This window comes from Crocodylus siamensis, chromosome 15, assembly GCF_052110815.1.
Source record: "Crocodylus siamensis isolate JL-2025a chromosome 15, ASM5211081v1, whole genome shotgun sequence".
NCBI classification, from domain to species: Eukaryota; Metazoa; Chordata; order Crocodylia; family Crocodylidae; genus Crocodylus; species Crocodylus siamensis.
This window is the reverse complement of record NC_143409.1, coordinates 55,343,060-55,462,702: the sequence shown is the minus strand read 5'-3', so window position 1 is coordinate 55,462,702 and position 119,643 is coordinate 55,343,060. Positions and strand designations below refer to the sequence as shown.

The following is a 119,643-nucleotide window of genomic DNA, read 5'->3' as shown; positions in this document are numbered from 1 at the left end:
CCAGGAAAGGGGCCCATGTGGATTCAGATCCCACATCTGAGCCAGGAAAGGGGCCATGTGGATTCACCCCTCTGGAAGTCAGTGGAGAACCCAAAACCAAACACTGTGGTGAGCTGTCCCACCAGGATCAGTGCTACTCAGCTGGAAATGGATGAGGACGTGGGAGTCCTGAGCTGGGAGCCTATTAATGTGTTTGTCCTGTTGCCTGCAGACAGAATAGAAGGGAAAGGATCTGAAAGGTGGGGGAGATGGTTAGGGCCAAATCCTATCCTCTAAGGTGGGCAGGAGCTGTTGATGGCCAAAGTGGTACTCAGTGCTAGGGCTGCTCAGCCGGAGATCCCCACAGAAGACCAGGCTTTACTGCATGTTGGTGTGCTCTGTGGGTGCTCCCTGTTGGTTTGTTCCCTGGCCTTCAGGGAGCCTGTAGATGGAAGTAGGATCCTAGAGTTGCCAATGTCTGTGACCTGACTCAATGTCTCCAGTTGTTGAAATAAAGAAATTGCACTTGGGACCTGCAGACCCATTTTCAGACAAGGCTGGTGCTTGGGGCCAGCTGCTTTAGCTCCAGCTCTACTGAGCAGTGACTGTCAGATATGATAATGCCTGTGTCCTGCTCCAAATAGAGCACCCAGGCCCATCCACACCTCCTTCACTAAGCCCAGGCTGATGTGAGCATGCCCCTCTACAGCATCCCCTCACAAATGTCTCATCTACCCTGGTCCTAGTGCCAGCTACTCCCCATCAACCTCACAACTAGGGGCAGGGACTAACCAGAAGGCCAGGGTTTGGCCTAGGATAGAGCCCACCCTGTATCCAGCCCAGGTCAATGCCTCCCTCTATTGACACACATCACCTTCCTCAACCCCATGCCAGAAGCCATGAGGTCAGCTCAGGGGATGGACACAGAAAAAAGCAGGAAAGGGAGAAGGACAAAGGGACACAAGAGTGGAAGGGCCCACATAGGCCCCTGACTGCAATCCCTTGTGGCCACAGGCAGTCACCGAATTGATGTTTAGCCAAAAGGGTGCACAACAAAATCCAACCAGGCCCCAGCTCTCCTGTAGTGCCACAAAGACCTCTGACCCCAGGGACAGTTTCCCTTAGGGGGAAAAACCCACCACACTGGAAAACATAGTCTGGCCCAGAGCAGGAGTGACAAGGGCCCCAGCAATGCCTTGGGCACCTGCAGGGCCAGGATTTGTTGGTTAAAAGATGTCTGGAACCAACCAGCTCACAGTCCTGGCCATCCTGACCTGGGAGATCATTCCCTCCTTCGGTACCAGCAGGGACACCAGCCCTCCTGGGCCAGGCTCCTTCCACTACAGCATGACCTTCAGTTACCCCCTACTACAAGGGCAGGATTCAGAGGGGACCAGACAGGGGGATGGCTCATTTGGTAGAGACCTTTAGAGCAGGTCCTAGAGGGGATAGGGAAGAGTGGGGCAGTTTGACCATGCACTGGAGCAGGTCAGTCCCAGGAATCAGGGATGTGGTGTGCAGTGAAGGTAAAGCCCATCTCCTTATGTGCAACATTGCAACCCTACCCATGGTAGAAATCTTACTATAAACTGGATAGGGTGAAATGACCCAGCAGGGTCATGAAGCACTACAGGGATTTGGGAGAGGGGCTTAAGGGTCTGGGGATGCAGGTGTTGTTTTCTTCGATCCTCCCAGTCTTGGGCTATGGGCTGAGGAGGAAGAAGAGGATCCAGGTAGTCAACAAAAGACTGTGGCGCTGGTGTCATTGGGAAGGCTTTGGCTTCCATGACCACAGTCCGCTCTTCGGAGAGGCAGTGAAATACTTGGAAGGGACGGCCTCCACCTCTCTCCACCTTTAAACTAAGCCCGTCAGGGGATGTTATGGACTACTGCCTCTGCTGGCCCACTGAGCAACCCTTGCAAAGCCAGCAGGCCAAGGCATTTAAGGGATCCTACCCATCCTCCAGCCCTGGAATGAGCTGTAGGCAAGGCAAGGTGTCTATTCACAAATGCCAGGAGCTTGGGGAATAAACAGGAGGAACTTGTCCTCCTGCTAAATGCAAATAACTATGATATCATAGGGGTAACAGAGACCTGGTGGGACTCCACCCATGACTGAGCCACAGGTATAGATGGCTATACCCTGTGCAGGAGGGATCGAGTGGACAAAAGGGGCAGGGGTGTAGCTCTCTATGTCAAAGAAAGCTATGCGTCCCTGCAAGCCGACACTGGCACACACAGTGGATGACTTGAGACCCTCGGGGTTAAAATCCATGGGGAACATGACACAGAGGACACAACAGTGGGAGTCTACTACAGACCCCCAATCCAGGAGTTTGCCAGGGAACTGGCTGAGGACATGCACTCCCGGTGCATGGTTGTCCTGGGAGACTAACTACCCAGACATCTTGTGGGAGAGCACTCAGACAAATCTGACCAGTCACAAAGCTTTGTCTTGTGTGTGGATGACCTCTATCTGACACAAGAAGTCTATGGGCTGACAAGAGGTAAAGCACTGTTCAACCTGGTACTGGCAACTGGGTACAACCTAATCAGCAACCTAACGATCGAAAGGAAGCTGGGTGACAGTGACCATGAACTGATCACCTTCACCATCTGCTGTAAAGCTGGCAAGTCAGTCAGTTGTACAGAAGTCCTCGACTTCAGGAAAGCTGACTTTGACAAGCTAAGAAGGCACAACCCAAAGGGGAGGGGAGTTCAGGATAAGTGGTTGCTCCTCAAGGGAGCGATCCTGGATGCACAAGGAAAGTCCATCCCATCTCGAAGGAAAGGGAGCAGAAGGGCACAGCAGCCCCATTGGCTCTCCAGGGAACTGACGGACCTCCTGCATCTTAAAAGGAAGACCTACAAAGGATGGAGGACTGGAACCGCCACCAAGGGGGAATACTCTGCTCTGGTCTGGACTTGCAAGAGCAAACTAGGAAAGCCAAGGCTGTGACTGAACTCCAGCCAACTACACATATCAAGGACAATAAAAAGTCCTTTTTTAGATATGTGGGGAGCAGGAGGAAAAGCAAGCACAACATCGGACCCCTGCTGAACCAGATAGGACAACTGACAACTGATGCCCAGGAAAAAGAAAACTTGCTAAATGGGCACTTTGCGTCAGTTTTTCACCAGTCCCATGGGATGGCCCTGCCCACTGTGTGTCAGGGAGGCCCGGGTGAGGGAGATTCCTTGCCCTCCATTGAAGCTGACCTCATGAAGGAACACCTCGACAGGCTGGACACCTTCAAGTCAGCCGGCCCTGATGGGTTACACCCAAGGATACTCAAGGAGCTGGCGAGCATCATAGCCCAGCCCCTGGCACAGATCTTTGAGAGCTCCTGGCACTCTGGTGAAGTGCCAAAAGTTTGGAAGGCCAATGTGGTGCCGATCTTCAAGAAAGGGAGGAAAGTGGATCCGGCAAACTACAGGCCCATCATCCTGACCTCTGTCCTGGGGAATGTCTTGGAAAAGGTTATCAAAGAAGCCTTCCTTAACAGACTAGCTGACAGCAATATCCTGAGGGATACCCAGCACGTGCTTGTCACAGGTAGGCCTTGCTTGACCAATCTCACTTCCGTTTATGACCAGGTGACCTATCACCTGGACAAGGGGGAAGAGATTGATGTCATATATCTTGATTTTAAAAAAGCTTTCGATCTGGTATCCCATGATCACCTCTTGGCAAAACTGGCTAACTGTGGCCTCAACTGCACCACAATCCACTGGCTGGGGAAGTGACTCCGTGGTAGGACCCAGGGGTGGTCAACAGGAGCCACCAGTTATGGTGCACTCTCACCAGTGAGGTCCCTCAGGGCTGTGTCCTAGGGCCTATACTGTTTAACATCTTCATCAATGATGTGGATATTGGTGTCAGAAATGGACTGGCCAAGTTTTCTGATGACACCAAACTGTGGGGTAAAGCATCCACACCTGAGGACAGGCAGGTGATCCAGGCAGATCTTGACAGGCTCAGAAAATGAGCGGACAAGAACCTGATGGTGTTCAACACCAATAAATGCAAGGTTCTCCACCTTGGGATGAAAAATCCGCAGCACCCTTATAGGCTCGACAGCGCTACACTGGCTAGCACTATAGATGAAAGGGACTTGGGGATCATGGTTGACCACAAGATGAACATGAGCCTGCACTGCGATGCTGTGGCTAGTAAAGTGAGCAAAACATTGCCTTGCATCCATAGATGTTTCTCAAGCAAATCCCAGGACATCATTCTCCCCTTGTACTCGGCCTTGGTGAGGCCGCAGCTGGAGTCCTGCGTCCAGTTTTGGACTCCACAATTCCAAAACAATGTGGAGAAGCTAAACAGAGTTCAGAGAAGAGCCACGCACGTGATCAGAGGTCAGGAAAACAGACCTTATGATGAGAGGCTGAGAGCCATGGGACTCTTCAGCCTGGAAAAGTGCAGGCTCAGGGGGGACCTGGTGGCCACCTATAAATTTATCAGGGGTGCTCATCAGAATCTGAGGGAATGTCTGTTCACTACAGTGCCAAAGGATGACAAGATTGAACGGTCACAAACTCTGCTGCGACTGACTCAAGCTGGACATAAGGAAGAACTTCTTCATTGTCCAAGCCCCCATTTAGTAGGTTGGCTTTTTCCTGGGCGTCAGCTGTCAGTCATCCCATCTGGTTCAGCAGGGGTCGAATGTTGCACTTGCTTTTCCTCCGGCTCCCCACATATCTGAAAAAGGACTGTTTGTTGTCCTTGATGCCTGAAGCTAGTTGGAGTTCAGTTGCAGCCTTGGCTTTCCTGGTTTTCTCCCTGCAGGACCAGACCAGTGCAGAATAATCCTCCTTGGAGGTGAATCCCATCCTTCATCTTTTGTAGGCCTTTCATTTTAGCCTCAGGAGGTCTGCTAGGTCTCTGGAGAGCCAGGGGGCCTGCTGTGCCCTCCTGCTGCCTTCCCTCCGACATGGAATTGAATTAGCTTGTGCATTGAGGATCGCTCCCTTGAGGAGCAACCACTCTTCTTGAACTCCCCTCCCCCTGGGGTCATGGTCCCTTAGGGCCTGACTGACCAGCCTCCTGAGCTTGTCAAAGTCAGCCTTCCTGAAGTCAAGGACTTCAGCGTTGCTGACTGACTTGCCAGCTTTATGGTGGATGGTGAAGGTGATCAGCTCATGGCTGCTGTCACCCAGCTTCCCTTCAATTATTAGGTCGTCCCTAGTTGCCTGTACCAGGTCGAGCAGCGCTTTACCTCTCATTGGCCCGTAAACTTCTTGCGTCAGGTAGAGGTCATCCATGCATGAGAGGAAGCTTTGCGACCGCTCGGATTTTGCTGAGTGATCCTCCCACGAGATGTCCGGGTAATTGAAGTCACCCGTGACAACCATGGTCCTGGAGCATGCAGCCTCAGCCAGTTCCCGGGTGAACTCCTGGTCAAGTTCTTGACTTGGGGTGGGAGGTCTGTAGTAGACTCCCACCGTTGTGTCCCCTGTGCCGTGTGTCAGCATGATCCCTGCTGACTTCCTGGCCCTGGGGCAGGGCGGTGGACTCGATCCTCTGGGGTCCCTTCCAGCCAGAATGATCTATGAAATCTCACCTCTGACCCTTCTCTTCCCCAGGGACACTGAAATCTAAGCTGGAAAGTGAGAAGGGTGAGTGTCTGAGGCCAGTTATATGTGCTACCAGGGGGATGATTCCCAGAGATATGACTCTCACTGAGGTGCAGTCTCACCTCTTCTCCTTCTCTCCCCAGCGGCCCTGCGGTCTGAACTGGAGAGTGAAAAATGGCAAGTGCCAGGGACATGTGGGATGTATTAAACAGTTTATGTGACAGTAGGTGTGTGCACACAAGATACTACATCACCATCACTGTAGCAATAAGCTAAAGTGACAGCTTGTTGCTATGGCAAGGTAGCATCAGTGGACACAAACCATGATGCCAACACTATGTCACCATAGCGATGAACTGGGTTGCCATAGCTTGTCACCATGGTGATGTAGCATCTAAAAATAATCATGCATCTCCAGGACTACACAGTCCGGCAGTATCTGATTTAGTACTAAATGACTGGGCAGTATGAAATAGGTTTCTGCGGACGCAGACAAGAGCTCAGACACAAAAGAAATGTGGTTTCCTCAGTCCCCTTGGCTCAGTTATGCCAGCTCAGGTCTATGCAGGGACATTCAGGGGGCAGAGCCAAAAGTGTCTGCTTGACTGTAGCGGGCCAGCTAACAGCCTGGTTTGTTCCCAACTACAGGTCAACTGCATTTCCATTGCAGACACCAGCAGTGTGTTAAAGAGCCACTCCTGCTGACACAGGCCAGCTCTGATGGGAAGAGACCAGTGTCTTTACCAGCACTGTGACTAGTACAGAAGGGGTCCCTGAGCAGTCCTTGCTCTGCCTGGTCCATGCCATTGCAGGAAACTGAGAGACCTGACTAGTACATAGCAGGATCCCTCCTCCCATGGGACCCCCTGGGCTCTGGCCCTTTTATAGCCTGCAGTGAGGTGAAGGGAAGGACTTTACCCTGGAAAATGCAAACAACCATACCTCTGCTTTGTCTGGACCCCAGATACTAGTCCCACAGCCATGATCAATGTAGGAATGGGTCTGCAGTTCTGAATCAATGTATCATGTTAATTAAAACTGCTTTAAGGGTTCCCCCTCCTTAGGGAGTCACAGCAGGGCAGAGGTTAGGATGTTCAGGGGCTGTATCTGCATTTCCAGCCTGTAACGCTCCTTTCCAGTTTCCCCTGAGCTTTCCTGGGTGCATAACTCTGCAACAGGGGCTGATTTACACCACCCTTGCAATGTGGTTCCCCCATAAGTTCCTGGCAACTCCTTTCACCCCATCTGGAAGGGCAGAGGGTTTGGGGAACCAGGTGTCCTGTTGCCAAGAGGAAGTGAGGGACAGACCCTGGGTATAGAGGTAGCAGTGAAAGTCGCTGCTTGGCGCTCTTCATCACTGGGTTCCAATCTCCATCCTTGTCACGGTTCTCCTGATGTTTGTTTCAGAGAGGCACTGTGCAGATAAAGGTAATGTTTCTCTATGGAGGGAAGAGGAAAGTCTCATGTTTTGCAGCTGATGTCCCCCCAGGCCTTCAGGGCTCTCCTTGGAGCAGAATCTGGCTGTGATGTGTGCTGTCTGTGGAGGAGCTCCCCAAGAAACCTCATTCTCCAGCAGCCCCAGCCCTCTGCTCTGTGTCACTCCTCTGCAGTGCTGCATGGGAGCTCCCAGGGGCAGCGCTTGTCTCCGCGTGCCAGGGGGCAAGGGGGCAGCATGCATGTGGGGGACCACAGAGGACAGGCTGAATTAGCTGTGGCAGAAGAGAAGGAGGGCTGATGAGAAACTGGGCTGCCAGGATTTGGAGGAGGCTGGAGCATGAGGTCACGGAGGAGCAGTATTTGGGATCGAGAGGAGCTGGGGTGGGGGGTTCCAAAGCAAAAGGAGAGAGGAGTCTGAGACACCAGGAGACTGTGGGGCTGAGTGTGCTGTGTGAGAGGAGTGCTGAGAGGGGAAAGGAGGAATTTTCTTTGGCCTCCATCTGTCTGAGCTGAGCAGGACACAGCCTAGAGCACAGGCTAGCGAGACAGGTGGTGGTGGGGAGGGGCTGGGGTAGGATGCAGCTGAGGAGGAGCAGGCGGATTTGGGAGCTGTCAGCACCCAGTGCCAGATGAAGATGATGTGACGTGACGATTCATGTGAAGGGAAAAGGTGTCCGTGCAAAGCCTGCACGGGTGAAGAGGATGTCGGGACAGCAGAGCCTGTTTCTGCCCACACAGCGAATGGCCCCTGGGCTGGAGTACAGATCACTGCCAGTGTCTGTCTATGTCCTCAGGCAGGAGAGGCTGCCCCAGCTGGGACTGGGCCAGGGAATTTGTGGGACTCCAGGTTAATTCTCATTCTCTTTCACTTTGCAGCAGAATATGAAGCAATAAAAAATAAGTGCCTTTTACTCTCTCACTGACATCCTGACCTCATTGGCAACACCCTGAAAACCAGCCACACATCCTGCCCCATCTTCAGGGGGGCCTTTTTACAAGGATATGTCTGTATGAAAGGACCCACTCCTCAGGGCCCACTCCCAGACCTGCAGCCCTGCTTCCTTGGGACAGGCCTGGGCCCTGTGGCCCCTGTTCCTTTCCCTTCCCCACGGAGACTGTGTGACTGGCACTGACTGAACCCAGGGGCCTCATAGGCTGGAATCAAAAGTCACTGCAGCACCCCCACCCCAGCCATGCTCACCCAATAACCGTGTTGTCTCCCTGTACGCCCAGCCCCTGCGCCTTCCACCTCTGGAGCCTGTGCAGTGCCCCTTGCTCTGAGGCTTTAGGCCCCAACATGGGTGCAGGTCCTGTGTCCAACAACCCCCCTGAGTGCTGGGACCTCACACTGCAGCTGCCTCTGCCCTGGGTCTAGGACTGACCCCTCGGCCTCTGCTCCCACAAGACTTAAGCATAACCTTTCCCCAAGGCTGCCAAGGTGTGAGCCTTGTATGGATATGTGATGGGTAGAGAAACCTTGCACAGAGAGTCTGAAATCCCCCTGCTCTTCACTTAACAGCACAGGAAATGCATGGATCTGGATAAAAATAGCAAACTGCACATGTTTTCCTCCCCAGCTGCCTTGACTCTAGGGAGCACTCTTGGGGTTGGGATTGGGGCCTCTGGGATCCCTTTTGCCTTTTGAACTATGGAGTCCTTCAGCTGAGCTCCCTGACCTCAGATAGCTTTAGAGCCAATCCTGTCCTCCATGCCTCCCATCGCTCTCTATCCATGAGCTCACCTCTCCTGCCCAGGCCTGCCTCTGTCCTAACCCAAAGCCCTGATGAGGCTCTAGCAATCTGGGCATCACCCCCTACATCCCTTCCCTTCCCAGAGGGAATGGGGGGTTTCAAGATCAGGGGCTGTAGAGCAGCATGAGGTCCCAGTCCTCCAGTCTGTATTTAGGCCACATGTCCACTGAAACCAATGTGGGTTGCAAAGTTCAGACTTCTCAGAAGAGATCATGGCCACTGACCAGCACTGACACCTCAAGAATGTTTTTGCTGACTGTCTATAAACTTTTTAGTGACATGTTTTTAGAAACCGATATTTTACATAATGTAAATATAGCCCTTCTGCCAGACCTTGGAAGGCAGTGACAAGGTTGGCTTCAAATGTAGGGATTAACAGCACCCATAGTGCAAAATTTGGGTTGTCAGTAAAAAGCTTGCAGATTTTAAGTGAGAAAAAAATGTTCTTGTGTTGGCAACCCTGCTTGACTGCAGCTGTGATATTTCCATATGGTGCCACCACCCCAACAGACCCCTACTCACCCCCACATTCTGAGACCTCCAACCACACCCTACATGGTGCTGCATCCACCCCAGCCTACCTCCAAGCCTTACTCACCAGCTCCACTGCCCCATCCTGGAATAGAGAGCCACCCATTCCCTCTCCCCCTCCTGACCCACAGCTTCTTGCCAGCTGCACCACTCCCCTTTCTGTGCCTTTGAGGTGGGCACAAGTTAGACATAGGGTGCGGCCCAAGGGGACCAACGGCAGCATGTGGCTGGGCAGGGAGGAGAGGTCTAGGCTGTTTCCTATGACCCCCAGAGCCCAGACAAGAGCTCCCTACAAGGTGCTGTGCCACCAGTGGACAGTGTTGTGCCCCTCCTGTCTATTAGGCTCATTGTTGCTTAATTATTTATGGTGACTCCAGTATTTTACAGAATTGATGAACAAGTGTTTTTTGCCATATATTCCCCTGACTTTGAAGATAACTTCTTCCTGAGCACATGCTTCTTAATTGAGTTAATCCTAAATGCATGAGCAAGACCCACTACCCCAGCACCCAGGAGGTCTTTTAGTACCAGTGGGAGTGCCAGGTCACCTGGACAAGTCTCTCTGTGCTACAGCACAACTTTCAGTTACCCACTGTCACAGTGGCAGGAGTCAGAGGGGACCAGACAGGGGGATGGCTAATTTGGTGGAGACTTTTAGAGGTCATAGAGGGGATAGGAAAAAGAGTGGCAGTTTGAATCATGCCCTGGAGCAGGTCAGTTCCAGGCAGCAGGGATGTGGTGTGCAGGGAAAATAATGCACACCTATCTGTGTCTGCACATCTCCTTATAGAGATCACTACAACCCTACTCATGGTAACAATCTTACTATAAACTGGACAGGATGAAATCTCACCTTTAACCCGTCTCTCGCCCAGGGACTCTGCAATCCAAGCTGGTAAATGAGAAAGGTAAGTGTCTGAGGCCAGTTATATGTACTACCAGGAGGATGATACTCAGAGACATCTCTGGGTGGATCTCACCTCTCTCCCCCTTCTCTCCCCAGAGGTCCTGCCGTCTGACCTGGAGAGCAAGAAAAGTGAGTGCTTGGGACATGTGGGATGCACTAAAGGGTTTTGGTGATGGTTTCTAGCAAAAGGTGTTTGAAAATTCATTATATCTCTGTGAGATGAGCTGTGACCTGAGCTGAAGGGAAGCGCTGGTGGCTAGGGTGGCCATCATAGATGACAGTCCAGTTGTCCTCTGTTGTCTATTGATACGGGTTTCATAGAAATAGAGGACAGAGTAGTAGAAAACTGGAATGTCCTCTATGATGGCCACCCTATGATGACACCATGTAAGCATCCCTCACAGGACAGGGAACACCTCACTTACCCCTAGGCAATGGCTGCACCTGTCAGTCCCATAGGATGTTCTGCTCAACTCCTGTCCAGACACAGAAGAAAGATGCTTTCCTCAGTCAGGCCAGCTCAGACCTGTCCACAGCCATGCTGGGGACAGAGCCAAGATCATTTGCTTGACTGTAGCTGGTGTCACAGGCCAGCTGGGCACCGTGAGTATATCAATTTATCCACTCGGCTATTTGGTTCAGAACCAAGGAGGCAGAGTTGGGAGTAAAACAATGGCAAATTTATTATAGCTTACATACCCACAACAGTTAACAGAAAGACAAATGCAAGAAGCAGATAATGCAGTCTTAAAGAGCTAATAGTAAATAATAACAGATAATAACAACAGATAAATAGATCAATCTGTTGCAGGCCAGCTAGGCACTGTGAGGGTATCAGCCCCTGAGCTGTTTAAAACAACAAATAGACAGACATGGGTTGGCAACTTATCGATAGTCCCTCAATGCCAGGTGCACACCAGCTGATTCCAGTGAAGTCAGGCGTCCCCGATCCACGCTGTCTGAAGGATTACTGGGGTCTTCACTCACACCGGAAATCCGGAGTCCTGGCTTAGAACAGCAATTTCTGTCCTGTTCCCTCCTTCCTGTTGGTCACCTGACGCACACTTTTTTTATACCTAGTCTTGTGCTAATCTGCTGGCCTAAGGGCCATTCGCAATCTTGTTTTATAGCTATTACCCTATGGGATTAAAAGGTGTTAAAATTATTATAAAAGGTTACTACTCAGACTTGGGTTTATCTAATAAGCAAACTGCAACACAGCATCTTCAGGTTTGAAATTAACATTACCCCACGTAAATCCAGCCCCTTTATATCTCTCTGACTATGCTTCTTTGGGATGTGCTTTCCTGGAATGTGCTGGGTGAGTCAGGTGGTTGAATCCAGTTTTTATCATCATCAAGGCTAATTTCTGAGCAAGAAAGAATCGTTAGGTCAGCCAATTTCACAGCTATAGCTTTGTCTTTGAGACTTAGTAAGTTCTACAAACAGTTACAAGTTACATTTGTGGGTTACAAAAATACAAGCTTTATATTAGACAAAAGCTTTCAATGTTTCTAAGAAGCACATATTTATCGCTTATTAATTTCTTTGGTTCTGGCCATCACAATCCACCCCTTGCTTCTTTGGAGCATTTGGTAAGGCTTACAAATATGATTTCTGCCAGGTGGCGTATACGTGGTTGGCAGAAACAACAACATTTATTTTGGCACGGGTATTAGACTTAATTTTATAACAACAACATTTAAAGATTATATTGAACAATATTAATCTCATAATTAAACTTATTACTGCTACGAACTAAGCAAAAGGAGCATTTTTAGTAAAGGTATATATTTGCACAGTACAAATTACTTTATACTACTTACACAGCAGGGGAATATTAGTAGCACATTTAATAGTTCGCCCTCCCTCTTGAGCTATGAGGGCAAGTTATTTTCTTTTTGGGGCATCTTCGAACAAACTTTTAATGTGAGCTGCCACTTTTCTTCATCTTTTTAGCTGGGGCATGTCTACATCCTTAACCCAGGATTTTGGAAGACTTAGGTTAAGGGTAATGCTTTCTAATTGGAGTTTCGGCTACATTAAAATAGCTTCCCGGCCTTAGACATTTAAAATAGCTGATGCTCTTTGAACATCTTTAGCTTCTGCACAACAGTTGGTTCAGGGGGTTTAAAACATACTGTTGGGATAGTACAAGCGGCTAGAACTTTCTCAGCAAACTCACTGAGCTAGGGTAACATAGGGAGTTGCTGCTAGAGGTGTTACACAAACCATGTCAGGGGGGACTACTAGGCTACTCCCTCTATAAAGTTCTCGACCTTATTAAAATACTATTTTACAGGGTACACTGAATATTGAGCTAAACACTTTGGGCTTTTTGGAGTTACAGTTTCTTAAATGGGACGACATAAGTTTTAGTCTCACATACATCCTTCCCCCAGTCCTGTTGTTAAGAGATGGGCAGTGCTGTTTGCTACCCTATGTACGACAATAAAACATTTTGTTTTGCTACACTCTTCTCATTGTGTGCTCCATGTGTCTTGGTAAACTAACTGTTGGGTTAAAACTGGGGGTAATCCATGGCCTTCTAAGCTAACAGACCAGTTTTTGTGTTTGAGATCTCTCATCACCTGGGAGAAGTGAAGGTTAAGTGAAAGCTGCGCTTGGGCATGCTCTAAGTTTGATTAGCATTGGCTTGAAAGCCTGCATGCATGAAAAGGTAACTTATTTGTGCTGCTTTTTGGCTAATGGTTGCTACTAATTCATCAGTGTATTCTAGGGCTATGTTATCAATCATACCCCCTTTGTGTCATATATCTGTGATTCCTTGGGTGTTTTCTGAGATTTATCTATGTTCTAAACTCTCATGGCTGAATTAAGCCCATTCTACACATGGTCTAGGGCAGTGGTCTCCAAACTTTTTTGACCACACACCCCTATCAGTAAAAAATTTTTGAGCATGCACCCCAACATATGTATGTTTATTTATTTATAAATTATATACATGTGCTACTGTACCAATATATTATATACATTATGTACATTATAAAACATACACCAAAATAGAAATTAATAAAGTAAATTTAAAAAATAATAATCATTGTTTTTACCTCGCAATGTGGCTGAAGAAGAGCTCGTACAAGGAGTAAGAGAGGTGTCAGCTCTGCCATTTTCTTGTTGTTCACTTGTGCTTGCATTATTAGTATTATCTTCAACTGTGGTTTCTTTGCAGGAATCTTTTTAAGCCACTTGTTCATTTTGTGAGGGTTAGTTTAGTTAAATGTAGATAATATAATCTGTAAATCCACTTAACAGGGCACACGTAAACTGCTATACGTTGCAATATGCTGAAAGCGAATGAACGAGTGAGGACGCCACTGTCAACCCCTCTGCGTTGTGGAACTCCCATTCTTCCTTCAGGATACCTCACGTACCGTACATGACACGTGACCATCTGACATACGGACTGAGGGCCCCAGTGTCAATCCGTATATTAAATATTAATAAAGCTTAATTTCTTTCTTATTTTTTTAGATAAAAAATAAATATAAATAGAAGTTCTAAAATTTTCCTCCCGCACCCCAATGGATCATCTTGCGCACACCCGACTTTGGAGATCCCTGGTCTAGAGCACCTCTGTTTTTCCAGGCGATTGGAGACTGGGCTGTGGGTTGAAAAACAGTTTGCCAGGCTCAGCATAGCATATTTTCTACCATCTGAGCGCCAGCAGAGTAGTTAGGAAATGCTGCTCTGACAAACTATTGCTTGGGGTTAAATGTGATACGGGCATTGAACATGGAGGCATTAAGGAGAACTGGAGCTCTGGTCTGGGACTTCCACCATGGGGTGACATTAGACAAGCAAGGTAGAAAATGCACTTGTGATGGCTCTTTTTGAATTAGCAGCATGCATTCCTGCTTAATGCAAAAAAAGGACAGGGGTTCTCTCGTTCGGGTGCTTAACTCTTTCTTTTCTTGTTTCTGGGATTGGTAAACTTCTCAATGGGGTTGGTTTATTTGCTGGAGTGAATTTCTATCTGCGTACTTGAACTCACACTGACTAGGTATGACTATGGCATGGGTATCTTGCAAAAATGACTCTGGCACGGTGCTCCTCATGGGTTCAGCTAGTTCTTCTGGGTCGACCAGGGCTGTGTGCTGCAGACTTTCTCAGACTGTTTGGCGATATGCGGCTATGGTGTATTCAATTCTGTGAGCGTGCCCCCCTTCATCTATATGGTGAAACTACAAAATACTCGGAACATGGGTCTCATTCTGTGGACCACCACCTAACAGCATAAGAGCTGTTTTTAAACTACTATAGTACCTCGCTGTACTTGGAGGACGGGTGTATTTGGTGAGCGGTACACTATTGTGCTAAAGTGTCATCAGGCAGGGGAACCGCTGGAGCTGGGAGGTGGAGTCGGACGGTTTGGTCACTTCTTCGGGCTCCGGGTGGTTGTAGAACTTCAAGCTGCAGGCAGGGTTGCAGCAGTGGTCACGTCAGGACTCAGGGTGGGCAGCGTACCTGCAGGCAGAATATAACAACACTAGGGCTATTGGAAGAAACTACAACAATTTCCACCTGTTCTGCACTCGTTTTTCTCAATTCTGGTATATGGGAGGAAACTGAGTAACCACCCTGAGTCCCATAGTAACACTGAAAGACTCAGCCTTGTCAGTCTACAATCTATCGCCGATGACCGAGAGGCTAGTTTCGCACTTCTTTGATTGCAGCTGGGTGCTCTCAGTATCTCAGTGTGTCTGAGGCCCCACATTAGTCAAACAACACCAAACAACTAGCAGTCCTGTCATGATGGCGTTCCACTCCTTCATTGCTGGATGAGGGTGGCGGCATTGCTCTGGAGCAGAATGACGACTCCAGAGTGCCCCACGGTTGCTATGGCTGTGCCTGTTGATGGACCCAATCTGCAGGAACAAGGAAAAATGGAGTCTGGCTCTTGGATCTGACCTTGACACTCACCCATGCCATTAGCACCCCTTCCCATTTGTTCCCCTGCAGATGCCTAACTACTACTTGGTCTCCCGCCTGGAGTTTCTCTCAACTACTCTTTGGCCGTTCTACTGCCGGCTCACGTGACCCACTTTGACCAAAGGCTTACTGCAGGGGGCTTCCTCCAGCACAGGGCTGATTGTTGGCTCAGTTGACTGAGCGATCTAGGTGCAGGTTTTAGTCCTTGAGGGCCAAACTAGCAGCCATTCACAGGTTGCACTTTAAGATACCATTGGCTTGTTTTACTAGTCTATTGACAAGATGGTTGCAAAAATGTGAACCATTGTCACTTTGCAGCTCTATGGGAGGTGGGTAGATGGTTAGCAATTTTCTAGTGCTTTGGCGGAGGCCCAGGCAAACATCATTCTGGTGACTCCTTCCCCTGCTACAAATACATACTGTTGCTTTCTGGGGGTGGGGGGAAGTGGGCTTATAAAGTTGCATTGCTAAACTTGCTATATTACCTTTCTGTCATGCAGTGACAAAGGGGTAGTCGAGGCAGGGGTTAGTCAGGCTTTGACTTCCTGGCAGGTGATGCAGGAGTTGACTCATTCTTGCACTTCCCTTTTAGTTAGGTGAATGCTCCAGGTGGCTGCTAGGTGAGCAGTGCTATCATGGCTAGGGTGCCCATGCTGCTGATGCAGCCATTCTGTGACTAGCACTCCAGGGGCCAGGGTGGGCGGAGCCAATTTCCCAGCCAGCGGATCATGGTGGAGCCAAGGCCACAACTGGCCAGTTTGGCCAAGAGGTGATCATGGGATACCAGATCAAAAGCTTTTTTAAAGTCAAGATATATGACATCAATCTCTTCTTCCTCATCCAGGTGATAGGTCACCTGGTCATAGAAGGAAATGAGATTGGACAAACAAGACCTACCCCGCAACAACCCCGTGCTGGCTATCCCTTAGGACGTTAGCCTGGGCCAGTCCCTCAAGGATGGCCTCTTTAATAAACTTTTCTAAGACCTTCCACAAGATAGAAGTCAGGCTGATGGGCCTGTAGTTAGCCGGATCCACTCTCCTCCCTTTCTTGAAGATCGGCACCACATTGGCCTTCTGGCCAATACTGGTCTCCGGCTTGCTACTGCCCCTATTGTGGCCAGTTTCTTTGGGGATTGGGCTGGCCAAAGTTCCTACGCTACTTGATTAGGTGGGGTAAAGGCTGACAGCCCTGCATGTGCCTGGGAAAATGCTGACAGTTCTGCCCTCAGGGCAGAGGATCTCTCCGGTGACCCTGCTGGTGGTGCAGAAGGCTCAGCTTTGGGGATTCCCCTCTTCCAACCGTGTTTACCTCACAGCCCTTACAATACATTCGTGGGCAGTCTTTTGATTTGCACTTTATTGAAACAGACAGCTAACAAGTCTTTCTACACCTTTGCTTGCAGAGTCTTCGGCTGGCTTTCTACAGCTTTTCCACAACAATTCGGGAGGGGGGTAGGGGGGTTATTTATTACAGAGGTCACTTCCATGGCTTTGGCAGTTTTCATCAGCTTCGTAAGCCTTGGCTTCTCCAAAATCGCTAAAAGCTCCCTTCCCGCTAACCTGCCACCTCGTCCCATGCCAGCGCAGGGCTACGCCACCCTGAGAGCTCCGGTGTCAGCAAATGCTTCTTGGGGATCATCTTCTTCGAGCGTGTAAGAGCAGTGGCACGAGGCAGGATTCTGGAAGAGAGCGGGGGGGGCGCTGTGTCTCTGCTTCCGGGCGCCGTGGGGGGAATTGCGGGGGGGCGGGGCGGGGCGGGCCAGCCGGGCATTCCTCCGCCTGACCTGGAAGCGGGCCTCCACCAGAGGGGCAAGGAAGAGCTGTGGGCGCCCAGCCCACCAGGGCCATCAGAGGAGGCCGGCCGGACCGCTCCCTTCCCGCTCACCTGCCACCTCGTCCCCTGCCAGCGCGGGGCTACGCCACCCTGTCCCAACTCTCGGGACTAGCACACCCCGTGACGGGCTGGCAGCCACGGCAAGTAGTGGCATGGACGGGCCCCACCCGCTGCTGCGTGCCGGAGGAAGAGGCCTGGCGCGGGCTGCCGGCCCAAAGGCACCGAGGGAGGGCCTGCGCAGCTCCAGACGCTGCCGCTGATCAGCCCGGCGCGGCGCCAGAAAGAAGCCCTGGTCCCGGGGACCGCGCCCACCTGCAGCCCATGGCCGGCAGGCAAGGGGGAGGCGGGGCTGGCACCTGCCCCACCACCTGTGGGCCGTGGACAAGCTGGCAGCCGATTGGGAGAAGCTGCTGAGTGCTGCTCAGCTGCAAGAGCAAGAGCGAGAGCTGGGCAGGGGGGCAGCTTTGCAGGGAAAAGGGGAGGCTGCTGTCAGGAGCGGGACTCGAACCCGCGCCTCCAGAGGAGACTGCGACCTGAACGCAGCGCCTTTGACCGCTCGGCCATCCTGACGGGAAGCCCGGCCGGCGCCCCTGGCCGCCAGCACGCTGCTCCCGCAGCCCGCCTGCCGGACCCGAGCGCTGCCTTCCCTTCGTCTCCCAGGGCGAGGGTGGGCCCCAGCAGCGATGAGCTCTCCTGAGGAAGCCAGGAGGCCCACCGCCCTTTGGGGCTTCCTGGAGGGGAATTCCCTCTCCCAGGGGCGACCCCGCCGCCTCGCCCTCGCCCTCGCCGGGGTTAGAGCACGCGGTGCCCCGGGGCATCTGCTTGGCGCCAGAGCATGGTGGCGGGACGGTTGGCGGAGGGAGAAGGCGCCGAGGGGCGCGGGAGGCCTGCGCCGTCTCTGTGGCGCAATGGGTCAGCGCGTTCGGCTGTTAACCGGGCGGTTGGTGGTTCGAGCCCACCCAGGGACGTGGCCTGGCCTGGCGGTACCCGTGTGTGGCGAGGCGGGCCGCGTGCGCTTTGCTGGTCCCTGCGCCTGGCCAGTCTCGTGCTCCTTTTACCGCCCTCAAGTCGACCCTCCCACGATTCTGACCCTTAACGTCTTGGGGTCCCCAAGCAAGCAGCGCCCCGCCCCGCCCCGCCCCGCGTGATCCCGGCCTGAAGAGCCGCCTCTCCAAACGGCCTGCTCTTGTGCCCCAAGGCTTTTTTCCAGAGCCCACGTTTGGAAGTGGGAGCGCAAGGGTCTCCCCGAGATCTCTTGGCGGCCAGACGCTCAAGACTCATCGGCCGCTGTGCTGCAGGATGTCCCTTGCCCTCTTTGGGAAAGCTGGGCCCTTTCTCCTTTCCTTCCAGATGCCTGGCCTGCGGGCCTTCCACACGCCTTCGCCGAAGCCTTTGTGTCCGGACTGGGCACCCGCCAGGCCTCCAAGGTCTTGGAGATCTGGGGCTCGGGGAAGAGAAGGAAGGCCCCAGGCCTTTCCGGGACCCAGAAGGGACTTCTACGTTGCCACGTGACGTTCATAGCCGAGGGCCCCAGCGGCTTCTGACGTGACACTGAGTCGCAAGCCGGGTGGCTTCTCACAGCAGCCAGCATGTCCCTCCGAAGGTGCCTGCTGGCCGCTCCACGTGCCTTGGAAAGACACGGCCCGGCCTTCTGCTGGGGCCTAGGCGACGGTGCTTGGCTGCCAACGTTTTGGCCTGCTGGCTCTCGCCCCCCACAAACGTCCCTTCTCCCTCGTCTGCCCTGCCTCGCCCGCCACCTCCCACCGCCTCCCGTCACGCGCCGTCTTCTTCCCATGGCTTGGCTGCTTCCCCTCGTCTCTCATCACCTTGAGCCGCTGGACCTGGACCCCGGCCTTTGCAGGCGTGCACTCCTGCAGGGACAGGGCCCAGTGCTCTCGGGCTCCGATGCAAGTGCCTGGTGCCTTAAGAGCAGTTCTCCTTGAAGCACGGCTTGCGCCAGGCACGCCTGCTCCTTACAAGGACCCGTTGCAGGGAGGCAGGATTGTCCAGCGCTCCACAAAGAGCTCCGGTGTCAGCAAGTGCTTCTTGGGGATCGTCTTCTTCGAGCGTGTAAGAGCAGTGGCACGAGGCAGGATTCTGGAAGAGAGCGGGGGGGGCGCTGTGTCTCTGCTTCCGGGCGCCGTGGGGGGAATTGCGGGGGGGCGGGGCGGGGCGGGCCAGCCGGGCATTCCTCCGCCTGACCTGGAAGCGGGCCTCCACCAGAGGGGCAAGGAAGAGCTGTGGGCGCCCAGCCCACCAGGGCCATCAGAGGAGGCCGGCCGGACCGCTCCCTTCCCGCTCACCTGCCACCTCGTCCCCTGCCAGCGCGGGGCTACGCCACCCTGTCCCAACTCTCGGGACTAGCACACCCCGTGACGGGCTGGCAGCCACGGCAAGTAGTGGCATGGACGGGCCCCACCCGCTGCTGCGTGCCGGAGGAAGAGGCCTGGCGCGGGCTGCCGGCCCAAAGGCACCGAGGGAGGGCCTGCGCAGCTCCAGACGCTGCCGCTGATCAGCCCGGCGCGGCGCCAGAAAGAAGCCCTGGTCCCGGGGACCGCGCCCACCTGCAGCCCATGGCCGGCAGGCAAGGGGGAGGCGGGGCTGGCACCTGCCCCACCACCTGTGGGCCGTGGACAAGCTGGCAGCCGATTGGGAGAAGCTGCTGAGTGCTGCTCAGCTGCAAGAGCAAGAGCGAGAGCTGGGCAGGGGGGCAGCTTTGCAGGGAAAAGGGGAGGCTGCTGTCAGGAGCGGGACTCGAACCCGCGCCTCCAGAGGAGACTGCGACCTGAACGCAGCGCCTTTGACCGCTCGGCCATCCTGACGGGAAGCCCGGCCGGCGCCCCTGGCCGCCAGCACGCTGCTCCCGCAGCCCGCCTGCCGGACCCGAGCGCTGCCTTCCCTTCGTCTCCCAGGGCGAGGGTGGGCCCCAGCAGCGATGAGCTCTCCTGAGGAAGCCAGGAGGCCCACCGCCCTTTGGGGCTTCCTGGAGGGGAATTCCCTCTCCCAGGGGCGACCCCGCCGCCTCGCCCTCGCCCTCGCCGGGGTTAGAGCACGCGGTGCCCCGGGGCATCTGCTTGGCGCCAGAGCATGGTGGCGGGACGGTTGGCGGAGGGAGAAGGCGCCGAGGGGCGCGGGAGGCCTGCGCCGTCTCTGTGGCGCAATGGGTCAGCGCGTTCGGCTGTTAACCGGGCGGTTGGTGGTTCGAGCCCACCCAGGGACGTGGCCTGGCCTGGCGGTACCCGTGTGTGGCGAGGCGGGCCGCGTGCGCTTTGCTGGTCCCTGCGCCTGGCCAGTCTCGTGCTCCTTTTACCGCCCTCAAGTCGACCCTCCCACGATTCTGACCCTTAACGTCTTGGGGTCCCCAAGCAAGCAGCGCCCCGCCCCGCCCCGCCCCGCGGTGATCCCGGCCTGAAGAGCCGCCTCTCCAAACGGCCTGCTCTTGTGCCCCAAGGCTTTTTTCCAGAGCCCACGTTTGGAAGTGGGAGCGCAAGGGTCTCCCCGAGATCTCTTGGCGGCCAGACGCTCAAGACTCATCGGCCGCTGTGCTGCAGGATGTCCCTTGCCCTCTTTGGGAAAGCTGGGCCCTTTCTCCTTTCCTTCCAGATGCCTGGCCTGCGGGCCTTCCACACGCCTTCGCCGAAGCCTTTGTGTCCGGACTGGGCACCCGCCAGGCCTCCAAGGTCTTGGAGATCTGGGGCTCGGGGAAGAGAAGGAAGGCCCCAGGCCTTTCCGGGACCCAGAAGGGACTTCTACGTTGCCACGTGACGTTCATAGCCGAGGGCCCCAGCGGCTTCTGACGTGACACTGAGTCGCAAGCCGGGTGGCTTCTCACAGCAGCCAGCATGTCCCTCCGAAGGTGCCTGCTGGCCGCTCCACGTGCCTTGGAAAGACACGGCCCGGCCTTCTGCTGGGGCCTAGGCGACGGTGCTTGGCTGCCAACGTTTTGGCCTGCTGGCTCTCGCCCCCCACAAACGTCCCTTCTCCCTCGTCTGCCCTGCCTCGCCCGCCACCTCCCACCGCCTCCCGTCACGCGCCGTCTTCTTCCCATGGCTTGGCTGCTTCCCCTCGTCTCTCATCACCTTGAGCCGCTGGACCTGGACCCCGGCCTTTGCAGGCGTGCACTCCTGCAGGGACAGGGCCCAGTGCTCTCGGGCTCCGATGCAAGTGCCTGGTGCCTTAAGAGCAGTTCTCCTTGAAGCACGGCTTGCGCCAGGCACGCCTGCTCCTTACAAGGACCCGTTGCAGGGAGGCAGGATTGTCCAGCGCTCCACAAAGAGCTCCGGTGTCAGCAAGTGCTTCTTGGGGATCGTCTTCTTCGAGCGTGTAAGAGCAGTGGCACGAGGCAGGATTCTGGAAGAGAGCGGGGGGGGCGCTGTGTCTCTGCTTCCGGGCGCCGTGGGGGGAATTGCGGGGGGGCGGGGCGGGGCGGGCCAGCCGGGCATTCCTCCGCCTGACCTGGAAGCGGGCCTCCACCAGAGGGGCAAGGAAGAGCTGTGGGCGCCCAGCCCACCAGGGCCATCAGAGGAGGCCGGCCGGACCGCTCCCTTCCCGCTCACCTGCCACCTCGTCCCCTGCCAGCGCGGGGCTACGCCACCCTGTCCCAACTCTCGGGACTAGCACACCCCGTGACGGGCTGGCAGCCACGGCAAGTAGTGGCATGGACGGGCCCCACCCGCTGCTGCGTGCCGGAGGAAGAGGCCTGGCGCGGGCTGCCGGCCCAAAGGCACCGAGGGAGGGCCTGCGCAGCTCCAGACGCTGCCGCTGATCAGCCCGGCGCGGCGCCAGAAAGAAGCCCTGGTCCCGGGGACCGCGCCCACCTGCAGCCCATGGCCGGCAGGCAAGGGGGAGGCGGGGCTGGCACCTGCCCCACCACCTGTGGGCCGTGGACAAGCTGGCAGCCGATTGGGAGAAGCTGCTGAGTGCTGCTCAGCTGCAAGAGCAAGAGCGAGAGCTGGGCAGGGGGGCAGCTTTGCAGGGAAAAGGGGAGGCTGCTGTCAGGAGCGGGACTCGAACCCGCGCCTCCAGAGGAGACTGCGACCTGAACGCAGCGCCTTTGACCGCTCGGCCATCCTGACGGGAAGCCCGGCCGGCGCCCCTGGCCGCCAGCACGCTGCTCCCGCAGCCCGCCTGCCGGACCCGAGCGCTGCCTTCCCTTCGTCTCCCAGGGCGAGGGTGGGCCCCAGCAGCGATGAGCTCTCCTGAGGAAGCCAGGAGGCCCACCGCCCTTTGGGGCTTCCTGGAGGGGAATTCCCTCTCCCAGGGGCGACCCCGCCGCCTCGCCCTCGCCCTCGCCGGGGTTAGAGCACGCGGTGCCCCGGGGCATCTGCTTGGCGCCAGAGCATGGTGGCGGGACGGTTGGCGGAGGGAGAAGGCGCCGAGGGGCGCGGGAGGCCTGCGCCGTCTCTGTGGCGCAATGGGTCAGCGCGTTCGGCTGTTAACCGGGCGGTTGGTGGTTCGAGCCCACCCAGGGACGTGGCCTGGCCTGGCGGTACCCGTGTGTGGCGAGGCGGGCCGCGTGCGCTTTGCTGGTCCCTGCGCCTGGCCAGTCTCGTGCTCCTTTTACCGCCCTCAAGTCGACCCTCCCACGATTCTGACCCTTAACGTCTTGGGGTCCCCAAGCAAGCAGCGCCCCGCCCCGCCCCGCCCCGCGGTGATCCCGGCCTGAAGAGCCGCCTCTCCAAACGGCCTGCTCTTGTGCCCCAAGGCTTTTTTCCAGAGCCCACGTTTGGAAGTGGGAGCGCAAGGGTCTCCCCGAGATCTCTTGGCGGCCAGACGCTCAAGACTCATCGGCCGCTGTGCTGCAGGATGTCCCTTGCCCTCTTTGGGAAAGCTGGGCCCTTTCTCCTTTCCTTCCAGATGCCTGGCCTGCGGGCCTTCCACACGCCTTCGCCGAAGCCTTTGTGTCCGGACTGGGCACCCGCCAGGCCTCCAAGGTCTTGGAGATCTGGGGCTCGGGGAAGAGAAGGAAGGCCCCAGGCCTTTCCGGGACCCAGAAGGGACTTCTACGTTGCCACGTGACGTTCATAGCCGAGGGCCCCAGCGGCTTCTGACGTGACACTGAGTCGCAAGCCGGGTGGCTTCTCACAGCAGCCAGCATGTCCCTCCGAAGGTGCCTGCTGGCCGCTCCACGTGCCTTGGAAAGACACGGCCCGGCCTTCTGCTGGGGCCTAGGCGACGGTGCTTGGCTGCCAACGTTTTGGCCTGCTGGCTCTCGCCCCCCACAAACGTCCCTTCTCCCTCGTCTGCCCTGCCTCGCCCGCCACCTCCCACCGCCTCCCGTCACGCGCCGTCTTCTTCCCATGGCTTGGCTGCTTCCCCTCGTCTCTCATCACCTTGAGCCGCTGGACCTGGACCCCGGCCTTTGCAGGCGTGCACTCCTGCAGGGACAGGGCCCAGTGCTCTCGGGCTCCGATGCAAGTGCCTGGTGCCTTAAGAGCAGTTCTCCTTGAAGCACGGCTTGCGCCAGGCACGCCTGCTCCTTACAAGGACCCGTTGCAGGGAGGCAGGATTGTCCAGCGCTCCACAAAGAGCTCCGGTGTCAGCAAGTGCTTCTTGGGGATCGTCTTCTTCGAGCGTGTAAGAGCAGTGGCACGAGGCAGGATTCTGGAAGAGAGCGGGGGGGGCGCTGTGTCTCTGCTTCCGGGCGCCGTGGGGGGAATTGCGGGGGGGCGGGGCGGGGCGGGCCAGCCGGGCATTCCTCCGCCTGACCTGGAAGCGGGCCTCCACCAGAGGGGCAAGGAAGAGCTGTGGGCGCCCAGCCCACCAGGGCCATCAGAGGAGGCCGGCCGGACCGCTCCCTTCCCGCTCACCTGCCACCTCGTCCCCTGCCAGCGCGGGGCTACGCCACCCTGTCCCAACTCTCGGGACTAGCACACCCCGTGACGGGCTGGCAGCCACGGCAAGTAGTGGCATGGACGGGCCCCACCCGCTGCTGCGTGCCGGAGGAAGAGGCCTGGCGCGGGCTGCCGGCCCAAAGGCACCGAGGGAGGGCCTGCGCGGCTCCAGACGCTGCCGCTGATCAGCCCGGCGCGGCGCCAGAAAGAAGCCCTGGTCCCGGGGACCGCGCCCACCTGCAGCCCATGGCCGGCAGGCAAGGGGGAGGCGGGGCTGGCACCTGCCCCACCACCTGTGGGCCGTGGACAAGCTGGCAGCCGATTGGGAGAAGCTGCTGAGTGCTGCTCAGCTGCAAGAGCAAGAGCGAGAGCTGGGCAGGGGGGCAGCTTTGCAGGGAAAAGGGGAGGCTGCTGTCAGGAGCGGGACTCGAACCCGCGCCTCCAGAGGAGACTGCGACCTGAACGCAGCGCCTTTGACCGCTCGGCCATCCTGACGGGAAGCCCGGCCGGCGCCCCTGGCCGCCAGCACGCTGCTCCCGCAGCCCGCCTGCCGGACCCGAGCGCTGCCTTCCCTTCGTCTCCCAGGGCGAGGGTGGGCCCCAGCAGCGATGAGCTCTCCTGAGGAAGCCAGGAGGCCCACCGCCCTTTGGGGCTTCCTGGAGGGGAATTCCCTCTCCCAGGGGCGACCCCGCCGCCTCGCCCTCGCCCTCGCCCTCGCCGGGGTTAGAGCACGCGGTGCCCCGGGGCATCTGCTTGGCGCCAGAGCATGGTGGCGGGACGGTTGGCGGAGGGAGAAGGCGCCGAGGGGCGCGGGAGGCCTGCGCCGTCTCTGTGGCGCAATGGGTCAGCGCGTTCGGCTGTTAACCGGGCGGTTGGTGGTTCGAGCCCACCCAGGGACGTGGCCTGGCCTGGCGGTACCCGTGTGTGGCGAGGCGGGCCGCGTGCGCTTTGCTGGTCCCTGCGCCTGGCCAGTCTCGTGCTCCTTTTACCGCCCTCAAGTCGACCCTCCCACGATTCTGACCCTTAACGTCTTGGGGTCCCCAAGCAAGCAGCGCCCCGCCCCGCCCCGCCCCGCGGTGATCCCGGCCTGAAGAGCCGCCTCTCCAAACGGCCTGCTCTTGTGCCCCAAGGCTTTTTTCCAGAGCCCACGTTTGGAAGTGGGAGCGCAAGGGTCTCCCCGAGATCTCTTGGCGGCCAGACGCTCAAGACTCATCGGCCGCTGTGCTGCAGGATGTCCCTTGCCCTCTTTGGGAAAGCTGGGCCCTTTCTCCTTTCCTTCCAGATGCCTGGCCTGCGGGCCTTCCACACGCCTTCGCCGAAGCCTTTGTGTCCGGACTGGGCACCCGCCAGGCCTCCAAGGTCTTGGAGATCTGGGGCTCGGGGAAGAGAAGGAAGGCCCCAGGCCTTTCCGGGACCCAGAAGGGACTTCTACGTTGCCACGTGACGTTCATAGCCGAGGGCCCCAGCGGCTTCTGACGTGACACTGAGTCGCAAGCCGGGTGGCTTCTCACAGCAGCCAGCATGTCCCTCCGAAGGTGCCTGCTGGCCGCTCCACGTGCCTTGGAAAGACACGGCCCGGCCTTCTGCTGGGGCCTAGGCGACGGTGCTTGGCTGCCAACGTTTTGGCCTGCTGGCTCTCGCCCCCCACAAACGTCCCTTCTCCCTCGTCTGCCCTGCCTCGCCCGCCACCTCCCACCGCCTCCCGTCACGCGCCGTCTTCTTCCCATGGCTTGGCTGCTTCCCCTCGTCTCTCATCACCTTGAGCCGCTGGACCTGGACCCCGGCCTTTGCAGGCGTGCACTCCTGCAGGGACAGGGCCCAGTGCTCTCGGGCTCCGATGCAAGTGCCTGGTGCCTTAAGAGCAGTTCTCCTTGAAGCACGGCTTGCGCCAGGCACGCCTGCTCCTTACAAGGACCCGTTGCAGGGAGGCAGGATTGTCCAGCGCTCCACAAAGAGCTCCGGTGTCAGCAAGTGCTTCTTGGGGATCGTCTTCTTCGAGCGTGTAAGAGCAGTGGCACGAGGCAGGATTCTGGAAGAGAGCGGGGGGGGCGCTGTGTCTCTGCTTCCGGGCGCCGTGGGGGGAATTGCGGGGGGGCGGGGCGGGGCGGGCCAGCCGGGCATTCCTCCGCCTGACCTGGAAGCGGGCCTCCACCAGAGGGGCAAGGAAGAGCTGTGGGCGCCCAGCCCACCAGGGCCATCAGAGGAGGCCGGCCGGACCGCTCCCTTCCCGCTCACCTGCCACCTCGTCCCCTGCCAGCGCGGGGCTACGCCACCCTGTCCCAACTCTCGGGACTAGCACACCCCGTGACGGGCTGGCAGCCACGGCAAGTAGTGGCATGGACGGGCCCCACCCGCTGCTGCGTGCCGGAGGAAGAGGCCTGGCGCGGGCTGCCGGCCCAAAGGCACCGAGGGAGGGCCTGCGCGGCTCCAGACGCTGCCGCTGATCAGCCCGGCGCGGCGCCAGAAAGAAGCCCTGGTCCCGGGGACCGCGCCCACCTGCAGCCCATGGCCGGCAGGCAAGGGGGAGGCGGGGCTGGCACCTGCCCCACCACCTGTGGGCCGTGGACAAGCTGGCAGCCGATTGGGAGAAGCTGCTGAGTGCTGCTCAGCTGCAAGAGCAAGAGCGAGAGCTGGGCAGGGGGGCAGCTTTGCAGGGAAAAGGGGAGGCTGCTGTCAGGAGCGGGACTCGAACCCGCGCCTCCAGAGGAGACTGCGACCTGAACGCAGCGCCTTTGACCGCTCGGCCATCCTGACGGGAAGCCCGGCCGGCGCCCCTGGCCGCCAGCACGCTGCTCCCGCAGCCCGCCTGCCGGACCCGAGCGCTGCCTTCCCTTCGTCTCCCAGGGCGAGGGTGGGCCCCAGCAGCGATGAGCTCTCCTGAGGAAGCCAGGAGGCCCACCGCCCTTTGGGGCTTCCTGGAGGGGAATTCCCTCTCCCAGGGGCGACCCCGCCGCCTCGCCCTCGCCCTCACCCTCGCCCTCGCCGGGGTTAGAGCACGCGGTGCCCCGGGGCATCTGCTTGGCGCCAGAGCATGGTGGCGGGACGGTTGGCGGAGGGAGAAGGCGCCGAGGGGCGCGGGAGGCCTGCGCCGTCTCTGTGGCGCAATGGGTCAGCGCGTTCGGCTGTTAACCGGGCGGTTGGTGGTTCGAGCCCACCCAGGGACGTGGCCTGGCCTGGCGGTACCCGTGTGTGGCGAGGCGGGCCTCGTGCGCTTTGCTGGTCCCTGCGCCTGGCCAGTCTCGTGCTCCTTTTACCGCCCTCAAGTCGACCCTCCCACGATTCTGACCCTTAACGTCTTGGGGTCCCCAAGCAAGCAGCGCCCCGCCCCGCCCCGCCCCGCGGTGATCCCGGCCTGAAGAGCCGCCTCTCCAAACGGCCTGCTCTTGTGCCCCAAGGCTTTTTTCCAGAGCCCACGTTTGGAAGTGGGAGCGCAAGGGTCTCCCCGAGATCTCTTGGCGGCCAGACGCTCAAGACTCATCGGCCGCTGTGCTGCAGGATGTCCCTTGCCCTCTTTGGGAAAGCTGGGCCCTTTCTCCTTTCCTTCCAGATGCCTGGCCTGCGGGCCTTCCACACGCCTTCGCCGAAGCCTTTGTGTCCGGACTGGGCACCCGCCAGGCCTCCAAGGTCTTGGAGATCTGGGGCTCGGGGAAGAGAAGGAAGGCCCCAGGCCTTTCCGGGACCCAGAAGGGACTTCTACGTTGCCACGTGACGTTCATAGCCGAGGGCCCCAGCGGCTTCTGACGTGACACTGAGTCGCAAGCCGGGTGGCTTCTCACAGCAGCCAGCATGTCCCTCCGAAGGTGCCTGCTGGCCGCTCCACGTGCCTTGGAAAGACACGGCCCGGCCTTCTGCTGGGGCCTAGGCGACGGTGCTTGGCTGCCAACGTTTTGGCCTGCTGGCTCTCGCCCCCCACAAACGTCCCTTCTCCCTCGTCTGCCCTGCCTCGCCCGCCACCTCCCACCGCCTCCCGTCACGCGCCGTCTTCTTCCCATGGCTTGGCTGCTTCCCCTCGTCTCTCATCACCTTGAGCCGCTGGACCTGGACCCCGGCCTTTGCAGGCGTGCACTCCTGCAGGGACAGGGCCCAGTGCTCTCGGGCTCCGATGCAAGTGCCTGGTGCCTTAAGAGCAGTTCTCCTTGAAGCACGGCTTGCGCCAGGCACGCCTGCTCCTTACAAGGACCCGTTGCAGGGAGGCAGGATTGTCCAGCGCTCCACAAAGAGCTCCGGTGTCAGCAAGTGCTTCTTGGGGATCGTCTTCTTCGAGCGTGTAAGAGCAGTGGCACGAGGCAGGATTCTGGAAGAGAGCGGGGGGGGCGCTGTGTCTCTGCTTCCGGGCGCCGTGGGGGGAATTGCGGGGGGGCGGGGCGGGGCGGGCCAGCCGGGCATTCCTCCGCCTGACCTGGAAGCGGGCCTCCACCAGAGGGGCAAGGAAGAGCTGTGGGCGCCCAGCCCACCAGGGCCATCAGAGGAGGCCGGCCGGACCGCTCCCTTCCCGCTCACCTGCCACCTCGTCCCCTGCCAGCGCGGGGCTACGCCACCCTGTCCCAACTCTCGGGACTAGCACACCCCGTGACGGGCTGGCAGCCACGGCAAGTAGTGGCATGGACGGGCCCCACCCGCTGCTGCGTGCCGGAGGAAGAGGCCTGGCGCGGGCTGCCGGCCCAAAGGCACCGAGGGAGGGCCTGCGCGGCTCCAGACGCTGCCGCTGATCAGCCCGGCGCGGCGCCAGAAAGAAGCCCTGGTCCCGGGGACCGCGCCCACCTGCAGCCCATGGCCGGCAGGCAAGGGGGAGGCGGGGCTGGCACCTGCCCCACCACCTGTGGGCCGTGGACAAGCTGGCAGCCGATTGGGAGAAGCTGCTGAGTGCTGCTCAGCTGCAAGAGCAAGAGCGAGAGCTGGGCAGGGGGGCAGCTTTGCAGGGAAAAGGGGAGGCTGCTGTCAGGAGCGGGACTCGAACCCGCGCCTCCAGAGGAGACTGCGACCTGAACGCAGCGCCTTTGACCGCTCGGCCATCCTGACGGGAAGCCCGGCCGGCGCCCCTGGCCGCCAGCACGCTGCTCCCGCAGCCCGCCTGCCGGACCCGAGCGCTGCCTTCCCTTCGTCTCCCAGGGCGAGGGTGGGCCCCAGCAGCGATGAGCTCTCCTGAGGAAGCCAGGAGGCCCACCGCCCTTTGGGGCTTCCTGGAGGGGAATTCCCTCTCCCAGGGGCGACCCCGCCGCCTCGCCCTCGCCCTCGCCGGGGTTAGAGCACGCGGTGCCCCGGGGCATCTGCTTGGCGCCAGAGCATGGTGGCGGGACGGTTGGCGGAGGGAGAAGGCGCCGAGGGGCGCAGGAGGCCTGCGCCGTCTCTGTGGCGCAATGGGTCAGCGCGTTCGGCTGTTAACCGGGCGGTTGGTGGTTCGAGCCCACCCAGGGACGTGGCCTGGCCTGGCGGTACCCGTGTGTGGCGAGGCGGGCCGCGTGCGCTTTGCTGGTCCCTGCGCCTGGCCAGTCTCGTGCTCCTTTTACCGCCCTCAAGTCGACCCTCCCACGATTCTGACCCTTAACGTCTTGGGGTCCCCAAGCAAGCAGCGCCCCGCCCCGCCCCGCGGTGATCCCGGCCTGAAGAGCCGCCTCTCCAAACGGCCTGCTCTTGTGCCCCAAGGCTTTTTTCCAGAGCCCACGTTTGGAAGTGGGAGCGCAAGGGTCTCCCCGAGATCTCTTGGCGGCCAGACGCTCAAGACTCATCGGCCGCTGTGCTGCAGGATGTCCCTTGCCCTCTTTGGGAAAGCTGGGCCCTTTCTCCTTTCCTTCCAGATGCCTGGCCTGCGGGCCTTCCACACGCCTTCGCCGAAGCCTTTGTGTCCGGACTGGGCACCCGCCAGGCCTCCAAGGTCTTGGAGATCTGGGGCTCGGGGAAGAGAAGGAAGGCCCCAGGCCTTTCCGGGACCCAGAAGGGACTTCTACGTTGCCACGTGACGTTCATAGCCGAGGGCCCCAGCGGCTTCTGACGTGACACTGAGTCGCAAGCCGGGTGGCTTCTCACAGCAGCCAGCATGTCCCTCCGAAGGTGCCTGCTGGCCGCTCCACGTGCCTTGGAAAGACACGGCCCGGCCTTCTGCTGGGGCCTAGGCGACGGTGCTTGGCTGCCAACGTTTTGGCCTGCTGGCTCTCGCCCCCCACAAACGTCCCTTCTCCCTCGTCTGCCCTGCCTCGCCCGCCACCTCCCACCGCCTCCCGTCACGCGCCGTCTTCTTCCCATGGCTTGGCTGCTTCCCCTCGTCTCTCATCACCTTGAGCCGCTGGACCTGGACCCCGGCCTTTGCAGGCGTGCACTCCTGCAGGGACAGGGCCCAGTGCTCTCGGGCTCCGATGCAAGTGCCTGGTGCCTTAAGAGCAGTTCTCCTTGAAGCACGGCTTGCGCCAGGCACGCCTGCTCCTTACAAGGACCCGTTGCAGGGAGGCAGGATTGTCCAGCGCTCCACAAAGAGCTCCGGTGTCAGCAAGTGCTTCTTGGGGATCGTCTTCTTCGAGCGTGTAAGAGCAGTGGCACGAGGCAGGATTCTGGAAGAGAGCGGGGGGGGCGCTGTGTCTCTGCTTCCGGGCGCCGTGGGGGGAATTGCGGGGGGGCGGGGCGGGGCGGGCCAGCCGGGCATTCCTCCGCCTGACCTGGAAGCGGGCCTCCACCAGAGGGGCAAGGAAGAGCTGTGGGCGCCCAGCCCACCAGGGCCATCAGAGGAGGCCGGCCGGACCGCTCCCTTCCCGCTCACCTGCCACCTCGTCCCCTGCCAGCGCGGGGCTACGCCACCCTGTCCCAACTCTCGGGACTAGCACACCCCGTGACGGGCTGGCAGCCACGGCAAGTAGTGGCATGGACGGGCCCCACCCGCTGCTGCGTGCCGGAGGAAGAGGCCTGGCGCGGGCTGCCGGCCCAAAGGCACCGAGGGAGGGCCTGCGCGGCTCCAGACGCTGCCGCTGATCAGCCCGGCGCGGCGCCAGAAAGAAGCCCTGGTCCCGGGGACCGCGCCCACCTGCAGCCCATGGCCGGCAGGCAAGGGGGAGGCGGGGCTGGCACCTGCCCCACCACCTGTGGGCCGTGGACAAGCTGGCAGCCGATTGGGAGAAGCTGCTGAGTGCTGCTCAGCTGCAAGAGCAAGAGCGAGAGCTGGGCAGGGGGGCAGCTTTGCAGGGAAAAGGGGAGGCTGCTGTCAGGAGCGGGACTCGAACCCGCGCCTCCAGAGGAGACTGCGACCTGAACGCAGCGCCTTTGACCGCTCGGCCATCCTGACGGGAAGCCCGGCCGGCGCCCCTGGCCGCCAGCACGCTGCTCCCGCAGCCCGCCTGCCGGACCCGAGCGCTGCCTTCCCTTCGTCTCCCAGGGCGAGGGTGGGCCCCAGCAGCGATGAGCTCTCCTGAGGAAGCCAGGAGGCCCACCGCCCTTTGGGGCTTCCTGGAGGGGAATTCCCTCTCCCAGGGGCGACCCCGCCGCCTCGCCCTCGCCCTCGCCGGGGTTAGAGCACGCGGTGCCCCGGGGCATCTGCTTGGCGCCAGAGCATGGTGGCGGGACGGTTGGCGGAGGGAGAAGGCGCCGAGGGGCGCGGGAGGCCTGCGCCGTCTCTGTGGCGCAATGGGTCAGCGCGTTCGGCTGTTAACCGGGCGGTTGGTGGTTCGAGCCCACCCAGGGACGTGGCCTGGCCTGGCGGTACCCGTGTGTGGCGAGGCGGGCCGCGTGCGCTTTGCTGGTCCCTGCGCCTGGCCAGTCTCGTGCTCCTTTTACCGCCCTCAAGTCGACCCTCCCACGATTCTGACCCTTAACGTCTTGGGGTCCCCAAGCAAGCAGCGCCCCGCCCCGCCCCGCGGTGATCCCGGCCTGAAGAGCCGCCTCTCCAAACGGCCTGCTCTTGTGCCCCAAGGCTTTTTTCCAGAGCCCACGTTTGGAAGTGGGAGCGCAAGGGTCTCCCCGAGATCTCTTGGCGGCCAGACGCTCAAGACTCATCGGCCGCTGTGCTGCAGGATGTCCCTTGCCCTCTTTGGGAAAGCTGGGCCCTTTCTCCTTTCCTTCCAGATGCCTGGCCTGCGGGCCTTCCACACGCCTTCGCCGAAGCCTTTGTGTCCGGACTGGGCACCCGCCAGGCCTCCAAGGTCTTGGAGATCTGGGGCTCGGGGAAGAGAAGGAAGGCCCCAGGCCTTTCCGGGACCCAGAAGGGACTTCTACGTTGCCACGTGACGTTCATAGCCGAGGGCCCCAGCGGCTTCTGACGTGACACTGAGTCGCAAGCCGGGTGGCTTCTCACAGCAGCCAGCATGTCCCTCCGAAGGTGCCTGCTGGCCGCTCCACGTGCCTTGGAAAGACACGGCCCGGCCTTCTGCTGGGGCCTAGGCGACGGTGCTTGGCTGCCAACGTTTTGGCCTGCTGGCTCTCGCCCCCCACAAACGTCCCTTCTCCCTCGTCTGCCCTGCCTCGCCCGCCACCTCCCACCGCCTCCCGTCACGCGCCGTCTTCTTCCCATGGCTTGGCTGCTTCCCCTCGTCTCTCATCACCTTGAGCCGCTGGACCTGGACCCCGGCCTTTGCAGGCGTGCACTCCTGCAGGGACAGGGCCCAGTGCTCTCGGGCTCCGATGCAAGTGCCTGGTGCCTTAAGAGCAGTTCTCCTTGAAGCACGGCTTGCGCCAGGCACGCCTGCTCCTTACAAGGACCCGTTGCAGGGAGGCAGGATTGTCCAGCGCTCCACAAAGAGCTCCGGTGTCAGCAAGTGCTTCTTGGGGATCGTCTTCTTCGAGCGTGTAAGAGCAGTGGCACGAGGCAGGATTCTGGAAGAGAGCGGGGGGGGCGCTGTGTCTCTGCTTCCGGGCGCCGTGGGGGGAATTGCGGGGGGGCGGGGCGGGGCGGGCCAGCCGGGCATTCCTCCGCCTGACCTGGAAGCGGGCCTCCACCAGAGGGGCAAGGAAGAGCTGTGGGCGCCCAGCCCACCAGGGCCATCAGAGGAGGCCGGCCGGACCGCTCCCTTCCCGCTCACCTGCCACCTCGTCCCCTGCCAGCGCGGGGCTACGCCACCCTGTCCCAACTCTCGGGACTAGCACACCCCGTGACGGGCTGGCAGCCACGGCAAGTAGTGGCATGGACGGGCCCCACCCGCTGCTGCGTGCCGGAGGAAGAGGCCTGGCGCGGGCTGCCGGCCCAAAGGCACCGAGGGAGGGCCTGCGCGGCTCCAGACGCTGCCGCTGATCAGCCCGGCGCGGCGCCAGAAAGAAGCCCTGGTCCCGGGGACCGCGCCCACCTGCAGCCCATGGCCGGCAGGCAAGGGGGAGGCGGGGCTGGCACCTGCCCCACCACCTGTGGGCCGTGGACAAGCTGGCAGCCGATTGGGAGAAGCTGCTGAGTGCTGCTCAGCTGCAAGAGCAAGAGCGAGAGCTGGGCAGGGGGGCAGCTTTGCAGGGAAAAGGGGAGGCTGCTGTCAGGAGCGGGACTCGAACCCGCGCCTCCAGAGGAGACTGCGACCTGAACGCAGCGCCTTTGACCGCTCGGCCATCCTGACGGGAAGCCCGGCCGGCGCCCCTGGCCGCCAGCACGCTGCTCCCGCAGCCCGCCTGCCGGACCCGAGCGCTGCCTTCCCTTCGTCTCCCAGGGCGAGGGTGGGCCCCAGCAGCGATGAGCTCTCCTGAGGAAGCCAGGAGGCCCACCGCCCTTTGGGGCTTCCTGGAGGGGAATTCCCTCTCCCAGGGGCGACCCCGCCGCCTCGCCCTCGCCCTCGCCGGGGTTAGAGCACGCGGTGCCCCGGGGCATCTGCTTGGCGCCAGAGCATGGTGGCGGGACGGTTGGCGGAGGGAGAAGGCGCCGAGGGGCGCGGGAGGCCTGCGCCGTCTCTGTGGCGCAATGGGTCAGCGCGTTCGGCTGTTAACCGGGCGGTTGGTGGTTCGAGCCCACCCAGGGACGTGGCCTGGCCTGGCGGTACCCGTGTGTGGCGAGGCGGGCCGCGTGCGCTTTGCTGGTCCCTGCGCCTGGCCAGTCTCGTGCTCCTTTTACCGCCCTCAAGTCGACCCTCCCACGATTCTGACCCTTAACGTCTTGGGGTCCCCAAGCAAGCAGCGCCCCGCCCCGCCCCGCGGTGATCCCGGCCTGAAGAGCCGCCTCTCCAAACGGCCTGCTCTTGTGCCCCAAGGCTTTTTTCCAGAGCCCACGTTTGGAAGTGGGAGCGCAAGGGTCTCCCCGAGATCTCTTGGCGGCCAGACGCTCAAGACTCATCGGCCGCTGTGCTGCAGGATGTCCCTTGCCCTCTTTGGGAAAGCTGGGCCCTTTCTCCTTTCCTTCCAGATGCCTGGCCTGCGGGCCTTCCACACGCCTTCGCCGAAGCCTTTGTGTCCGGACTGGGCACCCGCCAGGCCTCCAAGGTCTTGGAGATCTGGGGCTCGGGGAAGAGAAGGAAGGCCCCAGGCCTTTCCGGGACCCAGAAGGGACTTCTACGTTGCCACGTGACGTTCATAGCCGAGGGCCCCAGCGGCTTCTGACGTGACACTGAGTCGCAAGCCGGGTGGCTTCTCACAGCAGCCAGCATGTCCCTCCGAAGGTGCCTGCTGGCCGCTCCACGTGCCTTGGAAAGACACGGCCCGGCCTTCTGCTGGGGCCTAGGCGACGGTGCTTGGCTGCCAACGTTTTGGCCTGCTGGCTCTCGCCCCCCACAAACGTCCCTTCTCCCTCGTCTGCCCTGCCTCGCCCGCCACCTCCCACCGCCTCCCGTCACGCGCCGTCTTCTTCCCATGGCTTGGCTGCTTCCCCTCGTCTCTCATCACCTTGAGCCGCTGGACCTGGACCCCGGCCTTTGCAGGCGTGCACTCCTGCAGGGACAGGGCCCAGTGCTCTCGGGCTCCGATGCAAGTGCCTGGTGCCTTAAGAGCAGTTCTCCTTGAAGCACGGCTTGCGCCAGGCACGCCTGCTCCTTACAAGGACCCGTTGCAGGGAGGCAGGATTGTCCAGCGCTCCACAAAGAGCTCCGGTGTCAGCAAGTGCTTCTTGGGGATCGTCTTCTTCGAGCGTGTAAGAGCAGTGGCACGAGGCAGGATTCTGGAAGAGAGCGGGGGGGGCGCTGTGTCTCTGCTTCCGGGCGCCGTGGGGGGAATTGCGGGGGGGCGGGGCGGGGCGGGCCAGCCGGGCATTCCTCCGCCTGACCTGGAAGCGGGCCTCCACCAGAGGGGCAAGGAAGAGCTGTGGGCGCCCAGCCCACCAGGGCCATCAGAGGAGGCCGGCCGGACCGCTCCCTTCCCGCTCACCTGCCACCTCGTCCCCTGCCAGCGCGGGGCTACGCCACCCTGTCCCAACTCTCGGGACTAGCACACCCCGTGACGGGCTGGCAGCCACGGCAAGTAGTGGCATGGACGGGCCCCACCCGCTGCTGCGTGCCGGAGGAAGAGGCCTGGCGCGGGCTGCCGGCCCAAAGGCACCGAGGGAGGGCCTGCGCGGCTCCAGACGCTGCCGCTGATCAGCCCGGCGCGGCGCCAGAAAGAAGCCCTGGTCCCGGGGACCGCGCCCACCTGCAGCCCATGGCCGGCAGGCAAGGGGGAGGCGGGGCTGGCACCTGCCCCACCACCTGTGGGCCGTGGACAAGCTGGCAGCCGATTGGGAGAAGCTGCTGAGTGCTGCTCAGCTGCAAGAGCAAGAGCGAGAGCTGGGCAGGGGGGCAGCTTTGCAGGGAAAAGGGGAGGCTGCTGTCAGGAGCGGGACTCGAACCCGCGCCTCCAGAGGAGACTGCGACCTGAACGCAGCGCCTTTGACCGCTCGGCCATCCTGACGGGAAGCCCGGCCGGCGCCCCTGGCCGCCAGCACGCTGCTCCCGCAGCCCGCCTGCCGGACCCGAGCGCTGCCTTCCCTTCGTCTCCCAGGGCGAGGGTGGGCCCCAGCAGCGATGAGCTCTCCTGAGGAAGCCAGGAGGCCCACCGCCCTTTGGGGCTTCCTGGAGGGGAATTCCCTCTCCCAGGGGCGACCCCGCCGCCTCGCCCTCGCCCTCGCCCTCGCCCTCGCCGGGGTTAGAGCACGCGGTGCCCCGGGGCATCTGCTTGGCGCCAGAGCATGGTGGCGGGACGGTTGGCGGAGGGAGAAGGCGCCGAGGGGCGCGGGAGGCCTGCGCCGTCTCTGTGGCACAATGGGTCAGCGCGTTCGGCTGTTAACCGGGCGGTTGGTGGTTCGAGCCCACCCAGGGACGTGGCCTGGCCTGGCGGTACCCGTGTGTGGCGAGGCGGGCCGCGTGCGCTTTGCTGGTCCCTGCGCCTGGCCAGTCTCGTGCTCCTTTTACCGCCCTCAAGTCGACCCTCCCACGATTCTGACCCTTAACGTCTTGGGGTCCCCAAGCAAGCAGCGCCCCGCCCCGCCCCGCGGTGATCCCGGCCTGAAGAGCCGCCTCTCCAAACGGCCTGCTCTTGTGCCCCAAGGCTTTTTTCCAGAGCCCACGTTTGGAAGTGGGAGCGCAAGGGTCTCCCCGAGATCTCTTGGCGGCCAGACGCTCAAGACTCATCGGCCGCTGTGCTGCAGGATGTCCCTTGCCCTCTTTGGGAAAGCTGGGCCCTTTCTCCTTTCCTTCCAGATGCCTGGCCTGCGGGCCTTCCACACGCCTTCGCCGAAGCCTTTGTGTCCGGACTGGGCACCCGCCAGGCCTCCAAGGTCTTGGAGATCTGGGGCTCGGGGAAGAGAAGGAAGGCCCCAGGCCTTTCCGGGACCCAGAAGGGACTTCTACGTTGCCACGTGACGTTCATAGCCGAGGGCCCCAGCGGCTTCTGACGTGACACTGAGTCGCAAGCCGGGTGGCTTCTCACAGCAGCCAGCATGTCCCTCCGAAGGTGCCTGCTGGCCGCTCCACGTGCCTTGGAAAGACACGGCCCGGCCTTCTGCTGGGGCCTAGGCGACGGTGCTTGGCTGCCAACGTTTTGGCCTGCTGGCTCTCGCCCCCCACAAACGTCCCTTCTCCCTCGTCTGCCCTGCCTCGCCCGCCACCTCCCACCGCCTCCCGTCACGCGCCGTCTTCTTCCCATGGCTTGGCTGCTTCCCCTCGTCTCTCATCACCTTGAGCCGCTGGACCTGGACCCCGGCCTTTGCAGGCGTGCACTCCTGCAGGGACAGGGCCCAGTGCTCTCGGGCTCCGATGCAAGTGCCTGGTGCCTTAAGAGCAGTTCTCCTTGAAGCACGGCTTGCGCCAGGCACGCCTGCTCCTTACAAGGACCCGTTGCAGGGAGGCAGGATTGTCCAGCGCTCCACAAAGAGCTCCGGTGTCAGCAAGTGCTTCTTGGGGATCGTCTTCTTCGAGCGTGTAAGAGCAGTGGCACGAGGCAGGATTCTGGAAGAGAGCGGGGGGGGCGCTGTGTCTCTGCTTCCGGGCGCCGTGGGGGGAATTGCGGGGGGGCGGGGCGGGGCGGGCCAGCCGGGCATTCCTCCGCCTGACCTGGAAGCGGGCCTCCACCAGAGGGGCAAGGAAGAGCTGTGGGCGCCCAGCCCACCAGGGCCATCAGAGGAGGCCGGCCGGACCGCTCCCTTCCCGCTCACCTGCCACCTCGTCCCCTGCCAGCGCGGGGCTACGCCACCCTGTCCCAACTCTCGGGACTAGCACACCCCGTGACGGGCTGGCAGCCACGGCAAGTAGTGGCATGGACGGGCCCCACCCGCTGCTGCGTGCCGGAGGAAGAGGCCTGGCGCGGGCTGCCGGCCCAAAGGCACCGAGGGAGGGCCTGCGCGGCTCCAGACGCTGCCGCTGATCAGCCCGGCGCGGCGCCAGAAAGAAGCCCTGGTCCCGGGGACCGCGCCCACCTGCAGCCCATGGCCGGCAGGCAAGGGGGAGGCGGGGCTGGCACCTGCCCCACCACCTGTGGGCCGTGGACAAGCTGGCAGCCGATTGGGAGAAGCTGCTGAGTGCTGCTCAGCTGCAAGAGCAAGAGCGAGAGCTGGGCAGGGGGGCAGCTTTGCAGGGAAAAGGGGAGGCTGCTGTCAGGAGCGGGACTCGAACCCGCGCCTCCAGAGGAGACTGCGACCTGAACGCAGCGCCTTTGACCGCTCGGCCATCCTGACGGGAAGCCCGGCCGGCGCCCCTGGCCGCCAGCACGCTGCTCCCGCAGCCCGCCTGCCGGACCCGAGCGCTGCCTTCCCTTCGTCTCCCAGGGCGAGGGTGGGCCCCAGCAGCGATGAGCTCTCCTGAGGAAGCCAGGAGGCCCACCGCCCTTTGGGGCTTCCTGGAGGGGAATTCCCTCTCCCAGGGGCGACCCCGCCGCCTCGCCCTCGCCCTCGCCCTCGCCCTCGCCGGGGTTAGAGCACGCGGTGCCCCGGGGCATCTGCTTGGCGCCAGAGCATGGTGGCGGGACGGTTGGCGGAGGGAGAAGGCGCCGAGGGGCGCGGGCGGCCTGCGCCGTCTCTGTGGCACAATGGGTCAGCGCGTTCGGCTGTTAACCGGGCGGTTGGTGGTTCGAGCCCACCCAGGGACGTGGCCTGGCCTGGCGGTACCCGTGTGTGGCGAGGCGGGCCGCGTGCGCTTTGCTGGTCCCTGCGCCTGGCCAGTCTCGTGCTCCTTTTACCGCCCTCAAGTCGACCCTCCCACGATTCTGACCCTTAACGTCTTGGGGTCCCCAAGCAAGCAGCGCCCCGCCCCGCCCCGCGGTGATCCCGGCCTGAAGAGCCGCCTCTCCAAACGGCCTGCTCTTGTGCCCCAAGGCTTTTTTCCAGAGCCCACGTTTGGAAGTGGGAGCGCAAGGGTCTCCCCGAGATCTCTTGGCGGCCAGACGCTCAAGACTCATCGGCCGCTGTGCTGCAGGATGTCCCTTGCCCTCTTTGGGAAAGCTGGGCCCTTTCTCCTTTCCTTCCAGATGCCTGGCCTGCGGGCCTTCCACACGCCTTCGCCGAAGCCTTTGTGTCCGGACTGGGCACCCGCCAGGCCTCCAAGGTCTTGGAGATCTGGGGCTCGGGGAAGAGAAGGAAGGCCCCAGGCCTTTCCGGGACCCAGAAGGGACTTCTACGTTGCCACGTGACGTTCATAGCCGAGGGCCCCAGCGGCTTCTGACGTGACACTGAGTCGCAAGCCGGGTGGCTTCTCACAGCAGCCAGCATGTCCCTCCGAAGGTGCCTGCTGGCCGCTCCACGTGCCTTGGAAAGACACGGCCCGGCCTTCTGCTGGGGCCTAGGCGACGGTGCTTGGCTGCCAACGTTTTGGCCTGCTGGCTCTCGCCCCCCACAAACGTCCCTTCTCCCTCGTCTGCCCTGCCTCGCCCGCCACCTCCCACCGCCTCCCGTCACGCGCCGTCTTCTTCCCATGGCTTGGCTGCTTCCCCTCGTCTCTCATCACCTTGAGCCGCTGGACCTGGACCCCGGCCTTTGCAGGCGTGCACTCCTGCAGGGACAGGGCCCAGTGCTCTCGGGCTCCGATGCAAGTGCCTGGTGCCTTAAGAGCAGTTCTCCTTGAAGCACGGCTTGCGCCAGGCACGCCTGCTCCTTACAAGGACCCGTTGCAGGGAGGCAGGATTGTCCAGCGCTTCTCTTCTTCTCTTTGTGAAAGCTGGGTCATTTCTGCTTTCATTTCTTTTGAAAACTATGTGGTACACTTAACCAATAAAAAGTCCAGCAATGTAAAAATTCCACTCACATTTTTCTACCACGTGGCTCCACAATTCCAGAAACAGGCCATAAGATTGGTCCTCTGCCCAGTTCCCATCTCCGGCAGTGGGATTTGTTTCCAGGTATCAAAGGAACTTCCCACCTGTTCTTTCCTCTGGCAGCCTGCAACGGAAAACCCACAGCTTCCCACTTTTCTCTTTTAAAGAAAAATCCATTTTTAAAGTTTGCTCACAGCCCTTTCGTATATTCTTGCAACCCACTTTCTCCCATCAGTTGAGAAATGCTCGGTTAGGCAAGATTTGTATGGGATGGTTTTGACTGGGATGACCCTACCTCAGGCAGGGCCTGCACTAGATGACCTCTGGGAATCCCTTCCACCCCATCTTTCCATGAGTCATAGATTTCATAGATGTCATAGAGATCAAGGCTGGAAGGGACCTCGGGAGATCATCGAGTCCAGGCCCCTGCCCAAAGGGCAGGAAGTCAGCTGGAGTCATAGGATCCCAGCAAGATAAGCATCCAATTTGCTCTTGAAGGTGTTCAATGTAGGCACTTGAACCACCTCCGCTGGCAGGCTGTTCCAGACCTTGGGGGCTTGGACAGTAAAGAAATTCTTCCTTGTGTCCAGCCTGAAACGGTCTTGCAGGAGTTTGTGACCGTTCGACCTCGTCATCCCCTGGGGCGCTCCGATGATCAGACGTTCCCCCAGATCCTGGTGCTCACCCTTGATAAACTTATAGGTGGCCACCAGATCACCCCTGAGCCTGCGCTTTTCCAGGCTAAAGAGCCCCATGGCTCTCAGCCTGTCGCCGTAAGGTCTGTTTCCCTGACCTCTGATCATGCGCGTGGCTCTCCTCTGGACTCTCTTGAGCTTCTCCACGTCCTTTTTGAATTGTGGAGCCCAGAACTGGGCGCAGTACTCCAGCTGCGGCCTCACCAAGGCCGAGTACAAGGGGAGAATGACGTCCCGGGATTTGCTTGAGAAGCATCTATGGATGCAAGCCAGCCGTTTGGTCGCTTTAGTAGCTGCAGCATCGCATTGCAGGTTCATGTTCATCTTGTGGTCAACGATGACCCCCAAGTCTCTTTCTTCCATAGTGCTAGGCAGCGTAGCACTGCCGAGCCTATAAGGATGCTGCAGGTTTTTCCTCCCAAGGTGGAGAACCTTCCATTTTTCGGTGTTAAACACCATCAGGTTCTCGTCTGCCTGTTTGCTGAGCTTGTCCAGGTCAGCCTGGATCACCCGCCTGTCTTCTGGCGTGGATGCTTTGCCCGAGAGTTTGGTGTCATCGGCGAACTTGGCCAGTCCACTCCTGACTCCAATGGCCACATCGTTAATGAAGATGTTGAACAGTATGGGTCCCAGGACAGAGCCTTGAGGGACCCCACTGGTCACAGGGCACCACGATGAGTGACTGCCATCAATTAGAAGCCTCTGGGTCTGACCACGGAGCCAATTTCCCAACCAGCGGATTATGGTGGAGCCAAGGCCACAACTGGGCAGTTTGGCCAAGAGGTGATCATGGGATACCAGATCAAAGGCTTTTTCGAAGTCAAGATATATGACATCAATCTCTTCTCCCTTGTCCAGGTGATAGGTCACCCGGTCGTAGAAGGAAATCAGATTGGTCAAACAAACCCGTGCTGGCTATCCCTTAGAAGTCCTTCACTCTTGCCTTCATTTGGCCCAGGCAGGAGGGTTGGGGAAGAAAGGAGGACTCGTTGCACTGGAGAGGGGCAAACAGGAGATGTACTTGTATTTTGCAGCCTCCTGAACTCCCAGGCCCCGAAACAAGAGAAGGGCCCTGGCCATCGGGTCCTCTGGGGTCTCAGGCTGCAGGCTTCAGACACCGACTGACAGACCACACTGATGGGGCAGCCTGCGGGTCAAGCAGGGTGGGAGGGGAGAAGAGAGATTTCTTGTTTCTTGTATCCAGATGTGTGAGGCAGCCAAGAGATGTGGTTGGGATTGTGGCAGGAGCTTTGCTTGTGCACCGGAGTGGGGGCTGGAGCTCCCATTTTTGGGGTGTTGTTCGGGGAAGCCTGTCTGTGGGTAGGTTGGTTATTGTGAGCCACTCTGAGCTTTTCAAGAAGGGTGGGATGGAAGTCTGACAATTAATAAATGGATGACCAGGCAGTCATGGAGGCTGATGAGCAATCAATAAAGATGCATTTAAGGGAGAAGCAGTAGGTTGGGACAGTGAAATAACAGCCTGGTTGTTAAAGCCGCTGTGTTGGGCTCAGACACGTGCGAACAGCTGCTTCTTTGGACAGCACTAATTGGGGGCTGGGACCCGGAGGACTCTCCTGGCTGAGTTTGAGGGCCTGGCAAGCGGGTGCAGGGCCTTCGCTGGCACTTGTCCCAGTGACAACAGCTCTTGTCTTTACACAGCAGGAAGCCCAGACTTGAAGCTCATTCCTCTCCCTGGCCCGGACCTCCAAACCCGTTTTCTCGCGTGCCACCCAGGGAGCGGGCCTGGGCACCGGGGAGGCTGGGCAATCCGCGGCCAGGCTGGGCGGTGACTGGGGCATCAGCTCACGGCCGGCGGCGTGGACGCTCGCGCACGGCGGGGGTCCCAGCTGGGCCTCGGCCAGCGCTTGGGGCCCCATCCCCAAGGCGGGAGGGCCGCAGAGGGGCGGGGGCACAGTCCGAAGCCCGCTGTGGGGCCACGACGAGAGGCGGCCTGCTCTCTGCCCTGCCCAGCCTGGGGAGCGCCGGCGCTGCCCCGGAAGCTGAAGCGCGGGGCCATGGCGACGGCGGCGCGGGGGGGGCGCGCGGCCGTGTGCGCGGCGTGCGGGGGGGGGCCCCCGGCCGGGCGCCGGAGCCGCCTGCGGCGCCTGCGGGAGCGGAGAGAGGGGCTGCGGAGCCTGCGCCGCACCTGGGAGCGGGAGAGTGAAAGGCTCCTGGTGGGTGTAAATCAGGAGCGACAGCGCTTGGGGCGAGTGTCCCACCGGGGTGGGGAGAGCAGCGTCTGGCCCCCCTTGGCGGCGGGGGAGGTCTCCGCGGGGCCGGCCGAGCCCCTCGCACGGGCTGGCTCCTCCACCTCGGGGGAGTCAGGGCAGCGCCTTGCTCTCGGGGCCCTGGGCCGTGGGGTCCTGCTGCCCCTGCAGGGCGGGGCTGAGAGAGAGCGCCCCTTGGCCTGGCAGGGCTGCGTCCCCCAGCGGGGCCCCGGGCTGGACCCTGGCGTGCAGCCTGGAAAAGGCTCGGAGCCTCTCCCGACTGTCCGGCCCACCCGACAGGGGCACCTCTGTTCCCCGCGGCCCGGCCCTGCCCTCCCATTGCCTCTCCCTGCCCACCCCAGAGGCAGACGGAGCTGGAGAGGCAGCTGGTGGTGTCCGAGTGCGAGGAGCTGTGCCAGCTCCTGGCTGAGCAGAAGCACCTCTTGCTCACCCGGCTGGGAGAGCTGACCGCCGAGATTGTGAGGAGGAGGGAGGAAAATGCCACCCGCCTGTGCGAAGAGACTGCCCGCCTCAGCGCCCTGATCACGGAGCTGGAGGAGAAGTGCCGTCAGCTGGGGCCCGAGGTGAGACGGTATCCAGCGGTGCCCTGCATAGAGATGTGACGCTCTCTGAGGCACAGGGAGCTCCTGGGCTGATGCAGAGCAGAGGCCAGAGCCCCGGGGTGCTTCTGCTTCTGCCCTAGTCTCAGGACCCAGTGCTGGGGGCATCCATCTCTGCAGGGCAACACGGGTAAGAGGGGTCTGCTTCCCGTAGCACAAGGAAGGGCTGGGCTGGGCTGTGACGCTGTCTCCATTCTGTTTCTTGTCCCCTCCAGGGTGTCGGAGGTGCTGTGACCGGGTACGTTTGGGCTTCATCTCACCCCTCTTGTCCCACGGGCCAAGGCGAGGTGGCAGCCTCAGCCCCCTGTGCAGCAGTCTCTGCTCTGGATCCGGCCTCCTCCATCCCTGCGGCCTGGATGCTGCTGCTGCCAGCCTGTGACCTGCACTGCCTGGGGCTTGATTTTGATTTGGCCTCTGCAATGTCTGAAGTCTGTCCTGTCTGAGGGGCTCAGGAGCTTGTGGGGAGGGAACCGAGTGTCTCAGCCCAAGGCCCAGGGGAACAGTGTCTGTGGGCAGAGACCTCGCCAGGGACCAGGCCCCTTGGAGGCTGGAAATAACCTTTGCGAGCAGCTGGGCCTGGAGAATAGGCCCCCCAGTTCCAGAAGCAGCCCCCCCGTCCTAGAGGGGCCTGTGATCAGACCACGTGTCAGAGGGACTCAGGCTGCCAGTGCTTGGCTGGCACTTCCTGTGCAGACGGAGCGGAAACATCTCCAAGCCCTGCATCGTGCAACTCTCTGGACAAAAGCCCTGGGACAGTCTTTGTTAAACGAGAACCCAGTTCCTTCCCAGTACGGCTTTTCCCACTGACACTGGCACAAGCCATACAGGGAATACTGCCACTTTGCAGGTGTGAGCTGGGGCTGCGCAAGAAGGGATCGCGGGTTGAGCCCTGCTGGACTAGCTCAACTTGAAACCTTCCGGGTACAAGCATCGCCTGCCGGTGCCCAGAGGGGAGCCAGCAGCCTGCACCCACTGGCCAGCCGGGCAGAACCTCTTCCCCATGGCCCCAGCTCCCATTCATCTCCCCATGTGGCCTTGAGGATGTGGGAAGTTCTGGCTGTGAACTGAGAGGAATAAAACTGCCCACATGTTCCTGCAGGAGCGAGGAGGTGACACCTCTGCATCCAGCCCCCGAGTTTCCTGAGCAGAAGAGGATCCAGTATGTCTGTGGAGAGAAGCAGCTGCAAGAGGCTCAGACGGGATTCCTGGGTAAGGGGCACTTCCAGGGCCTCTCTTCCATGGTATGAGGGTAACGGCAGGGGAAGTGGGAGTGGGTTGTGTAGGGGAAGCTGTGGAAGTGGGTTATCAGAGCCCTCGTGTTCATGTTGGCAGAAGACGAGAGCTCAGCTCGGGGGTCTGTGCCCCAGCCCAGAGTGACCCAGATCCTGGGAAAGCCCTTGGCACCCCCGCTCCCCCAGGCTGCACAGGGTGGACACCATGGGGATGAATGAAGCTGAGCACATCGTTTGTCATTTCAAATCTGGGTAGTTCTGCTGTGTCCTGCTCAGGCCCTGGGCACCTTAGCACAGGCCTGGTGCTCTCGGCAGCCCGTGCGGTGCAGACGTGTGCTGTTTCACTCTCTTGGATTTGCTACTTGAGGCTCAGATCCTGCCGCTGGGAGACGGCACCGTGGAGCCGGAGGCCCCAGTCTGAATGGACGCGCACAGGGAGGGAGCCAGGGGTTCACTTCCCAAGGGCATTTGTGTGGGTGCACAAATCCCAGCCCTGAAGCATTCCCAGTAACAGCTCGCAGCAGGAAACTAGGGACGGCTGAAGTGAACAAAGTCAGCGAGCCATGGCAGGGAGGGTTTCTGTGGATTGTGTTCTGAGGGGAAAGGGCCTTTTGAAGCTGTAGTGTAACAGGTGTTACCACAGATGGAGTCAGGACTGGCTCCTCAGTACCCTGGACCTCCAAGGAGGATGTCTGATTGACCCCCGCTGAGTCCAGACTGGGGTGTGAGATTGAGGGATCCCTCAACACTGCCCCAGTTCTGCCTCTGGCTGGCTGTGGAGGGCAAAGGTGGCGACAGGCACAGGCGTTCCCTGGGGTCCTGGGCCAGACTCTAGGAGCAGTGCACATGCGGGGGATGCCCAAGTGCAGCTGGAGCAGGTCTGCAGCTCCCAGCCTCTGCAGGAGAAATCGCTGTGGGTGGGCGAGTCAGCCTGGAGCCGAGTCTCCATTTTCAGCTTGGTTGTCAGGATGGGAGCAGGGGCCAGTCTCCTCCCAGGGGAAACGTCAGAGCAGGTCAAGAAAAGACAGGAAGATATTTTTCACACTGATGCTCTAAACAGACCCTTCCTGCCCACCCCCCCACCCCCATACACTTGTCCTCTCCTTCCTGCCCTTGTCCAAGTGCTGTCACATTTCCTGGGGGCCTGATATGCTCGTGCCCTGCCCATGTGGTTGCTCCTTTCTCCCAAGCCACAGCCCCTCCAGCCCTGCCTGCGCCCCAACCCACAGTCCCCTACCCCCACAACCCTGCTCATCCTGTCCTTAGTTCTGCTTTTCAATGCTCCCCACTGCCCTTTCCCCTTCCCTGCCTCACCCAGTGAACCCAGCCCGATTCCTGGTCCTGCCCTGGGCTGGGCTCTGTGAGCGAGGAGCTGGCTGTGGGGCTGCCCTGGCTGCAGTTCTGTGCCCACAGGGCTGGGGACATGGAGGGTCCCAGCTGGGGCAGAGCAGCCCAGCCTGGGGCGGGGAGAGGCAGGGCACCAGCCTGCTGTCAGCAGCAAACCAAGTAAACCAGTCCTCAGGGCACAGAGGTCCCCGGACCTTCCCCCTGTTCTCATCCCCGCCCCCCCTTTCTCTCCGGGCAGACTGCTCCCCTGCTGTCTCCCAGCCTATCTAATCGTAGTCATCTTTTGTGGACCCTGATCTGTGACTCTCTCCACAGTGGACGTGACTCTGGACCCAGACACAGCAAATCCCAACCTTGTCCTGTCAGAGGATCGGAAATGTGTGCGACATGGAGACACCCGACAGGATCTGCCCGACAACCCTGAGAGATTTGATCCTTGTGTCTTTGTCCTGGGCTCTCAGGGGTTCACAGGCGGGAGGCACTACTGGGAGGTGGAGGTGGGAGACAAAACAGACTGGGCTCTGGGGGTGTGCAGGGAGTCTGTGCGGAAGAAGGGGCAAGTCACATTTACACCTGGCAATGGGTACTGGACCGTGTGGCTGTGGGACGGCACTTACAAGGCCCTCACCTCCCCAACGGCCCCTCTCCCTGTGCGTGTGCAGCCCAAGCAGGTGGGGGTTTTCCTGGACTATGAGGCAGGTGAGGTCACATTTTACAACGTGACCGACAGGTCCCATCTCTTCACTTTCACTGACGCCTTCTCCGGGACCCTGCGCCCTTTGTTCTGTCCTGGTGTCAATGCTGGAGGCACCAATGCAGCTCCCCTGACCCTGTGTTCAGTCCCAACCCAGCCCTGAGGGAATCCCCGTCGCTGCCATGGCACGTGTGGCAGACTGTCCCCTCCCAGTGCCACCCAGCTGCCAGCGCCTCGGGGGCCCCTGAGGTGGGAGTGGGGCAGGGGCTGGGGTGTCCCAGTCTTCTGGTCCCTGTGCCTCGGGGATCATCTCCCAGTTCTCGCACTCGCAGCACCACTCACTGGCAGGGGCTCTCCAAATTCTAACGTTTCACTTGCACGTCACCAGGGATCTGGGTTTTCCATTCCCCGTGGAAAAAGAGAGTAAAACGTGGATTTCCCCCATTACCAGACTAAAATGTGGATTTCTCATTTCTGCAAAATCCATGGGTTTCCCTGCCGGTTTGCAAAGAGCTAGCTGCAGGCTGGCAGAGCTCCAGCCTGCCAGGGGCTGAGCGGGAGTGGGAGGAGCGTGGATAGGCGGCCACCAGTGCATGTATATGCCCATGGCTCCAGGCAGCCTGAAGAGCAGCTCCCACAGGTACGTGGGGGGGATTGAGGCCCCCATAGGGAGGGAGGGCATTGGACAGGGTTAGGGTTGGGGCTGCCGCCAGGCAGTGTGTGGGGCTTGGGACCCAGAACCACAACGTGCGGCCGCAGGGCCCCAGCGGGGAAGGGGATGGAGCTGCAGGTGGCTTGATCGGAGGGTGTGGGGGTGGGGTTGGCTCCCTGCAGCTGTGTACGCTGCCAGGGGTAAGGGGGTACACGATCCCCAGATCTGTGCATGGGGTGCGGACAGGCACAGGCTGCCTGCTGCGGGTGTGAGTTCAGGCTCCCCCCGTTCTGCCCTCTCGCAGGGCCTCCACAGCCCAGTGGGTGCAACCCAGCACGGTAGCGCACAGGGAGGCGATGCAGGGAGCTGCTCTCTGCTGCCCTGGGGAGGCGCCCCCTGCGCACGGGGCACTCTTCCCCTTGCTGCTGCCCTGCGCACCGAGGACGCAGCAGTGGTCAGCTCTGCTGCGTGGGCTCGCTGTGCCAGGTTGCACCCGCCGGGCTGCAGAGGGCCTGGGGCAGGGCCAGAGCCTAAGCCCTGCCCACGGATGCGGGGGTGCAGATCACCCCCTCGGGCGTGCTCAGCGGGGCAGCCGGGCCCCCGAGCCTCCAGCGGGGGGAGCTGCAGCCGCGGGCTCCCGGCAGCTGAAGGGCCCCTCCAGCGGGGGGGCAGGGGGCACCAGCAAGGCTTGGGGACGAGTGAGAGACGTGAGCAGGTCTGGGGGCTGCAGAGGTCAGTGAGGGACGCCAGCAGGGCTGTGCGGGGCCTTTCATTTGACTTGCAGTTTTTTATCAGAGAATTTGTGATTTTTATGATCGAGGAAAGCCAGGCTCCCTGTAGACCCGTGCAGTCCCCATGGCCTATTGCTGTGTTCCTGCGGGTGCCCCCCCCCGGCACGTCCAGGCAGAGCCGTGCTCGCGCCGACACTTCTGCTTCTTTCTGCTTTGATCTTCAGATGAATGCTGCCATACTAGTAACGCTTCTAGTCTCTCTGCAACTGGAGAGCAAGCTCCCGCATGCAGCGATGATGCGGGGGCGGGCCCCCCGGGAGCCAGGTGCTGGGGGGCGGCCTTGCCCAGGAGCCCGCTGGCCCCGGCGCTGAGCGTAGTCAGCAGGGTGGGTTCAGCACTACGGCATCGTCAGCACCGCTGTGAGTATCTCTATGGGCCTGAGCTTCCGGCCTTGCTCCAGGGCCTGCGTGCCAGCCGCGGGGGCGGCACGGCCTGGGCTCGGGGCCTGAAGTCCGTCCTGGCCTCCGGACTGGGGCTGCTGGGTTATCCCCTGGGCTGCTTTCTCATCCCCTGGGCTGCTTTCTCATGCTTTAGGGGTGTGAATAAATGAGACGCTTCGGCAGCTTTCTGTTAAAGCGATGCCCTGTTTGGGGAGACCGAGGCACCCCAGCCTCCCCCCTCCGAAGAGGGCCACAGGTACGCGCAGGCAGGACTGCTTCTAGGGACAGAGGAGTGCTGTGCACTAGGAGCAAAGAAATGTTACGAGGAGGTGTTGGAAGACGCAAGAAGTGCAGGGACGTGGACAGGGCCATTGCGGGCAGGAGATCATTCAGGAAGGAAGAGTAGCTATTCCCTGGGGAGTGCAGGGAGCCCAGTTGCAGCATTTGTTAGTTTGTAATAAGCTTCTGTGTTAAGCCTAGATTTTTTTTTCTTTATTTTTGTTTAATGGTCCAGTTACAGCGTTTTGTTCCAAGGCCTGTTTTCTGAAGGGGTCTTGTAAATCCCTTGGTGTAAGAGGGTAGTAAGGGCAGAAAAGGAGTGGTGGAAAGTCTGCTTGATCTGGTGCTTGTGTGTCCTTTAGATGTTTTCTGTTGGAGCAGACAGGGCAGTTCGTGGAAGCAGCGATGTGCAGCACCAGGGGTGTCGAGCATCTGGTCCATGGGCTGTAATTCTGCAGTGGGGGAGTAGCCCCCGTGGCTCCCTGAGCCAATCTCACTGGGCCCCTAAATTCCCAGGCTTGGGGTCTCCTTAGCGACTCGTGTCCATAGCACCGGGATGATTGATACTGGTGTGAACCCCCCCACACACACATTTCTGTCTGAGGAGGTGAGTACTGCCTGACATGAAACTTCTTCAAACACCCCTTTGCTATGGTGGAGCTGGCGTTCTGCAGCTTTTCTACCCTCCCTTTGCCTTCCCAAAGATATAGTCCTCTCCTGGCTTAAGTGAGCATTGTTCTTCAGAAAAATTCTCCTTTGTTTCAAGTGAAATATTTACTTTGGCATCATCGCAGGAGCACAGGCCAACAAGCCTGCAGGGCAGATTCTCAGTAGGGTTAACAAGCAGAGAAAACAACCCCCAGCTGCCTGGTTAAGGAAGCACCTGGACAGACTGATTAGCAGCTGCCCTAGGCCAGATAAAAAGAAAGAGGAAATGAAGCATGGCCGGATCAGGAGAGTCCCTTTTGCAGGGAGGAAGCTGCTGGGAAGATGAGCTGGGCGTACAGGGAAAGGCCAGTGAAGATCCCAGCCTTTAAGGAACAGTGCACCTTCCCTGTCCCAAGAAAAAGCAAAGCATCTCCTTTTTTACTTAGAGAATGAGAAGGGCCTGATCTTTATTTACTTTCCAGAGGGCTGGTGGGGGGAGGAAAGAGGACTAAAAAGGGGTGAAGAGGAGGTCCCCGCAGGAGCCCAGGTGACAGAGGCGAGAACTCTGCAGCCGGGTACCGCAGAGCTCGCAGACCACGGCTCGGGCTAGAATAAGGGGACTGTAGAGCAAAAGAGACAGCCAGGCCCCCAGGTACGCCCCTCCTGAGCGGTGAGCAGTCTCCCTTCCCAAATCCTCATCTCATCTGAACCAAAACCATATGGCAGGTGCTGGAGCAGAGGCAGGCTTTCCCCAAGATGAGGTCCAGGGTGGGAAGGCCAAGCAAGGGCCCTACCATCCTGTGACACTCAGGCTCTCAGCACCCAGGGAGCTTATGAATTTCTATTCCCAGGTCCGTCCTTGGAAGGTCTTTTGTAGATTTTTTGGAGGAGACAACCACACAGGCTACACTTGTGCTACCTCTCTGCTACATTGTTTTTGGTCTGTTAGCAACTGCTGATAATCCCTCTTTTCTCCTTTATTAGAGCCCTGCTCCATTCCCCCAAGAAGGCTGCTTTTATTTACATGTATTGTGGAGCTCTGCACAGGGCTCTTCTATCAGCTGCTTAGCTCAAGCTCTGCCTGCTGCTTTCTCAGACAGGAGGAAGGGTACTTTGTTACCAGCATCTGGTCTTATCTCTTTCAACTAGACAGCTGGTCCAATAAAAGCTGGGGGGGGTTCAACTTCTCTGGAAACATCCCTGAACTGGCCTAACTTCTATTTTTGCACCTGCTGTGGTTTAACTGGTGTTTTCCTATTTCTCTTTTCTTTCCAGCCCTGTGGCCTGTCACAGAGCAGGAAGTGACTCCTATGCAGTTCCGGGGGGGGGGGGGGGGCAGGGAGGGGAGAGCCATTCAGATTTTGGGCTGCAGGAAGGTGATGGTGTGGGATTGGGGTTCCCAGCCTGGAGTCGGGCACCAGAATCAGGCCCTTCCGAAACATGGACGAGGGCAGGACCACCAGCCCAGCTGGTGACTTCTGCAGTCCTGTTTGGAAGAATTTGTTAATAGTTAACTGTGTGGGGGAGGCAGGAGTTTGGTCATGGAACAAAAGGACCTGGTTGCATTATTTGCTGCTGTGGGGAAAATAAGGATCTTTTACAATCGTCGGGATTCTGATATAATAAAGGGCTTAACGTGTCTGTCTGTCTGTAATGCTTTTGCTCAAGTGCGCGTGTGCCGCCAAGATAGGGTTACCATACGTCTGGGTTTCCCCGGATGTTTCCCTGCTCTTTTTAAGCCCTCTGATCACAGTCCAGGCGGGTTTCTTTAAATCTGCCTTTATGTTCAGGATTTCCCCTTGGTCTGCTGGTGGGAGCAGGGGGAGGATGATCGGAGGCAGCCAGGAGCGTGAACAGTAGGGCTGTGCGAAGCTTCACCGGCTGTTTTGTTTTGATGCTGTTTCGAATCACTTTACGCTCGAAAGGGCAAAACCCAAACAAAACAAAGGGCTTCGAAACAGCCTTGAAATGAAATGAGGCCAGTTGAAAAGTTTCAAAAGTTTTGAAACATGTTGAATTTCAAAGCAGCCGGCCAGATGGTGGGAGGCAGGGGAGAGCCAGGGCCTCAAGAAGTAAACAGTGGGGTCCCCCAGTGACTTGCGTTGGGACTGGCACTGTTTAACATATTCATAAATGATCTGGCAAAGGGGGTGAGTAGTGGGGTGTCCAGATTTACAGATGATACAATATTATTCAGAGTAGTAAAGATCAAGGTGGATGGTGAGCAACCACAGAAGGACCTGGCATGATTGAGTGAATGAGCAGCTAAATGGCAGATTAAATCCAGTGTAGCTAAGTGTGAAGTGACACACATGGGGTAATATAACCTGAACGCTGCCTGCACAGGTTGCTAAGTACATCAGGTCAGCGCTTAGCAGCTATGGAAAAGACAAATGAACCATTATGGATTATTATTAAAAGGGAACCGAAGGGATCACGATTCCCCTTTTATAAAACTCTGGTGCACCCACACCTTGACCACTGTTCCCACTTCTCGTCTCCACACTTCAAAAAAGGATATAGAAAAACTAGAGAAGGTGCAAGGAAGGCCAGCAAGAATGATCAGTGGTACAGAGGGGCTTCCATAGGAGGAGAGACTCAAGAGGCTGGGTCTATTCAGTTTAGCAGAGAGATGCTTGAGTGGGGACCTGGTAAGTATTTGCAAAATACTCAATGGCATAGAGAAAGTCAACAGGGATTTTATTATTTACTGTCTCTCAAAATACAAGGAATAGAGTTCATAAAATGGAACTAGTAGGTAGGAAGTATAAAAATAACAAAGGCAAGTTCTTGTTATGCAGTGTGCAATTTGAGAGTGAAACTTGCCACCAGGTGGTGTGGATGATAACATTTTAGCCAAGCTCAAAAAGGGATTGGACAGATTCTTAGAGGTCATCAGCAGCTGTTGAGCATGGTAGTGTTGAATTAAAAAATCGTGGTTCGTTTCTCGGGAGAAACCACCTTTCCAACCCCCGCCCCTTCCCTCTCCCATTAAGGAGACAAGGAGGGGTAGCAGCTGTGTTTTTTTTTCTAAATCTGCTATTGATAATGCATTTTTAATAATATTTCTAACAATATCCCCCCTCGAGATGCTTTCTGATCTTTACTTCATTCGGGCATATCAAGATAATTACGAGGAATTTTTCTGAGGACCATGACCTTTGCAGCAGTCTGTGCTTTTAGAGGGACTGCTGCGACCTGCATTCCTTCTACTGTGGTGGTTATCAATCTAGTGAGACAAGGAATAAGGCAAGGGATAAAAATCAAACCAGTTAGAGCACACAAAAGCACAAACCCTACCTTTTTGCACCAGGGTCCTCCAAATAATTGAAACCACCAGTCCTTATTCCATGTGGTTTCCCACGTTTGTATTGGTACATGGGCTATTTTTCTAATCTCTTTGGCAATCTCTAAGACTGCTTTCCCGTTGTCATCTATTTGGAGGCAACAATTAGAAAGGTTGAGCTTTCTGCAGACTCTGCCTTCCTCTGCAAGTAAATAATCTAAGGCCATCCGATTTTGGTATATGGCTGCTCTCATCTGAGAACTTTGTCGGGCCAATAACTCGAGAGCAGTGGCGGTCTGGTTAGTAATTACTTCCAAGACTGCCTGCAACCGGATGATTCTATTCAGCATATATATTGGTGTCCGGTATCCCCAACTCCCATCATTAGCCCATGTAGCTGGTCCATAATACTCAATAATCCTCTGAGGGGGCCACTCATCCTTCTTCCACTTTTGGGAGCTACCCTGTGTCAAACTTACATCAATACTTCTCTTGGCCCTTTTCCAATCATCATACAAAGAGACTCCTAGCTTATTTTCAACCTCAGATGGTAACAAAAAGAAAGCTGGTACAATTACTCCCATATAGCAAGTTCCCGTCCACCCCTGTGGTAGTATTGTATAGGCCCGTCGTCCGCAAATCCAATAGTATCCTCTTAAGGCCCTATTTTCTCTATTGGTGGCATTTGGAGGGGCCCAACCGTAGGGCATCTCGGGAAACCCCAAGCCTCCTTCTGGACCCAAAGGACCAGCAACTGCGTGGCCTCCTTTCATGGAACATTCCCATAGCCCATCCTGGTTCTTGTCTGTACAATCTGTCCGATCATCACTTTGATTTGTGGCACTCCAATACTCATTAAACCACACAATTGTTCCATTGGGATGCTGCCACACTAGCCGATTATACCCTGGGCTATTAGGATAATAAAGCTGTTCTAATCTTGTAAGGTTCATCCACCTTACTTTTAAAGTCCATATGCAAAGGCTGTGTCCCAACCTTTTTCCTGTACCATTATTACTGATGCAATACTCTCCTAACGCCACTTGGGAAAGTTCCCAACTGTGGTTCTCATCCCATTTTTGACTAGTACTTTTAACATCTGCCTTACTACTTACTAGCCATTTCGGGGCCAAAGGAAAAGCCCTCCAAGGCCACTGGCCTCTGGCCTCCCGAAGCCCCCCACAGGCCCAGCAGTTGGTAAGATTAAAAGTACCTGCAATTCTTTCCATCATATCAACATACAAATTTGTCCCTGGGGGAGCAATTTGGGAAAGCGAGGGTGTGAGCCAGCGGTTAAGGCTCCTCAATTCTGCTTCTTTCATTATGCAGATAACAACAAGGCACATTAAGATTCCCACCATATTTTCCCTTTTACTTTCTTGTCTAATTTTCTGAGCTTTGATTAAGCCGTCTCAGGCGCACTTGGAGATCACCAGTAGGTTCACAGCTCCACTTGCTGGCTTCTTGTTCCGAAGACGACTCAGCTTCCGGAGTGAGTTCGTCTTGGGAGATGTTGTCCTCTGACGCTTGTGGATGTCGTTTCACACGGGTATGGTGTATCCAACGATCATGGCCAGTAATCTTTACAGCGGTGTGGGTTGTTAGAAGTACCTGGAAAGGGCCACTCCACCTCTCAGTCAAAGGCTCCTTTTTCCACCGCTGCACCAAGACCCAGTCTCCCGGGGAGAAGTCATGTACCGGTACATCTAAAGGCAGACGCTGAAAGGAGGCTGCATACCTGTGAAGAGAAAACAAGACAGACTGCAAGGCAATAACATATGTATGAAGTTCACTATTACCTAATTCAAAAGTTACATTCTCTCGCATCCCAGGAGGTAAGACTCGAGGGGGCTTGCCAAACATAATTTCATATGGGGTCAATTTGAGGCCCCGTCGGGGAGTGTTTCGAATGCGAGTAAGAGCTAGCGGCAATGCTTGAGGCCACTTAAGGCGTGTTTCAATACAGATTTTGGTGAGCAAAGTCTTTAAAGTTCTATTCATGCGTTTCACTTGTCCTGAACTCTGTGGTCTCCATGGTGTGTGTAGTTTCCAAGTAACCTTGAGAGCTTGTGCGACTTCTTGAACCACTCTTCCCACAAAGTGTTGTCCTTGATCCGACTCGATGGACTCAGGCAGGGAATACCGGGGAATGATCTCCTGTAACAAATACTTCACTACTGCAGCTGCAGTGGCAGTCCTGGTGGGCCAAGCCTCGACCCAACCAGAGAGCTGGTCTACCATGACAAGTAAAAACCCGTGATGTCCGGATCGTGGGAGCTCGGCAAAATCAATCTGCCATGCCTGTCCAGGGTACGCTGCCCAGGGTCTACCTCCCATTGGCACAGGGGGTTTCCTTCGAGGGTTTACTTTCTGGCATGTAATGCACCTGGTAGCAATGCGCTGAGCTTCTACATATAGCCCTGGGGCTACTGCTTGGCGGATCATTAGATCACCCATGGCCAAACCTCCCATATGGGTTCTTGCATGGAGCTGTTGCAACACCTCCCGAAGCAATGGCCTGGGTATCATGACTTTTCCTCCTGGTACTATCCACCACCCCTGGGAGTTCTTTTCTGCACAAGCTTTCTGTGCAAATTTATCTTCTTCAGGGGAATACTGTGGGACTAAATCCTAAACGTATGGCCATATGGCATGGGACATAGCCTGCTTGGATACCTCTTCCGCTTCTCCCCCAATAAATGCAGCTTCCTTTGCTGCTGCATCAGCCTTTGCATTTCCAAGCTTATGCTTTTTCTCAGCAGCCTTCCCATGGGCCCGCACATGAATGACTGCTACCTCTTTAGGCTGGTGGAGTGCCTCTAGTAGTTTGATAATCTGGGGGCCATTAGCAATCTTATTTCCAGAGGCAGTAATGAAACCCCTTTCTTTCCACAATAGTCCGTGCGCATGGACTGTAGAAAAAGCATAGCGAGAGTCAGTGTATATATTAACTCGCTGGTCTGTCCCCAGCTGTAATGCTCGGGTGAGCGCAGTGAGTTCCGCGGCCTGTGCCGACCATGAGCTCGGCAATGACTCCCTCCATACTACCTTATCCAAGGTTACCACTGCACATCCTGTTCGTCTTTTTCCATCGATGACAGAGCTGGAGCCGTCCACAAAGTATTCAACATCTGGGTCTTCAATTGGGTCCTCAGCAAGATCAGGTCGCACCTGCGTGGTCTGATTCAGGACCTCAAGGCAGTCATGCGACGGTTGCCCTGGCTCTGGCAGCAAGGTTGCAGGGTTCAAGGCTGTAGTATGTTTGAAAGTAAGTCCTGGATTAGAGAGCAAAAATATCTCATACCGTGATTGTCTGGAGGGGTTAAGAAATTTCCCTCCCTCAGTCCCTAGGATCTGGGGAACTCCATGAGGAGTGAGTATTTCCATATCCGCACCCATGACTATCTTCTGGGCTTCTTCAACAACCACTGCTGTGGCTGCCACAGCCCGAAGACAGGCTGGCCACCCGAGTGCAACTGGATCTAGAACCTTTGAATAATATCCCACGGGTCTCCAGGTCGGGCCCGATGGCTGTGTCAGCACCCCTGATGCAACCCCTCGATTCTCATGAACATACAGTCGATATGGCTTTTTACTGTTTGGGATGGCCAGGGCAGGGGGCTGGGTTAATGCTGCCTTCAGCAGATCAAAGGCATGCTGCATTTCTTTATTCCATTTCCATTTAGTGAGACTCTCCTTAGTCAGGGATTCATACAGTGGTCTAGCCTTCCCACCGTAATCTGGTATCCATAGTCGACAGAACCCAGTTAGCCCTAGGAATGCCCGCAGCTCCTTGGGTGACTTAGGTGGGGTTAGACCTTGAATCGCCTGTATGCGATCTGCACTCAGGGCTCTGACTCCTTTTGAGAGCTTATATCCCAAAAATGTGACTTCAGGCTGACATATTTGGGCTTTTTCTCTAGAGACTTTATATCCTTTTTTTCCCAGAGTGTTTAGGAGTGACCTGGTGGCTTCCTCGCAGAGCTGCAAGTTTGGGCTTGCAACTAGCAGGTCATCCACATACTGGAGGAGAGTCACTGCGGGGTGTGATCCCTTCCATTCCCCCAAGTCCTTCTGAAGAGCAAGTCCGAAAATATGGGGGGCTGCTATAAATCCTTGTGGAAAAACTGTCCACATGAGTTGGGCTTTATGGAAAGTATCTGGATCCTCCCATTCAAAAGCAAACAATTTTTGACTCTCTCGGTGAAGAGGAATAGAGAAGAAAGCATCTTTCAAATCTAGCACTGAAAATATTTCAGCTTCCCCCGGTACTTGTGTCAAAATCGTGTGAGGGTTCGGGACTACAGGATGGTCTGAAAGGACCTTCTTATTTACTGCCCGTAAGTCTTGGACCAGTCTGTATGAGACCCCATCTGCCTTTGGCACTCCAAGAATGGGGGTGTTATAGGGTGAGGACCCTTCCACTAGCCATCCGTACCTCTTGTATTTCTCTATTAACGGCTTGAGTCCAGCTCTGGCCGCTCGGCTGAGTGGGTACTGCTTTACCCGAACGGGCCCCTCCCCATCCTTGAGTATGATCCTTACCGGGGAGACGAACTTAGCTCGCGCAGGGGTTCCATCAGCCCATACTGAGGGGTCTACTCCAGTCATGTGATCTTCTGGACTTACTGCAGGGCATCGGTCCTCCAGGAGAGCCATCTGATAGTTCGAGCTCTGCTTGACAGGTAGCTGGACCACCATCTGATCGTCTCTGAAAAAGATCTCAGCTTGCAATTTTGTGAGTAAGTCCCGCCCAAGGAGTGCAACCGGGCAACTTGGAGAATACACAAAGGAGTGCTCGAGCAAATGGTCTCCCACCTTGGTGAGGAGTGGTTTACAAACAGGGAGTCGAGTTTGCATTCCCTCAATCCCTTCTACAAGTACATGCTGTTCACTAGTTCCTGCACAGGGGGGTTTTTCTGGAATCATTGAAAATGTAGCCCCAGTATCCACCAAGGCTTCAAAGTTTTTGCCACCAACCCTAGTGGTTACCATGGGATCTTCTCGGGCTCCAACCCGAAGGGCAGTGGTCTTAGATCCCTGTCCCCTTCATTCTGAATCCTCACCCTTGTCTTCTGCCTGCATGAGGTGACCTCTCGGTTCCCCCTCTCTCTTCTCCTTCAACTTCGGGCATTCCCTCTTCCAGTGTCCTTTCTCCTTGCAATAAGCACAAACATCTGCTCCCACTCTTTCTCCCTTCCTCTTCTGTATCCCAGCCTTTCCAGGGTTCCCTGCAGTCATAGCAGCTGCTAGTGCTGCCATCTGTCGCTGAGCCTTTTTATCCTCCTTGCGCTCCTGCACTTGCTCACGATTCCCATACACCTTATATGCAATTTCCACCAGCTCTGAAATCGGTTTCCCAGCACCTCCCTCAGTTTTCTGTAACTTCTTACGGATATCAGCAGCAGATTGACCAATAAACATAAGATTTACCATGCGCTGGTTATCTGGGGCTTCTGGATCCAGATCCGAAAACCTGCGAAACGCCTCATACAGCCTCCCAAGGAAAGCTGAGGGATCCTCCTCTCTTCCCTGTCTCACCTCATACAATTTAGACAGATTGGTAATCCGAGGCACTGCCTTTCCCATTGCTTCCACTATTATTTCTAAATACCGTGCACTCAGCTCTCTGCCCTCTGCAGTATGATTGTCCCATCTCGGCTCTTCTACAGGGTAGGTATCACGCAGAGTACGACCAGCAGCACCCTCTGACTCAACTCTGGCTGCCGCAATACGCTCTGCTGTACCTAACACTAATCTCCTCTCCTCCGGGGTTAGGAGGGTCTGGAGCATCATCTGGACATCAGCCCAAGTGGGTCGATGAGTCTGCCCAATAGATCGAAACAAATCCCTCATCTTTTCAGGGTCTTCATGAAAAGAGGGGCTCTGATTTTTCCAGTTAAATAAATCTGAAGTGCTAAATGGGGTGTAGACAAAAGTTGCAGTGCCTCCTTCCCCAATAATCTCTCGCATCGGACAGTTCAACACCGGCTGTGACTCTACAGGCTTGCGCAAATAATAACCCTTATTTCCCTTGGCTGAGGCTCACGCTCTAACTCATTAGGTATGCATTGGTACGTCGGTGGTGGTCTCTCTAAGGGAGGGGGCGGTGGTGCAGAAGGACTGGATGCCGAGGAGGCGTCTGACTCATCTTCGCTACCCGACAGGGCAACCGGAGCACGGGTCCGGTACTTAGCCAATTCAGAATCCCCCCCCTCATTAGACTCAGGAAGTACAGGCGGCCCCCCCCCGAGCCTTTTTCTTAACAAGCATCACATGAGACTTTGCTAAGTAATTCTTAATCCAAGGTGGCTGATTTTGAACCACCCACAACCAACAATCAATATAAGGAAACTGATTCCAATACCCATTTTGCATAACAATTTCATGGATAGCTATCACTTCTTTTAGCACAAAGGATCCTTTCGGGGTCCAGTGGACCCCAAATGTTGGCCACTCGAGTTGACAAAACTTAGTTAAATCACCTTTTTTCATTTTTATTCCATAATCGGCCGGCCTTGCAAATTTATTAAAATGACGTAATAAGACTTTTAGAGGGGTATCAATATTGTTTTCTACACGAGAGCTATTCGTACCCATTTGCCCACAAAAATGCGCCCAATGCACACCAAATACCAAAAAGATCTCAACAACAGATGATTTACAATGAGAGCTAAGCCTAGAATTTCTCAGCAAACTTACACATCCTTTGTTTTAGATCCGTACACCAGATTGGGCAAAGGGAATTCGTATACTCACTCAGATACCCCAGAGATCTCGATCCAAATTCCAAAGTGTGTCTGCCTCTCCAGAAACTCAGAATTTACATAGGATACTTCCTTTAACTTCCCGGATATTTGGACTTAAACCTCAAATACCAGGGTGAGTCCAAAGTCGGCTCGGTGTGCACAAATCCCTGGTACCGGAGGTGCTCCGTCACTGAATTCCGGGGTAGTCCTCGAGAAGCCCCACGTTGGGCGCCAATTGTTGAATTAAAAAAATCGTGGTTCGTTTCTCGGGAGGTGGAAAAAAACTTTCAGCTACAGACACACTTTATTAGCAACACAAAAGGTATATATTTGCAAATAGGGTCAGAGAGAGAGACAAAAGATCAATCACTCTGCCCCCGGGCACAATCATTAGCAGGCTTTTATCCCCTCTCTCCTGACCACGTGTACAGAAGGAGGAATTTTTACAACTCATTTCCGGTTCATACAAACATATATGTAAACATGTCGCTTTATACGTCCCATGTGCATTATAATTAACTACTTAAGTATGCGGGGCGGGTAGGCTTAATATGCATTAGGTTATCACGCGTGCGTAGATGGGACCCAAGGTTACTCAAGGTTCAACCTGAAGGCAAAAATGGCATTTGCTCTTATCTTAGCCTAGGAATGTGGGGGTCATGAAAGAAAGTGTGATTTAGTGTAACAAAGAGATAGTAAATTTGCAGGACAGAGAGGGAGTGATACCTTAGTACAAAGGGCCTTTGGTGGTTTTTCCCTTCAATTTCCAACCCCCCCCCCTTCCCTCTCCCATTAAGGAGACAAGGAGGGGTAGCAGCTGTGTTTTTTTTTTCTAAATCTGCTATTGATAATGCATTTTTAATAATATTTCTAACAGTAGTGCTGCACTAGGGCAACTAAACCACAGGTGTGAAAAACACTGGGGAACAAGGAGGGACTATTCAGTGACGGGCATGGCCTCTGAATCAGAGCTTCCTTGAATGTTGGAGGCTGCAAGTGAACGAGGAAGAATGGGGGGAAAAAAACCCATTCCTCTTCAATGGGGAAGAAAACCCTTTGGAAAGGCCCAAAGGAAGACCTTTCCAGGCTGTAGTATGGTAGGGGAGTGGGGGTCTTTTTTTTTTTTCACTTTCTTTACTTTTCTTTCTAATAGCTTGGAATGCACTAGGCAAGCCCGGACAGTTCTTCGTTTGGTTGTATCGTGCCCAATTCCCTATTGTGCTGCTGCATTGCTGTGGTTTTCAGCCTCCAGGGGCCTGGAAGTTTGCCTTTTTGGACAGAGGTTAGTATAATAGACTCCCAGTAAATGTAAATATTGAAGGGTGCAAATAGAGGTCCAGAGACCCTACAGGAGAACCAAGGCTGTCAAGCGGAGCAGGAACAGTAAATAACTCCTTTCAGCTTTAGTACATGGAGCAGTCCATCCCCCAGAAATAAAATTGAATTCTGTGAGCCGTGCAGGAGCAGGCAGTACTCATCAAAGCCAAGGCATCAGTCAACGGACTGATCCCCAGTGGTAGTCACGATGTCTACTCTAGGTCAAACATCAGGCAGAAGGCAAGGTCAAAAGATGATTAGCCAGGTAACCCTAGTCGCACTTAGTTCCCAGGAATAGTGTGAAAGTTTCCCCATGTTCTCCATACTTGTGGCTTAATTACCCCAACTCACACCCCACCCTGCCTTGAGCCCTCCAAGCAAATTTCAGGATGTTCCCAGGCAGCAGTGGAGCTCAGCGCATCACTTCCACACCAAAAGGGCTCTTGGGTGTAACTGCAGTCAGCCTGCTGCCCTGCTCCATCTATCCCCACTGCACCCATGTGATCAGCTCTGTTTAATGGATGGGGAACCAGAAACACGGAGGGTAAGGGACTTGCCCAGTCATATAGGGAGACTGGCAGAGCTGGGAAGAAAATGCAGGGCTTCTGAGTCCTGCTGTTCTCGCCCCTCACCTTTCCTTCCTTTCTCCACTGCCCAGGATGGAGCAGTGTTGCGCTGGGTCATGGAGTAGGGCCGTGACAGGGCAAAAAACACTCCTGGGCCCTGCTGCTTCTTAACAGAATAGCATCGGGGATCTGCTTAGCTCTGTGTGCTGCTGCAGGGAAAGTGGCTTCTCCTATTCATCGGCCCTGTGAGGTTGCACTCCTTCCCTCACACAGATAAAGCTTTGTGAGCTGGGCCCTAAGCATTCCCTGATGTGCAGCATCCCCCTCCTTCCCTCCCACCAGGCACTATAAATATATTATGAGATCAGAGTTGGCTCGGCTCGGCTCAGCAGTAAGGAAAAGGAGGAGGAGCTTGAAACCGCCCAGTCTGATGCTGTTCACTTTACCAGCAAGGGCTGAGCCCCGCTTGGGTAAGATGCTTTTTTAATATAGGTTCATGGGCAAATCTCTGGATTGTGCTGAAGGGAACGAGGGTGAGGCACAGGGGGAGCTGCTCTCCTCTGGGTTTGGTGGCAGCAGCAGAGATGGGGCACAACTTAAAAACCTGTCTTGGAAGAGCAGATTTCAGGGATAGAGAGGGACACTGCGGGACTACTGGAGCAGCAGCAACATGGAGGGCATATTGTGACTTTGTCTGTTTGTACAATGCGCGGAGAAAAGGGATCCAGGGCCTGGGCTTGAAGCTTTCCGGTGTCCCCCAGTGCAGAGAACTGAAGGCAGTGAATGAGGCTGTAAACTGCTTATGTCTGGTCATTTGCATCAAGACTTGAACAATAACAGACGCAGGAAGCCAGACGCCAGATGGGGCCCAGGGTTTGATAACCATAAGGGCTATTGGAGCCATGGGTAACTAGTGCTGCCTTAGTCGGGGGGGGGGCACTTGCCCCCCCACAACCACCAGTCAGTGACCAAAGGAAGGGAGTCCCCTGTGGCTAATCCTGCTGACTGGGTGGTGTGGGAGGGGTTCCTTTGCAATGATCGTAAGATAACTGATCACTGCAGCTGCTTTCAGAAGTGGCTGTGGCTGCTGCTGGGAGCACAACAGTGCTCCACTCCCCAGCTGGCACTTGCAGGGGGGGCACCAGTGAGTGCAGCCAGTCAGGGGGTGCCTGTGCACCCCCTGCATGTCGCCACTGCTTGGAGCTTTGCCCTGCACACACTGAACCTTCTTGCAAGCATGGACTGTGACACAAGTACAACAAGAAATCACAGGCAGTTCTGTGATCTCTGGACAGCACTGTGGGTTACCCTGTCCTGGGGATGTTGGGCCTTCTTCACCTCGGCTGGGGCCTGCTAGGCAGGAATGAAATCAGCAAAGGAGAGGAGGGGCTGTTTTATGGTCAGCAGGTACCTATGGCCCCCACAAACTATTGAGGAATATAGACAAGATTCAAGGGAAAAGCTATGACCAGCATTGCCAGGACTCACCCCTTCTTTCTGAACTATTGGCCATGTCTGCAGTTGGACATGCAGATCGTGGTTTGGCCTCTTCAGTCATCTCTGCACTCCCCATCCACTGGAAGACTGGCTTCATTGTACAAAGGGCCTGACAACAATCATGAGCTCAAGTGCTGGAGAACAGATCCCGCAGGGGCCCTTAGACACAGCCTAACCACAGGCTGAGGCCATCCCTAGCCCTCTGACTGGGGAGGAATAGAAGGGTCTGATAGGAGATGAGGCAATCCCCACAACAGGCCCTCTTTGGTTTTTCCTCTAAAGCAGTGATTTTCAACCTCTTTTCATTTGTGGACCCCTAAAAATGTTTGAATAGAGGTGCAGACCCCTTTGAATTATAAGTGTGAGTATTCACACACCTTTGATTGATCATAGTCCTCTCTTGGGGATCCTTAAGACATAGTCTGTGGACCCCTCCAGGGTCTGCAGCCCACAGGCTGAAAGCCATTACTATAAAACATAAGTGTTTTGTCACCGCTTGGGCTGGGATCCCAGGCTAGATGTCTCTTTGGTCTGACCCAGTACAGCAATCCTTATGTTTAGCTTCCATAGCCAGACAGAGTGCTAAGGTGCATGGAAAAAGAGAGCTACCCTAAGGGATAATGCAGTTTCCTTGAGCTGCCCCCTGCAAGGGTACTGATTACAGAAGTCACCCCAGGCAGTGTGAAAGAACCCACCCCCTCCACATAGCTGCTTCTGCAGAAGGAAGAGGTATTCTGGGAGAAGACTGTACTTCCTTCTTGTGCCCTTGGGACAAGGTATTTAGCAGATTTCATAGATACTTTTGGAATCTGACAGAGCTGCACTGTGAGCATTTCTGCTATGGCCTCCAACTTGGGCACACAACCATGTGCCTTAGCATCTGCACCCCTGAAAACCTGACAGTGCTCCCTGCAAACTGTTGCTTAGTAGGCCCTTTCTCAGCACTAACAGGTGGATACACCCTGGGTCCCACTCAATTACATTTCTTAATATAATGACCATCTATGGAGGCTATGGGGCAATTTTTGAATTTGGGATTTTTAGCTGCACCGCACAAACCTTCACCTGGCAGCAGTAGTAGGCTGGTATCTGTTATGTGGACCAACCACAGGAAAGTGATGTAGGAAAGCCTTTGCTGATGCATAACAGTATCTCCCTTGGTCCACTGAGCTTAACGGAGAGGTGAAAGATGGATTCTTACTGCAACATGCAAGGGGTACAGGTGGGAAGGGGCAACAATGATCATAGGAACCTTTTATAATAGGGGAGGCAACCTAATAACAGATAATGAGGAAAAGGGTGAAGTACTCGATGCCTTTTTACCTTGTCTTCACAGCAAGGTCAGCGCTCAAACTGCTGCACTGGGCAACACAGTTTGGGGAGAAGGTGAGCAGCCCTCAGTGGTAAAAAAAGCAGGTTAGGGACTATTTAGAAAAGCTGGACATGTATGTCATGGGCTCCAATGCAATGCATCTGAGGTTGCCAAGGGAGTTGGCTGTTGTGACTGCAAAGACACTGGCCATTATCTTTGAAAACTCAGGGGAGGTCCCCGACCATTTGAAAAAGGTAAATATAGTGCCTATCTTTAAGAAAGGGAAGAAGGAGGATCCAGGGAACTACCAACCAGTCGGCTTCCCCCTAGTCCCTGGAAAAATCATGGAGCAGGGCTTCAAAGAATCCATTTCTAAGCACTTGGAGGAGGAGAAAGTGATCAGGAATAGTCAGCATGGATTCACCAAGTGCAAGTCATGCCTGACCAACTCATTTGTCTAGGGGTGCACCAATCAAGATCTTTTTGGCAGATACCAATGTCCAATTATTAACAGCCATATCAGTCAATACCAACCCAATTTCCAATATGCAGCCCAGCAGCTTGGAGAGCAGTGTCCAGCTGGTAAGTCTTGTGGGGGAAGGGGCAGTGGGGTGTAGATCAAGGTCCCCATGATGAGGCAGGGAGTGGAGTTGGGGCTGGGGCAGGTGCTACCCAGCTGAGGTGGGAGCAAAGGGTGGCTCGTCTGGGGAGTGGGGTGGCTCCCACCAATGCACACACCCAAGAGGAGGCATGTAGGGGGCTGTGCCCCCCAGATTTGTGTGCAGGGTGACGGTGGGCTGCCCACTGGGGGCTCAGAGCTGGGGGCTGCATCAACCTCTTTCCAGTGGGGGTGCTGTGCCGGTGTTGTGCTTAGGGCAGACAGGGGTGGGGTAAGCAGTGGCAGTGCTGGGAGGGGGTATTATAGGATGGGCTGTCAACACCCCAAAATTCCCTATAGCCCCTCTCCCAGCACCACCACCTCCTGCTCTGCCCCTGCACCCTGGATCAGCCCTCCTACCAGGAAGAGGCCATCACAGCCCCTGGCCCCAGCCTGCAGCAGGCATCCTGCCCTCACCTTAAACACAAATCCAAGGGGCACCAAGGAGCCACCCCCACACACACTCTCTCCTTGCCCTCCAGACTTGTAGTCTGCAACTCTGTTCCATGCTGTGCTCCACCCCAGCTGGGCAGTGCCTGCCACTGCCCCAGGCCCAACCCCAACCCTCCCCCTCCATCACCATGAAACCTTGTACTGCTTACCTCCTGTCCCTTCCCCCCACAGACTTACTGGGTGAATGCTGTTCCCCCAGCTGCCAGGCTGCATTCCCAGTTGCCTGCATGCTGTTGCTGTGTGCATGCACACATTGTTCATCGGTGACATTATCAGCCACATTGGCCAATAATGTCAATTTTCCTTTTATCGGTGCTGTTATGATATGGTCCAATATATCAGTGCACCCCTACATTTGTCTTCTATGATAAGATGACTGGCTCTATAAATGCATGGAGATCAGTAGATGCAGTAGACCTTGACTTTAGCAAGACTTTTGATATGGTCTCCCACAGCATTTTTGCAAGCAAGCTGAGAGTATGGGTTGGATGAATGGACTGTAAGCTGCATAGAAACCTAGGTGGATCACTGGGATTGATGGGTAGCAATCAATAGCTCAAGGTCTAGTTGGCAACCAGTATCAAGGGGAGCACCCCAGGGGTCGGCCCTGAGGCTGGTTTTGTTCAATATCTTCATTAACAATCTGGAGGACAGGATGGAGTGCATCCTTGGTAAGTTCACTGATGACACTCAAGTGGGGGTGTAGTAGATTTTTTATAGGGAAAGACAAAGTCCTGCACTTAGGACAGAACAATCCCATGCACCGCTACAGGCTGGTGACTGACTGGCTAGGCAGCAGGTCTGCAAAAAAGGACCTGGGGTTTACAGTGGACAAGAAGTTGAATATGACCCAGCAGTGTTGCCCTTGTTGCCAAGGAATCTAACAGCATCCTGGGCTGCATTGGTAGGAGTGTTGCCAGCAGATTGAGGAGAGTTATTATTCCCCTTTCTTCTGCATTGGTGAGACCACATCTGGAATACTGTGTACAGTTTTGAGCTCCCCACTACAGAAAGGATGTGGGCCATTTGGAGAGAATCCAGTGGAGGGCAACAAAAATGGCTGGGGGGCTGGGTGACATGACTTGTGAGGAGAGGCTGGGTGAAATGATTTAGTTGGGGCTGGTCCTGCTTTGAGAAGGAGCATGGACTAGATGTGAGCTCCTGATATCCCTTCCACCCCTCACTGTCTATGATTCTATAACTATCAAGGTGAGTTAAAACAGTGACCCCAAGGAGTGCACCCCAAGTGCCTGGGTTGAGCAGTTCTTTCATAGGAATGATGTTGCACTGGCCCTACACCAAGTATCCTTGGCATGCCTCAGATAACCTATCCTGAGTGAGTGTCATGGGCACTTTGGACCCAAAAGTCATCTGCATCTCTCCAACTAAATGCATTTGATCCAATATGAATTATCACTTCAGATCCTTGCTTCTGTCCTTGCTCCCTGATAGGTGAAAATGGATGGGTTTGACTTCTGATCATCCAGAGGATGGCAGAAGACAGAGGACAAGCAGAAACCGATACAGGTAAGTAATTCCTCCCTCTGCCCCCTCCCTTACTTATACAAAGATTTTTCATCCATGCAGTAGACAGGTGCAATAAAACCTGGGTTAAAGCAAGGGAATGTTAAGCTCCTGTTCTTGTCTCAAAACACAAGACTAAGGAGTCAGTCAGTAAAATTATTCAGTGGAAAGTTGGAAATGAATCACAGGAAAATATGTTTTCCTTCCTTGTTTCATAGTCAGTCGGGTCAGAAGGGACCTGAGCAGATCATCTAGTCTGACCCCTGCCATGGCAGGAAAGAGTACTGGGGTCAAACGACCCCAGCAAGATGTTCATCTAACCTCCTCTTAAAGACCCCCAGGGTAGGAGCCAGCACCACTTCTCTTGGAAGTTGGTTCCAGACCCTAGCCGCCCCGATGCCTAGTCTGAATTTACTCTCCGCCAGCTTGTGACCGTTATTCCTGGTCGCTCATGGTCATGCTCAGGGAAACAGGGACTCCCCCAATGCCTGCTGATCCCCCCTGAATAGTTTGTAACAGGCCACTAGATCCCCCTCAACCTTCTCTTGTGGAGGCTGAACAGGTTTAGGTCCCGTCGCCTCTCCTCATAAGGCCTGCTCTGTTGCCCCCTGATCATGCGAGTGGCCTCCTCTGGACCCTCTCCATGCTGGCCACATCCCTCCTGAAGTGCGATGCCAGAACTGGACGCAGTACTCCAGCTGCGGCCTGACCAGTGCCGCATAGAGGGGGGAGGATCACTTCCCTGGACCTGCTCGAGATGCATCTGTGGATGCATGACAAGGTGCGGGTGGCCTTCCTGACTGCGTCCCCACACTGCCGGCCCATGTTTATCTTGGCATCAATGATGACTTCAAGATCCTTTTCTGCCTCTGCACTGACTAGAAGGGAGTTCCCCAGCCTGTAGGTATGGTGCTGGTTCTTCCTCCCCAGGTGCATCACTTTGCATTTGTCAGTGTTGAAACCCATCCTGTTCTCATCCCCCCACCCCCGTAACCTGTCTAGGTCCGATTGCAGCCTATTCTTCCTATCTAACGTGCCCACATCCCCCCACATCTTAGTGTCATCTGTGAATTTGAACAGGGTGCTTTTTACCCCCTTGTCCAAGTCACTGATGAAGATGTTGAACAGTGCAGGCCCAGGACCGAGCCCTGGGGGACCCCACTGCCACATCCCTCCAGGTCGAAAATGACCCGTCCACCACCGCTCTCTGGGTGCCAGTTGGCGACACGTCTGACTGTGTGGGTGTCGAGCCCCACAGTTTCTTAATGAGAACAGGGTGAGAGACAGTGTCAAAGGCCTCCCGAAAGTCCAGGAAGATGATGTCTACTGCTACCGCTGCATCTAAGGATTTGGTGACCTGGTTGTAGAAGGCCACCTTGGTCTGACAGGACCTGCTGCTAATGAACCCATGTTGGCTGCCTCTAAGCATGACCTCCTCTGCTGGCCCCTCGTGGACATGCGCCAGGATAATCCTCTCAAAAAGCTTACCCAGGATCAAGGAAAGACTGACTGGCCTATAGTTCCCTGGGTCCTCCTTCTTCCCTTTTTTGAAGATGGGAACCACGTTGGCCCTCTTCCAATCCTCTGGCACCTCACCAGAGCCCCACGAGTGCTCATACAGCCATGCCAGGGGTCCTGCAATGACCTCTGCTAATTTCCTCAGCACCCTGGGGTGGAGATCGTCCAAATCAGCTGATTGAAATACATCCAGTCCCTCCAGATGTTCCCTGACTAGATCCTCCCTGACCCTAGGTCCAGGTGCGCCTCCCCTGGGGCCTGAGGGGGACCTGGTGTGGGGGATGATCCAGTCCCTGCTCAGGAAAATGGAGGCAAAGAAGTTGTTAAATAGGTTAGCTTTGTCATCCGGTGTGATGACCAGATTTCCTAGCGTGTCCTGCAGGGTCCCCAGATTACCCGGTACCTTCTTTTTGCCCCCTATGTATTTAAAAAAGTACTTCTTGTTGTCCTTGATCCGGGTCGCTGGTCCCAGTCCCATCTCTGCCATGGCTTTCCTGACCCCCCCTGCAGCCCCGAGCAACTGCAGTGTAGTCCTCCCTGGGGATGGCCCTTCCCTGCCATCGGGTGTGCGCCTCCCTTTTAGCTAGGAGACATTCCCGGATGCTTTTGGTGAGCCGTGGGGGCTTGCGTGCCTTCTTGGTCCCTTTGATCCGTGTTGGGTTTACCTCCCTTTGGGCTCGGAGGATCGTCTCCTTAAGGAGCGACCACTCTCCTTGGACACCTGGCTCCCCTCCCCTCCCCTCTGGGACCTCAGCCCCTCCCCAACTATCCTCCTTAGCTCAGTGAAGTCTGCCCTCCTGAAATCCAGGGCTGCTGCCTTGCTGCAGGCCTTTGCCACCTTGCGCTGGATGGTGACTCCCAGCAGGCGATGATCGCTGTCGCCCAGGTGGTCGAGCCCCCGCAGCCCCTCACCAGGTCATCACCCGTGGCCAGCACCAGGTCCAACAAGGCGTCACCCCCGGTGAGGCTTGTGATGTGCTGCCAGTTTCAACGGCAAAAGTCATGGCAAGATTCAACTTTAGCAAGCTTCAAAGAGATATTGGACATTTATTGAGGGTAAGAAGAACATGCAGCATAAAGCTCATGCATACTAACAAAAACATATTGGAAAGGATATTATGTTCGATGCTTTAATGTTTTTAAACTGATCTCTAGTTTTGGACACCAGGATGCGTCCTCATAGTTGTATAAGATGTTACCCCCGCGCTCCCCTTGTGTTTAGTCTGCTTTGTAGGGCAAAGGCCTGCAGATTTAACTAAACTCTCCAATCTTCAGGCTTGTCACATTTGAAAATGGTCTAGTCAACGTGCTTTTTCTATTTGCATTGAATGACACCAATTGCACAAGCTCAGTATTTCCCCTTTCAAAGGTCAGGCAGGTGTTGGGAATGGTTAGATATTTATCTCTTTGAGAGAAGTGTAACAGCTGCTGCTGGATTTGCAGCAGGGCCAGGATCCCTGCAAAGGCAGAGCAAGACATTTTGCAGAAAGCTGTTGCTCAGAAGAGCAGGTGCACGTTTTTGCCTGGCTCCTGGGGCAGGAGAGGGAAGGGAACTCGGCCCCGGGGACTCAGCCAGGCTCAGAGAGGGAAGGAGCCAGGACCGCAGAGCTCAGGGAGGAGCCACCCTGGAGCCGGCCTGTGAAGTGGAGCTGCCCTTAGCGACGGGGAGAAGATACCCTGGTATCCTTTTTTCCTCTGTGAGGCAGAGGGATTGGTGTGGAGGAAAAAAAAAGAGTAGTACGGTAGACTTGCCTAGGAGGGCAGGGTGTTGGTCGGGGAAGGCTCTGGGGAGATTTAACTTGGCCTGGGGTCAAGGGGGGTGATAAACCCAGGGCTGTTTCAGTTATCAGCACAAGGGGCCATGTCTGGGAAAGGTGCTTTTGTGGAAGGGGGGCAGTACGCGTTTTTTTGGAGATACCACAGACATCTGGAGCAGAGGAGAGCTCCTCTTCCCCATGTGGCGCTAGCAAAGAGCAGGACTTACTGGAGCAGCACAATAGCCATGGCTGGTGCTGCTGCTTCAGAGTGAAGGAGAGCTGATGTCTCGTTAACCCGGTGTGCTCTGGTGGAAATTCACAAGGTTTAAGCTGGGGAGCTGTACCATGGGTGTCTGATTCAATGTGTACAGAGTGTTTTAGTTCATTGATACCTGCCTTTGACAATTAGATTATTGATATCCTGTTCTGCCATTCACCCCATTCATATTGTACCCCAGGAACACCCACGGGCGTGCCCATCCTCAATTGGGAGGGATAGACGAGGCAGGCAACAGTGCTGTGAGAGGGACACCAGTGATTTTGAGCACAAGTTCCTCTTTCCTCTGTAGCAGGGGTGGGCCAAATGCAGCCCAGGGGCTGGATGTGGCCTGCCAGGCCATTCTAGCCAGTCCACATGGCCCCTAAAAAATTTAGAAAATTAATAATGATCTGCCCTAGGCTGCCTGTCATGCAGCCCTCGATAGCTTGCCAAAACTCAGTAAGTGGCCCTCTGCCTAAAATAATTGCCCACCCCTGCTCTATAGAGTCAATCCCATGCCAATGCTCTTAGCTATTTACATTTTATTGGAGAGCTCCCCAGCTTTCCTTGGCTCCGCTCTTCTTGCCTCCCTCCCCGCATCTGCCCATCCTGCTAAGCATGCTGGGCTTTTATTTATGCCGGAGGCCCGCCCCTGAGGTCTGCCAGCCCTGCAAAGCCCAGTCTTCAATCAGGTCCAGGGGCTGAGCAGGGGCAGGGCAAGCCCCTCCCAGCTGTTACCTGATTGGTAGAAATGTTCAATCAATCCAAATTGTCCTTCTCCAAGCTGGGCTTGCTGGGCAAAAGCAGCGAGCCCAACACAATATGTTGACTGTTTCATAAATAATAAACTGTGTAAATAGTTAGACTGTATGCACTCCAGCGTGTGGGGAAACCTCAGGAAAGCACTCCACGGAGAGGTGGCCCCAGCCTTAGGGGCTGGGAGGTTGACCGAGGCTATTTGACACCCCGGGACCCTGAATCCAGCCGTGGCCGTGCGTAGCACCGTGGCAAGGGTTACAGAAGCAAGCACAGATAAGATTATATGTTGTAGATGGGTCAGCTATAAAAGAGGTCACTGGTTATCGTACTGGATTAGCTGGACCAGGTGTCTGATCTGATTTTAAGCCCTCTTGCAAGGTGTGAAGGGTGAGGAGTTGCCGGGGGGGTGTCTGTTCTGGAGTCAGAGCCCTCCGTGACTTCCTTGTGCATTGATCTAGTAATAGTAGGCCTGGGCCACCCACTTAGCCTAGTCAACTATCGATCTTTCAGATCCCCTCTTGCCTTGAGGGTCCTGGCTCATAGCTTCCCATCTTTCTGAATGTTAATGCTCAACCCACTGCTTTCTGCAGCACCAATCTTCCCCTCCTCCCACTCCTGGAATGATTTCCTGCAGGGCTCGTTAGCAGGGTTTCAGCACAGGCTGCCTAGAGCCAGAGCACAGCTCTCATGCCCATTGCTTCATTGCCAGGAGCAACAGTGGCTGGTTCTGTTGCCAACCACAGGAGGGGACGAGCGGTCACATGTTCTGCAATGCTCTCCGGTCCTCAGTTCAGGACAGCGTGACTTGTCACCAGGGGCTGCACATGCTTGGGGTTACTGAGAGAAGGGAAAGCAGGAATAATCTTATGTTGCTCTGAGCCTTGCATGGGGGTATAGCTTACTGAGAGTGAGTCTGTTTTGCTTTCCTACAGGAGCTGGGGTGGAAGACTCAATACTGCCTTCTCCGGAGACAGCAGAAGATAAGAGAACAGCCAGTAAATCACTATTTTTTTAATCTATTTGGCACATTTTCCTGGTCTCTGCACAGAGACATGGGGAGAGCCTGCCTCTGCCCCATCTGAGATCCGAGTACTCAAAGACTAAATATGCCTTGGACTTTTCCCCGTTATAGTTTCTACAAAACAGGAAAGAGTCATAGTTTCAAATAGATGTTGTTTGATCTGGTTTTGGCAAAGACTTGCAAACTGAATCTTGTCAACCAGATCCCCAAACCTCAGTGACAAGCTGCTAAACCTCAAACGTTTAAAACAGCGATTCTTAACCTTGAGGAGCCAGGAAACTGTTCATGGGTATTATTACATTAGGACTGGCAGGTGTGAAAGCACCTACACATCATCTGCAGGATAGACCCAGACATTTCAAACAGGAGACCAAAATATCAACACCACTCTGACCAGCTGCTACTTTTCCTACTTGTTTGCAGCAGACGAATGGCTCTCTTATTTTGTTCTGGTCAAAAAATGAATGAAAGCAAAGTGCTGACGTTGTCTGAGAAATTGCCTTGCATGTAACAAAGAGTGGCCTTGAGTATGACGATGTTGAAGACCATTAGCTGAGGGTTACCTGATGATCACGGAAGACAGTGTCTGCAGAAAAGGAAAAAGTTAATTTGGTCAAATATTAACCGTTTTTCACTGTTTAAAATGTTTGGTGAGAAAACTTTGGACACCCAGCCACTGAAATCAGCCATCTCTAAAGTGTTGCCATTTGGCTTCAGAAGAACTGATGCATTTAAAATGATTATTCATGCATGCCTGGAAACGTTGGATCTTAGTAACAGAGACAAGAAGTGGTTATTTTGTAGCAGAGAAAGTAATAATAATGCTAAGAAAATACTCAGCTCTTTCATTACAGTCTCCCTCAGCAAATACTTGAGCAGTGTCAGTAATGTTGTTCCCATTTGACAGAGAAAGCAAATGAGGCATGAAGCAGTGAAGTGCTTGCCTGAAGTCACCCAGCAGGCAGAGCTGGTGATAGAGCCCAGGTATCTTCTGCATGCAACTCCAGGCATCCTTGGCTCAGCCCCTGCAGACAGCCCGCCAGTGAGCCCTTTTGAGAAACTGGCCTCATTTAGGGGCATAAATGGGAGCTGGTCTCATCTTTAAAACTAGTTCTGTGTCCTCTCGAAAAACAAGGCCCCTGTTTCTGGGGAGCACCAAACTAGAAGAGCAGATCTCAGTGTTGGCCCAAAGAATTTCTCTTCTGATCACCCAGTTCCTGGCTCCAGAGGTTTTGATCTGATAGCTGCGAAGGCTGACAGGGCCCTCTGAAAGTGTCTGCATGAGCTGATCAGTTTTTAGGAAGGAATTTATTACATTTATTGTTAAACAGCTGCCTTTTCCCCCACAAAATGTGCCAACGTGTTGTTTTTCACTGTTTAGCTTTTTTAATTTAAGTAAAGGAGAGAACCTGGTGGGATGAAAATAACTTTGCAGCATGAGTTTGCAACAGTTCCAGCTGTTGTCATAAGTTAAAGCTGATGGGCCCATGGGGCTGGCCTGGTTTGGACCTTCCAGCTCACAAGGAAGTGATGTGGCTGCATCACATCCAGTCCCTTCAGACTCCATGGTGGGAATGACCAAATGCCTGCTTTTATCTGGGTTGCCTGGTGCCAGTGTTTGTCCAGCGTCTGGAGCAAGGCTGATATTAGCATCTCTGAAGCTGTCCCCAGACACCATAGCCACGCTGCCACCACACCCGGCACTCAGACCAGCAGCTGGACTTAATGAGAAGCTGGTGCTAATAGCCCCAGGGCAAAGAGAGGAACTGGGGGGGGGGGGGATGTTGAAGAAGTTGTAAGCAGCTGGATACATGCTTCCATGACAGACAGCACATGCATGTCTCATTATTCTGGTGGATGCCTCCAAGTGCAATGATTTCCTGTTTTGTCTTTGTGGCAGATTCCAGCCTAAAGTACATTAAAGAGAAATGGGTCCCGATTGCAGCTACCCTTTGCATCACAACTTTGCTCATTATCATCATTGCATTGACGGGTGAGTAAAGAGCTGTTACTATCCTGTTCGGCAGGCAAATTTACCATTCTGCGTTCCTGATCCAGCTGCCACGCCCTGATCTACCCCTGCCTTTTCCACTTATTTCTCTGTTGCATTCTTTCATGGGAAGAGCCTTTTCCCCATCTCTCTTTTCCCAGGGTCTTTCCAAACACTTTCCCATTCTCTGTTCAAAGGGAGAAGGGGTACTTGGATTTCTAATACCCATAAAGCCAAGGCAGGAAGGCAAGTACTACACTCTCAACTGCAGATCACAATGAGAGAATTACTAGGAATTCCCACTTTGTCCCCTTCTGAGAAGGGTTGCCAGCAGTAAAACATGCTTCTGGGAAAGCAAAACTAAAGTAGTATATCTAGCAAAGTCTCCAGAACGCCGTCCGTGGCCTCGGGTTGCTTGGGTCTGGATGGAAAAAGCCTGTCATGGTGTGGTGGCTCAGGACACGTGAGATGGGCTGTGTGTACCCTGTCCCAGGCAGAGGAACTAAGGTCTCCTTCGAGGCTTCTTCATAGGAGGAAACATGCACTGTTGGCAAAGACTTTAGTGGGTGGGTGGCCCCAGCTGTTGGGGCTCCAGGAAAGGGGCTAGCTGCTTGATCGTCACGGGCCTTCATAAGGCAGTGTTCCTGCTAGGGGAGAAGGCCATTTTTATAGGGGGAGACAAACTGTGTGGCTTAGGGCTGAACTGGGTGGGGATTGGGAGTCATGGTGTTTCTTAGCGACTGTTAAGCCTTCCTAAAAATAAAAACACAATCACAGGATTGGCAAGGGACTCCAGAGTCATCTGGTCCAGCCCCCTGCCCAAATGCAGGAGCACTGCTCTTAAACCATCCCTGTTCAATGCCTCTTGCTGAAACCCTACAAGGAAGGCGATTCCTCAGCTTCCCGGGGCAGTCGGTTGCACTGCCTCACTGACCTAATAAGGAAGGTTTTCCTGAGATTGAATCTACATCTAATTTCTGATATCTGGAAGTCATTGCTGCATACAATGCTGCCCTCCACAGCAAGAGAGAAGAGTTGTTCTCTCCCTTAGGGCAGCCCTTCAGATATGCCATATCTTCCTTTAGTTTCCTTTTCCTGAGCATGGAATATGTCCTGTTCTCTCAACCTTTGCTCATCCAGCTTGCCTTCCACTCCTTGGTCATTTTTGTTGCTCACCTCTGGAGCTTTCCTCTATCTTCTTTACATTCTTCTTAAAATGCAGAGCCTAGAGCTGCACACTATACTCAAGATGAGGTCTACCCAGCACTGAGCAGAGGGGTGCAGTTGCCTCCTGTGTCTAACACCTGATACCCCTGTTGTTGCAGCCCCAACTGTATCTGCTTCTTTTGCAGCTGCATCTCATTTCTGACTCTGTGGAGTCTGTGATCCACTGTAACCCCTAGATCCTTCCCAGCAAGGCTATCAGCTGGACAGTTGGTTCCCATCCTGCATTTGGCCTTTTGCTCATTCTTCCCTAGATGTCGCATTTTACATTTCTCTGCACTGAACTTCATCAAGCTGCCTCTAGCCCAGCTTTCCAGCCTGCCAAGGCCTTTCTCATTTCTGTTCGTATCCTCCAAGTTCTTCTTGGTTTGGTTCCATATGCAAACCCTGCTGGGGAGCGCTCTAGTCCAGCATCCAAATGATTAGCCTGATGAGTAACATCTGATCCAGGACAGATCCCTATAGAAGCCCACTCTAAACCTCCTGCCATTGTAATGTCAGTCCTTTATAGGGACTTTTTGCTTGTGCCTATTTCTCAAAGGCCTTACTGAAGTCTGAGCCACTGTATCCCTGCATTCCCTCCATCCACCCACTAATTACTTTGTTGAAGGAGATCAAGTTGATTTGTTCTTAGCAAATCCACGTGGCTGCTTGTCACCAGCTGCTCCTCTTCCAGCTGCTTACAAATTTGCTCTAGGAAGTTCCTGGATGTTGCAGCTTGGCTGATGTCTTCGAATTCCCCAGGTCTGTTATGTCAGTCTGAGATGCGGATGGAAATGCCCTTCTAACACAGGGGTAGGCAATTATTTTTGGCGGGAGTGCTGGAAAAAACCTTCAATGCCTACCTCGGAAGGTGCTGGAGTGCCAGTATGCCAGAAAAACAAAATGAGGGCAGGGGGTACATGGCAGGATGCTCTGCTTGTGCCCCCTGCCCCCCAGCACAGGTGGCTATCAGCAGCTACCCAGAGCCTGGGCCAGCTGCACCTGGGAGGCTGCAAACAGCTGTTGCTGCCCTGGCCTGGCCCTGTCCTGGGCCCCAGCTGCCTCCCAGCCCCAAACCCAGGCCTGGGCTCCTGGGAGGCAGCAGATACTGGTGATGCTCCCTGCTGTGCTGCCCTCACTGCCGCTTATTCAGAGCAGCACTGGAACCCAGTGCAGCAGGGCACAGTGCGGGGCGCAGCAAGCCGCCTGCCGCTCCCAGCTCCCTGCTGTCCTGGCCACACTTCCCCTGCAGGCAGGGCAGCAGTGAAGGGCACAACCCTGCGTGCTGCCCACGCTGCTCCCATGCACACAGCGGAAGTGTGACCCGGCAGCACGGAGCTTGCAGCAGCAAGCAGCTTCTCTGTACGGCCCCTCTGTGCGCCGCCACTCCGGGTCGTACACTGTGCTCCCAGCACTGCTGCTCTCTCGTGGGCCCTCCAGAGCACAGTGTGTGTGACCCAGAGCAGCAGTGCGCAGAGGGGTTGCACAGGGAAGCTGCCTGCTGCAAGCTCTGTGCTTCCAGGTCACACTTCCCCTGCGTGCCCAGGAGCAGCGTGGGAAGCACGCGGGGTTGTGCCCCCCACTGCTGCCCCAGCCTGCAGGGGAAGCGTGGCCAGGACAGCAGGGAGCAGCAAGCAGCTTTCTGTGGCCCCCACTGTGCCCTGCCGCACCGCGTCCCACGTGTCACTTCTGGGCAAGGGCAGTGTAACTGTCTTATAGTTTTTAGCAAAGACTTTATATTATTTTCTCTTTTCTGTATAACTGCCGCACGGCACTCTCACATTTATGTAACCTTGAAGTCGACTGTTAATCAAAATGAACGCTTTGTACTTTTCTCCGCTGGCATTAAGCTACACATGCGCATTCTGTAAATTTCATTTCTTATCTAAAAGTGTCATTTCTACAGAAATGAAACTTATGTAGAAAATCTGCCTAGCAATAATTATGTAAAAGAAAATTATCCTATCTGTATACTATAGTTAGTGTCATAGAGGCAGTCCAACAAACATTTATAAAAGAGGCAAAAAAGCAGGAAGCAGCAGAGACGACAACTGGAAAACTCTGTGGGCCGGATCACCCCGCAGACCGGTTCTCAGCCTCCCCGCCTGGGCGTATCCCAGCGAAAACAAAGGCCTCAGAAATCCGACAACTGACAACGATTCACTGTGTTACAGTATTGCTTTGTGTTTCCCAATTATGAGCCATTGACCAGTTCTGGGACTTAAGGAGTCGGCAGCCGCACCTAGCTTTGGACTAGCTCCACTGTTGGAGAGCAAGGGCTGGCTCTGGAACCTCGGGAACCAGCGGACACCCTATAGACTATCCCATTCATGAGCTGTTGACCAGTTCTGGGACGACGGAGCCGGCAGCTGCTGGCTCTGGAGCCCCGTGAACCAACAGACCCCTTTAGTATCCGGTATACTGTAACTGAAGAAACATCGGAGACTCCGCTTCTCGACTGCCTCTCATCGTAGCTTAGACAGCATACCTACGCTCGCTATACTTGTATTTACTGCAACTTCATTCCAACCGGCCTCCCCTCTTACTTGTAAGAGGGTGAGGCCAGGTGAATGAATAAATCTTTTTATTTTACTCTATATCTACTCCGTAATAACTTTTATGACTAACATTCCATATCAATGAGCCGTGGACCAGTTCTGGGACTACGGGGCCGGCAGCCGCACCGAGCTTTGGACTAGCTCCACTGTTGGAGAGCAAGGGCTGGCTCTGGAACCTCGGGAACCAACGGACACCCGATAGATTAAGAGACACTAACTACTTACTCTAAGTCGTCTACTTGTGCCAACTCGGCGAACCTCGAGGGCGGCTAAGAGCTACCTCAATCCCGCCCCACAAGCCGCGTGCTGGCACAACTCCGCAAAGCCCGCGGCTCCCCTAAGCGGTGCTGGAGCCGCTAGCCCGGCATTTCGCCACAGGCAGCACAGCGGGGAGCATCACCAGTATCTGCCGCCTCCCCAGAGCCCAGGTCCAGGGCTGGGGCTGGGGCTGGGGCAGGGGTTGGGAGGCAGCAGCAGTTTGCAGCTGATAGATACGGAGCTCGGGCCGCTCCCAGCAGGACTTCCGTCCTCCCAGCCAGCTGCTGGGAGCAGCCTAGGCACCGTGGCTATCAGCAGCTACCCAGAGCCTGGGCCAGTTGCAGCTGGGAGGCTGCAAACAGCTGTTGCCTCCCCGCCCCCAGCCCTAGCCCTGGCCCCAGCTGTCTCCCGGCCCCCAGCTCCGGGAAGGCAGCAGGTGCCGGTTGGAGCTAGGCCAGGGTGGGGAGGCAGCAGATGTTTGTAGCCTCCTGGCTGCAGCCAGCCCAGGCTCTGGTGTAGCTGCTGCCAGCCACGGCACCTGGGCTGTTCCCAGAAGGGCTTTCAGCCTCCCAGCTGCCTGCTGAGAGCAGCCCGGGCTCCTGCCTAGCAGCAGCTACCCAGAGCCAGGGCTGGATGCAGCCAGGAGGCTGCAAACAGATGCTGCCTTTCCGCCTGAGCCCCAATGCGTGCCAAGGAAAATAGCCTCGCACGCCATGCTTGGTGTGCAGGCCAGGGGTTGCCAACCCCTGCTCTGACATCTTCTCCCATCTCTTCCCATCCCCACCCCTAGTCCAAGCAGCTAGGGCGACTGGAGCAAATGCTTTGTATGGTATAGGGTGCAAGGTTTGGCGGCGTGAAGGACAGATGAAAGTTGAGGTTGGTCTTCTGCTGTTCAGCAGACTTTCTCCTCTTCCCAGGGGACCCTGAGGCTGGTCTCGGTGACAGCAAGGGTTAGCAGAGCTCTGTGTGCTCCCCAAACTCAGAGCCAGCCCTGTGCCCAAATGTGGCCTTCTAGCTACGGAGCCTGCAGAGACATGTTTGCTCATGTTTGAGTGTGTGCACTGGGGGACTGGAGTCTCCGCGGGCCTCATCTCTCTGTTTTGGTCACTTGTTGACCCTGTGGCCACTTGCATGTCAGCTCTGGGTCCCTGTTCAGTTCCCCTTGGGGAAGCCCAGATGGCAGCCATCCCAGGAGCACCCACAGTGGCCTTCCAGAAGAGAGGATGTTCTGAGGGCCTGTGGGGCATCCATCCAAACATGCCCAACCCTTTCCTGGATTTCCCCCCTGGCTGCAAGAGGAAGGTTTTGCATTTTGCTTTTGAATTCGGGCTCTCCATCCCCACCATGATATTGCCATGCATGGCCTGGCCCCAGTTCAGGCGGCTAACAGGCGCATTCACATGCAAAGGGGATGTGTCTGGTCGTGGAACCACCTTGACTCCTGTGACCGGTGCTCTTGCCTCCTGCAGCTGAGGACCAGGCCCCTAGATCTGTAGGGAGGTGTGGGTCCTAGTCCCGTCCCTTCCCGGGGGGGATTCCCTCTTCAGTGCAGATACTAGGAAGAGGTTGTTGGATGATTGACCACTATGCCCCTTCTCTGTTTTCAGCCAGAAAACCTACACCCTGCCCTTCTTGCACTGCTGCCTGCCCAGACCGCTGGCCTGGATATCAAGGGAAGTGTTTTTTCTTCTCCAGCACAGAAGAGTCCTGGAACTCGAGTCAGAGCACCTGCTCTTCACAAGGAGCCTCCCTGGCTGTGATTGACTCCCTAGATGACTTGGTAAAGAAGAAATAAGTAAACATTTACTGTAACCAGAGCCAAACACATTCTAGCCAAACATTTTACTATCCCAGAGGCAGCAATTTCCTGCAAGCCCAAGATCCAGACGGCAAATGCTCTGTGGAGCTGGTAAAGAAATGGAGATTTGTACTGAGGGCAGTTGCATTGTTTAACTAGTTTATTGGGGGCGGGGGGAAATACTGTTGGGTCTTCTCAAGATTTTGCATTTCATTTCAAAAGCAAGTGTAAAAGGGGGGTTGTCTTTTTTTTCTTAACCAAAAAAAATTATGTTCGGTATTCAGGGAAAAGGGGGCAGGGACTCTTCTGCCTTTGCCCTGTTTTAAAAGCCTGAAAATTAAGAAGTGAGAAATAGGTGTGCAAATAGCTATGCTGTGTAATGTTTGTGGTGTCTTCCTAAGGATTTCATGCTGCGCCATAAAGGAAGACCTTACTACTGGATTGGCCTTTGGAAGGGAACAAGCCAGCACTGGAGATGGACCAATGGCACCATATTCAATGACCTGTGAGTCTATTCATCCTATTCACTTCCTCAGCATGAGGGAAGCAAATACCTGTGTAACAGCCTGGGCCTTACCTGCTGGAGCTAAGGGCCCTGGGCCCTGGGCTGTTTGGCTTTGTAACAGGGGCCTTAGCCCTGTCACTTGAAGAGAGAAAGAAGAGCTGCTGTATGGGACTAAGCAGCCAAGTAACAGCAGGAGCAGGAGGCTTACGAAGGCTAAGGGGAAGCACCGTAGCATGATGGAAGAGCCATGTGACTGGAGGGCTGGTGCCCAGGGACGGCAAGCTCAGCTCCAGCGTGGGAGCAGGAGGTCTGGCCCTGCCCTATGCAGGGAGAGGAGCTTCAGGCTGGAGATGGGCCTGCAGGCACCTCCACTGCTCCATCAGGGTGGAAGGAGACAGCCAACATGAGGGGCTGTGGGACAGTGAACCAAAATGGGCTTGATCTTAGTTGGAAGCAGTTTGCTTGTATCTTGGTTTATGTTTATAATTGGGGGAGCAGGTAGTAGCCATAGGGCAGGTTTGGAGGCAGTGCAGCAAGGTGTCAAGCCGGCACTTGGTGTTGAGCCCTATATGGCACAGGGATGTGATGGGGCTGGGGTCAAGGAGCCAGGGCTGAGGGCCAAGGCTGGAAGAAGCCCGAGGCTTAGACAAAGGGGTTAGTGCCCAAGGGGCAGCGAGTGCAGGCAACATGGGAATCCCTGCAAGTAATGGTGGAGTGACACCCATGAGGCATGAGCATGGCTATAGGGCAGCATTAGAGGGGCCATAATTAATGCCCCAAAGGCTGGTTGGTGCCAGAGGGCATGGATAGGGTCAGTAGGGCCCAATCAGCTAGGTCATGTGGATCCAGGGGACACAATCAGGGACTTGGGGGAAGAGTTTCCCAAGGGAAAATACACTCTCCTTTGGGGCACAGCTGCATGTCAATGAGCAAGTTTCATAGTAGCTAGGGTCAGGAGGGACCTGAACAGATCATCTCGCCTGCCCCCCTGCCACAGGCAGGAATGAATGCTGGCTTCACAAGGCCCCAGACAGACGATCGTCCAACCTCCTCTTGAATATGCCCAAGGCAGGGGCGAGGACCACTTCCCTGGCAAGTTGGTTCCAGATTCTGGCTACCTTAGCTGTAAAATATTGCCTCCTGATCTCTAACCGAAACCTATTCTCCATCAGCTTATTACCATTGTTCCTCATCACCCAGGTGGTGCTGGGGAGAAAAGGGCTCTTCCTATTTCCTGATGCTCTCCCCTGATGAGTTTGTAGGCAGCCACCAGGTCCCCCCTCAGCCTCCTCTTGCTGAGGCTGAACAGATTCAGGTCCCTCAGTCTCTCCTCGTAGGGCCTGTCCTGCTGCCTTCTCACCAAGCGAGTGGCCTCCTTGGGACCCTCTCCATGCTGGCCACATCCCTCCTGAAGTGCAGCGCCCAGACCTGGACACAGTACTCCAGCTGCGGCCTAACCAGTGCCGCGTGGAGGGAGAGGATCACCTCCTTGGACCAGCTTGAGATGCATCTGTGGATGCACGACGAGGTCTGGCTGGCCTTGCTGGCTGCGGTCTGGCATTGGCAGCCCATGTTCATCTTGGAGTCAGTAATGACTCCAAGATCCCGTTCCACCTCTGTGCTCTCAAGAGGGAGCTCCCCAGCCTGTCTGTGCTGTGGATTCCTTCTTCCCAGGTGCAGCACCCTGCATTTGTCTACGTTGAACCCCATCCTATTCTCATCTGCCCACTTTTGTAGTTTGTCTAAATCTATTTGCAGCCTCTCTCTCCCTTCATAGTTTCTAGGGTCGGAAGGGACCTGAGTAGATCATCTAGTCTGACCCCTGCCATGGCAGGAAAGAGTACTGGGGTCAAACGACCCCAGCAAGGTGTTCATCTACCCTTCTCTTAAACACCCCCAGGCTAGGAGCCAGCACTACTGCTCTTGGAAGTTGGTTCCCGACCCTAGCCGCCCTGACCGTGACATCGCGCCTCCTGACATCTAACCTAAACCTACCCTCTGCCAGCTTGTGACCGTTATTCCTGGTCACTCCTGGCGGTGCTCGGGGGAACAGGGACTCCCCCAATGCCTGCTGATCCCCCCTGAATAGTTTGTAACAGGCCACTAGATCCCCCTCAGCCTTCTCTTGTGGAGGCTGAATAGGTTCAGGTCCCGTCGCCTCTCCTCGTAGGGCCTGCCCTGCTGCCCCTGACCATGCGGGTGGCCTCCTCTGGACCCTCTCCATGCTGTCCACATCCCTCCTGAAGTGCGGCGCCCAGAACTGGACATAGTACTCCAGCCGTGGCCTGACGAGTGCCGCATAGAGGGGGAGGATCACCTCCCTGGACCTGCTCGAGATGCATCTGTGGATGCACGACAAGGTGCGGTTGGCCTTCCTGACTGCCTCCCCACACTGCCGGCCCATGTTCATCTTGGCATCAATGATGACTCCAAGATCCTTTTCTGCCTCTGCACTGACAAGAGGGGAGTTCCCCAACCTGTAGGTATGGTGCCGGTTGTTCCTCCCCAGGTGCAGCACCTTGCACTTGTCTGTGTTGAATCCCATCCTATTCTCATCTGACCACCCCTGTAACCTGTCTAGGTCCAATTGCAGGCTGTCCCTCCCTTCTAGCGAGCCTACATCCCCCCACATCTTAGTGTCATCAGCAAATTTGAACAGGTGCTTTTTACCCCCTCGTCCAAGTCACTGATGAAGATGTTGAACAGTGCGGGCCCGAGGACCGAGCCCTGGGGGACCCCACTGTCCACGTCCTTCTAGGTTGAGAAGGACCCATCCACTACCACCCTCTGGGTGCGGCCCTCCAGCCAGCTGGCGACCCATTGGACTGTGTGGGTGTCGACACCACAGCCCCCCAGCTTCTTAATGAGAACAGGGTGAGAGACAGTGTCGAAAGCCTTCCGGAAGTCCAGGAAGACTATATCCACTGCTACCCCTGCATCTAATGATCTGGTGATCAGGTCGTAAAGGGCCACCAGGTTGGTCTGACAGGACCTGCCACTGATGAACCCGTGTTGGTTGCCCCTAAGCATGCAGTCCCCTGCTGGCCCCTCCTGGATGTGTGCCAGAATAATTTTCTCAGACAGCTTGCCTAGGATTGAGGTAAGACTAACTGACCTATAGTTTCCCGGGTCCTCCTTCTTCCCCTTTTTGAAGATGGGAACCACGCTGGCCCTCTTCCAGTCCTCTGGCCCCACACCAGAGCACCACGAGTGCTCATAAAGCCGTGCCGGGGTCCTGCAATGACCTCGGCCAGTTCCTTTAGAACTCTAGGGTGGAGATCGTCCGGGCTGGCTGACTTGAATACGTCCAGTATTCAGGTGTGCCTTTCAAGTGTGCCCATCTCACCCCACATTCAAGTGTGCGCACCTCACCCCACATCTTAGTGTCATCAGCAAACTTGGACAATGTGCTTCCAACCCCCTTGTCCAAGTCGCTGATGAAGATGTTAAACACTGCAGGCCCAAGGACTGGGCCTTGGGAGACCCCACTGCTCACATCCCTTCAGGTCGAGTATGACCCATCCACCACCACTCTCTGGGTGCTCCCCATCAGCCAGTTTTTTACCCATCCAACTGTGCAGGGATCAGTGCCACAGTCACTTAATTTATTAATGAGAATGGGATGAGAGATGGTGTCAAAGGCCTTCTTAAAGTCCAGAAAGACTAGGTCCACGGTGACACCATCATCCAAGGATTTAGTCACCTGGTCATAAAAGGCAATTGGGTTGGTTAGGCAGGAGCTGCCTTTGATGAACCCGTGCTGGTTGCCCCGAGCATGGTCTCCCCTGCTGGCCCCCAGAGATGTGCTCCGTGTGACCCTGAAGCCTTGAGGAAGGAGGGTAATTTGGCCAGTGGAGGGCGCTACAGCCGCCCTCAGAAGCAGGTCCTGTCACAGGCTTCCAGCTGGAGAAAACTCCTAACCCTCCTTTGATGGGGCAGCCATTACAGGGAGATATCCCCCTCGCCTTCCTCTCCCAACACACCATCTCGAGTCCCATTTCCCCCCTGCCCTGATTGAAAGGCCCTACAAGAAACTTGCTACATTCAGTTCCCTGCATGGAACAGGCCAAAGTTTCAAACACTGATTACCTGCCTGCCCCTGCCCCCTGGTTTTCCAGCCAGAAGTGACTTGCTGAAGGAGGTCACACAGATAGGGCACATCTACACTGCCACACGGTCCTGTTCCCAGACTCAGCCTCTCACCCAAATCAACTGCCCCCCCCACTAGAAGCTCCCAGCTCCCCTGCCCCTCAGCCCTCCAGTCCCCTGCCCCAGCAGCCCTCCAGTCTGCTCACAGAAGCCCTCCTGGCTGTTGGGGGCTGAGGTGAAACTTCTCTGCAGCCCTGCTCTCCCTGCAGCATGTTCGTGACTCCCCTGGGCACTGAGGGGCCTAGCAATCGTCAGCGTCCTACCCAGCTCTACCATCAGCAGCCCAGCAAGGGAACGCAGGTGGTGCAGGGCATTTGACTGGGGGTAATATGCCAAAACAAAGGCATAGATGTTCCCATAACTGTGACTTTGGGTTCAAACCCAGATGCTGAATCCCAGTCCATTCCCTTGTGGCTGTTGCTCTGTACATGGCTGGGAAGGGCGTCATCTTTACAACACAACCTCACTGCTGTCATTGCAGGTTTCCAATCAGAGGAGAGGGGGACTGTGCCTATGTGAATGATGAGGGTATCAGCAGCTCCAGGTGCTCCTCAAAGAGGAACTTCATCTGTAGCCAGCCAGATAATTGTGCCAGAGGAAAGCCAAGCACCTTGATGGAGGACACAGCACCATATGTGATATGAGGAACTAGTACAAAGTGTCCTGACAGCCTGCAGTCAGTGCCTTGGTCATGCTGCCTGTCTAACCCCTGCTGAGGACCTCTGTGACAAGGCCTGTAAACCATAATTTGCTATACTGATCCCCTTGCCAGGCTGCTCGTTAGTCCTTTTTTTAATAAAAACAAAAAAATTCATTATGCCTTTAATAGAAGCAGGTGACCCACACAGCTCAGACGCTAACCCCTCTATTTTCATTGTCTCTTTAAGAGCAATTTTCAAGCTGTTGTGGGTACAAAGAAAATCTGCCTGCCGAGAGCCTGAAACACCAATAAGGAAAGGGTCTTTTCATCTGACTGCTGTGAGGTCTCCAATCAGGACCATGGTGCTGTTGTTTCAGCACAAGCTCCTTGGGCTCCTGGAGAAGTGGGCACCTGGAGTTGGTGCAACCAAGGAAATGCAGGGGAAACAGAGGAGGAGAGAGGCACATCTGGGGAAAACAGAAGCCAGGATACTCACAGGTAGCTCTGGGGCTGAGCTGAGGCTGAGTCTGCTCTGGGAGGTGTGTGACTCCAGTCTATATGTTTCTTTAACTCCCCAGTTATGGGCATCAGGATAGAAAATGTCTTTTCCTCTTAGCTTTTAGTTGGGGAGAGCTTGAAAATAGGCATTGTAAAAGGCTCAAAATGGAGAGCTAATGTAAAAAGGAATCCAGCCATTACTGGCAATACTGAATTAACAAAATCCAAAGGCTTGTATTTTGGTCACAGCTTCCCCAGGCCTTGCCATGTGGATAAAATTGAGGTGATGTCCAGGTAAGATGGGAAGAGAAACAAATTATGAGGCATGAGCTAGAGGAGGTACCTTTATGGCATCTCAAGCACCTGCATCTGTTCCTCAAGTCCTTCAGGGAAGAGCAACTTTTCTTTGTGCCTTCAACAGGGAGAAGGAACCTGGTGTTTCATGAGTCTCCTGTTCTGACCCTGCCTTTTCCATCCCAAATATTTTGTGTAATTTATTTAAAACATTTTTGTTTGCACTAAGTTTATATGTCAGCAGTTAAAAAAGGGGAAAGAGCCCAAGAGAGCAGCTTGGATCAGCAGGGACATTAGGGAACTTCTCAAAAAGAACAAAGTGTACATGCGTTGGAAAAATGGTTCAACATCCAGAGAGGAGTAAACTCATATGGCCAGGGTCTGCAGGTATGAGGCAAGGAAAGTCAAGGCAGGCATGGAGATCAAGCTGGCATCCAAAATAAAAGACAACAGAAAGGCCTTCTATAGGTACATAGGGAGCAAGAAAAAATCAAGCTCCACTGTAGGACCCTACTGAATATGGAGGGGAAGCGCACAGTTGATCCCCATGAAAAGCCAGAGCTCTAAATACTTACTTTGCATTGGTATTTTTGAAATCAGATGGGAACTCATCACCTGTCCAGAGGCCCAAAGAATATGCTGATGACAGCAGTCCACATAAAATCAGTCCCAAACAGGTGAAGGTACTCTTAGGCCATTTGGATGTTTTCAAGCCAGCTGGGCCAATTGGCCTGCATCCGAGAGTCTTGAAAGAACTGGCTGAACTCATAGTGGTGCCTCTGGTGAGGCTGTTTGAAGAGTTGTGCAACTCAGGAATGGTCCTGAATGACTGAAAGAAGGCTAACATTGTGCCCATCTTTAAGAAAGAGAAGAGGGATGACCTGCAAACTATAGACTAGTCAGTCTGCCTTCGATCCTGGGAAAAATCTTTGAAAAAATTGTCAAGGAGGCTTTCAACCACAAGCTCATAACTGGTGGGGTAGTGGGAAGCAACCAGTATGACTTTTTCCAGGGGAGATCATGCCTAACAAACACGGTGTCTTTCTACGCTCAGGTAACTAACCAGCTGGACATGGGACAGGAGGTGAACGTCATCTACTTAGACTTCAGCAAGGCCTGTGATATTGTTTCCCACGAGATCCTCTCAATTAAGTTGGAGGGTAGTGGCCTGGACCAGTCAACAGTGAGGTGGGTTGTAATCAGTGGGGTGGCCTGATCCTGGAGGGCCATCTCCAGTGGTGTCCCCAAGGGATTAGTGCTTGGGCCCATGCTCCTTAACATCTTTATCAATGACCTGGCCGAGGGAGTGGGAAGTGCAATGATTAAGTTTTCAGATGACACCAAGTGGTATGGAAATGCAGGCACATCTGGCAGGGCAAGGATACAGGATGACCTTGACAGGCTGGTCCTATGAGCTGAATGTAAGCAGATGAGGTTCAGTAGGGACAAGTGCTGGGTCCTTCATCTGGGTAGGAAGAAACTTCACCACAACTATACGATGGGTGGTGGTCCACTGGCTGACACCACATCTGAAAGGGACCTGGGGGTTACAGTCAGCCAGAGGATGAATATGAGCCACCAGTGATGAAGTCACCTAAAGGGCAAATAGAGGTCTGGTTTGTATCAGCTAGTGTGATGCCACTAGATGCAGAGAGGTGCTTCTCCCCCTCTATTTGGCATTGGTGAGGCTGTTGGTGTCACTGGCCATAAACCCTAGGTAACTCAGAGGGATGGAAGACCATGAGTGTCGATGAAGCCCCTCTGCTCTAGGCCCAGGCGAGCCAGGACCCCCCCCCTTGCCCAACCTTTGTAACCCTTTCTTTGGCTCCTGTAATCTCCTGTCCTTCTGGAAAACAGGCAAACTGAAACTGTTATCTGTGGAATGCAAGGGCATCGCTCGGAGAAAGAAGGGAGGAGGGAAAGGGGAGGAAGACGGGGGCCAACTAGTGGAAAATTACTGCTGGAAGTGGCCAGGTATAAAAATACACTGTTGCAGGGCTAAGGGCACAGGATTTGAGACCATACAGTCTCCCTGTGCCTTTTACCTGAGCTCAAATAAACTCTGTCTGCTTCTCCCCCCAGTGTGTTTATTTGGTGCGACGCACACCGGGCAACAAACCCAATTGTTGCCTCCCTCGGGCACCTTGTGCCGGCAACAAGGCCACAGCTGGAGTACTGTGTCCAGCCCTGTGCACTGCACTTCAAGAAGGATGTGGATAAGCTTGAAAAGGTGCCAAGAAGTGCTACCTGCATGATCAAGGGCCCAGGGGATAGGCCTGATGAAGAGAGGCTCCAGAAACTGGATTTGTCCAGTCTGAGTAAGAGAAGACTGAGAGGTGGCCTGATAGCCACCATCCAGATCTAGGGAAGCAGCTCTTCAAAAAGACACCCCTTGGGAGGACAGTCTCCAATGGACACAAGCTAGTTGAGGAAAAAATTTAGGCTAGACATTAGGAAACCCTTTTTTTCTGTAAGGGTATCTGGAGTCTGGAACACACTCCCAGAAGAGGTGGTGCAGTTGCCATCCCTGGAGGTGTTCAGGAGGAGGATGAACAGGCATCTCTTTGAGCTCGTTTCAGCCCAATCACCTCCTGCCTACGGCAGGGGACTGGACTCGATGATCTTACAGGTCCCTTCCAGTCCTTCTTTCTATGATTCCTGCCTGTCTGTGGAGCTGTGCCGGTTTTTGCCTTCCTCTACAGTGGGTGCAGGGTCCTCACCCCAGGAGCTCCTGTGAGTACAGGAACCAAGTGTCTCCCTGCTCTTGCAAGGGATTGAGGGTACCCTCATCTAGCCAGCTTTTACCTGTGGCCTGGTACAGCGTGGTGCTCGTGTCTGAGGCCTCGGGGGCTGTGAGAGGCTTGGAAGTGAGGATCTTGGGGACTCCTGGGGTGAATCACTGCCTGTGAATAGTTTCATAGTTTCATAGTAGCTAGAGTCGGAAGGGACCTAGGTAGATCATCTAGTCCGACCCCCTGCCTTAGCAGGAAAGAGCACCGGGGTCAGATGACCCCGGCAAGGTGCTCATCTAACTTCCTTTTAAAAATCCCCAGGCTCTGAATTTGAAGAGGAGAAATCCTACCATTGTTTCTTGTCCAGACACCACCATAAATTCTTGTTCTGGGCTCCCATCACAGTCAGGATGTCTGTGTTGTATTTCTCACTGAGTCTGTCACTGCATCGTTGTCCTGGGAAGGCAGCGCTGGGGAAGCCCTGAGAAGGGCGCAGAGCTGTTGTTCGTGCTCCCTGTGTCCCAGAGGCCTACTGCCCACTGCCCCATAATGTGACCCTCGGGTCTCTTGTTGGCCTCATGCAGAGAGTTGGGGAAAACCCCTTCCCTGAGGCCTCTCCTTATAGCCCAAGGAAAGGCACATTGCCTTCCCTGTCTCCTGCAGCCTCTCAATCCCCTTACAGCACCTTAAAAATGATGCGTTAGGCACATGCTGCCCTCCCCGTGAGATCCCAGAGGAAACGCCCTCAGAACTGAACGAGCACCTGAGCGGCAGAGCGGATGGGGGCAGTGGGGTTGGAAGCCACATCACCCAAGAGGCTGGAGCCGCGCCCCGGCACCTGGACAGTTTGGCCACGCAACCTAGCCAAGCGATCCTTGTGATCATGGGGTTTGCTGCAGATGTGGGGAGTCGGCTTTTAATGTGGCTGCAGCGTGGCGGACAGTGGGCCATGGGAGGATCCCCTGGAAACTGCATGGGGTTGAGTAAGGGAGGGGGCAGGGTTGAGCAAAGCCTTTGGCTCTGTGACCCAAAACACTGCAGCTGCTGAGAGCTGTTTTTCTTCCTACAGAGACTGTTTCCCTCCTGGCAAGGCCAGACTGCTCCCTTTTACCTATCACCTTTGGGCAAAAAGACCTCCTCCCCCCCGAACTCCCCTACTTGTTTTACAACATTTTTGTTGTATTTGAAGACTGTTAATAGCTCCTCACTTGGACTCCTCTTCTCCAGATTAAGTAACCCCCCTTCTTCCAGCCTGTATGGACTGGTCCTGTGTGCTAGCTCTCATTTTTCTTTGTTTGTGGTTTCATGGTCAGGGATAGAGCCTCTTTTCCAACCAGTCCTTTCCTGCAAAGCTGCAGCTTTCTCGCTGCTAAAGAAGCTGGGGAAGGTACAGCCCAGAGCAGGTTCAGTGACATTTCCAGAGGACAGATCCCATTGCCAGCATCATCCTGGTGGTCCTGTGCCCCACGGCTTCTCCCTCTGCAGTTGTTCTAGGCACCAGGCTGTGCTCTCCTCACTGGAGTTGTCCAAGGGATTTGGCCTGGCGCACCCAAAGGAAGCTGTTTTCCCTGAGCTCACAGATCATTATTCACACTAGGAATGGTCTGAGCAGCCAGAGGAATCTACCGGAGTGGCTTCATAGAGAAGAACAATCATCTCCCAGCCCATTCTGCTGTCTCCTCGCATGGTTTATCCAGTTTTGGGAAGCTGGTATGTGACATATTTAAAGTGTTTAATTGTTTGTGGAGGATGTTTAGGACGGTGAAAATGACCTTAGCTGGGTTTGTAGCTTAGACCTACGCTTTTGTAAACGGTCCAGGCAGGGCTGGAAGGGCAGGCTGAGGGCACCAGGCTCCTGCCAGCAGCAGTGACCCAGAGCCGCCTCCTCCAGGTGCTGTGGGAGTCTTTCCCACCTGGGCACTGAGTCCTCACGCATCCTGTCCTTGGACACTCTTACTTCACTGTGAACTCAAATCCCCAGGTGGGGCCAGAAGTCCCACCTGGGCCTGCTGCTAGGGCTTACTGATGAGCCAAAAGTGATGTGTGTTGTCCCTAGGATTGCTTTTACCAGACATCCCCAATTATTGACATGGCCCCTCGTCCGATTTGTTATCAAGTGAACGTTTAATAGTACCCCCTAGGCTTATTGCAATTATTCTTCCTAGCAGTATGATCTGGCAAGTGGTTCCTTCAGGTGTTACAGCAGTGACCTTCGGTGGTACCGGCCTCCGATCCTCTGCTGGGTGCACGGGTTGTTAGTTTCTGAATTCCTCATTGTTCAACCAAGAAGTCCAAGAGCACTCGTGTCTCCCCAGGATAGCAACACAAAACACGCATGTTCCTTTGTTTGTCCATCACTTTTGTAATTTCTCTCATCCCAAAACGTCCAGTCCTCTGGCTCTGTGCCAAGCGTTCCTTATGTGGTGCACCAATCCCCTGGCAGTGTGCGAACCATGTTCCTTCTAGGGACACTGCTGTCCCTTGCTTGCCCAGTCACAGCACTCGCATCTCACAGTGCCACGGAGGGCTCTTAGTTCAATTTTGTTTCTTAGTGCTGGAAAGGCCTGGGCCACAGCTAAAAGCCTTAGCATAGATCAGTTTGCCTACTGTAACATAAATAGAAAGACCTCAGCCAGCCCTCCAACAACTATCCCATGGTCCTCATCCATTTGGGAATAAACGATGCAGCCAGGAGTAATCCAGACCAGATCATGAGTGAATACAGTGCTCTTGGGGCCAGGCTTAAGAAGATGGGGGTGCAGCAGGTCTTCTTGTCATTCCTCCCGGTCAGCGGTCATGTCACCTGTGTCAGAAAAATCAACCCGCACCTCCAGAGTTGGTGCCATCATGCGGGTTTTGGCTTCCTGGACCATGATCTGCACTTCTGTGCAAAGGAATTCCTGGGACATGATGGGCTTCATCTCTCCACAAAAGGTAAGAGTCTTTTTTCTTACAGTTTGGCTGATCTCCTACATCGGGCTTTAAACTAGGCTCGATGTGGGATGCTGAGGCAGGAGATGGAGAGAGTCTAGAGCCTACAAACGGCGAGATGCAGCAGTACATCCCAGGCGAGTACTAAGGGGCCCACTGGGCATCAGAACACGGGGGCACCAAAGGTACCATTTGGAGGGCTCAAGTGCCTCTATACTGATGCTAGCAGCATGGGAAATAAGCAGGAAAAACTCGCAGTCCTGCTTGCAGACAATAACTTTGATTTAGTAGGGCTAACAGAAACCTGGTAGGATCCTACCTATGACTGATCCTACCTATGCATTGAGGGCTACAAGTTGTACGGACAGGACAGAATAGGGACAAAAGGGGTGGGGAGGTTGCTCTCTTTGTTAAGGAGCATTATACATCTACCCTAATCAAAATGGGATCAGAGGAGGAGAAAGGTGAGGTATTGTGGGTTGGGATACATGAAGGTCATGGGGAAGGGGACTTGGTGGTGGGGGTCTGCTACAGATCACTACATCAAGAGGAAGCGCGAGACTTGGCATTCTGGAGGCAGCTCTCAGAGGCCGTATGGTCTAGGGACGTGGTTGTCATGGGGGACCTAAACTACCCGGACATCTGCTGGGAGGAGCAGTCTTCCAAATCCATAGTTTCGTATTTAGTAGGGTCGGAAGGGACCTGAGCAGTTCATCAAGTCTGACCCCCTGCCAGGGCAGGAAATAGTACTGGGTCAAACGACCCCAGCAAGGTGTTCATCTAGCCTCCTCTTAAACACCCCCAGGGTAGGAGCCTGCACCACTTCTCTTGGAAGCTGGTTCCAGACCCTAGCCGCCCTGACTGTGAAGTAGCATCTCCTGATGTCTGGCTTAAATCACCCCTCTGCCAGCTTGTGACCGTTATTCCTGGTCACTCCTGGCGGTGCTCGGGGGAACAGGGACTCCCCCAGTGGCTGCTGGTCCCCCCTGAATAGTTTGTAACAGGCCACTAGATCCCCCTCAGCCTTCTCTTGTGGAGGCTGAACAGGTTTAGGTCCCGTCGCCTCTCCTCATTGGGCCTGCCCTGCTGCCCCTGGATCATGCAAGTGAAATTATGAAACTCCCTGCCATTGGGTGTGCACCTCCCTTTTAGCAAGGAGACATTCCCGGATGCTTTTGGTGAGCCATGGGGGCTTTTGCGCCCTCCTGCTCCCTTTGATCCAAGTTCGGATTACCTCCCTTTGGGCTTGGAGGATTGTCTCCTTAAGGAGCGACCAGTCCTCTTGGACACCTGACTCCCCTCCCCTCCCCTCTGGGACCTCAGCCCCTCCCCAACTATTCTCACTTCATTGACGTCCACCCTCCTGAAATCCAGGGCTGCTGCCTTGCTGCAGGCCTTTGCCACCTTGCGCTGGATGGTGACTCCCAGCAGGCGGTGATCGCTGTCACCCAGGTGGTCGAGCCCCCGCAGCCCCTCACCAGGTCATCACCCATGGCCAGCACCAGGTCCAACAAGGCGTCACCCCCGGTGAGGCTTGTGATGTGCTGCCAGTTTCAACGGCAAAAGTCATGGCAAGATTCAACTTTAGCAAGCTTCAAAGGGATATTGGACATTTATTGAGGGTAAGAAGAACATGCAGCATAAAGCTCATGCATACTAACAAAAACATATTGGAAAGGATATTATGTTCGATGCTTTAATGTTTTTAAACTGATCTCTAGTTTTGGACACCAGGATGCGTCCTCATAGTTGTATAGGAAGTTACCCCCGCGCTCCCCTTGTGTTTAGTCTGCTTTGTAGGGCAAAGGCCTGAAGAGCTAACTAAACTCTCGGATCTTCAGGCTTGTCACATTTGAAAATGGTCTAGTCAACGTGCTTTTTCTATTTGCATTGAATGACACCAATTGCACAAGCTCAGTATTTCCCCTTTCAAAGGTCAGGCAGGTGTTGGGAATGGTTAGATATTTATCTCTTTGAGAGAAGTGTAACAGCTGCTGCTGGATTTGCAGCAGGGCCAGGATCCCTGCAAAGGCAGAGCAGGACATTTTGCAGAAAGCTGTTGCTCAGAAGAGCAGGTGCACGTTTTTGCCTGGCTCCTGGGGCAGGAGAGGGAAGGGAACTCGGCCCCGGGGACTCAGCCAGGCTCAGAGAGGGAAGGAGCCAGGACCGCAGAGCTCAGGGAGGAGCCACCCTGGAGCCGGCCTGTGAAGTGGAGCTGCCCTTAGTGACGGGAAGAAGATACCCTGGTATCCTTTTTTCCTCTGTGAGGCAGAGGGATTGGTGTGGAGGGAAAAAAAAGAGTAGTACGGTAGACTTGCCTAGGAGGGCAGGGTGTTGGTCGGGGAAGGCTCTGGGGAGATTTAACTTGGCCTGGGGTCAAGGGGGGTGATAAACCCAGGGCTGTTTCAGTTATCAGCACAAGGGGCCATGTCTGGGAAAGGTGCTTTTGTGGAGAGGGGGCAGTATGCATCTCCCCTGGTGGGGCTGTGCACCTCCTGGGTTAGATGGAGGTCCTGTATCTCCGCTAGGAACCTACGCGAGCAGTTGGACCTGGCTGACTGCTCTTCCCAGCAGATGTCTGGAAAGTTCAGGTCACCCATGATGACCACGTCCTTTGACCTAACGCCCTCCATGAGCTGACTCAAGAATTCCTGGTCTAGATCTTCTCCCTGGTTGGGAGGTCTGCAGTAGACCCCCACCGTTAAATCCCTTTCCCCACAACTGCCTTGTATCCTAACCCAGAGCACTTCAGTCTGCCCCTCCTCTGACCCAGTGCTACTTGATGAGGATGTGTATTCCTCCTTGACATAGAGCACCACACCCCCAGCTTTGCTCCCTGTCCTGTCTCTCCTGTACAGCCTATAGCCCTTGATATTCACCACCCAGTCATGCACTGGGTCCCACCATGTTTCTGTGAGCCCCACTATGTCTGGGTTGGTGTCAGCTCACAGGAGGGTAACTTCCTCCTGCTTATTCCCCGTACTGTGAGCGTTTGTGTAGGGGCATTTGAGACCTCCTGAAGTTGTGTGCAGGACCTTCACCTAATGCATAGATTTCATAGACATCAGGGCTGGAAGGGACTTCGGGAGATGATCGAGTCCAGGGCCCTGCCCAAAGGGCAGGAAGTCAGCTGGGGTCATAGGATCCCAGCAAGATAAGCATCCAATTTACTCTTGAAGGTGTTCAATGTACGTGCTTGAACCACCTCCGCTGGCAGACTGCTCCAGACCTTGGGGGCTCGGACAGTAAAGAAATTCTTCCTTGTGTCCAGCCTGAAACGGTCTTGCAGGAGTTTGTGACCGTTCGACCTCGTCATCCCTTGGGGCGCTCTGATGAACAAACGTTCCCCCAGATCCTGGTGGTCACCCCAGTAAACTTATAGGTGGTCATCAGATCACCCCTGAGCCTGCGCTGTTCCAGGCTAAAGAGTCCCATGGCTCTCAGCCTGTCATCGTAAGGTCTGTTTTCCTGACCTCTGATCATGCGCGTGGCTCTCCTCTGGACTCTCTCAAGCTTCTCCACATCCTTTTTGAATTGTGGAGCCCAAAACTGGACGCAGGACTCCAACTGCGGCCTCACCAAGGCCGAGTACAAGGGGAGAATGACGTCCCGGGATTTGCTCGAGAAGCATCTATGGATGCACGCCAGCATTTTGGTCGCTTTATTCACCGCAGCATCACATTGCAGGCTCATGTTCATCTTGTGGTCAATGATGACCCCCAAGTCTCTTTCTTCTGTAGTGCTATCCAACGTAGCACTGCCGAGCCTATAAGGGTGCTGCAGGTTTTTCCTCCCAAGGTGGAGAACCTTGCATTTTTCGGTGTTAAACACCATGAGGTTCTTGTCTGCCCATTTGCTGAGCCTGTCCAGGTCAGCCTGGATCACCCGCCTGTCTTCTGGCGTGGATGCTTTGCCCCAAAGTTTAGTGTCATCGGCGAACATGGCCGGTCCCCTCTTGACTCCAATGTCCACATCGTTAATGAAGCTGTTGAACAGTATGGGTCCAAGGACAGAGCCTTGAGGGACCCCACTGGTCACAGGGCAACACGATGAGTGACTGCCATCAATCACAACCCTCTGGGTCTGACCACGAAGCCAATTTCCCGGCCAGCGGATCGTGGTGGAGCCAAGGCCACAACTGGGCAGTTTGGCCAAGAGGTGATCATGGGATACCAGATCAAAACCTTTTTTGAAGTCAAGATATATGACATCAATCTCTTCTCCCTTGTCCAGGTGATAGGTCATCTGGTCATAGAAGGAAATGAGATTGGTCAAACAAGACCTACCCGCAACAAACCCGTGCTGGCTATCCCTTAGGATGTTAGCCTGGGCCAGTCCATCAAGGATGGCCTCCTTAATAAACTTTTCTAAGATCTTCCCCAGGATAGAAGTCAGGCTAATGGGCCTGTAGTTAGCCGGATCCACTCTCCTCCCTTTCTTGAAGATCGGCACCACATTGGCCTTCTTCCAGTCTTCGGGCAGTACACCAGAGCGCCAGGAGATTTCAAAGACCCGTGCCAGGGGCTGGGCTATGACGCTCGCCAGCTTCTTGAGTACCCTGGGGTGCAGGTTGTCAGGGCCAGCTGACCTGAAGGTATCCAGCTTCTCAAGATGTTCCTTCATGAGGTCAGCATTGATGGAGGGTAGGGGATCCCCCTCACCCGGATCCCCCTGTCCCATAGCAGGCATGGGCATCCCGTGGGACTGATGAAAGACTGACGCAAAGTACCTATTTAATAGGTTGGCTTTTTCCTGGGCGTCAGTTGCCAGTTGCCCCATCTGGTTTAGCAGGGGTCCAACGTTGCCCTTGCTTTTCCTCCGGCTCCCCACATATCTGAAAAAGGACTTTTTATTGTCCTTGATGCTTGAAGCTAGCTGGAGTTCAATTGCAGCCTTGGCTTTCCTGGTTTGCGCCCTGCAGGACCGGAACAGAGCAGAATAATTCTCCTTGGAGGTGAATCCCATCCTCCATCCTTTGTAGGCTTTTCTTTTTAGCCGCAGGAGGTCCGCTAGGTCCCTGGAGAGCCAGGAGGGCTGCTGTGCCTTCTTGCTGCCTTTCCTCCGTGTTGGAATAGATTTAGCTTGTGCATTGAGGATCGCTTCCTTGAGAAGCAACCACTCTTCTTGAACTCCCATCTCCCTGGGGTCACGGTCCCCGAGGGCCTGACCGACTAGCCTCTTGAGCTTGTCGAAGTCGGCTTTTCTGAAGTCAAGGACTTCTGTGTTGCTGACTGACTTGCCAGTTTTACAGCAGATGATGAAGGTGATCAGCTCGTGGTCGCTGTCACCCAGCTTCCCATCGATCACTAGGTCGCTGATTAGGTCATCCCCCGTAGCCAGTACCAGGTCGAGCAGCGCTTTGCCTCTCGTTGGCCCAAAGACTTCTTGAGTCAGGTAGAGGTCATCCACGCACAAGAGAAAGCTTTGCGACCGCTCGGATTTTGCTGAGTGATCTTCCCACGAGATGTCCGGGTAATTGAAGTCACCCATGACAACCAAGGTCCTGGAGCAAGTGGTCTCAGTCAAGCTCAGGACTTTGAGTGGGAGGTCTGTAGTAGACTCCCACCATTGTGTCCCCTGTGCCGTATTCCCCACGAATTTTTACCCAGAGGGTCTCTAGCTGTCCATGCTGGTTACCAACATCAGCTTGCAGGGACATGTAGCTTTCCTTCACATACAGAGCTGCACCCCCACCCCTTTTGTCAACCCGATCCCCCCTGTACAGGGTATAGCCCTCTATACCCGTGGTCCAGTCATGGGTGGAGTCCCACCAGGTCTCTGTTATCCCAATGACGTCATAATTCTTTGTACTGAGCAGGAGGATGAGCTCCTCCTGCTTGTTGCCCAGGCTCCTGGCATTAGTGTACAGGCAGGCAAGTGTCCCCAGATTGTGCCATGGGGCAGGGGTGGGCTCCCTTAAGTGCTTTGGTCTGCTGGCTTTGCAAGGGTTGCTCCATGGGCCAGCAGGGGCAGTAGTCCCCCCATCCCCCAGCGGGCTTAGTTTAAAGCCCGGTGGAGCAGGTCAGCCAGCCTGGCTGAGAAGAGCCTCCTCCCCAGGGGGGAGAGGTGGAGGCCATCTCTTCCCAGCAGCTCGCTGCCTCTCTCTCCAAAGAGCGGGCTGTGGTCATGGAAGCCAAAGCCTTCCAGATGACACCAGCTCTGCAGTCTTTGGTTCACTGCGTGGATCCTCCTCTCCCTCCTCAGCCCATAGCCCGAGACTGGGAGGATCAACGAAAACATCACCTGAGCTCCCAGACCCCTAAGCCCCGCTCCCAAATCCCTGTAGTGCCTCATGACCTGGCTGGGGGTGCTCCAAGCCATTGTCATTGGTGCCCACATGAATAAGGAGCATGGGATAGTGGTCTGTGGGCCGGAGGAGCTGCGGGATCCTCTCCGCAATGTCTCGGATGCGGGCCCCCGGGAAGCAGCAGACTTCCCGGGCTAATGGGTTGGGGCGGCAGATTGCCTCCTCAGTGCCCCGCAGGATGGAGTCTCCCACAACAAACACCTTTCGTTTTGTCTTGGGGAGAGTGGGGGCAGTAGCTGTGGTTGAGCCTGGGTTGCCTGCAGGAGCTGGTAACTGAGCAGGCTCTGCTGGGGCTGCAAGAGGTGCGAACCTGTTGCTAAGCTCCAGCGAGGGGGGGGCCTTGGTGCAGCGGGCCTTGGGGCCCTTGACCACCTTGGTCCATGCCACTGACTGGGCAGAGCGGGAGGTCCCAGAGTCCTCCTTAGTCCTGGAGGGAGACGGAGCTCTCCCCTGTGGCTCCCGGGGGAGAAGGGCCTGGCAGTAGGAGTCTATCTCCTGCTCGCAGTCCCTGATGGCACGCAGTCTCTGGACTGTGGCCTGGAGCTCCTCCAGCTGGCGCGCCAGAGACCCCAGTAGGGAGCAGACCCCGCAAGGGGAGGTGGCCATGCTCCTGGGCCCCAGAGCCTGAAGAAGGGACAGGCAGCCCCCGCAGCCAAGAGCCAGGGGCTCCATCTGCATGGGCCCGGGACCATGGGCTCTGTCTGGGTGGCCGTCTCTGAGGTGCCCAATGGGGGGGCCACAGACCCGGAGGGGACCCTTGGAGTGCGGCGTGTGCCCATCCGTGTCATGCCTCTGATAGGCTGGTTACGGCTGGAACTGACTACTCTGGGGGGTTCGCAGGCAGGGTCTCGTGCCCTCCCATGCCCTCTCCTGCGCAAACTCCATGCTAACTCGAGCGCCTGTTTACACAGCCTGTTCATGCGGCTCCAGTTGCATGGGTCCCTGGGGGGCTGGGCCAAGTAGGGGCCTGGGCAGGGGCTTGACCCGGCTCAGCTCCATGCAGCCGCCTCCTCCCAGGGAGCAAGGAGTTAACTCCTTTCCACCACGAGCCCACTTACCTCCAGCTGTGCTGGGGGTTGTCAGGGGGCTCTGCAGCTGCTGAGGGGGTGTCTGGGGGCCTTCGGGGGAGCGGGGGTGCAGTGGGCTTTCACCCATGCATCTCTCACCGCTCCAGAGCCCAAATGAGCTTTTTTTCCCTGTTTGGCGGGCCCTTTTAAACTGCGCGCATGCGCAGTGGGCCTGCCATTGGGGAAAGCTGATTTCTCAGGCCAGGGGGGGCCCTGCCCGGGATTTGGGGAGCCCTGCGCTACAGGAGAGGGACTGGTGAGTACCCACTCCTTCTCTTCTCTCTCCCTGGGGGGCTGGACCAAGTAGGGGCCTGGGCAGGGGCTTGACCCAGCCCGGTTCCACGCAGGAGGTAGTTGGTCCCACTAGGGGGAATGCCTTACTGGACTTGGCATTGGCTATGGGGGGTGTACCCACCAGGCTATGCTTGCTCCCGAGGCCACCTCCCTTTAGATGTTGGTCTCACCCCAGGACCCTTGAGGGCAAAGCTGAGGTTCTTTCCCACGTCACCACCCCCGCTCTCTCCTGCCACGTCTTGATGTATCTTCAATAGGAGGGAGTCAACTGACAGGTTCTCGTTGCCCGGGTCCTCCCGATGGATGTACACAGGGCTCCAACCACCCCTGCACCCCGGCCTCATGCCACCTTCTGAAGCTGGCCCGGAGAAGCAGGCACGTGGCTCCTCTTGCCCATCTGCCACTCTCCTTTACCCCTCTTTTATATGCTAAAAGGGTCGAGCCTTTCCAGTTACGAACCTGGCTCCAGACCCTCAGCTCCTAGGGCCTATGTTTCTAATAGGCCCGGTCACCTGCAGTCCCAGCGGCGCTCCCGTCCCAATCTGGCTCCTCCTCTGGGCTCCTTGTCACCCCACCATGCCCCGCGTGCACCTGGCTCCAGTGGGTCCTCCGCGGTGATTTTCCTCCGCAGCTATCCAATGCAGGCGCCTCCCACCTGCCGCCAACTGCTGGCCACTGCTGCTGGGTCCTTCTCTCCGGCTCCTCTGGCTCTGGCTCCCCATCCTTCCCTGGGCACCATGGGGCCTCTCCCTCTCCTTCCTCCATCCACGTCTTTCCTTCTTTGGGGCCATCCACCCCCTTCATCACAGCTGCCGCTGCTTTTATTCACACTGGCCGGCATTCCCCACTGACATCACCGGCCAGCCACAACTGAATGAAGAGCCAGCTCACAAGCTGCGCAGCTTTCCCCAGAGCGTCGACTCCTGCTGCCGGTGAGTTTTCGGGGTCACCCTGGCCCCCGGGACAGGGGGACCTGATAGGGGAGCTGTAGCTTCGTGGTCACCTTGGGAACAGTGACCACCAATCAATTGAATTCACCATACAGAATAGAGTGGGTAAGATAACCAGTAGGGTGGAAGTGCTTGACTTTAGGAAGGCTAACTTCAGTGTGCTAAGGAGTTTAGTCAATTAAGCACTGCAGGATAGGAGTATTGGTGAGATGGAAGTCCAGGAAGTGTGGTTGTTCCTAAAGGAAGCAATCCTTCAGGCACAGAGAGAGATGATCCCAGTGCCAGGGAAAGGGGGAAAGGGGCCAAAAAACTTCCTTGGCTAAACAGAGGAGCCTAAGGGCAAAAAATGAGGCATATAGGTGGAAGCAGGGGGAAGCTACCAAGGAGGAGTATACCTACTACCAAGGAGCAGTATATCTACTTGGCCAGCACTTGCAGGGAGGCAGTTAGAAAGGCCAAAACAACTTCTGAGCTGAGGCTGGCAATACAAATTAAAGATAACAAAATGGGGGTTTTAGGTATGTAGGGAGTAAAAGGAAGGTGCAGGACAGCATAGGACCCCTACTGAACAAGAAGGAGAGATTAGTGAGAGGGAGGGGGGACAAGGCTGAGCTCTTCAATGAGTTTTTTGCCTTAATGTTCTTGTACTCGGGTCAAGTTAAATCTCCTAATGGGTTCTTAGATGGCCATCAGAGGAACACCAGCCCACCAACTGTCAATGCTGACTTGGTGCAGAGTCACTTGGATGGACTGAGTGTGTTGAAGTCAGCAGGCTCAGATAAGCTGCATACAAGAGCACTGAAGGAATTGCCCGGTGTCATGGCAGAACTGCTGGCACAGCTGTTTGAGCACTCCTGGTGCTCGGGTCAGGTCCCAAAGGACTGGAAAAGGGCCAATATGGTCCCTATTTTCAAGAAGGGGAGGAAGGAGGATCCAAGTAATTATAGGCCAGTCAGTCTAAACTCCATCCTTGGAAAAGTCTTTGAAAATATCATGAAGAATCATATTTGTGGGAGTCCACCAGGAAAAATAATGCAGCAGGGCAACCAGCATGGATTCATAGCAGGCAGATCATGCCTGACTAATCTGGTTTCATTTTATGACCAGGTCACAAAATGCTTAGATGCAGTAGAGGTGGATGTCACTTTCTTGGATTTTAGGAAGACTTCAATACAGTATTTCATCTCATTCTAATACATTAAGAGACTTTGATTATATATATATTTACACAGTCCAGTGGGTGGCGAATTGGCTTGGGGGTCACACCCAGGGAGTGGTGGTAGACAGGTCAGTATTGACCTGGAAGGATGTGGGTAGTGGGGTCCTACAGGGCTCGGTCCTTGGACCTGTACTCTTCAATGTCTTCATCAGTGACTTGGATGTGGGCATGAAGTGTACTCTGTCCAAGTTTGTGGATGATACTAAATTGTGGGGTGAAGTGCACACTCCAGAGGGTAGGGAACAATTGCAGGCAGACCTGGACAGGTTAGAAAAGTGGGCAGAACACAAAAGGATGCAGTACAACAAGGACAAGTGCAGAGTGCTGCACCTGGGGTACAAAAATATCCAGCACACCGACTGGCTGGGAAGTGACCCTCTCAGCAGCACAGAAGCGGAAAGGGATCGTGGACTCCAAGATGAACATGAGTCGTCAATGTGAGAAGTTCATCAGCAAAGCTAACCGTACTGTATCATGCATCAGCAGATGCATGACAAATAAATCCAAGGAAGTGATACTTCCCCTCTATGCAGCATTGGCCAGACCGCAGTTAGAGTACTGCATCCAGTTTTGGGCACCATACTTTAAAAAGGATGTGGATAGGATCTGTTCACTTGTGCCACCCTGCTTTTTTTAGGTGCAGGGTTTTTTGACACCAGCATCTACCAGTGTCAAAACCCCTATTCCTATGCTGCAAATTACCAGGTCTGTGGCACCACATACCATATGTGCATGCTCATCTAGGTGCGCTCCTAGAGGGCATTTAATGAGATTAAACAAACATTCAAGTTTTAAGTGCCTTCAACAAACAATTATTATAACAAGTAATCTCACCATGATGCTCTATTCCAGTCCCTTGTCCTGTGAGGGGAGCAGGGAATGGGATCCATACATTGTCACTGCCCCCGTAGAACCCATTGGCTGAAGAGCACGACGCTGTATGCAGCCATGGCGATCCTGAAGTAGTCCAGCTCCAGCATCAGAGGTTGTATGAGTGTCTCTCAAGTGAAATAGTGCATGTATTCAAACATTTGCAAACCTGTTATGCTTGGGAATGTCCCATGTTGCACCTGTTTCCACCAGAAATGCAAGTCCAAGCCTTGCTGCCCCAGGATGACTCAGTTGTTAATAGTACCTGGTCATTTGGGTTGGGCTGGGTTGGGTTGGGTCGGTTGTATTGTTACCCACTTTATTCCCTTGTGTGCCAGCAGCTGCAGGCAGTGGTTTGCCTCAACTGTGCCAGCCCATTGGGCTGTGAGATTTGGCCTGACCTTTGCTATTGGCAAACATGGTTGTCCCCTATATGCTGAATTAGGACTTATCCCTATTATGCGAGTGCTTAGGTCCCAGAACCTGGTTGAATTCAATGTTGCACAATGCCTCACTGTTACCTTATTATCACCAAGCTGTCTCTTGTCTGATACTGATGATCTGTGCACCCTCTGAAGCAGCCCTTTCCCCATGATAAGTCCTGGGGTTGGCTGAGTCACTCAGTGAGCCGTGCTTAAGTTCCCTTTCAGAAACCAGATGTGCAACATGTTTGTGAGTGTTGTGACAGGGAGAGTTACATCTCATCACAACACGGCCTTGATCCATGACTTGGACTGGCTTGGGGCTCTTCAGTACTTCCACAGCAACAACAGTGTCCAGACACAGAGCAGAGACAGTCCTTGCTTCTCAGAGTTCACAATCCAAGTGAAGGACAGGAGGCAGAAATGATAGAAGAAAGTCTTTGCTCCCTCACTCTATCTGCTAAGCTGTGAACAGGGGCCTTGAATCAGGATTTATATTATGGGAGTGCCCAGTCAATAGTGGGACTTTTGTTTTATCTCTGTTCTCAGTAAGAACCTGGCGATGCCCCGAGGCAGGAGCACGGGGCAGTGTGGCCCCAGACAGCCTCTGGGATCCCAGCAGACTGGGCATTTATGTGATGGAAAATCCCCATTTCTGGCACTTGCCCTCGTTTTTCTCAGGTATAACATGGCCATGCAACTCGGAGTGTCCGAGATGGCTCTGTGCCTGCCCCTGTTTACAGCTGCAATGTATAGCCTGCTGTTTCCTCTGGCGTCGCGCACATTTGCCCACTGCTCATTCTGTCATTGACCGTCTGTGTAGGGCACACATCTCTGTCCTGAATGCGCTGGTACCAGAGCCTGTGACAACTAGTTTGTCATGTCTCACTCCTGTTACCGCTACAGAGTCCATTTTTTTTTGTGCTGTCAGCTCCTCTTCACCCTCTTCAAAATAGCTGTTGTGCTCATGCATGATAGGGGGGAAACCCAAATCTTTTCCACAGAATGTCTTGTTTTTTCTGCAACAGCCCAAGTGTTGAGTGGCTTTACCTCATTTTCCCTCAGTGTGCAAGGGCTGGAGGGAGCTGCTGCCAGGTTTTCTGAGCCCCAGGACCTGAACCAGGAACCCCCAGGACTTGAAATGTAACTGGTTTGCAGGGCCAAGCCCCTACCGGGTATTCATGTCTGGATCAGGCGCGAATCATAGACTCCTAGAGAAGCAGGGCTAAAAGGGACCTGTCAGGTCACACACAACATATCCCCAGTTGGGGTCACAATCAGTAATTATGGGACGGCTTTCACTGAAAATACAACACAACACCCCTTTGGGAACCTGGCAGAAACCTTAGCCTAGGGGCATATGTATTAGATTTAAAGGGGGGTGAAGAAGATCGCGGGCATCTCCCCAGATGACTGGCCAGGCCGCAGCGAAATGGCAGAATGCTAGGCCATAACACAGGCCTCTGGACGGGTGACCCCTGTCACGCTCACGAGGCAGAGAAGTCAATCACATCCCACTGCCATCAAAGCAGGAAGGAAATTGCAACATAACTGGCTAAGCAGAAGACAATGAGGAGACTGCATGAGGAAGGGACTGCTGCCAAGTAAAGACAGAGTGCTGGCAGGAAGGTAACACAATTGGCCAGTAAAAATAAGTGAAAAAGAGTACAGGTATAAAAGAGTAAAGCCACGAGACCCTGACGGGGGAAGTTCGAACTGTAACTTCAAGTGTCAAAGGGCCCGCAGACTGATCAGCCATAGGGTCACCCCCCCGCCTGAGCACTGCCTCGGGTCATTCTTGAGGCCTCCATGAAGAGACTAACATTCCCAGCCATGAAGCCACTGCTTTTGCTTGCTGTAGTGGTAAGCATGATGCAAAAATTGCAGTTCGTTTCTTTTGGAGGCTCACGAATAATAATTCTTAGGCACACACTATTAGCAGCACAAAAGGTGTATTTGCAAATAGGGTCAGAGCAGAGACAGAAAATCTCAGATTACTCTGCCACCGAGGAAACTCTTAGCTGGCTTTTATCTCTTTCCTCCTGGGCACGTGTGCAGAAACAGGAACTCTTACAACTTATTTCCGGTTCATACAAACATACATGTAATTACGTCACGTCATCCGTCGCATGTGCATTATAATGAACTACTTAAGTATGCGGGGCGGATAGGCATATATGCATCAGCTAATTACGCACGTTCAGAAAGCTCTCTAGGTCACCAAGAGTTGAAATCCCCGCCCCCCTTTCAAGGACACAGTCAGTTGAATTCCAGCTTCTGTAATCTGCATGTGAATTGTCAGGGGGAGAAGAAAAGAGACTGATTTAGTAGAAGAAAAGGGGGAGGAATGTCCTTGGCAGTGTTTCTGCTTATCAGGTACGAGATGCAAACTGTGCAGTTCTAACAACTCTATTCATTATGCATTTCTAATAATATTTCTAACAAGCATGCATGTAAGACTGTAGCTATTTACGTTTGTATTTGTCTGGCTTTCCTGTAAAAGACATGAGCCGTTGACCAAGTCTGGGTCTAGGGTCTTGGCTAGCCACACCAAGGTTGTCCGCGATCTTGAAAGCAAGGGGCCTTGACCTGAACCCCATGACTCAACGGATGTAATTTCCCATTTAGCTGTTTGTAGTTGTTTTGATTGATTATGTTTTGATTGTTAAATGACCTTTTAAGAAATATGAGCCATTGACCAGGTCTGAGACTAGGGTCCTGGCCAGCCACACCAATATCACTCGTGGTTTTGAAAGCTAGGGGCCTTGACCCGAACCTCATGACCCAACAGACATCGCTCCTGAGCTTTGATTGTTTGATTATTGTATGTTGTCATAGATTAGTATTATATAGGAAATCATTTGCTTGAGTTGTCAATATTTTATAGGTTAAAGCCAAAGAAATATTGTATATTAATCATAAACTGCATCCTCATTGGTGTCCAGCCCACTGACCTAGCCACAGCTGGGCATTTTCAACCTAGTGCGACAAAGAAAAGTTGTTTTTTCAAAACACCCCAAAAAATTGAAGAGACATCTTTTTTGTTTTCACTCCAAAATTATTTATATAATCTCTTCTGCATATTGCTCAATGAGGGGCAGCTATCCATGTGCTCCATCCAGGAATCGTTGGAAAACGCATCACAAGTAATACAAGCTCCGTCCATTGGCACAACTTAATACACTTCCCCTACTCACCTGCATTGGGACAGAGAACTCCCTATCCTTCGCACAGAAGGGTTTCTTTCCTAGCCATTAGAATTTGTAGTTGATTGCGTAAGTGTTACACAAATACAGATATGGCCCTATAACATTTAAGCTAAAACTTAAACTATATATGCTAACCCCCCCAATTAAAAAGTAAAATAACACTACACTACTATCCTATTTAATTTCCTTCTATAATAAGAAGACATGTCGTTCATTCAGTTGTTGTTTCCATTGTGTTACAGGCAGATATAAACAAAGTATAATACAAATAACAATAATTTGAATCAATAATACAATGGTCAAGAGGGTGAGAAATAATGTGAATAAGTCCTTGGCTGAAGATCCAATGGGTCAGTTTATCCCACCAGTTGTCTGCACAACTTTTTTTGGTGCTAGCACTCAGTTCCTTGAGCTTCTTGCTTTTTTGATCCATGAGCATGTGGCGGGCCAGTAGGGGGCGCTCCTGCATTGAGCCGCCCACCTCCCTGCGCCCGACCACCTGCCAGGCTCCGAATGCCTCCCTCGGGGCGCCTTATGCTTGGCCGACCCCTCTCCCGGAGCACACTCGCTAGTCTGGGGGTAACGTTGCCGCCACCACCCCGAGAAGGGACTATCTCGGCCCTATGTCCTCGGGGAAACACAGGCCTAATAGTCCGGTACAGGCACTTGGGGCACTTCCCCAAGTCAGGGGGCAAAAAGTAAAGTCTCCCTTAGTCCGCAGACATAAGGGGTCTCTTAGGCATAATTTAGACCCACCCCTCAATAAGTCTCCCATACCAGTCAAAAAGGAGAACTTTATTGATTACAAGGGGTAGGGTAAACTAGGGCACAGGGTTGAGCAATATCTTAGGAATCCTAGAGAGCAACCAGTGTGGCTGAGGTAGCCTTTTGATCACACATCTGTGTTACTGCCAGCTAGATATCTAATCCGATTCAGTAGCCTACTCACAAGCATCTTCCAAAGGCTGGTGAAGTTTCCCTTTGGGGGCAGGCAGTTCCTTGCTAATGAGTTTTGAGGTGAGAGAGAGCTAGGTCCCGATGGCAAGGCTCCTCTGTGTCCCCCGCATGGCTGCTGTTTCACCTCATGGCTGAAGAGAGAGCCCGCCTCCTTCCCCCCTAACCTATATAGCCCCTGTGACCTCATTCACCTGGTCCAGTGGAGGTCAGCCCCAGCTGGCTGTCCACCAACCAATTTGAAATGCATCACCTGTTACCAGGCAGATTCCAGCTCCCCAGGTAGATGCCCCTCACCCAGGTGGCTGATGCCAGTCACGTAGGCAGAGGGAGCAGGTCCCCCCTCCCTCAGGACTGCAGCCAGCTCAGGTTACCTAAAGAGACAGGCTGAGGGAGGCAGGCCCCTGTGTGCAAGGCCCACCCTAATCAAATGGTTGCAGCCCAGAGATTTTAGTCACAGTGTCACAGGGCAGAGATTTTGGGGAGAAACCAAGGTGGCTTTCTGCCACAGAGCATACCCAAAACTTTTCCTGTTTCTTCTAGGAGAGACCTTAATCTTCATCATAGGTTTCATAGACATCAGGGCTGGAAGGGACCTCGGAAGATTATCGAGTCCAGCTATCTGCCCCAGGGGCAGGAATTCAGCTGGGGTCAAAGGATACCAGAAAGATAAGCATCCAAATATTTCTTAAACAAGTCCAGAGTAGGTACTTGCACCACTCTTGGAGGGAGCCTATTCTCAGCAGTGGGGGCTCGGGTAGTAGAGAAGTTTTTCCATATGTCCAGTCTAAAATGGTCTTGGAAGAATTTGTGACTGTTGGACCTTGTCATCTCTTGGGGCACTTTGGTGAACAGGTGTTCCCCCAGATCCTGATGTACACCCCTTATATACTTATATATACTTATATACTACACATACTTATATAGGTGAATCCCTTCTGGATTTGTTGAACTGCACCTGAAACATAGTTGATAATGGGGTCTTTGCCCCTCATTAATTTCATTTCCAGACCTTTAATTATGAAGATGGAAACCATTTTTGCTTATGTTTGGCATTTTGACATATTTCTACTTGATATACAGTTGGACTTTCTTTGTTAACGATTCTGACTGATCCCATCAGTCCAGTGCACAGTTTCTCTCTTTTACCACTCAATACAGCACGTGATCTCCAATCTCCCATTCCTGAGGATGCTGTATGGGACCTAGCTGCTTGTTCATTTTCCAGCAACATAGCATGCTTATGGGTTTTTAAAGGGTGGCTTCTGTCACTTTCCAGGAAGAGCATTAGATTCAGGTGATTTCAAACCAAAGACCTGTGATCCCAGCTGCATTAGGGCATTCCAATAGCTAGGAAATGGTATTTAGAGGTTGCATTTGGGAATTGATTTGTAGGTAAATAGATACAAATTAGAATAATGGTTCAGGGCAGCAGCAAGAGTTAATTGATTTCTAAAGGCCTGGTTGTCACACACAGTTATCACAGCCTTCAAGGCAGACAGGGTATCTAACTCAGGCAAGCAACAAGGCCAATGGATATACACACAGCCTGGGAAGTTGTGGACATGTACCACACTGTTCCATAACATGAGATACGGTGGCACCAGCTTACAAGGCCCCAGAGTGGAGGGCCTGCGAGTTCTGATTTTGGGGGAGCAGACCAAATTAGGAAAAGACCCAGAAAGCCCAAATTAGGATGTGTGCATGTGATGGGCTTGTGAAACAAAGGAATATGCTGACAGGACAGAACAAGGACAGTATGCCGACCACAGAGAGACCAATCAGAAATAGCCATGGATGAAGAGTCATTGGGGGGGAGGGGAGACAGAGGGAGGATACAAAAGCAGAGACTTTAGAGCAACAAAGGGTCCCGTGAGGAGTCCCCAGGAGGGGAACCAGAGGCCACCTTGGACAGAGGGCACACCACCAGCCCATCGCATCCACCCCTGGGCTGCTGACATCTGACAATGATGAGAGAACCGCAGAGTGAAGCTCATGTCCTGGCCAGATGTATTTTGATTTCAATGACAACCCTAGGTTTCGTAGCTATAGAATTGCTTCTTTTCTGTCATCACTGTGTATCAATAAATTTGCCTATTATCAAATTTGGGTCCACCTGAAACAAAGTCATAAATCCATTGCAAATAATTGGGGATCTGCTGGGACAGTGACTCTGACTCTGACTCAGGGACTGGGACGTGGTCCAGTGCCAACAATTGGTGACTGTAACTCTGGGACTGGGACTTAGGGGCAGTAACTTGACCAATCAGGGAATTTGTTGATAGAGCGTGAAGCCCTCTAGAAAAGTTAGCAAAGACTTGTAGTAAGATAGAGCTGTATGGTAGCTTTGACTAAGCAACCATGGTTGTGTTGAAGCTTTGTGCAGGAGGTTTGTTTGTTGTACTGCTGACCACAAGGACGTTGTTTGCCTAGGTCAGGCAAAGTAGTGGACAAGGGTACCTGCTGTCGTCTGCTTGGGTTAAGTAAGATAACCTCCTATTTCTGCTTTGATAGGAAGCTAGGAGAGAGCAGAGAAAAGTGATCTCTCTGCTGGAGAAATGTGTGAATGAACAAAGAAGGACTCCTTGGGGCTCTGAGGTGCTTGTGAGTGATTTCAGGAAAGTGCTGCTTTGCAGAGATTGCTTATGTATGTGTTGGTAGTTTGAGCAGGATTGTAAGGGACTGTAAGGTGGAGGTTACAGGTGCAGGTTATGTCAAGGCACAGTGTTATCCAGGCATTGGGGCTTCAAGGAACTCAGAGACAGTGAAGGGAAAAACAAGAAATATCATGCTCCACCCCGAGATCATGGATGGGGGATGTGCCTGGAGGGACAGGAGGGGGCACAGGAAAAGACAAAACATGTTACTGGACACCTGCTCATTCTCTTTGCTGTGGTGGTTTATTGTGCTACTTGCAAGCAGTAGCAGAGGACTTGTGCATTGGTATTAGTATTGGTATTGGTATTGGAAGTGAGGGATGACTTTGCTCTCCCCCCTCCAGGAATAGTGCAGAGATCCTAGAAGGGAAAGTGTTGATGGCTTGTTAAGACTGAAAGTGTTTATGAGAAATCCAGAGTGCAGCCGTGTAAACACACAATCAGTGCTCAGTGGTTATTCTGAGCGAGACAAGTTCCTCTAAGCAGAAAGAGACAACACCCATTTCCTTCCCTCTGGCTCGTGTTATCAGAGGTGGCTGCTTCTTTGCAGATGCATGTTTTGAAAGTTTTTAGGACTGAAAGTGCTTTCCTGAAAGATTGTGTGTGGTTTGTGACAGGCTGTGGGAGAGAGACTGAAATTTGCTGGTTTGCAAAATTGGTTTGCAAAAAGCAAGATGAGGAGGGGCCATTGATGAGAACAGACTGTGAAGCCTGTAGCCCAGAAAAGATATGCTTAAGATCAATCAAAGAAAAGAGAAACTTAAACTTAGGAAAGACTGATAGAGCTAATGTTAAGACCCAAAAGAGAGTGTGGAGACTCCAGAGAACTGATGGAGAATGAGATATCTATGGAAGGGTTTAAGAGAACAAACCCACGGTGTCCAGAGACGGACTGAGAGTGGGTACTAAAGATCAGAGCCCAGCCAAAGATTGTGAGAGCACAAAAAGCCAGGGACTCACAGTCTGAAAGGTATGGGAGGAAAAGTCAATGACTTTGGGTCCAGGAGGGTCCAGGAGAGAGAGGAGCCGAGAGAGAAAGATCTGATGAGAGGTCTGCAGGGCCCTGAAGACCAAGACTCTGGTGTAGTGCCAGAAGACTGGAAGAAGGCCAATGTGGTGCCTATCTTCAAGAAAGGGAGGAGAGTGGATCTGGCTAACTATAGGCCCATCAGCCTGACTTCTATCTTGTGGAAGGTCTTAGAAAAGTTTATTAAAGAGGCCATCCTTAATGGACTGGCAGATGCCAACATCCTGAGGGACAGCCAGCACGGGTTTGTTGCGGGTGTTTTTTACAACCAGGTGACCTATCACCTGGACAAGGGAAAAGAGATTGATGTCATATATCTTGACTTCAAAAAAGCCTTCAATCTGGTATCCCATGATCACTTCTTGGCGAAACTGGCCAGTTGTGGCCTTGGGTCCTCCACGATCCACTGGCTGGAGAACTGGCTGTATGGTGAGACCCAGAGGGTGGTAATTGACTGAAGTCACTCATCATGGTGTTCTGTGACCAGTGGGGTCCCCCAAGGCTCTGTCCTGGGACCCATATTGTTCAACATCTTCATTAATGAGGTAGACATTGGAGTCAGAAGCAGACTGGCCAAGTTCTCCAATAACACCAAACTTTGGGGCAAAGCATCCACACCAGAAGACAAAAGGGCAACCCAGACTGACTTGGACAGGCTCAGCAAATGGACGAGAACCTGATGGTGTTTAACGGTGAAAAATGCAAGGTTCTCCACCTTGGGAGGAAAAACCTGCAGCATCCTTATAAGCTGGCTAGCACTACGGAAGAAAGAGACTTCATAGATTTCATAGACATTAGGGCTGGAAGGGACCTCCAAAGCTCATTGAGTCCAGCCCCCGGCCTGAAGGGCAGGAAGTCAGCTTAGTGTCCTATGACCTAATGTCATAGGACATTAAGCTGATGTTAATGACCTAATATCTATGAAATCTATGAAAAACAGACTGGAATGTAAAAGACAACACGTAACTGGTGACAGAGTCGGAAATAAACGTATCCAAAAAGGTGAATGGTAATTATTGAAAAAGCTTCCAGAAGTTTCCAGGGTTTGGTCGAAGTCTTCCCTAAAGAAAATTAAAAGGTATGGAAAAATCAGCCTGATGAGCACCTTGACCAACAACACCAACTTGCCCACACATCAAGAGAAAGAGAGAGAGACCTCACCCCCTCTCAACTGGACATCGCCTTGAAGAAGTCTATGACTGGCCATCACAGTGTGACTCCAAGAGCCACGGATAGGTGACTTAGTGTGAATGGTATGCATGACAAGTCTATGATATAAATGTGTGGTGTGCTGATAAATAGTCTGGCTCGGTTGCCCATTACTTTGCAACAAACCCTGGTTTGCTCAACCCATGTGTTGTTTTCATGTCCAAAATCTACACCTGATCCCCACTTGCTACTCGCCACCTCTGCCATCAGCATTGGCAAGTGGTCCCCACTCCCCACTAGCTGCCATCCCCCTCTTCCCACCACCAACACCATCACCAGCATCTGTGGGCAGTCCCCGCTCTCTGCCAATGCTGCCACCTACAAATGCCCCTCCCCCCACAGTCTCAGGAGGCACCAGTCATTCATGGCAGAGTCCTTCATGTTACCCTTGCTCTGTAAACCTTTCACTCATGCAGTGATGGCTAGCTTCCTCACAGGGCAGGATCCTGCTCCTAAATCATATCTGCCCCTTACTTTTGGTATATAAAATCTGTTGCTCCAGGGAGAAGCACCAGTACCTAGGGACTTGGGTACCTGGGAATATGTATCTGTATAATGATGCTGGTGGAAATCCATTCAGAGAAACCTTTGTGGGAACCATCATTACCAGGACATATGTGGATGCATCGCACTAGCAATGGCTACCCACAGTCATAACTATGATGGGAGCACAAGGCCAAAGCAAAATAGATGAAGGGTCTCACAAGGAGAACCAGAATTAGGGCAAAGCCAGTGAGGACCTGTGAAATCCTGGTGCTGTTTGGAACACCACCATTCTCTTTAATGGTCTTGATGTTCCACCGATAAAGCTAGCCTTTGTTCTTCAGTGCTGATGTTAGCTGCTTCTCCTAATGAAGCTTCTATTTGACAGGCCTACAGATTGCTTTTAAGTCATTCCAGTGAAAATATTTTTTTTTATTTCAATCTGAAATTATATTATACAGTCCTAGGTCCCTCGCATATTACTAAAACTTCTAGTTTATTTCTAACCATAGAAAAATGTGTGGTGTTTTGAGACTGGCTGGAGGGGAAGGACTAAAGTAGGTAAAGGACCAGAAGGAAACCTCCAAACCCTTTTTTCCTTCTCTGGGCACCTGCTGCCTCCTAGTGAATGGTGGCTTTGAGATCCATGAGCTTGGTAAGTGACCCAGTGGCTGACTTTCCGAGCTGCAGAAAGCTGCTCTTTATCTCAGTCTGTAGGGGGTATCAGCTGGGCCTTCCACAGAGCCATGGTGCAGGTATTATGATACAAAACGCCTTTAAGTCAGGGATATCACAGCTCACAGAGGTCCCATGAGGTGAGGGCAACTATGTAGGGGTTGACAGGGGAGAGCTTAAGATAACAGCCCTGTGACAGTCTGATTTTTAACCCAATGGTTTAAGGCCAGGGTTCACTTCCCTGTCTGGATGGTGGATTTAGCTCTCTGTTTAATATCTGGGAAGGCTGATGGGCCACTTTAGTTCTTAGATGGTTCTCAGGGATGGTGCAGTGCTTCAGTAGCTCCTTCTATCAAAAGTCTGATGAGGACCTGTGATCACCTTCGGTGCTTGTCTGCCCTCAGTATTCTCTCCAAAGCAGTCATCCTCTCTGGACAGAATGGCATGCAGATGGAGACCCATTGGTGGGACCTAAGGGGTGGGAATTAGAGCAACAAGTAGGAAATTCATCTTTTGAATTAGTGCTTGTGTCATGACTGTGGTGGGTCAGTAGGGGGCACTCCTGCGTGGAGCCACCCACTTCACTGTGCCCGATCACCGACTAGTCTCCGAGTGCCTCCCTCGGGGTGCCTCTTGTCTGGCTGACCCCCTTTCCTGGAACACACCCACTAGCCTGGGGGTATCCCTGCCACCACCCAGGGTCTGGACAGTCTGTAGCCCTATGCCCCCTGGGGTACACAGACCTTGTAATCCTTGAGGATCTCTTCAGCACTGCAAAAGCTTGGGGTGCTTCCTTTATCCTGAAACACAAAAAGTCACCTCCCTTAGATAACCAGACCAAGGAGGCACAAATGCATGCCTCTCCCAACAAGTTCACCATGCCTGGTACAGTGAAGAACTTGACTAAAAAGGGAAGGCTTGGGTAATAGAGAAGTAGTACAGAATAACCCTAGAGCAAGCAGTGTGGCTAGTTAGCTGTTGATTGTGCATCTGTGTTGCTGCAAGCTCTATATCTCATTAGATCTCAAGCAGCTTGCTCACAAGTATCATCCAGAGGTGGATAGAGCTTTCCTCTGGAGGCAGGCAGTTCATAGTGTGTCCATGTGTTTCGAGAGAGAGATAGCAGCAGATGTTTCTCTGCCCTCTGTCTTCATCATGGCTGCCCCCTGTAGCGGGCCAGAAGGGGGTGCTCCTGTGTTGAGCCACCCACCTCACTGCGCCCGAACACTGTCCAGGCCCTGAGTGCCTCCCTAGGGGTGCCTCACATCCGGCTGACCCCCTTCCTGGAGCACACTCGCTAGCTTGGGGGTAACGTAAGCTGCCACCACCCTCAGAAGGGACTCTCTCGGCCCTGTGTCCTCGGGGAAACACAGGCCTAATAGTCCTACGGGTACTCGACCCAGTACAGGCACTTGGGGCACTTCCCCAAGTTGGGGGCCAAAAAGGAAAGTCTCCCTTAGTCCACAGACTTAAGGGTCCTCTTAGGCATAATTTAGACCCACCCCTCAATAAGTCTCCCACATGGGTCTCAAAGGAGAACTTTATTGATTACAGGGGTAGGGTGAAAATAGGGTACAAGATAGAGCAATATCATAGAAATCCCATCGAGCAAAATAGTCTGGCTGAGGTAGACTTTTGATCACGCATCTGAGTTACTGCCAGCTAGATATCTAACCAGATCTCGAGTAGCTTATTCATAAGCATCATCCCGAGGCTGTTGGAGATCCCCTCTGGAGGCAGGCCATTCCCAGCTCATGAATTATGGGGGAAAGAGCCAGTTTCAGATGGTAAAGCTCCTCTCTTAAGTCTGAGTCCCCCACATGGCTGCTGCCCCCTCCTCCTGGGCAGTCTTAACTTATATAGCCCCTGTGACCTCGTTCACCTGGCCCAATGGAGGCCAGCACCTATTGGCTGTCGGCCAACCAATTTGAAATACATCACTAGTTGCCAGGCAGACTCTAGCCCACCAGGTAGATGCCCCTCACCCAGGTAGCTGATGCCAGTCACGTAGGCAGAGGGAGCAGGTTTCCCCACTCCCTCAGGAATGCAGCCAGCTCAGGTTACCTAAAGAGATAGGGTAAAGGTGCGTCTCCTCTGCTGGGCCCATCCTCATCACATTGTCACAGGGCAGAGATTTTGGAGAGAAACAAAGGTGACTTCCTGCCACATCCCCCTCCCCCTGTGCAGTCTTGGCTTATATAGACCCTCTGACCTCATTTATCTAATCCAATAAAGGCCAGCAGAGGCTGGATGTCAGCCAACCAATTTGAAATGCATCATTGGTTACCAGGCAGAGGGATAGTGGCATTTGCCTCCCCTCCCAGTTATGAGGTCATTGCTAGAACAATAGAGGGCTGAAGCCCTTACCCTGTTACCTGTGTTCAGGCACATAGGCCAGGTTTATTGACAGGTGAGGGGACAATGGCAAGGAAAGAAAGGGGAAAAAAATTGGCAAAAGGGGAACAGGAAGGAGGCTGTGATAGCAATCCTTCACAATGGCCAATTAAAATGAATTAATTTTGCACCATGGTGAAGGCACAGCGCTCAGTGCACTGTTGGAGTGCACCATTTCCTAAGTGTTTGTAGTGTTAAGGTGACAATCTTTGGATCTTGGGGAGCACTGGATTTGCAGCTGAAACAAGGCTTTAACCCAGGGTGGGCAAATATTTCAAGTGGAGGGCCGCTTACCCAGTTTTGGAAAGCTGTCGAGGGCTGCATGGGTAGCCCTGCCCCTTGACAGGAGCCCCGCCCCCTGGTCACCATCTTGGGACCAATGTCCCAATGTCTTGGGACCGATGTCCCAGGGCCAGCACCAGTGGGTTCCAGAGCAGAGCGCAGGCTGGCAGGGGTCTGTGGAGCCGAGCTGGGCTGCACCAGCAGGGAGAGGGGGGAACTGGCCCAACTCCATAGTGCCCCTGCCAGCTGGGACCCTGTACCCCTGCCACCCTGCTCTGGGGCCTGCTAGCAGTGGCCCCAGGACATAGCAGTGTGGGCCCCACAGTGCTCCTTCTGGCTCCCCACCCTCTCACTGCCAGTGCTGTCCCTAGGCCCACAGTACAGGTGAGCAGCAGTGTGCAGCCACAACCCTCTGCTCACTGGCAGGGAAGGAGCTGGTGCTGAGGGCAGGGAAAAGCATCTCCTTGCCTGCCCCATAGCCAGTGCACCCTGCTGCATCCACTCACAGCCCACGCAGGGCTGTCCTGAGCAGGCACAGGCGGCCCCAGGTGGGCTGCGAGTAGCTGCAGCACAGGGCACTGGCCATGGGGTGGAATAGGAGTCGCTTCCCCCTCCCCATGCTCAGTACCAGCTTGTAACCCACCCCTGCTGCCAGCCTGGGCCCCACACTGGCTCCAGGCTTGCTTGTCAGGGCTGTCCTCAGCAGCAGCAGCTGCAGCCCCTCCCCCCCCCCCCCGCTTGCTGCACCAGGCAGTGATTGCTGCTGCTGCCTGCCCAGAGATCGCGCGCTGGGCAGCTCAGTGGCAGTGGTGGCAAACTGCTTGGCACAGCAAGTAGGGGGCCACAGCTGCTGCCACCATGCACAGCCCTGATGAGCAAGGCCAGAGCTGGCAAGGGGCCCAGGCTGGCAGTCGGAGTGGATTACAAGCTGGTGCTGAGCACAGGGGAAAAGAGACCCCTTGCCCACCCTGTGGCTGGTGCCTCAAGCAGTAGCCACTCACAGCCTGCCTGGGGCGGACTGTACCTGCTCAGGACAGCCCCACGTGGGCTGTGAGTCACTGCAGCAGGGAGTCCCCGCCATGGGGTGAGCGAGGAGCCAATTTTCCCCAGGCTTGGCTTTTCCCTGGGCTCCTTCCCTGCCCAGAGTCCTCCCCTGCCCTTCCCCACTCCCCTTACGTGAGTTTCATAGATTTCATAGACATCAGGGCTGGAAGGGACCTCGGGAGATCATCGAGTCCAGGCCCCTGCCCAAAGGGCAGGAAGTCAGCTGGGGTCATAGGATCCCAGCAAGATAAGCATCCAATTTACTCTTGAAGGTGTTCACTGTACGTGCTTGAACCACCTCCGCTGGCAGACTGTTCCAGACCTTGGGGGCTCGGACAGTAAAGAAATTCTTCCTTATGTCCAGCCTGAAACGGTCTTGCAGGAGTTTGTGACCGTTCGACCTCGTCATCCCTTGGGGCGCTCTGGTGAACAGACGTTCCCCCAGATCCTGGTGGTCACCCTTGATAAACTTATAGGTGGCCACCAGATCACCCCTGAGCCTGCGCTTTTCCAGGCTAAAGAGTCCTGTGGCTCTCAGCCTATCATTGTAAGATCTGTTTCCCTGACCTCTGATCATGCGCGTGGCTCTCCTCTGGACTCTCTCGAGCTTCTCCACATCCTTTTTGAATTGTGGAGCCCAAAACTGGACGCAGTACTCCAGCTGCGGCCTCACCAAGGCCAACTTGAAGGTATCCAGCTTCTCAAGGTGTTCCTTCACGAGGTCAGCATTGATGGAGGGTAGGGGATCCCCATCACCCGGATTTCCCTGTCCCACAGCAGGCATGGGCATCCCATGGGACTGATGAAAGACCAACGCAAAGTACCTATTTAATAGGTTCGCTTTTTCCTGGGTGTGAGTTGTCAGTTGCCCCATCTGGTTTAGCAGGGGTCCAACGTTGCCCTTGCTTTTCCTCTGGCTCCCCACATATCTGAAAATTCATCTGCATATTCATACTAATGGAAAAGCAAGAAATTATCCCTATGATACTATCATCCCAGTTCCTGACTCAGTCCCAGGCTAGAAAGCAAGAAGCCTGAGCACTCTCCCACTCATTACCAATGATGGCCAAAAGGTCAGTCCTTTTGTCCAAGCAACACAAAAGCACCATCTACCTTGCCAGACCCAAGCGGTGTATTGTGTGGAGAGAGCGATGAACTCTGGAGAATCAGGTGGGTTTCTCTTTTGCTGCCTATACTAATTCTGTGAGGGAATGTTAGGGTGACAATATCTGTATATTGGGGAGCAGTGGATTTGCAGCTGAAATAAGGCTTTAATCTGTGGCCTAGCAAAAGCTGCTAACCACAAGGCAGAATGATATCTAAGCCAGCCATTTGCTTTTGCTAAGTAACCATCTTAATTGTGTCATTTTCTGAGGAAAAGCAGCAAGTGAGTCTGTGTGAGTTTATGTGCTGTGAAGGAGGTGAAGCCCGAGGAATGTGGAAGATGGTGCAACATGGGACAGAAAAACAGACTGGGATGTGAAAAACAACATGTAATTGGTAACAGAATCCGACATGAACATATGCGAAAACGTGAATGGTGATTGGTGAAGAAGCCTCCAGAAGCTTCCAGGTTTTGGTCACAGTCTACCCATTAACCGAAGAAGTGGGGTGAAGGCCTTAGGCATGCATCCATAGCAAAGAGGCATGTAAATGAATGAAATGCATGGGCAATTCCATGCTAATAAAAAACCAATAAACAGAGGCAGAGCTTGAGATAGGAGGAGATATGGGTGGAACAAAAGGAGGAGTGAGGGTGGAGTGAATGTTAATGAATATAAACCAAAGAGTATAAATGTGGGAAAAAACTACTGTGCAGTGCAGGTCCCTGGTTTGTTGGGTTTTTGGGACCTTTGTCCAAAGCTGTCATTCTGAATAAAGCTGTTGTGAGCAATGTGTGCTGGTGTTTGCTCCCTGCTTGTTCTGGCTAATGAGTAACAGGACCCATGAGCAATTGGATCATCGTCTCCCTAGTCGTTGGGTGCCGCATGAAGTCGGGTTCTAACATGTAGGTCAAGCATAGTTTCTAGGCCTGTGCAAATAGGCAACTACTCAATCCAGCTTCAGATCCAGCCTCTTTGGATGCCAGAAATCAAATCCAGAGCTCTGGATCAGCTTCCCACTTCGATCCAGCCAAAGCGGCTCCGAAACTTCGGAACCGCCTCAGAGATCTGGCCATAGGGTATAATAGGGTATCAATGAAATATCTATAACTTAGATGAAATGTGCAGAAGTAGTAGCCTCTACTAAAATAATGAAGCCTGCCAAGTTTCAAGAAGATCAGTGTAGGGATATGGGGGGAACTGCACCCCAAATTCTTGAAAGCAAAACTCATGTCACATATACATGTTAAGCTACAATGGAGTCAAAACTGTAAGGATGGTAGCCCCTGGTAAGGCCACAAAGCCTGCCAGGTTTCAAGGTAATAGGTGCAGGGGTTTGGGAGAAAATGCACCTCAAGCTGCTGACGGGCAAAACCCGTGACATAGATGACCCTGTGTGTGTTAAGGCACAGCGGGCTGAAAGCTGCAGGGGTGGTGGCCCCTGCTGAGGCCGCAAAGCCTGCCAAGTTTCAAGGAGATAAATCCAGGGGTTTGGGGAAAACTGCACCTCAAGGTGTGGACAAGCAAAACTCATGACATGGGTGACACTGTGTGTGTTAAGGCGCCGCAGGGTGAAAGCTGCAGGGATGGTGGCCCCTGCTGAGGCCACGGCGCCTGCCAGCTGTCAAGGAGATCGGTGCAGGGGGCTTCTGGGGCCCTGCACCTCTAGCTGCTGACAGGCAAAACTCACGACATGGGTGCTTGTGCAACTGTGTCTAAAGCACGGTCCGAAGCCTCGCACAGCCCTAGTAGTTTCCCATCTCTGCTCTCCTCCCCACGCACAGCCTGCTTTCCCCATCCTTTCTCCTCTCTGCCCCTATTCTCTTCTTGCTCTCATCCCTCCCTTCTCTCCACTCAGTTTAATTCTTCCATGTACTTTCCCCTTCCCCCTTGGCACCTCCTATCTGTTCTTATTTGATGACTTACAGGAAATCAGTTGGTGTATTCAGGAAAACATCACCCTGGATCAACCCAGCCTAAACAGAACAGGAAAAATAATCAGGAGAAGACGGAGCAGTGCAGCCTTAGACACTCCAGGTCTTCTGCCAAGCCTGAATCACCCAACACTGTGAGGACTGTGCTCATGTTTCAGGTGACACCCTCCCCTGTCCCAGCTACAGAGCAGGGCTCCACAGAGGGAGCTTTCAGCCCTACTCTAAACAGAGAAACCTGGTGGAGAAGATTAAACAGCAGTGTCTGAAACCAGGAAAGGAGCAAATGGGAAATCAGTGTGAGAAGCACCAAGAGAATTTCAAGCTCTTCTGTGAGGACGATGGAGAAGACATCTGTGTGG

At 54.7% G+C, this 119,643-nt stretch overlaps 2 protein-coding genes, 1 long non-coding RNA gene and 20 other non-coding genes across 26 annotated transcripts; 13 read left to right on the top strand and 10 right to left on the bottom strand.

The window, feature by feature from the left end:
- Nucleotides 1-17,464: 17,464 nt before the first annotated feature.
- On the bottom strand, nt 17,465-17,547 carry TRNAL-CAG (transfer RNA leucine (anticodon CAG)). The gene has a single exon. It is a non-coding gene; the product is annotated as a tRNA-Leu (tRNA).
- A 324-nt stretch (nt 17,548-17,871) lies between these two features.
- Nucleotides 17,872-17,945, top strand: TRNAN-GUU (transfer RNA asparagine (anticodon GUU)). Its single transcript has one exon. It is a non-coding gene; the product is annotated as a tRNA-Asn (tRNA).
- A 1,771-nt stretch (nt 17,946-19,716) lies between these two features.
- TRNAL-CAG (transfer RNA leucine (anticodon CAG)) lies at nt 19,717-19,799 on the bottom strand. The gene has a single exon. It is a non-coding gene; the product is annotated as a tRNA-Leu (tRNA).
- Nucleotides 19,800-20,123: 324 nt separating this feature from the next.
- Nucleotides 20,124-20,197, top strand: TRNAN-GUU (transfer RNA asparagine (anticodon GUU)). Its single transcript has one exon. It is a non-coding gene; the product is annotated as a tRNA-Asn (tRNA).
- A 1,772-nt stretch (nt 20,198-21,969) lies between these two features.
- On the bottom strand, nt 21,970-22,052 carry TRNAL-CAG (transfer RNA leucine (anticodon CAG)). The gene has a single exon. It is a non-coding gene; the product is annotated as a tRNA-Leu (tRNA).
- A 324-nt stretch (nt 22,053-22,376) lies between these two features.
- Nucleotides 22,377-22,450, top strand: TRNAN-GUU (transfer RNA asparagine (anticodon GUU)). The gene has a single exon. It is a non-coding gene; the product is annotated as a tRNA-Asn (tRNA).
- Nucleotides 22,451-24,222: 1,772 nt separating this feature from the next.
- TRNAL-CAG (transfer RNA leucine (anticodon CAG)) lies at nt 24,223-24,305 on the bottom strand. The gene has a single exon. It is a non-coding gene; the product is annotated as a tRNA-Leu (tRNA).
- A 330-nt stretch (nt 24,306-24,635) lies between these two features.
- Nucleotides 24,636-24,709, top strand: TRNAN-GUU (transfer RNA asparagine (anticodon GUU)). Its single transcript has one exon. It is a non-coding gene; the product is annotated as a tRNA-Asn (tRNA).
- Nucleotides 24,710-26,481: 1,772 nt separating this feature from the next.
- On the bottom strand, nt 26,482-26,564 carry TRNAL-CAG (transfer RNA leucine (anticodon CAG)). Its single transcript has one exon. It is a non-coding gene; the product is annotated as a tRNA-Leu (tRNA).
- A 336-nt stretch (nt 26,565-26,900) lies between these two features.
- On the top strand, nt 26,901-26,974 carry TRNAN-GUU (transfer RNA asparagine (anticodon GUU)). Its single transcript has one exon. It is a non-coding gene; the product is annotated as a tRNA-Asn (tRNA).
- A 1,772-nt stretch (nt 26,975-28,746) lies between these two features.
- On the bottom strand, nt 28,747-28,829 carry TRNAL-CAG (transfer RNA leucine (anticodon CAG)). The gene has a single exon. It is a non-coding gene; the product is annotated as a tRNA-Leu (tRNA).
- A 324-nt stretch (nt 28,830-29,153) lies between these two features.
- TRNAN-GUU (transfer RNA asparagine (anticodon GUU)) lies at nt 29,154-29,227 on the top strand. The gene has a single exon. It is a non-coding gene; the product is annotated as a tRNA-Asn (tRNA).
- A 1,767-nt stretch (nt 29,228-30,994) lies between these two features.
- Nucleotides 30,995-31,077, bottom strand: TRNAL-CAG (transfer RNA leucine (anticodon CAG)). Its single transcript has one exon. It is a non-coding gene; the product is annotated as a tRNA-Leu (tRNA).
- A 324-nt stretch (nt 31,078-31,401) lies between these two features.
- On the top strand, nt 31,402-31,475 carry TRNAN-GUU (transfer RNA asparagine (anticodon GUU)). The gene has a single exon. It is a non-coding gene; the product is annotated as a tRNA-Asn (tRNA).
- Nucleotides 31,476-33,242: 1,767 nt separating this feature from the next.
- Nucleotides 33,243-33,325, bottom strand: TRNAL-CAG (transfer RNA leucine (anticodon CAG)). Its single transcript has one exon. It is a non-coding gene; the product is annotated as a tRNA-Leu (tRNA).
- Nucleotides 33,326-33,649: 324 nt separating this feature from the next.
- TRNAN-GUU (transfer RNA asparagine (anticodon GUU)) lies at nt 33,650-33,723 on the top strand. The gene has a single exon. It is a non-coding gene; the product is annotated as a tRNA-Asn (tRNA).
- A 1,767-nt stretch (nt 33,724-35,490) lies between these two features.
- Nucleotides 35,491-35,573, bottom strand: TRNAL-CAG (transfer RNA leucine (anticodon CAG)). Its single transcript has one exon. It is a non-coding gene; the product is annotated as a tRNA-Leu (tRNA).
- A 336-nt stretch (nt 35,574-35,909) lies between these two features.
- TRNAN-GUU (transfer RNA asparagine (anticodon GUU)) lies at nt 35,910-35,983 on the top strand. The gene has a single exon. It is a non-coding gene; the product is annotated as a tRNA-Asn (tRNA).
- Nucleotides 35,984-37,750: 1,767 nt separating this feature from the next.
- Nucleotides 37,751-37,833, bottom strand: TRNAL-CAG (transfer RNA leucine (anticodon CAG)). Its single transcript has one exon. It is a non-coding gene; the product is annotated as a tRNA-Leu (tRNA).
- Nucleotides 37,834-38,169: 336 nt separating this feature from the next.
- On the top strand, nt 38,170-38,243 carry TRNAN-GUU (transfer RNA asparagine (anticodon GUU)). The gene has a single exon. It is a non-coding gene; the product is annotated as a tRNA-Asn (tRNA).
- Nucleotides 38,244-42,099: 3,856 nt separating this feature from the next.
- Nucleotides 42,100-46,643, top strand: LOC149852982 (E3 ubiquitin-protein ligase TRIM11-like). The gene is made up of 5 exons (XM_090029197.1): nt 42,100-42,273; nt 42,669-42,890; nt 43,142-43,164; nt 44,026-44,135; nt 45,821-46,643. Exons 1-5 carry the CDS (start codon nt 42,115-42,117, stop codon nt 46,360-46,362), a joined length of 1,056 nt encoding a protein of 351 aa, XP_089885323.1. The 5' UTR covers nt 42,100-42,114; the 3' UTR covers nt 46,363-46,643.
- Nucleotides 46,644-46,780: 137 nt separating this feature from the next.
- On the top strand, nt 46,781-87,596 carry LOC149852981 (C-type lectin domain family 2 member B-like). Of its 4 annotated transcripts, XM_090029201.1 has the most exons (9): nt 47,120-48,001; nt 60,138-60,266; nt 61,210-61,337; nt 66,240-66,314; nt 71,537-71,599; nt 73,526-73,618; nt 79,245-79,417; nt 79,837-79,940; nt 84,571-87,596. In XM_090029201.1, the coding sequence occupies exons 4-9, from the start codon at nt 66,278-66,280 to the stop codon at nt 84,731-84,733; spliced, it is 633 nt and encodes a 210-aa protein (XP_089885327.1). In that variant the 5' UTR covers nt 47,120-48,001; nt 60,138-60,266; nt 61,210-61,337; nt 66,240-66,277; the 3' UTR covers nt 84,734-87,596. The 4 variants fall into 4 exon arrangements, with proteins under 4 accessions (XP_089885331.1, XP_089885327.1, XP_089885328.1 ...); XM_090029202.1 differs by lacking the exon at nt 61,210-61,337; XM_090029205.1 differs by lacking the exons at nt 47,120-48,001; nt 60,138-60,266; nt 61,210-61,337 and adding an exon at nt 46,781-46,839.
- A 2,022-nt stretch (nt 87,597-89,618) lies between these two features.
- On the top strand, nt 89,619-118,300 carry LOC149852980 (uncharacterized). The gene is made up of 3 exons (XR_016439353.1): nt 89,619-89,963; nt 91,045-91,187; nt 117,623-118,300. It is a non-coding gene; the product is annotated as an uncharacterized LOC149852980 (long non-coding RNA).
- Nucleotides 118,301-119,643: the final 1,343 nt, after the last annotated feature.

Excerpts from the sequence above, each read along its gene's own strand:
- LOC149852982 (XM_090029197.1), top strand. The coding sequence starts at position 42,115 with ATGGCGACGGCGGCGCGGGGGGGGCGCGCGGCCGTGTGCGCGGCGTGC. Across the intron at positions 42,274-42,668 it reads GGGAGAGTGAAAGGCTCCTG|AGGCAGACGGAGCTGGAGAG; the intron begins GTGGGTGTAAAT and ends TGCCCACCCCAG. Across the intron at positions 43,165-44,025 it reads GTCGGAGGTGCTGTGACCGG|GAGCGAGGAGGTGACACCTC; the intron begins GTACGTTTGGGC and ends ATGTTCCTGCAG.
- LOC149852981 (XM_090029205.1), top strand. The coding sequence starts at position 66,278 with ATGGCAGAAGACAGAGGACAAGCAGAAACCGATACAG. Across the intron at positions 71,600-73,525 it reads AGAAGATAAGAGAACAGCCA|ATTCCAGCCTAAAGTACATT; the intron begins GTAAATCACTAT and ends TCTTTGTGGCAG. Across the intron at positions 79,941-84,570 it reads GGCACCATATTCAATGACCT|GTTTCCAATCAGAGGAGAGG; the intron begins GTGAGTCTATTC and ends CTGTCATTGCAG.